Source organism: Neltuma alba, unplaced genomic scaffold (assembly GCF_004799145.2).
Source record: "Neltuma alba isolate B1F8T4 unplaced genomic scaffold, ASM479914v2 tig00010758_pilon, whole genome shotgun sequence".
NCBI classification, from domain to species: Eukaryota; Viridiplantae; Streptophyta; class Magnoliopsida; order Fabales; family Fabaceae; genus Neltuma; species Neltuma alba.
The window spans coordinates 163111-299686 of record NW_021635583.1 but is presented as its reverse complement, the minus strand read 5'-3'; the positions used below and the strand labels follow the sequence as shown (position 1 = coordinate 299686).

Here is a 136576-nt window from a genome sequence, read left to right as displayed (position 1 = left end):
TTTTACTGAAATATTTTGATTGATTGAAACTTAGGGGTGTTTGGGTGTAACCAAATCATGGTTTGGAGAATAGATTCTGAGAAGAATAGATTTTTTGAAGAATAGATTTTGTAAAAAAGTGATTCTGAGAAGTAAGAGTGTTTGGATAGTTGTTACTAGAAACACTTTTTATATGTACAAATTACTAAAAAGGGCATAAGTTAAATGATAATTATATAAAAGATAGATTTTATAATATATTTTAATTTGAAAGAATAAAATTGTTAACAAAATAATTTTTACTAACATAATTAATAATATATAAGATAATATAATTAATAAATAATTAACATGTGTATATATATTTATAAATTATGAGATTAAATTTTTTTTGTAAAAAATGAATATTTTTTACCAACAGAAAAATATTATTTTATTCTAAAAACAACAAGACACATATCCCATAAGTTTTTATACTCTTTTTTTCCCTCTAAAAGCAAAAAATTTCTGCTTCTGCCAAAACCATGATTTTGGTTTTTTCTATGGTGTTTGGGTAATTTTTTCCCAAACCATAGTTTGGTGGGTAATCACCCAAACACCCCCTTAGTACAATTTACTTTCAAAAACATCTTGAGCCTCGTTAATTTTTTCTTAAAATTTAATAAATTTTTTACTTTTTTATTATTTAATACTCCCTCGTCCCTTTTATCGACAATATTGGATCTCATCACATAAATCAAAATATTAGTTAAATTAATTAAAGATAATAAATGTGTAGAAATTAGAAATTCATTTTCTAAAATACCCTTATTTATGGGGAGGAGAGAGTATAAGAAAAAGAATAAGAAATATTAAAAAAAAAGAGAACTATAGAAGAGAAAGAAAGCATGATGGAAAGATGATGGTTTAGAAAATAAGATAATAAATATATTCAATATTAAAATAAGTAATTAATTGGGACAAAATAAAAAATTTGTCATAAAAATTTAACACAACTTACAAATACTGCCTCTAGTCTTAATTATAAGAGCTAGTTAACTAATTTGAGGAGATTAAGAAAAAAAATTAAATTAGTTATTTGTAACAAATAGGTATTGTCTTTCCTAAAATATCCTTACTAATCAAATAGATTGGCTAGAACTACTATTATTAGAAGGATTACCTTGAAAAAATTTATAAATATGATAGATAAAGTGGATTGGGGTCTTATATTTAGAATCAAAATAAAAATCAAATAAGATCATATATTAAAGACCAGATGTAGTATTACTTATATTTAGGTATAAGAAAGAGATGATAGTTGTTGTTTATATAGGATGGAAGGAGTATATGTATAAATAAATAAGATCAAAGGGGTATACCTGCCTAGCTATAAATTTTTTGACAGATTGAACAAACTTTCTAATTAATAACTTTTGTTGAGAGTATTTTTAACATAATTTACATAGAATTATTAATAAATATTTATAAACAGGTGAAAGCCATCCAAATAAACAACGGGGCCTATAAAATTAAATTAGTAGACAAGCCTTGCCTCATTATATTCCCGCGGTGTAGCGGTGGCTCTAGCATGATTTTGGTGTCATTTTACATTTAATGAACATGTTGCATGAACTCATTGGCACCTATGTTAGCCAACAACATAGGTGGTTTACTCTACATCTCTCTCTCTCTCTCTCTCCCGTATAATTTGTTTTTATCTATTTTTCTCTTCTATGTTTCATCTCATTTTCTTCTTCTGCACTAAACGTTCAATTTTCAACATTTTGAGTAATTTACATTTGATATAAGTCAGGTTTCAATTTCCAAATCTTTTACTATAGTTATTCGTAGGGAGAATTTTTTTGTCTTGAATATAAGTATTTAATAATTGATTTTCAATTTTATTTATATTTAATTCTCGTTAAAAAGAGAGTAAAATATAGATAAAGAAAACAAATTTAACAAAAATAAATTTAAAATTTTTATCAATTTAATATATCCATTAATAATACAAAAAGAGTTGTAAGTGATTTAGGAAAACTGTTGACCCTTGTTTTGTCAAGCTCATGATTAGGTGTGTCTCCACTTACTAAGTTGCCCAATTTAAGTCCCTATTCTTAATCCTTTTCACTTGTTACGTTGCTCGCAAAATCAATTTTGGCAGCTTAGTGTTCTTACATGTGTTCTCTTCTAGACACAGTCAAGTCAGCCACCCTTATACTCTCCATTTTTCTTAAATCGTCGTTTTAGTGATCTTTTATGCAAAAATAACAGCTCTATTTGTTTATTTTCCAATGTAAGGGCACGCTTTTATTCTTTTTTGGTAAAAAATGTTTGGCATAAATTTAGGCAAGTGTAATTTGGACCCATCAATTCCTAAATATGGAAATGGAGTTTGGGATATGTCATATTTAAAGGGTCCCCATTCGGTGGTCATCAGGTGATGAGCACTCAATGCTCATCACCTAATGACCAATCTGGACCGTCCAAATCTAATCTATATCCACATTTAATATTATTAAATAATTATTTTAAAATAAAAAAAATTATATTTTTAAAAAATGATAGTTAAAATATTATCTTTATTTTTTATCCTATACATATTAAAATAATTATTTTTAAAAAATAAAAATAAATCTGGACCATTAGGTGCTTATCAAGACTGATAAGCACCCAATGTAAATCCATATTTAAATGAGTGCGCCGTAGAATCTTCTCACCCCTGCGACTGAAGTGATGAGTGTGCAAACGAATAGTAAAATAATTTCACCATCGAAATATGCTTAGATTTGAATAGCATCAATTTCCTTTTACTTTTTATTTTTCAATTTTATATTATTTTTCCAGAAAAAAAAGAGATTAAATTTCACAAGAATAAAAGGTCGATTTTTTTTAACCAAAGTCCCAATCAAATTTGTTTTATACTTGGGCATGTTAATATATAAGAGCTAATAAATGAGTTTGTTTTGGTAGTAAATGTGAGATGAATATACATTGTTTCCCATATTAACAATATTTTTAAAAAAATCTCCTTATTGAACGCACATATTAAAAAAAATTTCATTAATTGTAACACAGATAATTTAAATAAATACATTGGCAAAAATTGAAATAAATATTTAAAAAAATAGTATATATTTTATAAATAACTAATTTAATTAATTTTTATAATTCGTATGACTACAGGTCAGCTCCTGCGTTTACAACTAAAAGATGTGTATGAGGATGAGAAATTGAGTTTAAAAAAATGCATTTAAAATGTAAACAAATATATGTATGATTCAACAATCTAAATCTCATGTAAATATTTGACACCATATATATATATATATATATCATTTTTTGGGTACAAATATATACTACTTTCAATCTTTAATATAAGAGCTAGTTAATTAATTTAAGTAGATTAATAAAACTAGTTAAGTTAGTTATTTGTAATAAATAAGTGTTGTCTTTCTTAAAATATCGTTATTAATCAAATGTATTGAGTAGAATTATTATTATAGGATCTTATATTTTTTAAATAAAATAAGATCTTATATTTAAAATCAAAATAAAAATCATATATTAAAAATAGGGGGAATTATCATTTATGTTTCCACACGAGAGAAAAATAGGTAGGCCGAAGATGCACAAGAGATTTAAAGTGCCTGCCCGGCCCACATGATCTTTTCCTTGATTCCTTTTTTAACATTTTCGAAGACTTTTTAGTTGCCATTTGCCTTAGTGGGGTTAATAATTTTAGTGGAGGGGCATCAATGAACAGAGTTGGAGAAATTCCCATGGAATAAACTAGAAGAATAAAAGTGATGCAATTATATCATATAAACCAATTCGGCTCACTGAATAAATTAGAATGATGAGAATATAGTAAAATTAATATCAATAGCATATAGAATACTCCTCATATCCTTAATATAGGACTTAATTCTCTAGTTGGTTTTGATACTAAATATAAGACTCATTTCTCATATTTATCAATTTTCTTTATATAATATGGCTTCTTTTTTATTCATATAATCATACAACGTGTTCCAAGATAAAGAGACTTGGAAATTACTGACATCGTCTTAAAATTTAAAAAACACAGTCCATCTAAAAATCAAGTACCAAACATAGCATAAAGATTCAAATTATCAACTATTCTTTCAAAATTCAGCATTTGTATATTCAGTTAAAAATGTTGGAAGAATTAATATAAATAACTTTTTCAATTGAAAAATATTCCAGTCGAGGTTTTTAAGATTTCCGCTTCAACTTTTAGGATTTTTCAAGTGAAATTCCCAACTTATAATGTGAATAGAAATATGCTTATAATCATGTCATCAAAAGAAAAAGAAAAAAAGAAAAATGCTTATCAATTAATTTCCCCAAAAAGTGTCCATAAAGAACTGATTTAAAATTTTAAAATCCGAAATATCATAAATATTTTGATTTGATTCTGAATTGTCGCCTTACCAAATAGATGTGAAATAAAAGCAGGTGACAACCTCAGTCCCAAAAACAAAGTACGTGACAACCACCACCACACAAAATTGAGTCGCTATAGAAGTATAGAGAGCGTAAGAAACCATTAACTTTGATTTGATTTGAATAGGGAAACATTTGTCGTTTCTTCCACCTCTCTATCTCACACAAACACAGACGTTGGAAGAATTTGTTGAGTGTTTAAATAAATAAACAAAAATAAAAAAGTAATATTCATAGATTATTATCAATGAAGTTCATTTCTTATATGGGCCCATGATTAAAACTTGACCTAAATTTTGATTTGATACAACTAAGTTTTTATGGATCTGGCTCCATTAAGAGTCAATTTCTAAATTTTAACTTGATGTAATTTAACTTTTATAATTTTAACATCTTCTGTCCCTACATTTCAGAAAACAGAATTATAAGTGTTAAATTTATATTTTGAACCTTAGGCTTTGTTTGTTTTACTGGAGGCGAGGGAATGAGAGGTTAATTTAGAGGAGAGGAGTGAAGGTGAGGGGAAGTTATGACTTATGAGTGCTATTTGGTTTGAGGGGAAAGGAAGGGAAGGAATGTTTTATATTTGGGTGAGGAGGGAAGGAGAGGAGAACTAATTTGAAGTTAACAAATATGTTCTTATTTCTTTGATTAGATTTTTTATTATTTTACTACAATATTTATATCAGAATCATTATTTTATAATTTATGAATATAAAAAACAAGTTACCCCACACATATAAAATATTTACATATCTATAAAATATACACATTTCGTACAAAATATTTTATTATCATTATCAAATATACATATCATAAAGAATATATAATGTTATGTATATCAAGAAAAATAATATAATCATGACAAATATTATTATATATTATCAAATATCATTACACAATTTCGTGGTATAGATATGAATTTTTTAAAAAGTATCAATTTATTTAAAAATAAACTAGCTCTATTCATATCGTCTAATTGGATGGTTTTGAAATCATTAAAATCTTACCCTTGTCAAAAGATTGCAAGATATTGATTTATTAAAGTCTTATAAAAATAAAATACATATGAATATCATGTGTTCCATTGAACTAAAAAATAAGTTGCATTATTAACATAAAAAAACTTAAGAGATAGAAGTTAAAAAGGGTTCTTTAATAAAAAAGGTAAACATGTTATATGTAAAAGTAATATAGGTAATTTAGTAAAAATGAGACACAATATTTCTCTCTTCTCAAAAAAATCCCAAATTTAAAAGGAGCAGAAAGAGGGGAGGGTAACACTAAAGGATTAAAAAATTTTCCCTTCCCTCCCCTTTATTTTTGAACCAAACACAATTTCTCATCCCTTTTCACTCTCCTCCCTTCTCCTCTCTTTAAAAACCTCCAAACCAAACAATGCGTTAGAGCCTATTAATCTAAATAACAAAAATCATAAAGATTAAGTTGTATCGGATTAAAATTTATGAGTCGAGTTTCAACCAAATTAAAATTATAAGTATTAAATTGCATCGAATCAAATTTATAACTTATCGTTATCTATTTATACAAGTCAAGTTTTCATTTGGGAATATTTTTGCACAGCAGTAATACTTCTAATTCCACCTAAGCACTGCATTAGAAATTTAATATTAGTAATTTTGACGCGAATGTCTACAATGATCCACCCCAAAGGCGCAGAGACTTCATGCTAATTCTGCTAATTGATCCAACTAATTTGTTTTATTTTACATGGTCATGTTGTAGCCTCTGCGTTAATTAAAATAGATATATGTAAAGGAACAGGATATAACCAGACCCATTATTAAAAATTTTACTAATATTTAACTTTTTTGCATTAAATGCAATAGATAATCCCTCACGAAAGTTTAACATTTGCATCTCAATTTAAATTAAATTAAATAATAATATTTAATATTGTATGTTATGTGTTCAACAATTTAAAATATGAACAATAAATTTAATACAAATCCAGATCAATTGTTTTTGAACTAGTAATGTGTGATATGCATATATAAAAAACCAAAAAAAAAAAAAACAAGAAGAAACAATGCCTTCAATTAATCATATGTAATTAGAAGACATGATTAAACCAAATCAAATCAGGACAAATGCCCGAATACAGCACTTCTTGCAAAATTAATTAAATTAATGCACAAAAAAATAACACTAGTTTAATAAGATTCAATATATATATATACACTGACCGCCCATTAAAATAATAGATTATTTGCGTGTTATTAGCAATCCAATAAGTTTCAACACACTAAAGTAGTAAAACGTATAAAATTTTTTTAAAAATTACAAAGAAAGTTAGTTGATGGTCATAAAACGTGGGAAGAAAAATTAAAGGAGTGAAAATTGTCAAACTTCAAAGGAGTGACAGTACTATTGGCTAATAAATAATATGACTTTTAAATTTTTATTATTGGTTTTAAAAAATTGTACGTATGATTTAATTTTGAGATTGAAGAAGTATAGTACAATGATAAATAATATATACTATAATTTTATTACAAAAATTAAAAAAATGAAGACAACTAGTTAGATTCGTCAGCTGAAAAAAAGATGAAGATAACTAGATTCGGCCTAAAGTAACAGTGGCGTAGCCCCTCCACTGGGGAAGTCATTTTCGAATCTGAAGGCGCCGGAAAGGCATAGTGTGACCATTCTTTGTCTCGCCGATCCACTAATCCCCGTTATGATTTCCCCGCCAAACAAGCAAATCTGTCAATTAATTTCTTAGATCCCACATCGAATAATAAATTTCTGGGGAGGTTATAGAGTATTTACGTCCAAAAAATAGGAATTAATTACCCTTACATTTCTTAAAATATTTATAAAAAATGGTTGGAAGCAGAAATTTTGCTTTATTTACAATTAAGACTCCTAAATTTGTGATTATTTATGAAATTATAAAGGGGAGAGAATGGGATATTTTGGAAATCAAGTGACTTGGACGTTTGTATATATAAAGATGAAAATACTTTTCCCCACCACTTTGTCGTTGCTTTTCACGTAAAAGGTTGAAAGGCAATGGCATCAATTATATTTTGAGGCCAAAAAGAAAAATTAATATTTGACCTGTGACTTCTTCTTCTTCTTCATTCGTGCACCTTTCAGTGCGCCTGAATTGTTTACTTGGACGACAGTTGTATTCTTCATTTGAAAAAATTAAAATGTTTTTTTCTCAAGTCACTTAAACCATGTTTGGTACGAAACATTAAAAATAAGATATAAAAATTAGGATTTAATGAACCTATTAAAAGAATGTTTAGCATGAGATATTACTTGTTATATAAAATTAAACAAACCCATATATATGGGATTGGAGAATGCCATAAGAGGAAGTAGTATGTCCTAATCTCATCTTCATGGGTTTACCTAATCCAATGAAATAAGCATTTTCTTATTTTAAATTTTTTAATGATTTTTTTCTATTATAATCCCAATCCCTATTCTTTATTTTCAATGTTTTGTACTAAAAGGGACCTTAATATCTGCTTTACCTCCCATTGATTCCCTCCCTTAGTGCTCCATAGTCCATGTTGTACGTCCCTTCTTGTTCAGTTCCCAGCATCAATATCAATATTTGTCCAAAAACAACCTACCATTGTATGCTGAGTATGTATATATAAACATGAGTTCCTAGTAAGAGTCGTTGAGTCGAGAGTCATGACAAGCCTTTAGTTGGGTTTTTATACCAAAAAAATTAATTAAATTAACAATTTATAATTTTATTTAATCATTATCTCTATTAATGAAAATCTTCTTTAATACGTCTAATAAATAGGAGCTAAATTGGAAAAAAGTTATAAATTTGAAAAAGTAAAAGGGACTCGGTCTTACATTTGAGACCTAAGTAAGTTACTCAACCAGTTCTTATATTTAATATAAGAGTGAGTCTAATATTAAGAATATTATAATTAAAAGCTTAAAAAGTGTACCGTATAACGTGTTTATGATCCCTTGGTTAATGATGGGTTGATTGGGGCTGAGTAATTATGACCTGAATAAAAATATTTGAGGTTTGGATTTGCTTGATCTCACGATATCTCACAAGAGAAGAAAAGGACAAGTAATAGCGAGGTATGGGAATCATGCTCCGCTGGATTTGAGGGATTTGCAGAGGGGTGGACGGACCGGAGATATTCCCTCCTTTTTGTATCCCTCCGTTCGAAAATGAGGGGATTTGGATCCCCTCCTGGAAAGAATGTGAATTGAGGATCGTTTCCCTTTCCATCCCTCCATGGAACCAAACGGTGCGCTAAAGTGAATGGGGAAATTTGAGGAGTCAAAAGGAGATCGAGTGACGTCCGAAATTGAATATTGGCACTCAACAACGTGGTTGGGGCATAAAGGGCGAATGAGATACGACCCTCTATCCCACCATACATATTACGTGGCATCAATTGCCTCTATCCTATCCCTTCATTATTACTTTCCCATAAAACACACCAACATCCTTTCTCCATCCCCTCCTGTCCATTTTCGTTTTCCTCCCCTTTTTTGCTCACACCCCCCCCTCCTTTCTCTTTCCCCGCTTCACCCTTTCATTCTCTCATGATTTGCCAAACACCCCACATTGTGTGTGTGTGTCAGTATTAAGGGTTATTTTTGTCTTCAAAGTGTTCGCAAAAAGTTATGAAGATCTGAAATCTTAAAAAATTTTAACAATCAGTGTTAGTTTGTCACTAATTAGGATGTCATTATTCACTTCTTAACACTTTCTGAACGACATGTTGAGAAACAAAAAACTTTTGAACATTCCTAATTTTCTCTTACGAATACTATGAGTTACAAAATTATTTCTAAATATTCATAACTCCTTACCAAACACCCTATAACTAAATATGAAATTTTTATTCCACCATGTATGGTTTATATTAGGGAGTACAAGAAGGCAGGCGTACCGTGTGGTTAAGTTAGGTGCATATATGAGTATGGTTAATTAGATAAATGAATGATGTGAGGTGAGATCATAATAGTAAATTAAAAAGGGGATAGTGCGAGAAGGGGCCCTTCCTTTGGGGGGTGCACTTTACGAAATGAAATAATGAAAAAGGAGTGTGGGGCGGCAACATCAATAATTTTCCAATAGAAAGAATAAAGAGAGGTGGGGAGGGAGGGCTCTTTGTGTCTTTTTGTGTTTGTTGCGGAGATTGCTATTCCATAGAAGGGGTTGCGTGCGATGGCATCCAACCTCGTCCTGGGATTCCCAAACTGTGCTAAAAGTTTTCTTTTTCACCCAAACAACTCCTCCTCCCCAACAGTGTGCGTGCTATAAACCTTTATTCTGTCAGTATTTTTAGGCCAAATTTATATTTATGATTAAAATTAATATCAAACTTATTTTTATATTAAAAACCGGAGATAATATTCAACTACATACAAACGTCTTTGTTTAGCATATAGCTAAAAATATATTACATACAAATTCAAGATATATAACTTTTGCACGGTTAATTTTCCTTATTTTTTAATAAATACTTCTAAATTGTTAAGTTTGTCTTAATCCTGCTAAAACCCTCATGACTCAATATATACCCAATATATACCGAGAAGCTAATTATTCGAATAGATTTTGCATGTGCCTAATAAAAAAAATTATTATGATTTTTATTTTTACCTCCCATCATCAACCGGTTGAATAATATGTATTATTATCACTAGCTAATATATTATGAATTATATTGAAAAGAAAAATGGTGGATAACTGATTTAATTTTAAGATATTGATGGTAACTAAAAAATAAACAGAAAGATCTAAATCTTGAGAAATCATGATGAAAAATTTGTAATTTCGAAAAATATGAAATTGGTGTTTACAGAAATAGTGGCGCAAAATTACCGATATCCCGTTGGCCTAGCACTAGCAGGATGAGGCGCTAAATTCCTTAGGTAACACCCAAGGTTCGAATCCTAAAGCTGTGAATGGGGTTGATGGCTTTGGACTAAACCTTATTTTTGTATGTGAAAAAAAAAAACTAAAGCTTATTTATTTAATGCATTGAAATTAAATGTCTTACCGTTGCACCGTTATGTTGGTCGCACGTGCAAGCAGTGTTGCTTCGTCGCGCAAGCCTTCTGCTGCGTGCATGGTCATGGTGTTTACTCTGAAAAGGACGGAAGCTTCTTACAATATTTTGGGTTGGTCAAACCAAAATGCATAGAATTAGAAAATAAATACTCATACAATACTTAATACTACCTCCTGTCCTTAATATAAGATATTATTTGACTTTTATTTTGATCCTAAATATAAGATCCCAATCTATTTTGTCTCCCATATTTATCTATTTTTTTAAGATACTCCCTCTAATAATAATAGTTCTAGATAACAAACTTGATTAGTAAGAATATTTTAGAAAAAACAACATCTATTTATTATAAATAACTAACTTAACTAAATTCTTAATCTTTCCACCTTAGTCAATTGGGTCTTATAATTAGGATTGGAAGTAGTATATGAGATTTAATTAACAAATTTAAGTGAATTAAGAATGTTAGTTAAATTAGTTAACATGATTTTTAAATAAAAAAAACACTCTGAGCATTTTTTTTATGTCTTTCTTCCATTTCTTATTTGACTATTGTTAAAAGAATATCAATAGGATTGATTTGAGAAAAAATTGATAAATATGTGAAGTAGGTCTTACATATAAAATCAATATGAGCTCTCTAATCAGGTTTTATATTAAGAACCAAATGAGTAATACTACCTCTGATCCTAATTATAAAAGACCTTATTTGTAGTGCACAAATAAAGTCTTTAATTAGGACCGGAGGTAGTATTTAAAGATTTGGGTCTTAAAAAATTTGTATGTGTGAAGATCCCGAAATTTATTGTTATTTTCAAATAAAAAAAAGATATTACGAAAGTTTTGAAATATTTTATTATTGGATCATGATAAAATTATTAGCTAAAAAAGTTATTGTTGCAATTTTAAGCACGTTTTTCTTACCACAATTTTAAGTAAGTGGGCGGTAACTTTTGAGCAACTTAATCTTAGTAACTTTGCTAAAACATTATGTAAAATTTGTAATAATTTTAATTCATAAAAAACTATGATGATTCGTAATGGCTTAAGATCTGAATCTTCTCTTCTTCAGCCGTAGCGTGACTGCTTTTAGACGGCCCTAAAAAATTACGCAGTTGATTTTATATCATTAAGGTCTATTAATTCCTGTCTCTCTATTTTATTTTCTTCTGACATAAAAGTTCTTTGATAGAATAATTTCACATTATTCTTTGGTTGTTTAATTTTAATAACTTATTATTGAATCCTTGATACTATCATAATATTTTGCTTTTTAATTAAGATATCTTCTCCTCCCCCCACCCCAAAATACGTTCTTATTTTAGCGAGTATGGTGATTGTGATTATCAAGTTTATCACAACATTTAAATTAATATATTTTAGATGATTTTGTGTTGTGTGAAATAAACCTATACGAAGAGTTTTATCCTAAAAAAACATAACCATTTTAAATTGATTATGGGGTAAAACAAACACATTTGCCACTTTGCTACCGCCTACAATAATTTTTTTTTTTGCCAACACTTATAAAAAAGATAAATAAAGAAGCTGAAAAATATGATATTTCAAATCAGATATTTAAGAGTTGAAGATGATAGAGAAAGAAGTGGTATAGAATTTGATATTTTACAAATGTAGTTAAATAACTAAAATGCCTTTATATTTTAAGAAATATTTTAAAAAAATATATTAGTAGTGACAAATTATTTATTAACAAGTTATAAATTGATAATGACAAGTGTTGAGTAGTAATACAAAAACATTTTAATTATTTAATTATATTTATAAAATATCAGATCAGTCACCATTTTTTTTGTCATTCTCAACACAGTTAGGTGTCTAAATTGGGAAATGATAATTTCAAAATTCTTCTCCTGGAATTTTTTCTAGTAACTATGTTTACATTTTATAAGATAAAACTATTATAACATATTTACTTTTTAAAACGCAAAATCAATTCCGGATATTCAACTGATTTGGATAAGCTAATTATAGTAATAACTTATCAAAGCAAGTGGAAAACAGGCTCTCTTTTTTTAGTGCATATTTAACTCCTCTCATGTTTAGCTTATTTAAACTTACCTTTATCTATCTTAAATAAAGTGACACTAATATTTGATTTTTTTAAAAAAAAAATCTGCGACTTGGACAATTGTAATAATAAGAGGAAAAATGCAGTGATGGGTAGTCAAAATTAAAAGTGAGAATCACAACGGAATTGAAGAGGAGGAGAGAGTGGAGTAGAGGGGCCGGGAAGGTAGGAAACGGGGAAAGCAGGGGCAAGTGGGGAAGATTGTGTCGTTACCATAAATAGGAATGTTTGGTAAGCGGCACAGTCTGCTTGTGGGTGGCATTGTTTTTCCATTCCCTCCCCCCATTATTAGTCTTGACCCTGTCCCTTTCCCCCCACTCTCTTACTATTTTCCATGGCTCCCTCATCATGCCACTCTATACTTCTTTCTTTCATTCTCTCATCATCATTCTAACTTAGAATGTGATTTTATTTTCTTAAAATAATCATATACGAACAGTTTATAAATAAAGTAGATAAATTAGATTGAAAAAAAAAACAAAAAATAAAGTGAATTAAGATTCTACTCCTCCGGTCCTAATTATAAGACCTAATTGACTTATTTGAGGAGATTAAGGAAGTAAGTTAAGTTGGTTATTTATAATAAATAAGTGTTGTTATTCCTAAAATATCCTTGCTAATTAAATATATTGGCTAAAACTATCATTATTAAAAGGATTATCTTGGAAAAAAATACATAAATATAAGAGAGAAAATGAATTGGGTCTTATAATTAGGACCAAATAAAAAGTCAAATTGGTTCTTATAATAAGGACCGGAGGAGTACTTTTATGATCAAACCTAACTAATCAATTTGCTCTTACATCTAAAATTGATGGAGCACTAATTATTATTACATGATTAATTTGAGAGAAATAAGGGTGGAAAATAAAACACTGTGGAAAGTAGGTGATTTGTTTTTATTTCGTGAATAAGTAATATGATTTTTCATAAGGTTGGCACTTGGCAGCTGGCAACCCAACTTCTCATAGAACATGGATAGTGGAGAATATTAAATTCTAGAAATATGTTTTTTACCAAGAAATATTCTCTATAATTAAACCTTCTAAATCTAAAATAAAGGCGTAGATGTCATTAATTATTTTTAGAATTATAATTAAATGAAATATTAAGGAGACAAGATTGAGAATAAATTTCTTAAAAAGTATACTTCTTAGGAAGTAGCTTCAAAAAAATTATAACTAGTTGAATCAATCGATCCCTTAATATATTATTATAAGTACGGTCATAATTGTTTAATATTACATGTATATAGGAGAGAGATACGTTGGCAAAAAATATATATAGCGAGACAAAAAGAGTAATCTTATTCATCATTAAAAAAAAAAAGAAATATGATCTTTCATAAATTCAAATAATCATTTTTTACATAATAACAAGTTAAAAATATAATTTCAAATTTTAATTTGGATTAAAGAATTGAAATCGTTAGAAAAAATTTATGACAATAATAAAATCAAATATCACTTGAGAAATATAAAGAAAGAAGTATGAACATCAGGTTTGGTTGGACTGGCATGGCATTGATCCAATATCACGCCCCGAGCAACTCAAACGGCTAAGGGGCTAACTCCGATTATTCAATAATTAAACATTCCTTGTTAAAAAAAAAAAAGGTATAATTAAACATTTCCAACCTCAATAACCGGCCCAATATAATTGACTTATATTGTGGGCCTCGGCCCAATTGAGTATGTGTCCGCCTTCCTTGCAAGATTTAGTCCTCAAACGTTGATTTCCTCTTCTTCTTCTTCTTTCCTTTTTAAAAATACAGGCTGATAAAATGCAACAGGAGGCTATAATTCATGAAGGCATTGGATTTTTTTAAAAATAATTTTTCTCTTTACTCTTGTCCATTTCTATTTGAAGAACTGATGTTTTAATTTTATGTAATGTTAATTTGCAGGGTTGCAATACCTTCCCCAGCACATTTAAATAAACAAAAAAAAAATTATGCAACACATACAATACATTTAAACCAGTAAAAATAACTAATGTTTCCCTTGTAAGACATATCATGGTTTCCAAAAGCCTGAAAAATAAGCATGCATAAGATAGCTTTGTCCCACAAGTATGTTAAGAAAAATAGGCATTAAGTAGCTGTCATCTACCTAATCTAAATTTCTAGAATAATTTCCTCCTTCTCCCTTGAGTCACTTTCATTTTGAATAATCAAGGGTTTGCAAAATTATCTATCCCATCTCCTTCCTGATTGAAGGCTGCTTCACAACCTGGGCATTGAAACAAAACTCAGCTGTAATATGTTGGCATTCATTATTGACAATTCAAAGAAACATAATTAATTAATTAAAGATTTATTTATTTGCTTCTTTATCTTCATATCCTCGCGTATTCAGGATCATGATGAAATTATTGTGTAAATTAATAGAATAGTCTAGTTCTGCGTCGTCTCATAAGATATCATTCTCTTTCAATGAGGGCATATTCCAACTCAAACGCTAGTTGTTACACATTTTCATGAGGATAGGTTTGGTCAATAATAGTAATAATCAATTATTGTTTGATCAAACATCATATCAATATTTCATTATCCTGGGTCTTGACCTTTTTGAGGTGGGACTTTTCAAACTGAAGAATTATTCCCAGGTTGATATCTTCTTTCCTCAGTTTATTTAATTTTGCAAAATCAATTTGAAAGGTTTAATTTTTTTTTTCATATAAGATTTAAATGATTTCGGTCCTTGAGATTTTATTTTTCACATCATGTATACGATATTCTTTTACTTTGATTTATGCATATGCGATTGCTTTGTCTTTGAATATTGTTTGGCATGCTTGATGGTTCTAAAACTCTGAGATGGATGAGATGTGTTACCAACAAGTATTTGTCTTTGGTCCTAATAAAATAAGTTTTAAGTTTTAACTACTTAAGTAAAAAGCATCGAATTCAAGCTCATGTGAATAAAAGATAGAAAAGTCTTCACATGTAAAAAATTTAGATGAATTTACTTATATCTATTATACTACCTCATGTGTGTAATATAATAATTAGTTTGACTTTTAATTTAGTTTTTAATATAATATCTCAATCTATTTTGTCTCTCATATTTATTCAATCTTTGACAAAGTAATCCCTATAGTAGTTACACATGTTAAATGTTTCATCAAATGGTAATTCTAACTAATACACTTGATTAGTAAGGATATTTTAAGAAAAAAAATAATACCTATTTATTACAAATAATGAATCACTTTTCTTAATCAATTTAAACTAGTCAACCAACTATTATATTAAGTACCAGAGGTAGTATTCAATTATTTAATCAAATACTCTTATGTGTGATTTTTATTACTAATAATCATGCAACATAACTTTCAAATTTTGTCAATATAAATTATTACTATTGTTATTAAAAATTGGAATGATAAGATTTGATTGAAAAACTATACTTAATAGATATAAATAAATGGACCTAGATTTTGTTATATATTTGTGTGTGTGTATATATATATTACTACAGAGGTGCAAATATATTACTACCTCTCGTTTTTAAATACTATTCTTGTTTTTTAATATAAAAATTAGATAATTAATTTATAAATATTAAAAAATTAATTATTTATAATAAATTAACTAAATTAATTATTTATAATAAATATGTTGTTCTTTAAAAATATTTTTGTTAATCATATGCATTAGAGTATAAAGCATTTAATACGTACAACTACTTAAGAGACTATTTTAGAGAAAAAAAGAATAAATCTAAAAAGCAAAATATGTTATATTTAAAATCCAATTAAATTTTATATTTAAAATCCAATTAAATTTGTAACTACCTTTTATATTTAGAATAAGAGGTAAGTTGTCACCAAAAAAAAAAAGAGGTAATATAAGCTACCCTTTCTTATGTACAATAAAATGTGAAAGATGTCGGTGGTCGCTGGTCACTCTCGCTCAGAAGCGTTGGGAAAGGAATTATTTGTATTACTTGACATGAACGGCATCTATACAGTGCAATCATCTTTATGGTCTTCATGTCTCCAACCGCTGCTGATTTTTTTGACCTTTTCCCGCTGAGATTCACATCCTTCTTGACCTGTTGGTATTAGATGAGCCTCTTGCCGGTCGTACACTTAAAAAGTACATAGTACATTCTATTCTTAATATAAAATCTTATTTGATTTTTATTTTGATTTTAAATATAAGATCCTAATTCACTTTGTCTCTCATATTTATACATTTTTTTTCCAATGTAGTCCTTTTGACAATAATAGTTCTAACCAAATACACCTGATTAGTAAGAATATTTTACGAAAGACAACACCTATTCATTACAAATAACTGATTTAACTTCTTTCCTTAATCCCCTCAAATTAGTCAACTAGCTCTTATAATTAGGACTGGAGGTAGTAATATACTACCTCTGGTTTTATTTATAAGACATTGTTTATAGTCTACAAACGAGATTATATAATTAGTACCGGAGGTAGTATAATATTGCCTACACTTTTTAATATAAGATCTAGTTTATAGATTGTTTTGCCTGTTCAAAAATCTATTTTGAGATTGATTGTGAAGAGCTCTACAAAGCTATTATGAACAATTCGTTAGTTAGTATTGAATGCTAGGGTGCTTATGCAGTCGCAGACGTTCGTGGTATGCTGAAGACAAGACCTCAGGCTATGTTTACTCTTGATTCCAGACATGGTAACTGTGCTGCTGATTATTTAAGTGCTTCTGCAAAGACTGGGGTGGGTTCCAGTAAAATGCTAGTAATAAGACCATCTCATCTTCAAGGAACTTTAGATTCTGATGGTTGCAATACTAGGAAACATCATGTTTTTGTAAGAAGCAGCATTTCTGTTGTCCGTGCTGGCATATAGGTGAGCTTTTCCTTTTTCTTGCATTGTATCCTAACCAGCCTTAATTTTGCCGGTTGCTCCTTTATGGTTGCTTCTTTCATTAATAAATTTTCTGTTAAAAAAATATAAGTAAAAAAAAGAAGAATGAATTGATGTACTTCATTTTTTTTTGGTAAATCATATGTATTATTCTATTGGAAGCAGTACTATTCGAGGTATTGTCAAACACCCCTCCTAGTAGGATTCGAACTTTCGTTCGTCACATTATGAGGGATTAGCTCTTTTTACTAGATCTAATTCTTGTTGGTGATATACTTCATTTGAAATAGGCAAATCACATGATAAATTACGCGATCTCGGCCTTGGAGGATTCATAAATGGATATGAATGTGACAGTTCCTATGTTTTGTATTGTCCTGAAACTGCCCATGAAATATATTCGAAGCGCAATAAAGGCAGCGGCCAACTGAACAATTTATAGATTTCATATGGAAAATGTGATCTCAATTAATCGAAAGACAAAAAGCAATACTTTTTATTAAAAATAAAATTGTGTGCATTCAATATTGACATGCAAAAGGAAAATATTATAATGTTAAGAAGTATGTGGATGTGCATACATTTCTCAAGTCTTAAATTCTCATATCCTACGCCCTATTGCTTTGGTGAAAGGACTTTTAGAAATTTTCATTGGGGATTGCATATTGTGCACTCCTATTAATTAATTTTTTAATTTATTTTATGTAATTCTGGCATAAAATTGGAAAACTCTATGTAATTTCCTCGCGTAGCTCTGTTATTTTCATGACACAAGAAAAAGAGGAAATGGAAAGTAATAATGAGCTGAGAAAAACATATTCACAAGAGAAAAGAAAGCAAAAAGAAGGGGGAATCTGACGTGGAAAGCTCATATTACTGCACGTGTTGAACCCTCTTGTTTACAATGGTTTTGGCTCCAGGAAACCAGAACCCTCTGCTCTCACGTCCCAAAACGGCTTCCTTTCTCTGTTCAAAGTTGGTGAGACATACGCACCCTCCTCCCTCAGCTTGTGTTTCACAGAAAACTTAGAGAGAGACTCCTTTCCTACACAGACGTTGAATCCACCCAGCATGCACCTCTTAATTCTCCCTCCATATTACAATTTTACCCCCCCTTCCTTCTTTGATTCCCATGTTTTTATTCCTCTGCCTCGCTCACCTCTCTCTCCGCCTTTGAGCTCCTGTGTTCATGGCCGTCTCCGATGTCGACGCCGTCATCGAGTTCTTGAGGAAGAATGGATTCTCAGAGGCTGAGTCTGCCCTCAGACAGGACATCACTGAAAAAGGTGATCTGCGATCCTTTGACTACGAGAAATTCTTCTTCCCTATGGTGCCTCCGCCGCCGCCGGTCAGGGTCCGATCGTGTTGTCGGCCGTCCCTCACAGACTGCTCCTCGGAAGATGAGTTTGTGAGCTTGAGTTCTTCTACTTCTGATGTTTGCTCTTCGGGTACTCACTATGCTTTGTGTGCTTCCATTGATAAGATCTTTTTGTTCATGGCTTCTTTAAAGTTCTGATCTTTCAACATTCTGGTTTGATCCTCTGCGTCAGCTGAATGGTTCTTGTTCATCAGATTTCAAAAAGTAGTAAACTTGCCCCCTCTGTTGTTCATCGTGTTATAATTCATGGCTTTATATCGTCGTTGAGATTATAAGGAATAGAGTTTATAATAATCATTTAATGGCATTCTTTTTGGGCAAAATCTATTGCTATTTGGTTTGATTTAGTTTCTTTTTTCTTATTGAATCACTCATGCATTAGAGCATGATGAGAGCTTCTTGTTATTGCAGAATTCATCAATCCATATGGAATCCGTTCCGCGTCTCAGAATGATTCTGAATCTTCAGCTGATAGGCTATCCCAATTTGGAACTGCACGAGATCACCATGAATTCGATTTGCAAAACGAATCATATTGGTACAACGAGAAAGATGATGACAATTTCATGACTCCAAGCTATGAAGGGCCGGATTTTTTTAGCTCTCCAACTGAGGACAAGTTCATAACGACATCAGAAATGGACAATCAGCACGAGAATCCCCTGAATATTGGTTACATCTCCGAAGGATTTCAATCAGAGGAAAATGGTGACTGTATAGACAAGACATGCCTTCCCAATAATTTCTTTGGAGGGGATCGAAGTGATACTGTTACCTATTCTGAAGACCATCGTGGTGTGGATGAGAAAAATCAGCTCAAGGCAGGATTATTGGAAAAGGAAATTCATCTGAATGATTCTCACTCGAAGGTTGGTGGGAAATTTTCTGGCCATGGTTCTGCCCTGGAAAATAGTATGGATCAAACGTTTGACTTTTATACAAGCAATGATATTAGTAAAGGGAATAAAGATTCCTATGGCCTGACGATTGAAGTTGCTGGAATCAACAGCTTGGAAGCTCGAGATGATAGAGGATTAGCCGATGAATGTCATGAATCAGATGATGCTGCAGATATCACTGATGATGAACTGATAAAGTACATTCCTGAGGATGACTACGAAGTATTTGACTTGAGAATTATTCATAGGAAAAACAGGTTTGTTTCAGATAGGCTTGCATTCTCAACTTCCATTTCCATTAAATTGATTCCAAATGCTTGAATCAACCACCATTTTGATTGTTTCATTCATTTTCTGTTCATGTTGGTTTTATTCAGAACATCTACTTCTTTGGGGAATTTATATTATGATATCAGGTTTCGATTATTGTGATGATAGGGATAAGTATAAATAATGTTCCTTACACTTGTGTATTATGCCATGGTAATAGGACTGGATTTGAAGAAAGCAAGGATCTTCCGATTGTACTAAATACAGTTATTGCCGGCAGATACTACATAACAGCTTATCTTGGTTCAGCAGCCTTCAGTAAGGTTGTTCAGGCACATGATCTTCACATGGGAGTGGATGTTTGCTTGAAGATCATAAAAAATGACAAAGATTTCTTCGATCAAAGCCTAGATGAAATCAAGCTTCTTAAGCTTGTCAATAAGCATGACCCAGCTGATCGGTTCCACATACTGCGTCTTTATGACTACTTTTATAATCAGGTATGCATCAATGGAAGAATTTACAGCTGCAGAGTGAGAATTTGTTTGGTTTGAATTGTTAATCTTATATGAAAACTTCACAGGAACATCTATTCATTGTTACTGAGCTTCTGCGAGCAAACTTATATGAATTTCAGAAATTCAACCAAGAATCTGGCGGTGAAGCATATTTTACAATGAGCAGGTTGCAGGTTTGTTCCAAAAAGAATATGAACTTCTTCTTTAATTGATTATTTAGATAGACGATGTTTTCAAAACCTGATGATTATGGGGATGTACTGAACAGTTTTGTTCCTCTTTGCAGCACATTACTCATCAATGTTTGGAGGCGTTGCACTACTTGCATAGCTTAGGAATCATTCACTGTGACCTGAAACCAGAAAACATCCTGATAAAAAGTTACAAAAGATGTGAGATCAAGGTCATTGATCTGGGAAGCAGTTGCTTTCAAACGGACAACTTGTGTCTGTACGTGCAATCGCGATCCTACAGGGCTCCTGAAGTGATACTAGGGCTCCAGTACGATGAAAAAATTGATATATGGTCCCTCGGCTGCATCTTAGCCGAACTATGCTCTGGTGAAGTATGTTGTTGTAACTTTTCTTCCTTAGAAGTGTCAATGAAGTTTGTCTTCCTCGAGGTCTAACATTCACATGATGACATTTTGAGACCATGTTTTCTGCAGGTGCTCTTTCCAAACGACGCAGTTGTCATGATACTTGCACGTATGATTGGAATGCTTGGTCCTATTGATCTTGAGATGTTGGTCAAAGGACAGGAGGCTCACAAGTACTTCACCGAGGAATTTGATATTTATCATGTCAACGAGGTTTGATTCCCATTTCTTCTTTTTTGGATGTGCTCTATACAGTCACTTTTTTATGATTGTAAGGAATTTAGATTATGTACTTCTCGAGGAAGTCATACAAGTTTTCGGGATTATGAGCAGGAGACAGATCAAGTTGAGTATATAATTCCAGAGGAGTCATCGTTGGAGCAGCATTTGCAAGTTACGGATACTTTGTTCATAGACTTTGTAAGATGCTTGCTTAGCATAAACCCTAAAACAAGGCCTACTGCAACCCAGGCGTTGAGACATCCATGGCTTTCTTATGTTTACAAGTCCAAGGACAAGAATGTTCTCAGATTCTGATGGGGTTGTCTATATTTATATTTATCAGAGCTTGCAAAGGCTTGCAATCACAATTTTGGCTTTTTTGTTTTTATGCAACAGCAACCGAATCCTCTTTCTGCAGTTGCATACTTGTTCTTGTTGATATGAGCTGTGCTCTTTTGTACAGAAAATTGTATCTTTGGGGAACCCTTTCGATTTTCCTACCAATTTTCATTAATCTAAGTCATTTCGTTGCTTTTTATGATAAGAACACGTATCTGAGTTTGTGCAATGATCTGTACATCTCAAAACTATTCTTCCATTCTCTTTTATGAGACGCTGTTGATCACTATTCTGAGATTAGACTTCAAACTAGCTAAATATAAATTTTTAAAATTATTTTTAATCAGGTTAAATAAATGAGAATATTTTTGAAATATCAATCATGAATGTTTCATTAAATTTGGCAAAGATTGTGTTAAAAAGATCATGCTAGTAGAAACAGTTTTTTTTTTTAGTTACCCACCCAGTTTACCAGAGTTTTGCTCTGACTATATCTGGATTCGATCCGTGTCGCGTACAATAGAAACAGTTGATTTGCATATGAGGACATCTCGAGTGCAAGATGAATGCACATTTGGACTGTCCAAAGAGATTGGGCCAACATTATGGGCTGAAACGAATACTTATTGGTTTTGGACCTCTAAAATGTCCAATGACATTTGATATCCTGGTAAAAAATTATTGACCCTTTATTTAATACTTCAAATACATTTATTTCCAGGCCTTTTCTATTAGAGATTTACAACTATGGTCATGCCATATCAATGACTCTGTAAAAAAGTAATGGTAAATATGACATCCAAACGTTATTCTTCTTAATTTTTTTATGCGTTGCATGAAATCATGAAATTTAAGTATTGAGTTATAATGATTTTTTTTTTTGGGCCGGGGAGTTATGATTCTAATAATTTCTCTATAATTTTAGTATAGTTTTCACTGCATGTTGTCGATATCAATATTTTTAGCAAGAAAGATCAATATGAAGGGGGTGTTTAGGAAGTATGAAAAGTACTTTTTAAAAACACTTTTTCGTAAGGCGAGATAAACTCTTCTACATATTTATTTCGTATACCGTAAAAGCATTTTTAAAATTATGATTTTGATTCTATCCAAACATTCCTGAATTATGAAATCTACAACTTATTTCACTCATTCTCCAAGTGCTAAGTCATATATGAATAATTTTTTTAGAAAAATACAAAATTATAATAAGTGGCATTGGTAATGAGTTATTGATAGTAGAGCTTATTCTTTTAAACATTATATAATGTATGGAGAAAAGCATATGATTCATTATAACATGATAAATATATAAATTTTTAATAATTTCATAATAAATGCATTTTGTTACAGTTTTTCAATCAATACAAAGGAACTGAGAGCATCAAATATATTCTCTGGTTAAGTAAACGATGCTGTCTTTAATAACAATATTATTATCTTGTGAAAGAAAACCTTATCCCTTAAGAATTGAAATTTTTATTATTAAATTTAATATAATAAATAAATAATAAAGCAAAAAGATCAAGATGACCCAACTGGCCAATCCCTTTCTTGGCGGCTAACTAGTGGCTGTGCGTGAGTCCCTCCTTTTATTTAATAAAGACACTTCTTTTAACTCCTACCTCTGTCTCTTCTCATTGGCTCATTCTTTATCTTCTCGCTTTTCCCTTTCTTATTTTCTTTTTCCCCCACTTTCCACTTATTATAATCATATCTGGAGAAAATTACGTCCAAGACTCAAACTAACAAAAATCACATATAGGGATCCGAAAGCCTACAATTACTGAATGAACTAAACAATTATTTTTCAGATATTAACTTTTGAAAAAATTTCTAACAGATGTATGAAATTTAATGATAATTTTTAATCCTAAGATAATTACATTGTCTAGCATCAAGATTCAAAAATAAAAATGTTGGAAATTGTTTGTTTTTTCCATTATAGGTGTTCTCATTCTCAACTAAAATCAAATATTCCATGTTTGGACTCTGATATTTAATACTCTTTCGATTTTTAATATAGAACCTAATTATTAAATTAATTTTGATCTTAAATATAAGACTTATTTATCATATTTATTAATTTTTTCTAAATTATCTTTATAGATACTCCCTCAATTATAATCTAATAGAAGAGGAAAAGATCATATTAAAAAATATAACTATGGTATTTTAAAAAACAATTTATATTTTTTATAATTAATTAATTTATACAATTTCTTTAATCTAGTTAAATTAATTAAATACAGTTGTTTGTCAAAAATGGGTATTTAAATGTAATTTTTCCGTGATCCCCCCTCACCCTCGCTCACGGCACGTCCGTTACACTCGCTTCCTTTAAATCAGGCCATATCTCTGAAAAAAGGAAATTGATAATAGCGAATGCAAATCTCCCAGTTGACGCCGGGCGGTTAAAAAGACCCGTTAACGTCCTACGCACCACGGCACACGGCAGGCGTTGCCTCTTTGGGTGGACCTTAGGACTTTCAGGAGTGTCATGAGGAGGGAATTGGATTCAAATGGCTGAGTTGACTCAGGCCGAGGTTTACTCCCCGAGAACTCAGCAAGTATGGAGGGCACTCTTGTGTTGGCTTGCCTCCCTCTTCCAGATCTTCTTTCAGATTATTAGAGCCCTCGCTCACTACCCTTTACTCTCTTTTTCGTCGTCTTCATCTTCTTCCCCTTCCTTCAAGCCTTTACCCTCAGTTGAGCTCCAGGAGCAGTATGATTTGCCGTTGGATTCCGCCCTTGATATGCTGCAACTGATTATTCCGCCGCTGACGATCAACCCCTTCAAAAACTCACGGTACTGGTGTTTCGAAATTATGCTTAAATGATTAGGATTCTGTTGTGCTTCTGTCAAGGTCCATGATCATGACGGCTAGTGTTCAATTTGTGCTCTGAATATTTGAAATGGATATGCTAGTTGAAGTTTTTGAAGTTTTTATTTTTTGCTCTGCCAGGTGTAAGATAGCTTCATGACTTATCAGGGAAGTTTAGGCGACGGTCCGGTGTTATCCAAGTGTGATTTTTTTTTTTTTTCAAGTGAAAAATTGTCTTATGTCATGATAGTTGACTTAGATATGTTCATATCAACATGAATCGTGGAGAGGCAGGAAAATTAATAGTTGGAAGAAATTGAGTAGGTTTTGAGCTATATGCGAAGTGCTCAAAATCTGCGTGCAAGGAGAGCCAACCTTAGATTTAAATTGAATAGGGAAAAAATCCGGCTGGACCACTCAGATCAAAGGAAATTCCTTGGGACTGAGTATAACATTCAAATTGGGCAAATCGAGAACCGTTTTAATTTTGAACATTTTAGCATTGGCAGAGACTATGATGAATGACTATCTCATAGTTGATAAAAGCCCGTAAGCATTTTACATGGATACATCTGGTTTGGTAGCACAAATAGACCATTAGAATATAGTCACCATGCCTCTGACTTCCCCATTTCATGACTTTATAACTTCTATATTCTTTTGCCTTTGGTTGTACTATAGTTCAAACTGTGTTTAAAACACTTCTGATGCCACTCACATTGAGAGAAAGATTGGGCGTCTGTATGGTTTTCCCATCTGGTTTGCTATCGTTGCTTTGTTTTTGTGTTTTGTAATACAAATTTCTGCATGTCATGGTGTTGATTTCAAATGGACATCTATGCCATAAAATAAATTGGCAAGGTCCTTTTGACTTGTGCAATGGGGAAAGTAATAATTATACTACCTAGTTAAGGGTCTTCGAAGTATATGAAATACGGAAAATGAAACGTTAGATGTGGACTTGAAAATGCTTTCTCTTCTTTTGGGCGTATAGGGGGATGCTAATCAGAATTGGTAAAGACGTTTCTCTTTGTTTGGCTGTAATGCTTATGCTGCCCAGAGAATAGCTAATGCTAGGAAATACAAAGTATATCAACCATGAAGATAAAAGTTAATCATGTTATAGCTTCTCACAACTGGAGAGTATACCGATATTTTTTATTGTTTTTTACATCACACTGGCCTGCAGTGATGTCATAGTTCTCTTGTAAATTGTAGCAATTCATTTTGCATTCTTATGACATTATACTGTATATAATGTGTCGCGTGACAGTGTACCTTCTGTCATTGCTTCATCATATTTAATCATTAACTTTGTTCACTCTTTTGATGAGTACCAAAAAATTGAATTGGGTTCTATAAAACACAAGGCCTGCTAGTTGTTTCGATTCTATTTGTGGTTGGGTGAATTTTTTGGGGTAAATTTGTGATTTTGGAAAGAAGAATATGATTTGTGGTTGGTTAAGGAAAGAAGAAGGAGAGTCACTAAGTATATGTATTTGTTAATTATTACCTGTTAATGAGCTATCATAGTGCTGTATCTGGTATAATTTTTTATGAGCTATCATAATATCATATATGGTGTCATTCTGTGTTGTTTTCTTTTGTTCCTTCCTTAAACCACCACTTCCTGTGTTACCAGAAATTTCCTACTGTTAATGTGGATTCTGATCTTGCCCGTGAATTTGTAGGTAGTGCTAGACTTGGATGAAACACTTGTATGTGCATATGAGACGTCAAGTTTGCCAGCTGCAGTTCGTGCTCAAGCAACTGAAGCTGGTTTAAATTTGTTTGAGCTTGAATGTGTAACACCAGACAAGGTTTGTTCTTTGATAACTTGTATATAAGTCATTCTCTAGGGATCGAATATTATATCTTTACTTGTCCATGTTGGTTCTTAAAGGATGGAGAAGGAAAACCGAAAATCAATTACGTGACAGTATTTGAACGGCCCGGGTTGAAAGAATTCTTGAAGCAACTTAGTGGATTTGCTGACTTGGTGCTATTTACTGCTGGTCTTGAAGGTTGGCTTCACATCCTGGAGTTGTTCTGATGCCTGCTTAATTTTGTTTCTGTGAATTCTTTGCCGTGTCTCTAAATGAAAGGCATCCATAAATTCTCACAGGTTATGCAAGACCACTTGTTGACAAAATTGACATGGAAAACTGGTTTAGTCTGCGACTTTATCGGCCCTCAACAGTTAGCACGTAAGTGTTTTTCACATTTCTCATTCAGTATTTGGTATTCACTTGAGCATTCTCTCTTTCTAGCCCCTTCTTGCTTGTAACGAGGTATCGTTCTGGATCATTAATATATGAAATTTTAATTCGTTTACTCTTGTTGGACGTTTGTATGCTGCCTCATGCCCTCATATTCTATCTGTCTTCTTTACCACTTGAAGCGGAGATCATTAAATAGACAAATAATTGAAACCCAGTCCAGTAGTCCTGATTCTAAATGGAAATTTGTCATATTTGTATAAACAGCCTACTGGATTAAATTAGGAACAGCAGTAATATAATCATGCAGAAAAGATTCCCTTCGGTTATTTCCAACTTTGTTCATTACTTTCTGTTTGCAATGAACTGCATTAATGTTAAAGATCTTTATTTATTATTTTGAAAACCAGACTGCATTTGAGGATGATACACTTCCAGGTCAAATGTCTGTAATGCGGTGTGCTTGGTGTATGTTTTAGCTGCACGTTAAGGTTAACATCGAATTCTTCATTAAAACCTGATGAGTTAAAAGGAAAATTTTCCTAGTGAATTATGGTTTCTTGACTTTTTAATAATCGATTTAAATGCTAAAACTGTACTAGGAGAACATGCAATATGTGAATGTTACTTAAAGTTGTTTTAACATCTCTTGTGAAAAGACAAAACATTGTAAATTCATCTTTTAGGGCATCCAAACTATTTCCACTCTGGGTTTGACTCCTTGGTAAGTACTGGTCGCATTAAGATAAACATCTTGGTTTGAAGCCTCCAATTGTGTGGGTGTTTATTTATCATTTATCATATATTTGGTCGTCGTTTCTTAACACCCTCCTCAGCTAGCCTGGTGCTACCTGATGTTTAATATATAAAACTAAGCAATCAAGTAATCTGAAATCCTGTCTGGAAAATATTGCTGTCGAGATCTATGTTCCTGAGCTTTAGGTTTGGAACGAAGTGTTCCAGATTAACTGGTAAATCCAGCATCCAGCACTTATGAACAATTGATGCTTACAGGGAATATCGGGAACATGTCAAAGATCTATCCTGCATAACAAATGATCTATGCCGTGTTGTTATTGTTGACAACAATCCCTTCAGCTTCTTGTTACAGCCACTGAATGGAATTCCTTGCATTTCATTTTCTGCTGGCCACCCCTACGACACACAGGTGTACACACATACCTCCCTGTCTTATTCAGACTTAAGTCATCCCTTCAATTTTTATTGTTCTAATCCTCTCTCTCTTGTCTGCTTGTCTGTGTATTGATGTTTATCAGCTTCTGGATGTCATTCTTCCTCTTCTCAAGCATCTCTCTGAGCAAAAAGATGTGAGACCTGTCCTCTGCGAAAAGTTCCACATGCCTGAATGGTTTCAAAAGCAAGGCATTCCAGCTTCCTGTTGGACATCGTAGGACCATAGCTGTTTGCAATCATTTAAATTGCTTTTTTTTTTTTCCCCCCCCTTTGGATTACAGTTAACTGTGTTGCTCCAGAAGTGGCCTCACATTGGACGAACAGGTTTTGCGTATAGCATCAATTTATTTTTTGTGGGGTTCCACGGTTGTCTAATGCTGCTTCTTGAAGCTGAAACAGCTGGCCACGTACGTATTTAGGTTGCCAAGATTGTGTTTCCCATGTAACTTTGTTTATAGGCTTGCGATCTATTGGAATACATCTTGTAACTCTGTTGTATAATATTATCAGAAAAATATTTTCTTATTATCTCAGTTCTACCTTAGCCATTTCTGTTTTTATTTTAGCCTATTTTAAAGAGTTTGGTAATGTCACTATTGCATTCCACAGTCCAGTCTCAATGAAGAATCGAAGTCATGGTGAGCTTTTGTTTAACAGATAACACGACTGACTTGGACTGTGTGGTTTCTAATTCTATCCATAGTAGCCTCAATAAGCAGCATCCAACAGTCAGAAGCTTGAGTCAATACCAAGTGGAGGTAAACCAGATTGTTTTGAGTCTTGTTCCAAACAGTTTTTGAATTTCATGTTTGTTTCTCAAAGGGAAAGAAAAGAGTCGTTAGGATTATCATCAATCTTTTGGTTACTAGAAGCAAGACTAAAGGGCTGTTTGGAGAGCACTTAAATTTTTTTTATTTTTATATGAGTTGAAGTTGAAACAAAACTTTTTTTACATTCTGTTTCGTATACTGTAAAATATTTTAAAATCATAGTTTAGTTTTTGTTCAAATACCCTTTAAGTATCTTAAAGAAAAACAATAGAGAAGAAAAACCCATATTAGATCATCTTCTTTACTTTAACCCTTCTGAAAGAAATTTTGCCTCTTAAAAAAAATATCTTTTTATTATTTTTATTTTTAATTTTTGACTGAATATCTTTTTATTATTAAATTTAGTATGAACTTAATAAATAAGAAAATAAAAAATCCAGGGGACTCACCCTGTGTCCCTGTCACTGCTTTTCTTGGCACTGACAAGTACCGTACGCCAGTGCTGTTCTTATAGGCTCTTTCTTTTTCTTTTGCCAATCTTCACTTTTGCCTTTCTAACTAGTCATAATCACGTCGGATGAAAACTACATCCAACAATATACTCTTTCGATTCTTAATATAAAACTCATTTAACTAATTTGATTAGATTAAAAAAATTAGATGAATTAATTAATTATAAGAAATGTGACACGTTTTTTTTAAAATATCATAATAATCTTTCTTAATACCTCCTACTTAATTATGATTGAGGAAGTATCCATAGAGATAATTTAGAGAAAATTGATAAATATGAGAAATGGGTCTTATATTTAGGATCAAAACCAATTTAACAATTGAGTCGTATATTAAGGAAGGGAGGAGTACTTAAAATAACAAAATTCACACAAATAAATCTTAAGAATTGCTAAGTTACTAAAGAACCAGAATATACCAGCACCACAATTAATTTTGTGAAGAAAAAAAGACTAAATGAAATATTCTAAAATAGATTATTATTTTTAGCCATGGGGTAATGGCTTTACCCACCGTCAAGATACTTTAGAATTAACATATTATTAATTATAAAAAAGAATCCATGAATATAATAATATAAAGTTTGATGCTAACTACTGATTCTGCAATGATGCATACAGGAGAGGATGGCATTTCAAGATCATGTTTGGTAGATTGGGTAAATTTAATTATATTAAATAAAAGCATCCAGCTTGGACTGCCGCTAAAGGCATAGCCAATATCCACATATGGACCTTCACAATTGGAACTCAACCCTGCTTTTGCGGTTCACATTCTGTATCATTAATACACTTTCTCTATTACCCCGACGGGGGCAAAAAAAACTCTCTCTTATCACCAAAAAAAGCTTCTCTTATTATAAAGCGTGTGACATTAATTACAGTTCACTAAAATTGCCCTTAAAGTCTAGTACAATTATTTTTTTATATCTCTTATCCCTTGTTTATTTTAGCTAAGAGAGAGCATATGCGTTATGCTCCTCCTCCAATTCACAATACAGGTGTAGTATTTGTTAGGAGCTATTTTATGGTAAGTGCATTCACACGAGAGGAGACAACACTTTCCTTACATATGATTATCTTGTACTACATTTAATCTTATTTATAAGAACTAATTGATTAATTTGAGGAGATTAAAAAAGAAGTTAAGTTAGTTATTTATAATAAATAGGCATTGTCCTTCCTAAAATATCATTACTAACCAGTGTATTAATTAGAATTATTATTGTTAGAAGGACTATTTTAAAAAAAACATAAATATAAGAAGCAAAATGAATTGGGGTTTTATATTTAGAACCAAAATAAAAGTTAAACAAGGTCTTATATTAAGAATTGGAGGTAGTATCTTATAAATCACAATTAAAAAGTTATTTCTGAAAGTTATAATCATCGGTCTAAAAAAGCTCCTCCAATCATTATTCTAAATAAGCTCCTAATTTAACTATTCCGCAAAAACAAAAAAATCGTTGTTAATTAAATGGAAATTACATCATCAAAGATATAAAAAAAATTGTAATACCTTCTTAAACCATCCCTATCAAAAGTCAGGACTACATTAAATACAATGAACTAATTGTTGTAATGTTTAATTATATGGGAGAGTAAAACAAATATATTAAATATTTTAGACTAAAAGTAAAGTTAGGAGGAAACACACGGGGCATGTGTTATAAATTCGGATAATGCTCACATTTATTTGCGCTGTCAAGGTGTTTTTTTTTCCCCGACTTTCAAAAAGTAGTAATAGCTTTTTGCCCCGAGCGATAAAAAGAAGAGCTTTTTGCCCAGACTTTGAGATGCAAGCCTTTACTTAAATGTACCCTTGATATTTATGTGCCCTTGCACTTTTAACCTTTTTTGAAAAAAAAATAGAATAACCAATACAAGTTGGGTCTAGTGGAAGGAACTGACCCCTCACAACGTGACAAATCAAGATTCAAATTCTCACTGAGAGAGGCGTTCACGTTTAGTGCCTGATAGTGTCTCAAATAGAATTGTTTCTAATAAGAGGTTACCTATATTTTAGCTAAAAAAAAAAGATAGAATAAAGAAATAGTATTGGAGATAAAAAAAATGAACACGTGTTAACTTTTTTTTTTGGGGCTTCGGGAGAAAAGAAGTAACGCAAAGAGTATCCTTTTAGCACATTGGGGAGGGAATTTGTATCAGCAGTTCAATGCATAAAAACACAAGTTTTTAATAATTGGAGTTCTATAAATTTGTGAAATCGAATGTACATGAAGAACTGTTAAAAAAGAAATACTCCTCCAGTTTTTAATATAAGATCTATTTAACTAATTTGATTAGATTAAGAAAATTATGTAAATTAGTTAATTATAAAAAGTATGACATGTTTTTCTTAAAACACCATAATCATATTCCTTAACATTCTTTATCTTTTTTCTATTTGATTATAGTTGAAAGAGTATTTATAGGGTCAATTTAGAAAAAATTGATAAATATAAGAAATGTGCCTTCTATTAGGTCCTATATTAAGAACGAGAGGAGTATATAAATCCACATAATCTTTTTTTTTTTTTTGAGGGAAAGGAGTGGGGTTACAATTAGCTACGTACAACGGAATCCACATAGATCCATTGTATTACATAGAAAAGCATCTTCATCTTTCAATGTTTAATGTATAGAAATTTAAAACATATATAAGGGACTCTTGTTTAGAAAAGAAAATGACAATTTGACATTTTTTTAAAATTTTTGGATGCAGTCATTGCTGTGCATGTGTATAACAGCACAAGTATGTTTTGCCCCACAAAAATTCAAAATGAGCTAGATCTTGAAAACTTTATCAAAGTCAGATCAGGTTCCATAGCTTAGAAAGCATGTACAAATGATTTATTGATAACATTTTTTATCCTAATGACAATGTAGTCATACTTTGAAAAGGTTTAAAATTTAAATCTAATGACATATTTTTGTAAATATATTTCATTTGATTGTACGAGAAAAAAACTAATTGGAATATAACAACAAATATATATATAGAGAGAGAGATCCAGATAGCTTGGAATGGATGCATCCATTGGACATATAACTTTGGCACCACAATAAACAAATGCAAATTTAAATACTAATAGTCTGATTACGTACAATACGAAATTTAATATCTAATAGTGTCTCAAATAAAATTATCTTTAATAAAAGAATAACAATATGTAGTAGGAAAAAAAAAACATATTATTTGTAAGTCCCTATATATATTATAAGTACGTGTGTGTATGTATACAATATTAACATGTCGGTAAAAGTTGTTTGTCTTCTTTGTAATATTTAATGAAGTAATGATGATGTATCCTTCAAATTGTGTTAACACTGTTCTGTTCTTTTGAAGCACATATGATTATGTACACTACCAAGTTCTCCACCTTGGAAGCTAATTAATTCGTAGTTCAATTCCCCGTTTTTTGGGCTTTCTCATGTTTTTTTAATCATTATTTATACAATCATTATATCACCCATAGAGAGTTCAAACTCAGATAACCTCCCATTTAAAAAATATTTAACATTGGTGTTTGGCATTATTTAAGTTATAAGATTCTTGCACCTTGTATTTCTAAATCGGAAGATAGAGCCCAAAAATTAGTGAAAATTAACGCATTAAATATGATGTTGAGGAAAATGAGTAACAGATGAGAAAGAAATTAAGGGAGTGTTTGGATAAAAACAAAACCATGGTTTTAGAAGTGTTTTTACGGATTACGAAGTAAATATGTAGAGGAGGTTACCTCGTTTTGCGGAAAAGTACTTCTGAAACCACGGTTTTGGAGCACCCAAACAGATCCTAAGAGAGAAAGACAATAAGATTTTTTTTTTGGCCATAAAGACAACAAGCAAATTAAAACTCAACAAAGTAAATTAAATGAATATATGTATTTTATTGAGTCAAATGAATATAAAATTTTAACCTTATGGTAGGCTGTAGAGTGGTTCAGAACCTCTCTCTTCTCTTTTCATCCTCTTCCTTTTTCTTATTTTTCTAACCATTGAATTAAAATTTTAACAGTTGAGATTTAAATATTTCTAAAACTATTATTAAAATATTAAATTATAAGAATAAATAAATAATAAATTACAAACTCCATTAAAATTTAATTCTAATAGCTTGCAAATTCATTAAAAAAATTTTTAAATGTTTATAAATAATTTATAAAAGTTAAAATCTTAACCATTAAAATATGTTAATCTAATTGTTAGAAAAGAAAGAGAAAAAAGAAGATGAGAGCTTCCGAACCGAGTTAGAGAAAAAATTGGGATTACATGCTTTCCTTTCAACAATTTTTTAAAAATAAACTAAGGTTTCTTTTTTAGTGAAAACTCCTTTTCCAAAATTTATTTCACAGCACATTCCAATTGTCTTTCCTGCGCAATTCCTGATTTCCTTCCTCGTGAAATTTTGGTGGCCATATGCTTCACGTGAATACGTGATATATTTTCAACTTCGGAAAAAATTTTATAATCATTGACAAATGAAAAATAAATTTGATAAAATAATCATAAATTAAGATTTGATTAAACTTATATTTAAATTCTATTTAGCAAGTACGTTTAAAAGGACCATATAAATAATACGGTAAAATAATAAGATTATAATTGTTTATGTAAAATCATCCAGAATATGAGGAGAAAAAATCAACACACTCTCTTTTTCTCTTCTGGAAAAAATCTGTAATCAACCAATCACTTGCTAAGCGAAGCGAGCCCCATAATTTCGTTTGACTTCGTCCCAATTGACCAATCTTTACGTTAAAAAAAGATAGTTGATACTGATTCAAGTAAATCAGGAAAGGTATCGCTGGCCAAAAAAAAAAAAAAAGAGGAAAGGTATTATTTTATTTATGGTTACGAAAAAAGGGAAAGCATTATTTGTTCTTCATCATTGAGAAACAGGAAAGGGACTGCAATTCTGATCAATTTTCATGGATAACCTTATGTCAACGAACAGTATGAATGATTAACCTTAAGTTGATAAAAAAAATTAACCATTTAAAAAAAAAAAGACCTATATATGTATAGTTATGTGCCACGTGGTCATATGGGAGCATCCCATTCCTCACGCGTCAGCACAACATGATCTCCAATCTTTTTCATGTTTATTAAAAAAAGTATATAGTTTTATAAAATATTCATTTTAAAATATGCATCAACACTGGCGTCCCTACCTTCGGTTCAATTTTTGTTTCAATCGGGTTCAAACTAATCGGCTGAATAAAGTTAAAGAAAAAAATTTTAATCCGGAGTAAAGCAAAGTGTAGTTCTTTTCATCTTGGCTTGTTTCTTTGACTTTTAATTTACTGTTTATAAGTTAAAACGAGAACTTTCTCACACGTGCGATATACGAATTAACATATTTGATTAGATTTAAAATGTTAATAAATTGTGTTATCTAAAATAACTAAAGATTTACTTCTAACAAGAGTATATTTTTTAATTCATTTTAATGAAATTTGCTTTAGAAATGCAGAATTTATGAGAAATAGATGCAAATTTGAAATTAATTATTTATTTTTCTATTTAAACATCCCATTGACATACTAATTAATTATGATATTCTTCATTTAATTTAATATATTCATCCTAATTAAGATATTTTTCAAATTCAAAATTAATTATTAATTTCTTGAGTTGAGCCTCCAAAAGAAATTGTATTTATTTATAATGTTTTTCATTTAATTTAATCTCTTCAAATCTCAATCAAGGTGTTATTTAAATCTCATTAATTGAGTATATTTGGATCTATAATCTCATACCCGACCTATTTTTAAACGAACCGGGTATTATAAATTTTTAATATTATAGTTAATGGTTGATTTTTTTATTACAAGTTAAATTATACCAAACTAATGTAACCTTTTGGGGCATTTGCTACGTGAGAAAGTTGTTTGAATGAAGGGAAAATATGAGAAATATTTGGTGCGATTGGTAATTTTATTATGGTCGAATGTGATTCGTAGATTAATTATAAAGTGATTTTGTTGGAGGGGAAAAGTTTTTTGTATTTATGCGGGAGGGCTTTCCTACTTCCATCGTTTTTCTTATTCCCATTTTATACCGAACAAGTCTACGCGTAAATAACCTTTGCTGACTTGTATTTGTTTTTTTCCCAACAAACCCTTTTGACTGTTGTCGACCCTAAATCCCAGTCTTTCTATAAATGAGAAGAAAGAAAAAGTTGCCATCAAAATTTTTAAAAGTTAATTTTGAAAACTTAAAAAAAAACATTGTTTATAAAAATCAGATAGGGTTCGGGAGTTGATTGTGTGTAGGGAAAGTATTAGGCACCCCACAACACTTGTTCATGAGAATGGTAACCCTAAACTGACTAAAAAAACAATATGATCTTTTATTATATTTTAATTATCCTAAACAACAAAAGAAATATACTCTTTTTATTTATATAAAAAAAGGAGCAAAAATAAAAAAAATAAAATAATTACAAAGCTGCATTTGACCTAAGATAAAAACATAGGGCTTACATACCCTTTAAATGGATCAAAATTGACGTAATTCAGGATAAAAATGTGTCACTTAGTATTTTTTTATGAAAATATTTATTCGATTAAAAAGGATATTTTTGTGGGTTGGTATTTTTTAATATACAAAATTTTTTGTATTTTTATTTAGAAAATATTTTTTTGAAAGAAATTTTGGATTATCCTTCTTACGGAGGTTCCCATAATCTCATACGAGAGAATAATCGTTCAAGCTTACAGAGGTTTTAAAAACTTCACACAGCTCTGAAAAATATTTGAAATTATATATATTTAAAAAAGGATTTCTTTTAAATTTAATTATTCATTTAAAGACATTAGGCCAAAATTATTTCCTCCAATTTTATTCTAAAAAGAAAACTTGCACAGCTATGATAGTATTTCTGCAGAGACTCCCATAATTTTACACAATTTATTAATAAATTTAGATACTTGTGGAAGTTCAAAAACCCTCGCACGATACATATTTTTTAAAAAAGAAGCGTTTTCGAAAATAAAATGAAAGAACACCCAAAAATCAATTCGTTATGAAATTCAAACCAAATGCAATAGATAGGAAGAGAAATTGATACCTGATGCTCTGCTTATCAATTGGCTAAAAAGAGAGAAGATATTATGTAATAAGCCAATAAAAAACTAAATGCACAAATTAAACAAAACGACATGAACAAAATAAAATAAAATAAAAAAGATAAAATAAAAAAGGGGAAAAGGGAAACACAAACAGGACAATATAGAGGCAGGTATCAATATAAATATATATATATATATATATATGTTAAAAGAAAATAAGAGGGCTCATAATAACACTTCCTATTTTAGCGCTAAATCACAATTTTTTTAATTTTAATTTTGGTTTTTTTTATTTTATTTTTTTACAATAATGACACTGAAAAATATTTCTAAATTGAGAAGCAAATCATCTTGAACGAGGAATTTTGATTTTTATTTGTTCAACTTTCTTATTTTTCTTTTTAATGAATCCAACCCGTATTTCTTAATTTGTAGGTCAATTAGATTTTAATTCTCATATTTTATTTTATTATGGGGAGAATATTTTTATTTAAGTTTTCTCTTTTTAATTTGCCACATGTGGCGTTTCAAGTTTTAAACTTGGCCTCTAAAAAAAAAATTCAAGAAGGATTTTTTTTATTTTTAATTTTTTTTAGTGGGTCTGACAAAATGGGGTGTTTACACTTGTAAAAATTCAACAACAAAAATCATAAACTTGTAAATTTATGCTAATAATATTAGTACACTATTTTACTAATAGAGCATGATATCTTAGGAGTCATCTTTAAGCTTTATTTTCTTAGATAACCCTAAACTTCATGTCATATACGTGTACATTAATAAATACATTCATATAAGTTTCATATATTTAACCTTAATTAAATTTTGTTTGCACAACAAATGATGTGTTATGAACTGATTATGCAAGTTATATTATATACTATTAGGTTAATATTAAGGAAAAAAATAAAAGTATAATTTAAACAAAAAGCAAAGGCATATATGAAAAAACATGATTGTAAAGATTACAGGAAAAATTGTTGTGAGGTCTTAAAGAAGTAAGATAATTACCAAAAAATTTGTTGACAAGTGAGTAGCTAAAACCTGTTATCATTTTTTATATTGAAACTTGTTGCTACAAATTATTCAGTTGTTATGAGATTTTTTAGTAAATATATTTTTTTGGGAACCTTACAGTGTATCTCCCAAGATTATATTAAAACTTGCTTAAGCTCCAACGAGATGGTGATAAATTTTTAAATTACACATAAATAGGAAAATAAAAGATGATTAAAGTTATAAAGATTGAAAACATGAAGCTTCGTTGCCAAAAAAAAAAAGAAGTTTCAAAATAATTTCATAGGGTCATTTTTAACATGTCCTTAATGGTGAAAAGATACGCACGGTTACTAATAACAAAAGCGAGCTTTTGTTCGCCCAAAAAAAAAAAAAAAGCGAGCTTTCGTTGTTCGCGTGTTATCAAACAACGACCATCAACTATGCCGTAACTTTCTTCTTTGACCATGCAGAATTAGTCTTAATCGTTCAACGATTCAAACTTTAATCACTGAATCTATCTTTATAAAAATTAAAAATGTTACCTCATCAAGTCATCTGTTGTAAAATCAGCTTTTTTAATATCATTTACCCATTACATCATTTTTTTTAATTTCTATTATATATATAACATGATGGTTTTTATTTAAAATATTTGTAGATAATCATTTGACCCCTTATCGATTAATTTGGTACTGTAGTTTATTTTAATCACATTTACAAATCGGGTCCCCAAAAAAAAAAATCACATTTATAAAACTTAGTTTTATTATTGAATTACACGCATTTTTCTCTCTATAATGTTTTTGTCTCTCATTCAAATCATTTCATCTCCATTTCAGATTACGAGTCACACTCACACACACAAAACAACATTGATTGTATTTTAAAATAATAATTTGGAAATTTCCCTGCATGGTGACTTGCAGTAATTGCTAGATTGAATTTCTCTAGACTAAAACAAAATGGTAAAATAAAAAGTTAGTATATATGTATGCATGGGAAGTAGCCAATAAGATTTTATTTTGTCTCCAGACCAATTTTTTTAATTTTGACCGAGACATGAATGAATTAGTTGAGATCGGGATTTGATAAATACCTGTAATAATCATTTCTAATGTGAAAAAAATAATATTATCTCCCATCTTTAATATAAGAACTACTTGGATTATTGAATTTGATCTTAATTACAAAGTTTCAATCAATATTGTCTCTTAAATTTATAATATGTTACTTAGAATATCCTTATTGATTATAACGGTTCTCATTACTAAGAAATAGTTTCAATACAAATGTTTAAAAAGTATAATTTAGGAAAATCACACACATTATAAATTATTAACGAACCTAACTAATTTTTTTAATATTCCTAAATTAGTCATCTAGTTTTTATATTAACATATAGAGATAGTATAATAGATTCATGTTTAATGGATTGTATTAATTAAAATATGTAAAGTTTAACAAACATAGCATGCTTTTTTGGTTTACATCATATCACATGCTTCATTAACTATCAATTACGTAATTATTAATTAATAGAGCTAATGGAATGGTCACACTATGAAAACGAAAACAAATTTTGATGGATTTGCAAGGGGAGCCTCAACCTTTTTTCGTTCGAGGACTTTGGATGGAAGGATGGGGAGAATTACTTCCCTCATTTTGTTTGGATGGAAAGAAAATTAAAGGTGAGAAAGAAAATCTTTTCCTTCCCTCTCCTCCATTCAGAGAGTTTAAATTCATCCTTCTTCTCCTAAATTTAAGAAGTATTTAGATATCTTCAAAAGTGTTTTTTAAAAGTATTTTTTTTAATAAACTGAGATTTTTTTTACATATTTATTTTACATATTATAAAATTATTTTTAAAATTATGATTTGTTTTCTGTCTAGATACTCTCTTAACAAGAAATCATTAAAACACTATTTCTGTTTTTTTAACTAATAAAAAAGGCCACACACACACGCAGAGACGGGGATCAAGCTAATTATCTGCTTTTTAAATGACCAGCGTAAAAGAAAAGTGAAGTAACCCAATCTTCGTCGTCTGTCACTTTCCTTTCAAATCCATGTCATTTATATTTTGATTTTTGAATGCAATCCCCGTCCATATCACGCCCTCCTCATTCTCAGTCCTCCATTTGAATCTCAAAACCCATTAGCAGCCTTTTTTTTTTTTTTTTAAGTTTCTTCTAAAAGGAGGATTAAGTATGGAAACAGGTTACAAACAGAAAAGAAAACTCAATCATAAATTTAAGTTTCCAAATTAAAAAAAAAAAAATCAAATCTGAGGGTTAAGATTTTAGTTTGAACAAAAAAAAAAAAAGAAATATGTATTAAAAAACGGCAACCTTTTTAATGGAGAGTTGAAGGTCAAAGAAGGGCTCCTTTGGCGCGCATTAAATTCGCGTGCTTACGTGTACGAAGCACGTGCATGAAGAAGGCGCGTGAAGTCCAAAATAAATGTGACACGTGGTTGTCGGCGGTGCCCACATCTTCGTTTCCTCTATCCTTCGTAGGTTAAGTTCCTCTTCCTCCAAATCCCCCCCTCCTCCTGTTCTTGCTTGCCCCAACGCCTTGTTTGGTTCCACAACACTCTGTTCCATAAACCATTTTTTCAATTATTATTTACAATGTATGAATCGTATAAATATTATATCTATTAAAAACACTTTGTTATTGAATTTTCATTTTACTTTTCTATTTTGTTTATTTTCAATGTGTTGTATTTGCAAAAACAATATGCATCTTTTTCTTTATGAATCTACATCCAATAATAAGGAATTTTTTTTGTCTCTTTTGCTGTTGTGTTGTTATTGATGAAAAACGCTCTAAATCCAAGACAAGTTATTATTATCAAATTTTAAAGCACTAACGTCCGTTTTCAGAAAATATCAAGAGGGAATTAAATTTTAAATAGAATAAAGGTAATTAAACAATAATTTATCTTCAGTTTTTAAACCATTTGGCCCAAAAAAAAGTTTTAAACCCCTAATTTTTTTAGAACGCATAATTCTTTGCGAGAAAACATCCAATGTTAATTAATAACCTTATTTATGTGCTTATTTATTAGTGTAAGGGCGTTAATAAAAGTGCAATTCTCTTTTAAATTAAGTACACTTATAATAAAAGATGACTCGCATATAAAAAATTTGTATTAATTTGTATGATTATTTTCTTGAGACACAAAATTTATACAATGTTAAAAATAAACAGTATTACCTCCGATCCTAATTATAAGAGCCAGTTGAATAATTTGAGGAGATTAAGAAAGTAAGTTGAGTTAGTTATTTGTCCTAAATAGATATTGTCTTTCCTAAAATATCCTTATTAATCAAGTGTATTGATTAGAACTATCATTATTAGAAGGGTTACTTTGAAAAAAATATATAAATATGAGAGACAAAATGGATTGAGATCTTATATTTAAGACCAAAATAAAAGTCAAATAGGGTCTTATATTAAGAATTGGATAGTAATTCCCACATACATGCCAAGCGCAAAAGATAAACCCTTTCAAGTTTTAACTAGATCATTAAATGTACTGATTTGTATTATTTGTGAACTATGGATAGGGTGCTTCGTACTTCGTCTAATACGTAAAGCTCATACTAATTTCTTGTTCATTTATAGCTTTTATTTTTCAACCCTGTTTATTCTTTCTTTTGTTTTAACTTTAAATTTGCTATAAAAAAAAATCTGAGAGGATCCGAACAGTCACCTAAGAATAATCCGTTTCTTAGATAACATGGGTAATGAAGAAGTCAATTTGTTTCTAGTTAGAATGGGCAATGAAGGGGAAGTCGATTTGGTCGGACGTGTGTTTCACGATCAAAGATCAAGCCAACAAAAGTACTACCTCCTGTTCTTACTATAAAATATTATTTAACTTTTATTTTGATCCTAAATATAAGACTCCAATTCTTTTTGTTTTTGATATTTAAGTATTTTTTTAGAATAGTAGATCAACACTTATTTATTACAATAACTAATTTAACTTACTTTTTTTTAATCTCCTCAAATTAGTCAACTAATTCTTATAATTACGATCAGTATTTCAAAATCAATCTCTCTCTAAATTTTAGCTAAGGTATTTTTGAGATAATCTTTCCATCTACTAGACAAAAATATATGAAGAGAGTGGATTTCTTGCCTCACCCCCTCAGTTGAAATTTTAAAAGAGCATGAAGATCGATCATTTCAAAAAATCTGCATATTGAATCTTTGTTATGCATTTTACTATTATTTTTCAGATTTTTAGGCAGCTACTTTGATTTAAAATTTCCTCATTTGTAACTTTTAGGTCGCTATATATATATATGTGATACCAACACTGTCATCAGTTTTTCTTAAAATATATGAACTATTTTTCCTTTTACATTTTCCGCACATAAAAGAATGAAAACTCACCTTTTGCAATTAAAGCAAGGACTTATAAAAATGAGAGTTGCCGAGTCAGAAATCGAACGCGGCCTCACTGCGTAGCTACCTGAGAACGCAGAAGAAGGCCATGTCTCCTCAAGTCTAAACCAAACCCCCGAAAAATTCCACCACGCCTTTCGCTCCCTATATACTTTCAGATTCTCTCTTTTTCTCAATCTCATTCTCTCTCCTCTTCCCCATTTTCCATCTCTGCCAATGAAGCAGAAACGACCGCTACCTAACGTCAAAATCCATCCTTTTACATGACGAATTCCCTCTTCCCCCTCACCGTCTTCTCCGTCAACGTTTGCCTCCTCGCCGCCGTCACCCTCTTCTCTGCAATCCCCTTAATCTATGCTCTGGGTTCCGGCGCCACTCTCGCCGTAGTCGATGACTCCGGCACCGTCTGTGGCATCGTGTCAGGGGAACCGGCGCAGCGCATTGAATGCTATCGTCGCGGGCAGATCCTGCCAGTTGCTCCTAACATTTCGTTTTCGTCGATTTGCGGCGGGAGGAGCTACTTCTGTGGCCTTAGGTCCGGTAACTACAGTTTGCTCTGCTGGGACGCTGTATCTTCCAATTCCAGCGGTTCCTTCCAACCGAAGAGGCTTTACTTTAATTATACTGCTCCGTTGGAGAATCTGGCGGTTGGGGATACCCAAGTGTGCGCGACCGTCGTGGGTTCAGGCAACGTTCTGTGCTGGAGACCCAATGACGTACGTGTGCCGGGTCACTTTGCGACGATAACATCTGGGTCTGGCTTTTCTTGCGGGATCTTGAAGAACACTTCCCGGGTTAGTTGTTGGGGAATGCAGCCCCTTTCGCGTCAAATAGTGAACGGATTCGGAGTCATGCCCATGTTGAGTCTTGTCGCCGGCGATTCACATGTTTGTGGATTGAATTCAACAGGATTTGTGGTATGCAGAGGAAATAACAGTTCTGGGCAACTTAGTGTTCCCCAAGGACGACCTCTGGAATATTCTGGGTTGGCTCTCGGAGCTGAACATAGCTGCGCGATCAAACAATTGAATCGTTCGGTTGTTTGCTGGGGAGGCGGAGGGCAGTTCTCGGCGAATGTTACAGAAGGAACATCTTTCGAGTTAATTGTTTCTGGGTCAAATTTTACTTGCGGATTAGTCTCCGGCAACTTTTCTGTAATGTGCTGGGGACCTGGTTGGGCTAATAGTTCTGGCTCCAATCCGCTAGAGCTTCCTTTACCACCTATTCTCCCAGGACCTTGTGTTCAATCTTCTTGTGAGTGTGGTCAATATCCTCAATATCAAAATCTGTGCTCTGGTTCTGGTGTTATATGCAGGCCTTGTTCTCCAAACATTTCAGCCCCAACGCTGCCGCCATTCCCTTCTCCGCCACCCTTGGTTTCTTCTCCGCCGTCGCGATCAAAGGCACTGACCAGGGGTTTATTGGCATTCGCCATTGTTGGATCTATCGGAGCTTTTGTCGGTATATGCACCGTAATTTATTGCCTGTGGACTGGAGTTTGTTTTGGTAAGAAGAAAGTTCACAATTCTGTCCAACCCAGAATCACCAGAGAAGGTAGTTCCAATAATGGAGGTGCAGTGAATTCTAGCAATAGCCCGCCTTCGAGGTCATCCACCATTAGACGTCAGGGGTCAAGGATAATGAGACGGCAAAGGAGCGGAACATCATCCACAAAACATCCGGATAGGGCAGAGGAATTCACTCTAGCTGAGCTTGTGGCAGCCACGAATAATTTTTCCCTTGAAAACAAGATTGGTGCTGGTAGCTTTGGTGTTGTGTATCGAGGGAAACTCGCAGATGGTCGCGAGGTGGCGATCAAGAGGGGTGAGATTGGTTCAAAGATGAAGAAGTTTCAAGAGAAAGAGAGTGCATTTGAGTCAGAACTCGCATTCTTGTCCCGTTTACACCACAAACACTTGGTCAGGCTAGTTGGATTTTGTGAGGAAAAAGATGAGAGGCTCTTGGTGTATGAATACATGAAGAACGGAGCATTGCACGATCATTTGCATGACAAGAACAACGTGGAAAAGATTAGTAGTTTCTTGAATTCGTGGAAAATGAGGATCAAAATCGCTCTAGATGCTTCTCGAGGGATTGAATATCTCCACAACTATGCAGTCCCACCCATCATTCACAGAGACATAAAGTCTTCCAACATTCTTCTCGACGCGAATTGGACAGCGAGAGTGTCTGATTTTGGATTGTCATTGATGGGTCCAGACTCTGATCATGATTACCGGCCAACAAAGGCCGCAGGTACCGTAGGATACATTGATCCTGAGTACTATGGTCTGAATGTCTTGACAGCCAAGAGTGATGTCTATGGATTTGGAATAGTACTGCTAGAACTCTTAACTGGAAAGAGGGCTATATTCAAGCATGGTGAAAATGGCGGCACCCCAGTGAGTTTGGTGGACTTTGCAGTGCCTGCAATAATAGCTGACGAGTTGCCCAAGATTCTGGACCCGAGGGTTGGGCCGCCGGAGATGAACGTGGCAGAGGCGGTGGAGCTGGTGGCGTATACTGCAATGCACTGCGTGAATTTGGAAGGGAAGGACAGGCCAACAATGACTGACATTGTGGCCAATCTGGAGAGGGCTTTGTCTCTTTGTGATAGTAGTCATGGCAGCATCTCCAGTGGCACAATCTCTATTGTTTCAGAATGATAATCCAAATTATTATTTCCCCCCCGGAATTATTAGAACAGGCATTGAAAAATTTTGTTCTGAGTCTCATTTGATTCTTTCTGATACAATTACATTGGGTTTACCCTTTTGGGGTGTAAAGATTAGGTTAATCATCCAACACTCTAGCTGTGTAATGGAAGATTACATTGATCACTAACAGCTAACCAGAAAATGGACAATCTTTTCTGTTCCTCTAGTTCTCTCAATCTACTCTTTATGCATTGCATACTGCACATGACATTACTCTTAAAGATACAAGTAATTATACCCTTTTACCTGCAGCTGCAGTTTGTGATGAACATTAAAACCAGAGCAGTATATGAGCATTATTTGGTCAACAACTGTATATGGTATTTGGTGGGAGAAGTAGTGAGCAATAAGAATATCACATCAAACTCTCATTATTCTGGTGAGAACCTGATAAGGAAGCGTCCACCGTCCAATTGAAGGGCAAGGAAGAGAACAGATTGGAAAAGACGGATGTGGACAAGGAACGTCTATTAAGGAGTATAAAAAACACTAAATAGGGGTTCATTCTGGAGTTGCTCTCTGTATATGAGTGGTTGAGCTATATGGTATGGTGAGCCCACATGCATCATAGTTAATCCTTTTCCTTCACTGTCATCTTTCTACCTATGGTCCCCAGCTAGAAACAGAAAAAGACTTATCTTTTCTTTCTTTTTTTTTTTTTTTTTGCCTCCCCATTTGAAATATCGCTCCTAACTTCAATGTTGGGCGCAACTTTGACCGAGAATATTCAAAGTTTCTCTAACCAGACGATTTGGTATTTCTGCTGCTTTTATTGCACGGTGGAAATAGCAATGACCAACTAAGAGGACTTGGTCGGTCTCAGACCTGCTTCGAAAGTTCGTGAAGAAATTGAAGTCTGAATTTTCTGTGGGGATGACCCGGTAGGGAATAATTAACTGGTGCGGTGCCTCAACGCTCAAAGTTCAGAACTTTTGATTCATTCCGAGTGGGGGCATATTGAAGGCCATGGAGGGAAGCATGGGCCTGAAAATGTGAAGTTGAATATGTCGGAGGCGTAAAGGTAGACTGATGAGGACGGGACATGTGTGATGAGTATATTACATTTTTGTGTTGTGACATCAAGGCCCTGCCTTTCCAGATATGAATCTCATGAGTGAACCCTGTCTGTTTTACGGTGTAATTATGGTATCTTACAATGATCCATATTCTTTTTTAAAAAAATCAAAATTAGAAAAAAAATAATTTATAACAATTTTCAAAATGTTAAAGCTATTATCATATTTAAAAAAAATATAATTTCAATAAAATTTTTAATAATAACAATTTTCTGTATGTTTGACAGTAGATTCGTAAAACTTAATAATAATAGTTTTATTTTAATTTTAATATTGAATGATTATAAGTCTTAAAAGTTTCAATTTTTGCTTTTCAATTTATGACCGAAAAGCCTCCACAATTCATATTGCGTGAGTAACAAGGTTTTCCTTTCTAATTATTTAGAAAGCATAATTACTATATACCCTTCCAAAACAAGAAAAAAAGAAACAATAGGATATACAATTTTTTTCTTCAAAATTTTTTTAATGCCTTTAATTGCTTTCCTGGTTGAAATGATTAGTCAATATGCTTATTTGAATGCTGACTAAATAATTAGGAGCTCACTGTTACGTGTCTCTTATTGTTTATTAGGAGTATTTTAATAAATTAATTTAACAATTTTCACATTAGTTATGCCCCATGAGGACAGCATTAATGCATTTCCATTTGACACCAACCATGCGTTTTTGTTAATTTATTTTTCAGAACTACCTCATCAATTACTGTGTTTGGCAAAAAAAAAAAAAACAATTATAATTAGAATGTGAACCCTTGACCGAAAAATGTGAACACGACAGATTATCAAAGTTAGTGTTGTAAATAGAAGCTACTCCCTCCATTTAAAATTGTAAGGAATTTTTCCTCTACAGTACCACATTAAAAAATGTAAGGCAATGATAACGTTTTTTCAGTAATATCCTTAATTGAGAGTGTAATCAGTAAAATTTTCCTGATTAAATCAGAATTAATATGCAGAGAACGTTAATTTTGGCTATTATCTAACTTGTTAAATGGTGTAAATTGGTTACAAGTGCCTTTTAATTCCGAACAAAAGGCATAGTTCATAGTAACTACCAAGTACTCAATGTTTGATTAATTTGGCGGCAAAAATGTTTAAATTAATTTGAAATAATAACTGTAACATATACAAGGCTCTGTATAATGTTTTTATGGCAACAATTATTTGAAAAGAAAAAAAACTTCACATCACGTGATGCAAAATATATAACAAATCTCTAATGAAAACTGTTCGTATGGAATCATCGTGCCCGATAGATCATGTTTCAATATGATATTTGATTTAATGAAAACATGACCTACTGTGCTAAGATTTCAGTGAATCAATTGAAAAACAATTACCAAAGACAGAAGAAGAGTATGTCTCCATAAAAATAGATTGCCTTCCATCCATAATCAAATTAAAATACACTAAAAAGAAAAAGATATGCGATTTTCTAATTTTTCTTTTTTTTTTTTCTGGAGACAATTTTTTCCCCTTAATGTGATTTGATGATCACGCATATGATTAATAGAATACATTCACAAGCCTTACAAGTTACATATTAAAACTTCAGCTCTTATTCTGACCCAAAAAAAAAAAACTTCAGCTTTATCCCTGAAAAATATTTCTTTATATTACTCCTCCGATCCTTAATATAAGACCCATTTAACTAATTTGATTAGATTAAGAAAGTTAGGTAAGTTAGTTAATTATAAGAAAAGTGACATATTTTTCCCAAAACACCATAATCATCTTTCTTAATACTCCCTCTCCTTCTTTTACTTGATTGTAGTTGAGGGAGTATTCATAGGGGTAATTTAGAGAAAATTGATAAATATGAGAAATGAGTCTTATATTTAGGACCATAACCAACTCAAGAATTGGGTTCTATATTAAGGACCGGAGGAGTATTAAGTAGGTCAGTAGATTAGATTAGTCTTTCGGTATGAATATACATAAAGTTAGAAACTTAAAACTGAGTAAATACACAATTTGAACCTAGAGGGGAAGGCCTAATAGGTCACAAACCGAAGGATTTATAACTTAAATAAATGAATATATATATATATATATATATATATATAGCTAATAAGATAACAGACATGTTTTATGGATTAATTACTCCAGCAAGCACATCTAGGGATATTAATAACGCAATTACACAAAAGTTTATCCACTCAAGGCTATACTGTACATAATAAGATTCAGAGGAACTCAAAGCGCATAAGGAGCCTCACAGAAGGGTACTTATCCCCTTTGCGGCTATGTAGTGAAACTGCCCGAATTCCACGTCTGAGCTCTGCAACAGGCAGGCATGTTTGGCCACCAAAGTCATCTTTTTCTGACATATCGTACTCATGAACTTCTATGCGAAGTACTGCCAGTTCTGGAACGGTAAGAGGGAATTCGAATGTTTCGTTCCATGTAGGAAACCAATTGTCCTCTATTGCTTTTGTCCTCTTCATCACACCATCGGTTGGTACTCCGGCTATTCCCACCTGCATAAAAATTGAAGTCATGGCATGAGTATGGTGATGATAAAAGAAAGGACTAGAACTCTGTTTTAGTCCTCTGTAAATTCCTGAGCTAGTTCCAATAGATTTTCGTTAGTCCTTCTGTAATCTATTGGCATGGCACATGGCACATCCTAGATCTGTTAGGGAACGTGCCGCGTCATTAAATTTATTAGTAAGTTGCTATTATAGAGACTAGAGTAGACTGACGTGAAGGACGGAGATGAAAATCAAAATTTAATGGGGAACAACTTGAGAATTGGCTCATTTGTGACTAAAGTAGGGCTTTATTGCAAAGGAGAGAGAGAAGATATCCAGGTTAGGTAGTTCATCATATGCAACATCTATTGCTAGGATGAACATTGTCACGTGAGGAGCAAAATGCAGAAGAATCAACAAGTGCGGAATGAAGTAACTGTTAAATTAGAATATGGGATTCAGCCATGTGAAATATTATGATGCAACAAATCATATCATCCCCTTTTCTCAACCAAAAAAGAGAGACAAGGAAAATCATATCAACTCACTCTTGTGTAGAAGTCCGGAGGTGAGAATTGATCAAAGTGGGTTGGCCGGAAATCATCAGACCATCCTTCTCCCATGTATACGGTCACCTAAGTAAGAGTCAGAGAAGTATCAGATCTTGATTAGGACCATAACCACAGACACCTACCCCATAATATCTCCAGGCAATGAAGCTCTCACCTTCAATGTAGTCTTAACAGGTAGCTTGGTTTTAGGATCAAAAACCCCATTATTCGGGAAAGTCTTCAGTAGGAAATCAGGTTTTTTAACATAACCACATCCACCATTGGCTTTGAACATTCCTTGCATCACCCAAAGTGATCTCCCATGCCCCTATCATGAAAGAGCCGGCATAAAAAACTGACAAGTGAATCTCGTTCATGACTTTAAACATATCATAGTCGATAATATAATTCATACCCTTTAAGGGATATTAGAGCATTTTCCTTTAGTATACTATGTAATAGATAGGGGAATACGAACTATTTCGGAAGTAAGGTTGGTTAGTCAATGAGGCTATAAATAGATGGGTTAAGTTTGTAATCAAGGGCTTTTGGGTAATGACAAATTGAATTCTGTTTTCTCTCTCCTCTCTCCTCTCCCTCCTCCCTCCCTCCCTCCCTCCTATCTCTTTCCCCCTGTTTCCTTCTTTCTATCCCTTTCCTACCTTTCTTGTACAACAGTACACTGCAAGTAGCTTGGATGCAGACTTACTTCCTCACCTATCGAAATGACGCGGACTTTAGAATACATTAACTTCTAGCATTTAATACACCAGTTTCATCGAAGTATAACCTCATAGTTCAATAATAGAAGATTTTGTTTCGAAGAAGCACGAAGGCATAAAGGGACATGGAAGAAAAAAAACACAAAATCGATGCAAAATGTGCGGGGCCTGTTTTGGAAGAAAAATCACCGTATCACGTTTTAAACGGCTGGATCCGGGAAGTCTCATAACTCTCAAGTGTTTTGGTGCTTGACCTCACTCGTTTAACGTCTCCTGTTGGTGTTTCTCAAGTTATTAATACCTTCACCAGTTACCACCATTCATGATTTGGAAGGAAAAGAAACAAAGAAATGAAAACGTAAAAGAAGTAAATGGTGGCGTAATTAATGAAACCCAAGACATCCTTAAACAGTAAGAAACTAAATCAGAAAAAAGAAAGGACGGAAGAGCTAAAACCTGCATGTTAAATGCAACCATTTGAGCTCCATGCATCCACCCAATTAGTGGGTTATAATTTGATGAGTCAATGCGTGTACCTTTTGGATACACCCTCAGGATATTCCGCTGAGTAAACCTGCAGTACGCCAATAATCAGGACATCGATACTTTGTTATTTATTTCCTTATACATAATTATATATCATCTGGCAAGAAATAGAACAGGCCTCCGAGGTTGAGATAACCACTAGATATGCCACCTGAATTACATTATTATGCGCTCAAATTGCTTCTTGCGTAACCACTTCGTTGCCAACTGTGTCAAACTAGGATATATGGCCTAAAGATTCATTGCTTCTTGGTTTTTGCAGGCAATATGAATTCAGATCACAATGCATAGCGCCAAGTAACAGTGGAGAGCCTATAAAATATAAATTTCACCAGGGGAATACATACTTCATAGAAAAAGACAGTGATAAGACCCACTTAAAAGTCAAACTTGATCACTTGTACATTACCACAGGGAAAAAAGTAAATATTTAGAAGGAGCTCGGAAGTTATAGGATGCTAGTTCGAGTCATACTGCTAAAAAACTATGTTCTTTCTAAGATGAACTTTTCAGAAACATTTATCAATACCTGACAATTTCTTTTCCATGAGTTACGGAAATCTTCTCAAGCTCTTGCTCACTTAAGCTTAGACGTCGCACTTTATCAGGATCCACTTTCAGACATTCTTCTATTCCACCTTTGGGTTTGCCAGCATGAATGGCAATTAAACGCCTATATTCAGGAGCTCCATCATTATGATGTGACTTATCTGCTTCTTCAGGGTCCTCCTCTTCAATTACCTCTTCTTCATACACATGGTTCTGCAGACATGGTGAACAAGAAAGTCATTCATCATAACTCCGATACAAAACTATGTTTAGTGACGATCTATATTTTATATGCAGCATGGCCTCAGACTCTCGTACCTTGTCATCAGCAAAACTGCCACCTTTCAAGCCTGGGACTTCCTTCCCCCAAGCTTCTTCATCACCTGAAGCCTTTGACTTCAGAGACTCATTCCCCTTTTCCTTGACTTCTTTAGCCTCAAGGTACTCCTTAGGCGGTTTGGTTGATATTATAATCCTCCTTTTAAGTGATTCTGGAGAAGGAAATTCCTTCAAGCATTCCGTGCCAGGAGAAAATAGAATGTCTCCAAATGTTTGAGTGACCATCTAAAAAGTTGGAGCAGGAATGGTAAACTAAAAGAAAACATGCATTTTAAACCCAAAACAAATACAAAATGCCTAACCTGAGCCACTTTAGCCTGCAGATTTGGAGTAAGATGGTCTTCTAGAGTTATTACAAGTGGATATTCAGACGCAGAAAAGGCATGCTCCTTAATGGACCTCAGACATTTGATAAGCTCTACAGGAGCAGTCAGCGTCCTACACAAAAAACATGGATAAAGTATTATAATAAATTGTTATTCCCTTCCTTACAAACTGATTTACTCCAACATCAGTTTTAAAGTAAACAGAAGGGAAGGCTTCGTCCATTCTGAGGGGATACCCTGCTTTGCAAGGTAAACCCCTCATGACAGCAAACGAAAGCAAAAAAAGAAAATTAAGATGATTTTAACGTCTATTGCCTTGGTCTTTTATGAGTACTGCTGCTAGAAGAAAGAAATAAAGGAAAACTCACCCCCCGGGGGGGGGGGGTCATACCTTCCATGAAGAACATCCACATCATCCTTTGTAGCATTAGGCCATATGTCCAGTTCTATCACTCTTACACCTCTTTGGAGGGCTTGTACAATGGGAACATCACTGCAATCACTACTAAGCTGATTTCCAGTGAGATAGGAGTTGTGACCAGTGAATATGAAATAATGAGACAACGGTGCAGTCATATCATGGTGTACCTAGACACAGGAAAGAATTAGACGAAACGCAATCGTCAGAGGAAGAAAATCGAAAACATAAGTTTGATAATGACTTGTGAACGTTTAGATAAAACCCTTCTAATGGTATATTGCTAAGGTGCCAAAAAAAGTAGTTTCTCAAATTGACAAATTGCTGTAACTGCAATTGAATACATTATTAAAAGAAATGCATATCCGTAGATATGGTCATATCCGATAAAGTATTTGTGAAGTTAATTATAAAGCAAATGGTTGGTTTCTTACTTGCATCAACGCCACGTCGTCGTCAAAAAAAAGGGGCATTTGTTTTCAGATTAAGTTTTGGTTGATGGATTAACCCATGCTTGAAACATTTAATTATCATCATGTTTTAGCATCATTTCTCAGAAAGTTAAAACGCTGCTTCAATTAACATCGTTATTGCCCATGGATGGATTCAAACCACAATGCATCTATGCATAATACTAAACGGGAATTATCATGAAGCCAGGCATCAATATCATCATGACCAATGAGAAAGTGAGAGCAAGGTAAAGCATGACAAACCACGCGCGAGTACAGGGATAGTCAGAACATGGAAGCAGAGGACAATCAACAACAGGAAATCCATAAGATGGAAGATAAACGATGCTAAATCAGAGCTGCCGGATGCCGTGGGCAGCAGTGATATTAAAGCAGAAAGGGCAAAATGGATAAGAAAAGCCAAAAAGTTACCCCAAGAGAAGGCGAGAGAGGTGGGTTTTGGTCACTGAACAGGTACTTGAAGAAACCGTCGAGAGCGAGACCCCTGCGATGAAAAATATTCAAATGCTTGAGGCCGTCGATGATGGCCTGGGCTTCATCTTCTGTGACTTTCTCTTCTTTCTGAACCTCAATCAAGAACCTCTGGAGGTGAGTAGCAGTCATACAGCCATTCTCAGAGTAGAGATCAAAAAGCGACTTGATCTCCGGCGGTGCTTCTGAGCCGCGAAGCTTGAACCCCCGGCGGCAGCAGAAGCAAACCCTGTAAGTCTGTTTCGACATGCGTGCTGCCCAACTCCGATAAGTGAGGAGATGAATGGTAGGTATGGATTATGGAAGTGTGCGGGGGCGTGAGGACTACGATGATGCTGATGAGAAGATTAAATGCGTCAGGATGGGAATTAAATAGTGGAAGAGACCTTTTTCATGCGGGAAAAAACTAGCAGCAGAAGTCTACTGTGGAGGAAGGGCACTCGAGCGCGGTAAGGGGTGGGTCCTACGTGGCGGGCCTGACCAATGAGCTGTGCGGCACTTGGCGCCATTCAGCTCCCCACTGGGTCCCACAGGCCGCACTTGGGATCTCCGCATCCCCTGTGGCAACGACCAGTTCTTGGATATATATATATATATTTTTTGGTTTTGGGTAAACGCTTGGATATTATTTTTTTATTCGCTTGCTTAGGTGTTTTATATACACGTGGTCAAACTAAATCTTGAAACATATTTTTTGTTTAAAGGTCGGTATCAACTGGAAATGGTTGTTTTATATGGACTTGAATCATGCCGGTTGCGTGATGTTATTTGAAATTTTATTATGAAAGCATACTACGCAATGAGTAAATTCAAATACAAGATAAATTATTTAAATAATATTATAATTATTTTGGATAATAACAAAGTGGCGTGGACGAAAATACAAGGTAATTAATGATCAGTCTAATGGGGTTGGTGATGTCCACGTCAGTAAAGAAGAAATTGAATTGAACCCAATTTTGGCGTTACTCTTTTTGTTGCTTTACTTAGCTGTTCGTTATCCAGTTAATTTTCTTGTCCCTTTTTTTTCCCTTGTGGGGCCACCTTTCTAATGATGAGTAAATCTGCCGACTCCAACCTCTTTGAAGTACTACTTGATAGTTCTTCCGTTATGGAAGCATTTAAGTTCAATTGAAGTGCAGTTATTTAGTTGTGAATGGTAATACTGTTATAAATATAGACTTTAGAGTAAATGTTAATACTTGATTGATTTTATTGAATCCAGCAAGGATAAGAATTTTATATAGATTATTTAGGTGAAAAAGACCTTAAATGGACTTATGGACCCAGCTTCTTTGTTCTCTTTTTTTTTTTGGCCCCTTCCCCCTTTTCTCGCACTCTATTAACTGTCTTGTTTCGTCGGCTTTATTTGTTAATATTGCTCTCACAATTATTTTAAATAACTCATGTAAATAAGTAAATTTTTAAATCATATAAAGAGAAAAAGTCAAATGCTAGTAGTGCGCGAAAGGGTGAAGATGAAACTGATGCGTAATTAATTGAAATATACAGATACAAATACCGCAGTCAGTCTCTGGCGGATGATGGGAAAGCCGCAGAGGGGACAATGCAGAGAGACAACTAATGGTTGGATTGTGACCTCATGATTATTGCCGACGTGGGTCACGCCAATTTTAGGCATATGCCCCCATATTGGTCTTCTTACACGAAACTACCATCTAATTTACTTATGAATGCTTGGACTTTATGGAGCATCTCATTCATCGTAGAATTTAATTTAACCCCTTCGTTGTCTAATTTACTTGCAATTATGATGTTAGCACTTACAAGCTTTCGGTCAAATAAGAAAACAAAAACTTGCATACCTTAATCAAGTACCCACAACTAACTCATCATAAATCTAATTTGGTGTCAAGATGAGGTAATTAGTTAGATTTAATCAGAATGTTAAATACACCTGAGAGTCAAATCGCACATTTATTGGAAAATAAATTATCGAAAGATTTAGATATATTATGGCACTAAATTTGGGGGGAAAGAACACCTTTTTTTAGGACCAATTGACCCACAGTTTGGAGGGGAAGAAAATTAGAGGGGGTATGAAATTAGGCGGAAAAACTTTCAAACATAGTAAATTTTTTTAAATTGTTTTTTTCTTTAAGTTTTCCTTCATAATATTCTCCCTCTTCCTGTTTTCTTTCTATTTTCCCCTCCTTTCAAAGCAGGTCCGAGAGTCAACCTATCTCCCGAGGCCGAATAAGGCTTTGCTTCAAGAATAAGTAGTAAAGCAAGTTGATCATGAAAGAGTGTAACCACACATTGCAAGCATTTTAGTGACTGAGGAATTAAATTGCAAATATGTATAATGGAGGGCTAAATTATAAGCTCATCAATCTACCAAGAAAAAAATCCACCTATTTGTCAAGGAAAGGTTAATAAATCAAGCTAATCATTATAAAGTTCTGTGCATTCACTTTTGACATACTATTTGTCTTCTACAATCTCTCCAATCTGACCCATGGACATGATCTTCGGGTATAGTAAATTTTTACAGTAGTTACGTAGGGTCCCAGCTAAGATCTATAAGCTTCAGCACTCGGGTAAAATTTGATGCTCTTGAAACATTTTGTTTTTAATTTATTAAATTGATTTTATAGCAGTGAATATAGCCACTGAACTCTACAGCCTATGACACTGTTTGAAGAAGCTATAGATAAAATGCTCTTGCTGCCAATGGTCAGAAGGAAAAACAAATAAAGATACCCCCATTATAAACAAGAACAGCTTGGAGGCTAGACGACTGAATTGCCTAGTTTGAAACAAACTTAAAATGCATGAAAAGCCTCACAGATTTGAGTTGGCTGCCCTTTTTGTCATATAGAGGGACTGATCGGAATCCAGGTCTTAGCTCAGGAACCGGCAAACATGTCTGCCCACCAAAGTCATCTGATTCGTGCCTGTCATACTCTCGAACTTCTATCCTCAGTAAAGCCAACTCTGGAACCGTCAGAGGGAATTCAAACCCTTCATCCCAAACGGGAAACCAATCATCATCTATTACCTTGGTTTTCTTCTTGACTTTATCATTATCTACTCCAACAATACAAACCTGTCATGAATTCAAACAGATTCTAAGGATAATTATAACGTCTTTTGGTTTCTGTTTATTTCTTTTCATCCAATGGTAAGCCTTTGATCTCCTAGACATGATTGAAGCATCCAACTCACCTTTGTGTAAAAGTCTGGTGGAGAGAAAGAATCAAAGTGTGTTTGGCTGAAATCTGAGCTCCATCCGGTCCCTAAATATACTTTAACCTGTAAGTGGGGTAAGAACAGATTTCAGAAGCCGCCATCAAATCAGACAAACTAATTTCCCCTTTAAATGACGCCACTCACCTTTAATGTCGTCTTCACTGGCAATGTTCTGGTAGGATGGAAAACCTCACCGTGGGGACCTCTCAACAATAAGCAATCAGGCTTTTTCACATAACCACAGCCTCCATTTGCTCTAAACATCCCTTGCATGAACCACAGTGATCTGCCATATCCCTGCCAAAGATAAGATTTGTATTTCTATAGAAGATTAGGTGAATAGTAAACGCATTTCATGCAATTGCCTTAATAAAAATACTCCTGTAGTGTTTACGAAAGAGTCCAGCAATCTCCTCCTCCAAGAAGGTCAGAGGAAGCTTTGCAGTGACTGGGTTTTCAAGATAAAGACAAACAAAGAAATATTTTTTTGTTTCCTAAAGTAAGATTTAAAAGAAAAAAACCGATTGACTACTAAAATCATATCAGAAAAAGCACTTCACTTCAAGTAAAACTCCACTGCAATAAAAAATAGCTCAGAGAAGTAACCACACTTCAAAAGTTTTTCAATTGTTAGTCCACATAAATAAATTGTTACTGTAACCAAAAATAAATAAATAAATAAATAAATAAATTGTTACATGCAAACATAAATACCAGAGAGTGCATTTAGACATGAACAAAATAAAGATTGATGTATAACCTGCATGTTGAATGCAACCATCTGAGCTCCATAACTCCACCCAATATGTGGTCTGTAATTTGACGAAGAGACGCGTGTTCCTTTTGGATAAACCCTGAGAATATTCTTCTGCGTGAACCTACAAGCATGATTGATATATGAGCTGGGAGATTGTCAGCTACAAAAGTGATTTGAAAAAAATTATATTGCAGTTACTACTTCAAAGTAGAGTTCGCAATTGCCTAATAATTTCGGCACCATGAGATGCGCAAGTCTTTTGAAGCATCTGTTCACACATGCTTAGGCGTCTGACATCACCGATAACACTTAGATAATCCTTTGCTTGACCCTTGGGTTTCCCAGCATGGATTGTGATCAAGCGCCCATATTCAGGTGCACATTGCTGGAGTGATTTTTCTTCACTTGCATTCAAATCTTCCACTTCATCACGTTCATCCCGCCACTAAATCAGTGACATAAGCATGAAGAGCTTAAAATTAAATTTTATAGGGTGATATTAGAGAGGGCAACCCATGATCAACAAGCCATCCATCAAAACACCCGCTCAATTCTATGAGTAAATTATGGATTTATAAAATAGGTTAAAAAGCAGAAATTTTCTTTCCCTTTTTTAATGGATGGATTATGGATGCCTATTGGATCAACTAAAATTAAATCTATAAATATATTTACACACAAATAAGCTTGCCTGTCAGATATATTTTGGTTTCAATGGAGGACTCTGTAACTTCTTATAAAGAAATATGAAAAAGGATCATGCCAGAAAATAAGGGGGTCGCCCTTGCAAGGGTTTTGAATTTGTCTGGTGGTCAAAATTGAAAGAAAAACAATTTAAGAACACAGAAAAGTTCAAAATCCAAGGCAAATAGTATTCATACAGTGACATAAGTTTAAATTCTACATAATATATTGATATACCGATTACACCCACAATAATCTTTTTACTCACCTTGCCATCAGTTTCTGGTTCATCCATAAGACCTGTTGGTGATGAACATTCAGATTCAAGATACTCTTTTGGTGGTTTGGTTGATATAAGAATTCGATCTTTCAATGATTCTGGTGAGGGGAATTCTGCCATGCCATCTATCTCAGGATAGTAAAGGGCATCTCCAAATATTTGGGTTACCATCTAAGAACAGGCAGAACCAGATGACACAAGAAACAATCAAAGATCCATAGTTTTCATTGGATCTTTTAAAGGGCAACAGAAATTGAAGCCTACCTGCGCAACTTTAGCTTGAAGATCAGTTGGGAGGTGGTCTTCTAAAGTTATAATGACTGGGTAATGAGATTTAACAAATGCATACTCTTTTATCGACTTCAAACATTGAATGAGTTCGACAGGAGAAGTGAGAGTCCTGAAAGATTTGAAAGAAAAATACTCAAGTGATTTTGATTAAGTTATCTTTGCAACATTGAACTGAGGATTCATAGGTACCTTCCATGAACTACAATAACATCATCTCGAGTTGAATTAGGCCATAAATCTAGTTCAATTACTCGCACACCGTCAAGCAAAGCCTTTATAATTGGCACATCACTACAATCACTGCTCAGTTGATTCCCAGTCAGATAAGAATTGTGTCCTGTATATATGAAATAATGTGACAGCGGAGCATTCATATCATGATGCACCTGGAATAACGCAACATTTGTATCATCTTGCAGAGACTTCTTTTACTTCACTTGGTAAATATGCGGTTTATACATAATTCAGCATCATAAGTAAGGGCAGGGAACACCCACATGCAAACACAAAGCTTGATATTATCTGCTAAATCCCTTCTTTAATCTTGTTCTCTATTGACTCCTCGACACTATGTACATGCTTCAACAAAGATGTAATTCACGATGAATTAATGCTAGACTTGATCTAATTATTGTCTGTTGACAAATGATTGTCACAGTCCCAAAATTGACACTATAATTCAAGAATTTTATCCGAGTCAACACCCTTTATTTATGGGAATTCTTCAGCATAATTAAATACAAATTCATTCGCACAATAAATGTTACTAGAGTCCATAAGGTTTAGGCATCCATGAGCTCATGCTGTGAAGTTGCTACCTTTTAAGGCTCATATGCTTATTTTCAAGTATATTACATCCCTGTCATCAGAGGACACACTGCCAATTCATGTCAATCATGTACACACGTGTCATTATGTCAAGATAAACATGCATACACTTTTCAGATACAACACATACAACTGAATATAGAAAATAACTAGGAAGCCTAAAAATTCTGTCTTACTAAGATAATATAAATTTTTACTAACGTTTCTTGTGAAATTAACTATCGAAAGATGTAACTTATTTTTGGCTGATTCTCTCTTTAATTTGACGAGTGGACTATAATCGTTATATAGTATATATTTCACACGTGCTATGCCAATTTCTCAACCTGTTTGCCTTTGTTATATAGTATTTTCAAAGTTTATGGGCCCTTTAGTTATTATTGGGTTTCTTCTCCGTAATGTTCCCCCTTTTCTTTACGTCGCTTTATTTCTTCTTGAACTGAAAAATGCAGGCAAAGAGATAGAAAACCAGAGAACTAGAGAGTCAAATCGGCATGATTGGGAAGAAGTCATCCAGACCAGAGAGAACAAAAAGTACCAAGGAAATGTCCAAACACAATCAAATACAGACATTCTAAAGGATTACGGTTAGCTTACTTGGGATTTTATGGGGGCATTGAAATCATCGAGGAGTAGAAAATGGAAGAAGTCGTCCAGACTGATGCCTTGAATGGAGCTCGGGGGCTCCGTAGCTTCAATCTCCTCATTCTGATTCCGCAATTGCAAGATCTTCTCAACTATCTGGGTGGAATCTGAAGAGGTCAAGTCCGATTCGCCTTGGTGCATCAACAGGAACTGGCCAAGTTGATCGGCGGACATGTGATCGCTGCCGGAGGCGAACTTGTAAAAGACGTACTTGACGTCCTCGGGTGGGCCCGGCTCCGAGACAGTGAACTTAAGGTTGAAGCACTTGAATATTTTGTAGTTGTAGGTTCCCATAATTTTCTTCCCGTTCTTCACCTCAGCAAATTGAATTTGATTTCACCTCAGACCCAAATCAAGAAGTCACATCGAGAAAAAATATTGAATTTGAGCTCAAATGACCGAAATTATAAGAAAGATCGAACAAAGGAGAAAAAGGTTTCCGGGAAAGCTGGAAAGGTTGGGACATTAATCCATTACAGAAAATAAAAATGGTGGTTTTCAATGATTTTTTTTTGGCGAAATTAATGATTTAGTGAAATAGAAAATTTGATGTCATAAAATTAGCAAAACTTGAGAGGAAAATGCTTACTAATCGGAGGTTTTTAACTTTGAAGTAGAACTTCGATTGGACAAAATATCAGTTGAAGAAAAAGCATTATATGGAATAATGGAAGTGCTTGTGGATTTTTAAAAATAAACAAATGCTACCAACGCAATTACTGGTATTTATAAAATAAAAATATCACAATCACGTTACAAAATACAAACGAATGAAAACAGATTATCAACTGTTTGTAAACAATAAACGGGACAAAGTGGACGAACTCTATTAAGATTTAAGAATAATGATTAAAAAACAAAGTTTGAAACAACCAAAGGCATGCCTTGATTCTGTATTGTCCTCTTTGGGCCGAAGAAAACGTTTGTTTTCCATAACAATGCGTCTTACCTGTGTTTTTCAAAAACCATAATACCGTTTTCAATTTTTAATATAAAAATTAGATAATTAATTTGAAAAATTTAAAAAAACTATTTATAATAAATATGTATTGATTTTTTTAAATTACTTTTATATAATCATGTACATTAAAATTATACTTGGATGAAAATATCTTGTAATCAATAGAGATATTTTTAAGAACACATTATAAATTTGTAAGACAAAATAGTTTGGAATCTTATATTAAGAGGGTGTTTGGGTAGAAATAAAATCATTATTTTAAAAGTGTTATTACGATATACGAAGTAAATATATAAAGAAATTTATCTTAATTTCTAAAAAAATGTTCTTAAAAAGTGATTTTAGAATTACCCAAATATCCCAAGACTATCAACTAGCTCTAATATTTATTAGAGCACGTGTGGTAACTTTTAAAAAGCATCGTTGAAATGTTTCTAGAAGTTGTCGTGAATGTTTATTTATTTAATATTTTTTTCTGTCAACGTGTTAAAATTATAATAATATGATTGAATATATACTCCCATATTGACAATATTCCCTCCCGGGGCACATACATATGATTCCTTTATGAGCTGAAAGAAAAAGATAAACCGGGGATAAATTTTTCATTGAAAATTTAACTAGTAAATAGTACCTGGAGACTTTATACAATTGAACTTTCTCAGTGTGCCACTTAGTTTAATTCATATGCAATCCATCTTTCCTTGTGTATAATTATATTTTCTTATGTCACATCCTCTTTTTGTGTAATTGAATATCCTTTACGTGCAATCTATCTTTTTTTTGTATACAAGTTATCATCTTTATGTGTAAATTAGTCTCTTATATCCGAATGATATTTTTTGCAAATCATCTTCTCTATATGCAACTCAACTTTATTTATATACAACTTATTTTCCTCTGTGCAACCCATCATTTTAGGGATCATTTGTCAATTAATTTTTTAATGAGAGATTTATCCCCAATTTTTCCGAAAGAAAATTATTAGTGTTTCTTTACATTAACATATACTGTAAAAAATAATATAAAGTGTGCCAAATTTTGAATTAAAGTAACAATAAATTCTAGGGTAGATAACTGCATCTTTGGCAAGTATGCGTGTGTCGATAAACTAGTTCATATATTCATATTTGTAACCCCCCAACGTTAAATTTAAATAAATTTAAAACGTTGATATATGATTTTTAGTTTTCGTCAAACCAAGCCAAATAATCTTCTTTTCTATACGGAATGAAACAAAATAAGAGAATTAAATAACAATGTGATAGCCGTTGGTAAGTGCTGCAGTGTTCATCCTTCGAGAGAGAGAAAGAGATATTCTGTCAACGTTATGATTCCCAAAAGATAAAAATAAAACAGAAATTGTCCACGTCTTGTTTCTGTCAAACTAATTATCATGCTCGATTACTATTAAATATTAATGAAGCTGCCCTTACGCAGGAAGCCAAAGGAAGCAGATTCTGTGGGAATCAGATTATTATGCCCATTTTTATGTTCCAAGTGGAATGCCTATTATCAAGATGGATTGAGCAGAGAATCAATCTCTTTATGTAAGGTTTTCTGAGGAAATTTCAAGCTCGAACCGCCCGGGCCAGAGATCATATACGCGGAAACCAGGAAAGGACAAGAAGTTGTACAGGAATTTGTTTAGTGAAATTATGTTCATATATTTCGAATATTTCGCTTTATTCATGGCAGATGCTGAGCCAAGCACCAACATCTCAAATTCTCATACCAGTCAGAATCATCAGGTAATTTCTCATAACTTGAGGACCCTTCAGAGAGAATCAGATGAAAGTTAAAGGAAAAGCTGTAAGCAAAGCAAAAACTGCTAAAGATGAAGTCAAATTCTAATCACAGTTGAATCATGAACTAAATGTATCATCTGCACAGATTCATTTTATTGAAGCTGCATTTTCTTGGTCAATGAACTGAAACTGCATGAAAAGTTTTACAGAGTTATATTTCTCTCCCTTTTTGTCGTATAAAGGGACTGACCGAAATCCAACTCTTAGCTCTGAGACCGGCAAACATGTCTGCCCACCAAAGTCATCCTTTCCCTGGTCTTTCTCCCTCACTATAATCCTAAGCAATGCAAGCTCTGGGACAGTTAAAGGGAATTTGAATTCCTCTTCCCAAACAGGAGACCAATTGTCCATTATTACCCTTGTTCTCTTCTTGGCACAATCAGCTGGTACTCCAGCAATATAGACCTGTGAGATAAAGAACAAGATTAAACCAAAGCTGTTTGTTGTATATTCTACCCAAAAAAAAAAAAAGCTGTTTGTTGTATGGGTAATAATACTCAGTCATATGGAGATATTGTTCAAAATCTAGGAAATTAATAATGGAGGACTATTTTACTGACCTTTGTGTAGAAGTCTGGTGGAGAGAACTTGTCAAAGTGGGTGGGACTGAAGTCTGAGCTCCAACCATGTCCCATGTACACATTTACCTATTATAAGAGACGATAACGTTCACAGGTTGCCTAGAAACATGAATGTATCTTAACTAGTATAAAGAGGTGTGCTCACCTTTAATGTCTTTTTCACTGGCAATTTTCTTCTAGGATCAAACAGTTCGCCATTTGGAAGATTCTGCATTACCATGTCAGGTTTTTTCACATAACCACACCCTCCATTTGCCCTGAACATTCCCTGCATCAACCATAGCTCCTTGCCACGTTTCTGTTAAGGAAGATAGATGCTGACATGTCAGTATTCATGAGGAAAATATATATGACTTGTGAATGAATAGCTTGCAGTTAATGTATATTTTTCAGCTTAAAATACCACTTATACTCTTCCTGGTCCAAGGGTTCAAAAGTGTTTCGTATGGATATTAACTTTCTTCCAGAGATAGACCCCAGTTATGGACCTTTTCTACTATAGCTTAACAACCATAGATAAAAGCATCATGAATCATACTCAAACAAGCAGCAATTCACCATGTGTATGAGATTTCTCCACAGAAGAAAAGAGCTACAAGAAATATACACCATCCTGGTCATAACTTTCTAACCTGCATATTGAATGCCACCATCTGAGCCCCATACATCCACCCAATATGTGGCTTGAAATTTGAGGATTGGACACGTGTTCCTCTTGGGTATACCCTGAGGATGTTTTTCTGTGTAAACCTGGAAGAATCACCGTTTCTATCAGACAAGGGGAGGAAAATGATTTATGAATTTTCAGCTATGCAAGTATAGGTCATATCTCCTATTAATATAGCTAAGAAAATACCTTATAATATCAGTTCCATGAGATTCAGCAGCCTTTTCAAGTGTCTGCTCATTCCAACTTAGGCGTCTAACTTCCTCTTCAATCCTCAGTTTATCCTTTAGGCTACCCTTGAGTTTCTTCGCATGGATTGTGATTAAGCGTTTATAATCCGATGAACACTGTTTATCTGGCCCTTGTTCATCGCCTGCATTTGAATCTAACTCTTCTTTGCCAATTCCATCCTGCGACCATCCATGCAAAGAATAACGTAAGTACAGACAGCTTATAAATAATTCTACAGCTTAAATCTATTATTGCCCCATCTCTGACGTACTTTGTTATCAGTTTCTGGTTCAGCCACTTTGTCCTCAGTCTCTGGTTTAGCCATAAAGTCTGGCGACTCTTGTCCCCATGATGTATCTTCTTCAGACGATTCACTTCCATCTTGCACATCGCTGTTACCTCTATCCTCAATACTTTCACAATTATGTTCTTTTGGAGGTTTGGTGGATATAATTATTTTATTTTTCAATGATTTTGGTGCTGGGAATTCTGTCAAACTTTCAGCCTGAGGATAATATAGCAATTCTCCTAGTATTTGAGTAGCCATCTGCAAGCAAAATGAAATAAAACTAAGAAAACCAAAAGTAAAACAAGATGCATATTTGTATAACTTGCATGGATTCCTTGGAGTACCTCCGCAAATTTAGCTTGAAGATCTCTTGTAAGGTGGTCTTCAATAGTTATAATAACTGGGTACTCAGATTTAACAAAAGCATGTTCCTTTATGGCCTCCAGGCATTTACGGGGTGAAACAGGATTGGTCAGAGTCCTGCATTGATTCCAAGGATCAAACAAGCAAATCAAATAACTTTACCTTAAAATATTTCAAACTAAGAACAATTTTCCACTGGCTAATGAACTCAATATATATACCATCCATGATCTACTTTAATATCCTCTTTGTTGGAAGTTGGCCATAAATCCAGTTCGATGACCCTTACGCCTCGTTGCAGAGCATTAATGATCGGTTCTTCACTACAATCACTGCTCAATTGATTTCCAGTAAGATACGAATTATGCCCTGTATATATGAAATAGTGTGACAACGGGCTTCCATATCATGATGAACCTGAAATAGCATCACTTCTTGGTCAGCAAATCTGCAGAGAAAATTACCAAATGACATTTTCTGGAGAACATGAATTTTCCAGACAGCCAAACAGAAAGGGAAAGAGAGATGACCTCAGATTTCAAAGGACCGTTGAAAGTATCATCGAGAAGCAGAAAATGAAAGAAGTCATCGAGAGTGAGTCCAGGTTGTTCAGTACGTTGATCATCGTCCCCACTAGCTTCGCGACTTCCCTTTCTCGCTTTCAGGACCTTGTCCATGATTTCCTCCGATTCCGATACGGTGCAGTCCACGTGGCCTTGGTGCTCCACCAGGAACTGCCAGAACTGGTCGACGGACATGTGGAGGCCACCGCCGGCGAACTTGGAGAAGGCCTCCTTGAGGTCCCGAGGTGGAACCAGATCGTTGCTCTTGTACTTTCTGGTGAAGAACAAGAGCCACTTGTACCTGTTATAAGTCTTCATGTTATCAACAAACCCCTCCTCTTCCACCTCCTCCTCCTCCTCCTCCTCCTCCTCCTCTTCCTGATCTTTCTCGACGAGATTCAGAAAACAGAGAGAGTCAGAAAGAAGACGCAGAACAAAAATATGCGCCCATTAAGATGAAGGAATCTTATAATGAGATAAAAAGACAGAACCTTCAAAGCAGAATCGTGATTAGCAGGCAGTGACATTCTCGGAAAAGCACAGAACTTTCTCTACAAAACTAAGATCTTTGTTTTTCTGACTTTAAACTTAATTATACGAGCCATGAGTTAATATAGCCTATGGTATCACTTAGCGAAGAAGTCTAGTGTTTAAATAATTAATTGGGGAAAACATTTCAAACGTTTACACTGTATTATGATATTTACAAGTAGTCAGTGCTAGCCTGCTACGCCCTCTTGGCAAAAAAAAAAAAAAACACAGATTAAAATAAAAAGTTGTTACGTGATTTTGTTTTTCTGGGATATTAAAAGGTTAAGTCTTGTTGTAACGTAGTGCAGCTAGCATCTGATTCGCTTCTCTAGTTCTCTTCCACATAATATAAAAAAATTTAAAAAGTAATATAGGGAAGTTCTTGACATTAAAAAATGCAATATTATGGGGACATGGGCAAGAAAAATATTATGGGTGAAAAGGGAACAAAAAAAAAGTTGAGTTTGGTATATTATTTTTTGGGATTGCAAAAAAAAAAAGATATATTATTTATTAGAGGCTGTGAGTGCACATGCTGGTTTTCATATAATGCTGTTAATTTAATATTTGGATTTGGATGTGCGTATGATCACTAAAGCTTGTACATTTTATGCTGACCGTATTGCGTTCATATTCATATTTTTTTAAACAAAAATTCATTTAATGCTAATAGATTTTGAAAAAATTAATATTTATAGGTTTCATCTATAAAATATAAATTTTATATTTGATTTGTAAATAATGCAGCTAAATATTAAATTCTTCAAATTTTTTGACGAAAAATTCTTAAAATTTACTAGTATTAAATAAAATTCAAATAATTATAAAGAATCTTTTACCCTTTTTGGACGCGGAGTGTGTAGATCTCCGAGTTGGCAACGAGTATGGAAATCTGACGTGCCCCAGGGGAGGCACTGGACGAACCTTCCTTGTGGACGGTTTAATTTTTTTTTTCCACTTTTTAATTAGAATTGATTTCTTTTATAAAATTATGTTAATTTTGCAATTATTAACATATAAAAATTAGTATTTGAGATTAAAAATGTAAAACATAAAGATCTGAACCGGCCATATAGAATTTATGAGACGGCCCAAATTTGGATTAATTTACCTCTTAAGTCTTAACCGCCTCCACTCAATACAAAACGCCAAACTGAATCTAAATGGACCGGACGAGTATATTTTATCTCAACGTATACAAAATACTTTTTCAATTCTAAATATAAGACCGTTATACTAGTATGTATAAGGTTTTTATATTTCGGACCGGAAGAGTATGTGATATTAATTATAGTTTTGTTATTTTATAATCAGTAGTTTATTTTAATAATTTTTGTTCAAGCAAACAGAATATATTCATTTTATTTTATTCAAACGTTTAATAGAGTTAATTAGTGATATAAGAAATAATCATTTATGCTAAACACTGTTCTCGTAGAGAAAGGGAAAAAGATAAACTTGCAATTTTTCTACCACAATATAGATTTTATCACAATACTAAGTACACACTACTCATCACTATAATAACTATTGGAAAGAGATCAGTACTAACTATTGTGGAGCACCGATTCAGTCTAATGAATTTAAGATAAAATAAAATGAAAAGTTTTTCAAATTCAATTAATAATTAAAAAAGAAAGAGAGAGAGAGAGAGAGGGAGATGCCACTTTGGGTTCAATTTTTTTATCTGTCTTTTTTAATAGATGATGATTCCATACAAACTATGACACAAATAATTTTTTTTAATGCCAATAACATTAAATCTCATAATTATTTATGAGGGATGTCAGATAAGGAGAGAGCGCTACAGATGTCACAAGGCATTGACCAACAATTACATGGGGACAATTGCTTATCAAAATACAAGTGACCAAATATTAAATAGTACTCCTCCTGTCGTTATTATAAGACCTAATTTGACTTTTTATTTGGTCCTAATTATAAGACCCAATCCATTTTGTCTCTTATATTTATGTATTTTTTCCAAGATAATCCTTCTAATAATGATAGTTTTAGCCAATATACTTAATTAGCAAGGATATTTTAGGAATGACAACACTTATTTATTATAAATAACCAACTTAACTTACTTCCTTAATCTCCTCAAATAAGTCAATTGGGTCTTATAATTAGGACCGGAGGAGTAATAATTTTGGCTAAAAAATATTATAATAATAATATAAGTAGACTTGTCTATTAAAAAAAATATAGGGAGGCTCGAGACCCAGTACCTGTTTCAATTAGCTGTGAAAAAATAATTTTGTCCTGTAGGAAATAAATATACTCCTCCGGTCCTTAATATAGGACCCAATTCTTGAGTTGGTTTTGATCTTAAATATAAGACCCATTTCTCATATTTATCAATGTTCTCTAAATTACCCCTATGAATACTCCCTCAACTATAATCAAGTAGAAGAGGAAGATGGGGTATTAAGAAAGATGATTATGGTGTTTTAGGAAAAATGTGTCACTTTTCTTATAATTAACTAATTTACCTAACTTCCTTAATCTAATCAAATTAGTTAAATGGGTCTTATATTAAGACCGGAGGAGTATTAAAAGAGTCTTATCTGATAAAACGTAGAAATAATTCTTAGAATTGAAATCAAATCATTATTTGAGACTGAGATTGAGATGATGTTTTGGATTTTATTTTCATATAAATATGTTTCAAAATAGAGCATATTTTTCTAATACAAAAATTTATGTAAGTTGGGTTCTAAGGGTTTACTAGTATCAGAGCATACCTCCAGGCTCAAAAAGTGCTTATCAAAATACTTATAAATCACCTATCAACACAATCCTCACATTGTTAGTGAAATTTGAACTCATAATCTTATACGTTATGAGTCGACTTTTTATCAATTGAACCAATTCTTGTTAGTAAACAGAGTATATTAGGTGCATTATATGAGGTTTGATAAATAAATCATATTGTTTGTAATTTATAAAATTCTAATTACTTAAATTTTTATGTTATTATTTATAAAAGATAGATTAACCTTTTCTCTTAAAATAAACCTAATAATAACATGCGACAAATCCTAGAGTTGGATCCTGTCCAATATCAACTTGAATAATGAATAACAAACACATTTGCTGTGTAATTTTTAATAAAATGAATGATATGAATGGTGTGGGAAAAAAAGCTTTATCTTTATCGCCACCAACTATTAATATGTTAAAAAAGAATGAATATAAATATATAATGCGTAATGGACATACCATTCACAGTCTGAATTTAATCACATGAGTATTTAATAAATTGAAATTCCAAACACTAGCAATCAAAATCTTTGACGAGTTTGATGATGTTGGTTTTAACGAATTAAATTTGGCGATTAGGAAGAGTGCCTGCAAATAATGAGGTTTTTTTCAAGAAAAAAAAACAAAAGCATCATTTGGTCTCATCATTCTGCCTTCATTTGTGTCTGTTTCTAGTTTTCAACGTTTCACCGTTTAAGAATTTGCAAGTGGCTTTTTATTACTCATATTTGTGGATTTTATCAAACCCCCCAATCCCTATTGCTCTGAGGTTTTCTACTTTTCTTTTGGCCCGGGTCAAGGTCTTTGAATCTGCCGTTTAGCTGTTTTGTCTGTCTTAACGTGTCTCCATCTTAAAAGAATATTTGGGTGAAAATCAAATTATAAGTTTAAAAATAATTTTTTGACATATTAAGTAAACATGTGGATGGATTTATTTCAATTTACAAAAAATACTTTTTAAAATCATTTTTGGGTGTTCCAAATACTCTTTTATACCGTGACATTGGTTTAAAGAAAATTTCCAAGAATAGAGACTTTCATTGTAATCTCACTGCCTTTACATAGAGAGATTTTGTACCAATTCTTTTGGTAAAAAAAAAAAAAACACTCACCAGGATTTATGTCCTATGATTAGAGTCTCAAAATAGCTCTTTTTTGAATAAAGGGTTGTGCATCACACAATTACATTAACAAAGCTAATCTTTGCTTACGCTGTGTTGGCAAAGTTCCTATTAATAAAACTTTTTTACAAGCGGAGAAATACTATGTGGTGTTTCAAGATATTCGGTATTTGTTCAAAGATTTTGATTTATTTGATGTTAAAATTATATCATTTGCTACTCTTTTAGATTTAGGACTTTTGTCTAATCAGGTCCTTTTCTTTTAGTTCATTTTAACCTTATAAACTTTATTTTTATTTATAATGCATTTTGAGTTTTTATTAAAAAAATGAAATTCTATTTTTTTACCAGAAAAAAAAAACCAATACCCTTTATATAGACTTAGATTATAACCAATGTTTAACAATTAATTCTTCTCAACTAACCTAGTCAACAAACCAATGTTCCAATAATACACTGTCCATACCTTGTTAGTTATCATTTTAGCAAAATGGTTTTCATTAACAATACCAATTCTTTACCCCAAAAAAAAACTTGTACCATATTAATGTTTTTTTTATATGGTTATCTGAATGAGTTATGTTCAAAAATTGTCGAGCCCAATTAAAAGCAACTTTTCTGAATATATTTTCTGCATTTACGCATATTTAAACTTGGGATGTGATATTTAAATAATTGAAGTTCCTCTCACTATAATTGGCACAATAGGGTTATAATGTTTATGTTTCTAACCTTCACAACATTTAGCTTTTAATTCTTGCTTTGTCACTTTGAGTACCATTTGAGTAGTAGACATTTGTCTAGAACATGTATTTTCTTTTTTAGTATCATGAATAATCATCTTCTCCGTATGCTAAACCTCTCTTGCCTGCCAAATAAGGTTACATGCAAAGTACTCCTCCGGTCCTTAATATAAGACCCATTTAAATAATTTGATTAGATTAAGGAAGTTAGGTAAGTTAGTTAATTATAAAAAAAGTGACACATTTTTCCTAAAACACCATAATCATTTTTTATAATACCTCATCTCCCTCTTCTACTTGATTATACTTGAGAGAGTATTCATAAGGGTAATTAAGGAAAATTGATAAATATGAAAAATGAGTCTTATATTTAGGACTAAAACTAACTCAAAAATTGGGTTCTATATTAAGGACCGGAGGAGTACACTACATGGGATATCTAAATCTCTGTTGAGAACTGCCTAGAGTCCGTACAGAACAGTTAAACAATAAAATTAAAGTGTCGAGGTACCCAAATTTTTATTCAAAAAGACAAAAACATTGAATTGTCGAAGGTTTTTCTTATATATTATAAACGTACAATAATATTTCTTCTCATGTTCATCAATCATCATCAACTATTCTTTGAAGACATTACATTATGGATTTTTTTTAAGAAGCTATGTTTAACACTAAAGAAACCAATACACTATGTGGTAGCTTCATAAAATATTGATGGAAAAATTAATCTTCTACTCATTCAACATTTGATTTATTTATAACTCGTTCTTTCAATTATTGTTTGATACGACTCAATTCCTCAAATTTTGTTTTGTCTATTATTTATTCTCTTTTCTTTTCATCCCATTATTTGGTTAATCTTTTGCAATTTCAGTTATATAAAGTTAAGTTAGAAGCAATTTCATGACTCATTTTTGCTATATACGAAAACTCACAATGAGCTATAAAATGTAAGGATAATAATATAAAAAGTCAAAAGATATAAAACTCAGTCATAAACTAATCAAAAATTGAGAGATTGAGTGGTGTCCAATAATAATTAAAAAACTCAGGTATAACCATGGTAAAAATTGAACAACTAAAAGTTAATACTATTGTTCTTGTCCAAAGGATATAAGATAATACTTTTATAATTTGTTTTGCAACCATTACAGCTTACAAGCATAATTAAAAGGGGGAATTTCACTGTAGGACCGCAGAAGGCAAATAATCTCAAAGAGCCCTCAAAACTTTCTGAAACCTCACTGCAGGACCAAGGGACCAATCTGATATTAATTTTTAGAGTGAGATTACAATAATATCCCTCCCTTTTTATTTTATTAAAAAATAAATATTTACTGGAGTTACTGTTCCGGCCACCGGCGCTCAGGTGGCCGCCGTCGGGGTCCGGTCACCGGTGGCCGGAACAGTAACTTCGACGGGACCTCCGGTGGCCGGAGTTTTTTTGTTTAAAACAAAGTGGCCAAGGGAGGGTTTGAACCCAGGACCCCTTGGCACACCAAAAGACTTGTAACCACCAAGCCAAGCAACCCATTCAATCATAAAATGTAAATAAAACTACATATAACAAAATAAATGCAACAGTCCAAATGTAAGTGAACAAGTGAAATTAGACGATTTACAAGTGGAATTCAAAAATTTGCAACAAAAGTTAGGCAATTTACAAATAACATAATAGAAGTCATAACCCAAAATGCAAGTGTTTAAGTGCAAATGAGCAAGTAAAATTTGAAGATTTATAATAAAAGTTTATGGATTTACAATCCAAATTTGGCAAATACAAGAGAATTCACAACCCAAAATGTAAGTGTTTGAATGTAAGTGAACAAATGAAATTAGACGATTTACAAGTGTAATTCAGCAATTTACAACAAAAATTAGACAATTTACAAATAACATAATAGAAGTCATAACCCCAAATGCAAGTGTTTAAGTGCAAATAAGCAAGTGAAATTTGAAGATTTACAATAAAAATTTATGGATTTACAACCCAAATTTGGCAAACACAAGAGAATTCACAACCCACAATGTAAGTGTTTGAGTGTAAGTGAACAAGTGAAATTAGACGATTTACAAGTGTAATTCAGCAATTTACAACAAAAATTAGACAATTTACAAATAACATAATAGAAATCATAACCCCAAATGCAAGTGTTTAAGTGCAAATGAGCAAGTGAAATTTGAAGATTTACAATAAAATTTTATGGATTTACAACCCAAATTTGGTAAACACAAGAGAATTCACAACTTAAAATGTAAGTGTTTGAGTGTAAGTGAACAAGTAAAATTAGACGATTTACAAGTGGAATTCAGAAATTTACAACAAAAATTAGGCAATTTACAAATAACATAATAGAAGTCATAACTCCAAATGCAAGTGTTTAAGTGCAAATGAATAAGTGAAATTGTCGAATTTCACTTGCAAATCTTTAAACTTTTGTTGTAAATCTTCAAATTTTATTTGCTCATTTACACTTAAACACTTGTATTTGGGATTGTGAGTTCCATTATGTTATTTGTAAATTGCCTAATTTTTGTTGTAAATTGATGAATTCCACTTGTAAATCGTCTAATTTCACTTGTTCACTTACACTCAAACACTTACATTTTGGGTTGTGAATTCTCTTGTGTTTACCAAATTTGGGTTGTAAATCCATAAACTTTTATTGTAAATCTTCAAATTTTACTTGCTCATTTGCACTTAAACACTTGCATTTTTGGTTATGACTTCTATTATGTTATTTGTAAATTGCCTAACTTTTGTTGCAAATTTTTGAATTCCACTTGTAAATCGTCTAATTTCACTTGTTCACTTACATTTGGACTGTTGCGTTTATTTTGTTATATGTAGTTTTATTTGCATTTTATGATTGAATGGGTTGCTTGGCTTGGTGGTTACAAGTCTTTTGGTGTGCCAAGGGGTCCTGGGTTCAAACCCTCCCTTGGTCACTTTGTTTTAAACAAAAAAACTCCGGCCACCGGAGGTCCCGCTGGAGTTACTGTTCCGGCCACCGGTGACCGGACCCTGACGGCGGCCACCTGAGCGCCGGTGGCCGGAACAGTAACTCCGGTAAATATTTATTTTTTTAATAAAATAAAAAAGGAGGGGTATTATTGTAATCTCACTCTAAAAATTAATATCAAATTGGTCCCTTGGTCCTACAGTGAGGTTTCAGAAAGTTTTGGGAGCTCTTTGATATTAATTGTCTTTTGCGGTCATACAGTGAAATTTTCCCTAATTAAAATTATAAACCTCATTCCATAATTATTCTTATTCCCATGAAAACAATTCTTTTAAAAAATCAAACGGGATGTGAATTATCAATCTAAGTTATACATGTCGGTGATGAAATTGAAAATAAAAACATTAAATTTTTTTTAAAAATATTTTTGTTACCTATGTGCATATCTTTCTAAAATGAGAACTTGAACCACTCAATTAATTACTTCAGAATTTAAATATTGAACTCTATTTGTTATTATTTTTTTGGGTAAAAGTAACAAAGTTCTCAGCTCTATCATTTATTTTGACACTTGCATTTATTATTTGGTCAGAGCAATAAAGCATAAATGCTAAAAAGATAAGATGTTTCTTTCGTTGCAGGAGTTCTTGAAGCTTGATCTGAAACATTTTCCAGAAAGCAACGAACTAACAGTGAAAGGAGTTTATGAAATAGCAATTTTACTTTTGGGTGGAAGAGAACTTGAGGCTCGCAGTCACAGGCGAAAGCTCAGAAAATGGCGATTAAAGCCAACAGAACGGTGGTTTCGGCTTGTCTTTTCTGGGTTTTCATGCTGTGCGCGACAATAGCATTCTTTCAGCTTAAACTGATAGAGAACGGAGGAGACCGTTCGTCTCACCACAAGGCCATTGAAACTGCGCACCGTTCGGTGAGAATCAATAATGATCGATCTTTTCGCTACTTGTTCTCATTCTGTTCTTTCATTTCAGGATCTCTCCTTACCCTGTTTCTCTCTCTCCGATCATATGTTCTGCAGGAAAACCCAGCTGAAGAGGATTTGGAGGGAGTCACCCACAAAGTGTTTTTTGATATAGAGATCGATGGGAAACTTGCGGGTATTTTTGAACTAGTTAGATCCTTGAAATTTCCATTAATGCGATTCAGAACCTGAGCTTGTAATTCGGTATTATTTACCAGGTTTTTGCGTGCTTTTTTTGGTAATTATTGTGGGAATTTTAGGAACCGAATCATATATTAATTGTTAGAGGGGAGTTTATGTCTTACTGAATCTAGGACATCATACATGGCTGTTATGAGTTGTGACTTCAAATTAGCCTGGAAGATGGTTTGTGTCATCTAGCAATCCTCGAGGAAATTTGCAACTGCAATACGTTCTTATCCATTTCTTGCTTCGAAGAATAATGGACTCATCTGACATCTGATAGGAAGCACTTTTTAGCCGAGAAAGAAAGGAGGGAGATAGTATCTGATACTGTTAACGTATATTCTATTCTAGTATTCACATTTTCATAATTTTTTGGCCCTAATATATCTTGAAACAGGTCGGTAATGGCCCTAGAATATATATAGGATCTTAATCTTTGGCTTTATTCAACTAAGTGGAATCAGTTGCGTGGATCAAATCAACAACAACCTAATACTCAATTCTTGATGCTGAAATGAATTTAAACATACAATTCTTTGTGATGTACTTTTTAATGTGTTAATTTGCTCTCTCTCTCCCTCTAATCTCTGCGCTCGTTCATGAAATCCAAAATTTTTAGAAATTGTTTGATATTTGGTATCGACATGCCTGATACACATGGACGAGCTTCTTAGTGTTCCACTTTTGTTCTCATATTATATGATGGAAATTTGATGCTGAAACGAATTTAAACATAGCTGTAGCCTTGCTGAGAAAGGGTGAATGCATGTTGTAATTCTGTATTGATAGCATTGCTCATTAACCTCCCCTGATTATGCGAATGGCTTTCTAAACTGCACATTTTTTGTCGTGTCCTCTATTTATGAAGGCATGGCAGTATTTTTAATCCCCATTTGTTTTCTATTTGATGTTAAATGCCTGGTTCACAGCGAGTAAAGATAGTAATTCATATCATTAAAAAAAAAAAATGATATTATGCTTATCATGAGACAAAGCAGACCACTCACTATTTCTAAATGTTGGTCCTTCAGGTCGCATACTCATGGGACTTTTTGGAGCAGTGGTTCCAAAAACTGTAGGTATGAATATGATGCAACTGTGCGGTAAATCGCTCTGTTTCGGGTGCTTGTGGAGACAGATTAATTTCGTTTGAAGGATTTGGTTACTAATTTCACATCCCTTTCATGCAGAAAACTTTCGAGCACTTTGTACTGGTAACTCCGCAGCTTCTGCTCCCTTTCATATGTAGTGATAACTCAAGTACTTGATCTAGTGATGAAACCACGTTGAAATCTTTAATTATTAAGCTTACGTATTCAATGCCCATTTCAGCGCCAATTTTGCTGCTTCTTGTTGATCTTCGGTTAAACAGAACCCTTATATTTCAGGGGAGAAAGGCGTAGGAAAAAGCGGGAAGCCTCTTCATTACAAAGGTAGTACATTCCATAGGATAATACCCAGCTTTATGGTCCAAGGGGGTGATTTCACCCGCGGTGATGGACGAGGTGGAGAATCAATCTATGGTTTCAGGTTTGCTGATGAAAACTTCAAAGTGAAACATAATGGACCAGGTAAGCTCATGTGCCTAGATATATTTTTGGATTGACTTGATCTGTGAACTGGTAGGCACCTAAATGAAGAGTAGAACCTCTCAAAATTTTATGCCAACTTAATCGATAATATAGGATGTGAGATTTAGTCTTCTCATATTGTCTTAGTCCCCTTTCAGTAAGGTAGCTGTCGATGATGTCAGCTCTTAAAGGGCAGTGCTATGATAGAGTCTTATATTTAGAAGCCACAAGTGCTTGTAATATTCCTTAGGTCAAGTCATTTTTTAAGAGTGAACTCCATTTTTCCTTGGATCTCCATTATAAACATAGGGAAACCAAGTGAATTAAAAGTAGATATGTCAGGAAGCATGTTCTTGGAGAAATGTCTGATATATTTACCTGTTTATTTATAATTGGCATGATCCAAGAGGTGATAATGTTAAAACAAATACATTTCATCTGACTGGCTCAACCTTCCTGTATGATTATCAGGATACTTGTCGATGGCGAATGCTGGAACGGATACAAATGGCTCACAATTTTTTATAACAACGGTTAAAACTAGCTGGTAATTCAATATAGTTTTGCAGTACTGGTTCTGAACGTTTACGAAACTTGAGTCAATAGAACTATAGATTTCCTGATATAATGCATAACTTGAAAGAAAAGGCCAAATATGTAGGAAGAATGAATTAGTTATACTTCCTAGCATCACTGGTGAGGTTGTTCTCCAAGCTTACATGACTGCATTGGATTCTTGGAAGGTTGGACGGCCGCCATGTTGTATTTGGGAAGGTGCTCTCGGGGATGGACGTTGTCTACAAGATCGAAGCACAAGGAAGCGCTAATGGCGAGCCCAAAGGCAAGGTTCTTATACTTGCCAGTGGGGAATTTACTTCATGATTTGACTTGTTACGTATTTCATTGAGTTGAGGTTGATAGAACTACTAGTTCAGTTTATCTCAAATTGTTTTTTTTCTGGTTTTTTCTCCTCCCTGTGGGGTGTGCGCGCGTATAGCAGAATTGAATTTTGATGAGTCAGTAAATATCTGTTCCTAAAACAGACCTAGCCAGGAATTTAAACACGAAGTTTCATCAAGCAAAAACGCAGTTTGTTGATAAGCTAGTCAGAAAACTGTAAAGAGCTAGTATTCGCGTAATATGAAATCAGAGTTGATGTTATAGTGTATCCTTATTGGTTGATAGAAGAAATATCAATGGTTCGATGGATCTCTTTGACCCGATTGGTGCGGCTTATGAGAATGAAGACAAGGCAAAGCCAAAAGGGACCATAGTTGCGACCTCAGATTATCTCCGGTTTCTGTCAGTGAAAAAACAGACTGATATAGAATATACAAAACATAAATGACAAATTTGAATGTATGGGATCTCCTTGAATAATGATTTATAAAATTAAATGGAAAGAAGATATAGATATTACAGATCTAATTGATTCACTCGGATTCGACCAGAACCATTTCCATAGTCCCTCCAAACACAGTTAAGGTATTCATAATTGATTTCCCCGGTTGGCCCTTTCCTTGAGAGGAGGCTGTGGAAGTCCAATGAGTTGGCACAAGATATTTTGATAAAATCTAATCCAAACGCTTAAACGTATCCACCTAAATGCAGTGCGTCTGATCTGAATTCCTTATCACACCACTTGAAATGAACAGAAGAAAAGTGGAAGATCTCATTTGATTCTCTGCTACCGTATCTGCTGCTGCACTTTGAACTTTCAAATCCCGAGGGAACTTAAAAAAAGTTATTCTCCCTGCTCCTTTTCCACTCAATGAGCACTAATCCCAGATTTAAAACTTATTTTTTTAGTGAACTTTTAACACTCGCAATAATATCAGGTTTAGAAGATAGGGAGTGCATCCTCTCAGATCTATCCAAACGTTCAAACGAGACTGGCACGTCACACAGATAGTTTTATATATTTACCTGAGGCATGAGGCTTGAAGCCGTGAAACAAGGTGTAGATTTCTGCCATCTTCAACCTTATGAACCACAACACTGATACGTATATAACATAAGAATCTAGCTAACAAGTCTTAAAAGTGCATGCTTAGAGAAATTATAATCGGTATATCACACGCTGAAATCATTCCTCCAACACACTCTATGATGTGCGGCTGCTGTTAAAGAACAGGGTACGAAAACGGTTCTATTCCATTCTGGCTGTGCAAACCCATCTCTGTCCACTGCCTAGTCATCCAGTACCTTAAAGAACTTAAAATTAGATTCAGATAACTACATAGTTTATAGAACAGCGCAACAATTGAGGTTGAGAATCACAAAAAACTATTGTCCAGAGAGAGTCAAACATAAGTTCGGGCAACTTTTGCTCCTTGATCTCTTAATAACCCATAGGTGTCATTAGGAACTGGCAACATTGGGAACACAAGGACATGTAGCAACACTGGGAAAGTTTTAGATGACAATTTCATTCTGGGCATAGTTGTTCACCTTTAGCATTCAATCAAACAAACTAATCCTTCTTATTCAACAACCCAAAAAAAAAAAGGCAGAAAACTAAAAGAGCTGGAAAAGAACACAACTTATTTTTCTCTTACTTCCATAGATCCTGTATGCCATGGCAATGTATAATGCTTGCGCAGAGTGCACATTCCACAGTAACTAGCTAACTGGTTTCAAGAAGAATTCCATAGTCAATTACAAATGCATTACAGATTACTTAGTCAACAACCAAACCCCCCTCGTAAATACCTCATGCTGTGAAGAGGTTCGAGTGGAGTATGCATCGCTTTGCTTTCACTATTCTAATTAATAACAAAACAGAACCCCATATTAGCATCAAAATTGTTCAATAAATATTACGAAGTGCCACTGGAAGACATAACCAACTATCCAAAGTTAACAAATATTTTATTTCTAGGGACACGAACACAGCTAGAGAATTGCTAGCAATTACAGAACTCATCAACCCTGAACTTATATCAAGAGAGTAAACTGGAAATTACAGGAACGAATTTGATCATAATCCTTCACGCCCTTCATTTCTCAGGTCTTCCGTTACGATTATCGGCGCGTTGCTGGTACATGGTGGAGAAATTAGAATTGAGATCAGAGTAAAGAGAGACGACCTTGGAGATATTTCCATTGAGCTCCTGAATCAAGGACACGTTCTTCACCATATTGTCGGGAATCCTAGACTGGTGGTTTTCGTTCACCTGCTGAATCAGAAGGCGGTTACGATCCAACACCGACTGCACCTGCCGGAAGCTCTTGTTAAACGCTGCCCACGCCTTGGGGTCGCCTTGTTCGGCCGCCTCCACTTCTCCGTCGGAGTCCCCGGTGGTTGTGGTGCTGACGGTGGTGGTGGTCGGGGAGGGGCGGTGGCGGCCCTTCCCAGGTAGGTTTTGGCGGGGACCGGAGGTATCTTCCATGGCAGATTCGATGACGGCAGAGGAAGAATCAAACTTACTCATTCATATGCATGCACGAGAAACGATGAAGATTAAGATTTATTGGCGGTAAAGGGGAAAAGACATTGCAAAACAAAGTGGGTCTGGAAATTTGAAGAGGGATTAAGAAAAACCTACAAGAACCACAGACTTACCTCCTTGAGATAATCCTGAAACTGTACTTTTCATTTCAACTACATTGCAAATGTGAAACAGGGCAAGGAAGAATAATATATACAAGGTCGTGATTCACTGAGGCACATGACCTTACGCGCCCACGCTAGAGCGTGCATTGTTAAATCATTTTTGGGTATTTTTCAGATAACGGCAACTTATTTTTATTTATAAATTGGGAAGAAAATTTGGACAACAATGTTTTGTCAAAAAATTTAGTAATGACAAAAACTTGATAAATATTTATATAAAAGTTTGATACTTTACTAATTTTATGCATATAAATATCAGCATTCTAATTTAGCTCATTCATATTAACAAAATTTTTAATGAGTATTTTTTTCAAATTTTCCTAGTGAATAACTATTCCTTCCAAGATTTAATTACTTTTTATTCAAAACAGTTTATAAATTTTTAAAACACATAATTTGGTGGTTTTGGGGGTATAATATCAGAGAAGGAAGACATTTCGAGGTGGGGTCAACGGGTGAAGGTGAGGGGTGCGCGTGGGGAAGGTAATAGCGAAGGAGAAAATATCTGGCCGGGTGGATCAGATCGGATGACGAAGTGAAAAGTGCAAGAAAGAAGTGCCACGTCGACAAAAAGCGGCATTACTTTGCCCTCGTGTACTTCGCATTAACCCCCACTTTTTTATTTTAATTTTTTTTGAAAAGGTAACAAAAGGGCACCTTACTATTTTTTGTTTTGACCAGCGCAAAAGAAACTTACGCAATCAACAGGGGGATTTTTTTAATTTTTTTTAATCAAATGCTGAAGTTATTGCAAAGCAACAAACAACGCAGCAGGATTCTACCAACAAGAGTTAATTTTGTTGGCAACAAGTTGGTTTATAACTCATAAAATTATAAGTTTAAATCTTATTATCATGTGAAGACTCAATTCACCTAATTTTTTTTACTGAAAAAAAACGACAGGGAATTCTTAGCCATGTCTCTAACAAATACTTTTTTTAAAAAAATTATTACTATGCAGTTACTCCTCCGGTCCTAAATATAGGACCTAATTTTTAAGTTGGTTTTGGTCCTAAATATAAGACCCATTTCTCATATTTGTCAATTTTTTCTAAATTACCCTTATAGATACTCTCTCAACCATAATCAAGTAGAAGAGGGAGAGGAAGTATTAAGAAATACGGTTATGGTGTTTTAGGAAAAATGTGTCACTTTTCTTATAATTAACTAACTTACCTAACTTCCTTAATCTAGTCAAATTAGTTAAATGGGTCTTATATTAAGGACCGGAGGAGTATTTTAAATTATCCAACATTACGTTTAATTGGGATTTATTTAATTTTTTGAAAAGTATACTGTCTATGATTTATGAACAGTGAAGTTTACTATAGATGTTTATATCTTATATTTAATATTGATTGATAATGATAATTTCTGAGTAAATTTCATTTTCTAATTAATTTAATATTTTTTAATTTGCTCATAATAAGGATTATTTTGAAGTATAAAATAAATTTCTAAGATAGTCAAATTTATTTTGAAGAAATTATTTTCAACTTAAAATTAATCGGACAACAAATTAACGCATTGCTCGAAGGAAATATTCCAAAACAGGATCAGTAGATGAAGATGATGTAAATTACACCAATTGTAGAACTGCAGTAAAAAACCTTCACTGGGGGGCAAAAAACTGACGTAAGAACATTCCCTTTCTTGACAAGAAGGGAAACTCGTTGTGCAGAAGTTTAATTATTAGTCTGACTTGGCTCAATTACGCTAGCTTCTCCAAAAATATCAGTTTTAGAAAATTAATAAATTATTTTTTGAGTTGAGAGATAAAATGCTAGGGAAGTAGAACTTATGTGAATTCTACTCAAGATTATTTACCTAGCGCTGACGGAACCTTGTGAAAAGTTAAAACTTTTAGTAAACTAAGCAAAATGTGTTTCATTACTTTCCAAAAGTCCAACTTCTTGCTCCCCCTCCCTACCCTAACAAACAAGGCCTTAATTAATGAAAAATTTTAATTTCAATTTGGCGTAAGGATAAAATAAAATGTGGATAAGGATCAGGGCTCCAATGGTCATGATATTATTAAAAAAAAATGGTTTAAAATTAGATTTTGCATATGGTCATGTATTAAAGAATTAAAGAAACAAAAAATTGCACGTGTATGTTTTAAATAAGATCACTTAAATTTAAACAAAAGCACTTGAATCTTTGAAGATTTTGATTATCTGAGTAATGCATTTTTGTTATTCATATATAGAAGAAGAACTCTTCCATAAATTTGAATTGCGCAATCGAACACATTAAATGATAAAATAGTTTAAACATTAAAATCTGAATCCCCTATCAATTTATTGGAGTATAGGTGGATCACGCACAACTGTGCTAAGCCCACTCCTCAAAAAGAAAGCATCTACCTCTAAACAAAAACATTCACAGTTGAGACCCCTTAATCTTGTCTGACCCCATTGGTTCTTGTCCCAAAAGCGGCGGTCAATTAGCAAACTTTCTCCTTTTGTTATCCAGGAAAAAAAAAGAAGAAGGAAAATCAAAACGGCAAATATCTTGGATTAATTCAATAGTCATTCAATTTAATATAAAAGATTAAAAAATAAAAAATAAAGGAGTTGCAGTGTTCACAGTCATGAACAATTGAACTCTGCAAACACATGAAGCCAACTCCAGTTATAGATATACTATATTTAATATAAAATATAAAAAAATATAGGGAGTTGCACTGTTCACAGTCATGAACAATTGGACTCTGCAAACACATGAAGCCAACTCTAGTTATAGATATACTATATTCTATTCAATTCTAAATGAAAGTATAAAAAGACTAAGTTGATGAAAGAGAAAGACCAAACTGGAACTCCTAATCGAGGAAAAAAGGCAAATGCTAGATGTGTCTCTATAATTGAGACTATATCATAAGATAACATAACCTAGTCCCACTGTATCTCCCTATAAAAGGTCCACTCCGAGGGATTTAATGTAGTTTTTCCATCAGCTGCAACAAGATCAAAAGCGGAGTCCTCTGAAAATTCTGTGGGCATGGACTTCCAGTGGAGGCACGGCTCCCACTCAGCTTCCTTAAGCACTCTTAAAATCTCCTTCACCACAATTTTGCTTCCCTTAGCAGATAAATGAATACCATCACTGCAAAAGACATTTTCAGCAGAAGATATCAGACTCCTCTTTAGACTTATGTTTAGCTTTATTCTCTTCTACGTTAGGTTCTATTTCAAGGTTGAAAACTTGTCTATGAAGTATCTCCAGAGACGCTGTATTCCATCACAGTGCTACATGAGATATAATTTGTTTGGTGATCAAGTGATTTCAAAACAGTCGTCAGAATGGCTCCAAAGAAGGAAGTGAAATCTCATGACTCATGAAGCATCATTCGGGAATACGGTGCCTCTAGAAGAGTCGAGCAATAATCAATTTCGTAATGTATCTAAGTTTTGCTCTTTCCAATTCGGAGGGGTGAAGAAAGCCTCAGATGGAGTTAGTTTTTTCTTTTACTTCTTTCTTTTAGCACCAGGCGTGATTCTTTTTTTTGTCAAGCTTCTGGTACAATCCAGTCATTATAATTTTTGACGAACGACAACTGATCAAATAAAGACATTAAGAGCTGTTAGAGTTCACTCAAATTTTAACAACGCAAATTCCTCCTAGAGGGAAAATGAAAATGGCGTTGAGGAGTGACTTCATAAAGATTGTTCAATGATCAGTGTGCATTTAAGATGAAAGACTGCAGATTTAAGCTAGCCTGAAAAGATAGCAGAGCAGGCAAAAGATGCCTGAAAGATTTGGACATTTAACAATTTGATTGCAATATGACGCATTTTTGGAACTGCATGGATTATTTGAGAAAAAGGAAGATTAAACACAATAAATCAAGGAAACTTACGTAAAACAAGCATTCATCCAATCATCTGTACTCTGTAGAGCATTAAAGAGATCTATAACTTTCACATCCATCTCCCTGCATAGCTTTATACAAGCTTCTGAATAGCTTTGGCATAACTCATTTGTTCTTAGCAGCTCACTAAAAATTCCACTGATTCAGAAGGGCAACGGAAATCAGATGATTTCGAAGGAATTAGGTTATCAGGGAGGAAAATGGAAAAAAAATCAATAGATTACCTAGTGTTCCCACGAATTTTATCCTCATTGACAGGCGGACAGCTGAGAACAATTATACGTGTCTTTTCTGAGAGGTTCTGAAATTCAATAGTCATCTTTAAAATTATCTATCCTACCATTCTTACCAAGGGAGGGGGGAAAATGAAAATAAACTCTCATCTTTGCGGGCAAAGGACCACCCACTTATATAAGTGAACAGATAACATTTACATAAAATATGCATATTTCGTGGGGAAAAGTTACAAGCTTCTTTTTGCAAACTGTTTCCATTTAACCATCATCACAACGCTGGGTCACTTTGTTTCCCAGGGAGCATTAAACAGCCTTTACATTTTTTCCCGCTGCACTTTTTTTGGGGGCATGTTTGGAAAAGATACTCAGACAAGGTCAGAATTCAGAGCCACAGATTCACTTCCATGGCTCCACCAGTTCTTGGAAAAGGAGGGATCAGACTTTCTCACAGAGGAAGCTAAAATTTGACTTGTCTAGACATTAATCTCTTAGTTCCATAATTCAGCTCCCAATGATTTTTCTCTAGCAAATTACATTCCAGTAAGGAAATATTAAAAGCTGTACGAATGAAAATTAGTCATTCTCCCGTCCCATTGTCAAAGCTTCTAAAAATAAGGAACCATATTCAGATAACACAGGACGGGTGAAATAAATGCCAATATATAATAGCAGGTCAAAGATTTAGTGAGTTTCATACATCATCTAAGAAGACCCTCCAATAACTGAGTCTTGTTTCCCAAACTTGATATTTTTCAACAAAAATTCAGCTTCCTGTTTACAATTACTTAGGGTTGCAAGTGTCTATTAGTGAACATAACTTCCTCTAACGCAAGACTACGTGCAGCAGAAAGAACCTGGTTATTGGTAATTTAACTACAGCGATGCAGCAAAAGTACCTGAAGATGAATCAGAATCTTTTCCATGTTTTCAACATATTCGGGAAGAGGTACATGAGGGCCTAGGCCAGATGAGTGAGGCCCCATTGAATCATTGCCTCCAAAATAAACTATCACAAGAGAAGGCTGTACAGCAGCATCCTGAAAAGTGAGAAAAAGAAGCCAACCACACATATAAAGCTCTTATGCACGTTTTGAAATAAAAAAAACCCTCTCTCCAAACTCTAAATCTAAAAATATAGGCGCGCATTCAGACTCTCCGATCAAAAGCTCTGCTAAAGCACCAAGGTGTTTTTGTGGTTATTTTGGAATCCCTTGGCATATTGACAAAGTGAACCAACTTAAGAAACAAAGTCTTTCAACCATATATTAATCATTTTGAACTGTATTATCAATCAGCTATTAATGAACAACACATGCCTCATCAGAAATAGCATTTTATTTTGATAACCTATTAGATGGCTAAGCGACTGTTTTACTAGTGAAGAGAGGTACAATACCTTCGGGAAAACTTTATGAAGGACTTGGAGAGCACGCCTTGAATTCCATCCAAAGTATCCCCGTAACAATATATCCGCCTGAATTGAATTGCAAGATTGCTTAAAGATGATGCAAATGCATACTTTTAACCTCAACTATTTAAAGCTAGGATACTTTCTAAGGCTTTGATCAAAAAGTCAAATAACAACATAGCTAAAAGATAGAGCTTAAAAAAAAAGAAATCATGGACATCTATCTTTTTTTCTACTTTATAATAGAAAAGATGTGTGTGTGTGTGTGAGAGAGAGAGAGAGAGTCATGAGTCATGACAAGGCCATGATCCCAATGAGGTTGCGCATAACTCCTGCTCTCCACTTCATAACTAGAAAAAGCGCGCATATACATTTATGAATGTGAATCAAATGTGTAGCATATGTAATGGCTTTCCATGTTTTAGTTTCACTCAGGGCGTTCGTAAGGAAATATAACAAGGGAGGATAAAACGTAAGATCAAAATCGATAGAATTCCTAGAGAAGCCGTTATATTTGAAAAACCAAATAAGAGGACTACAACTAATTTATAAAACATTAATAACTTCTTTATGCTTCTGTATCCGGTATATTCATTGAATAAATGTAAGAATGCCCGATCACATGCAACGTATCAGCTCAAGAAGTCATGAATTATACCACCCTCCCATCTAATTCACACGATGAAAATGAATGAAATGAACAGAAGTTTTTGGAGATGAAAATTAATTTTTTTGTCCCCACTTCAAAAGGTGATAAAAAATTATAAATAATCATTACAAGGGAATAATAGACATTAAAAATATACAAGTAACTCCTATCTTCCGACATGCCATGATTCTTGGGTTCATGGACAAAATCCATGATCAAGACACCGATTAAAATTTCAGTTACGTTTTGAAGAATAAATCCAATTAAGAAGTGTCGAAGTGCAACCAATAACAGTTGGGTCAGGCGAAGGATTCCTTGAGCAAGGTTTCAAGTTTGAGCCTTGTGGATGAAAGATTACACTAGGAGTTTTACATAGAATATCAGATATCTATCACGAAGAATAGAAGTTTAGAATTGCACAATTGAACGAGAATTTATATATGACTTCAACCAGTTTTAGAAGAGGAGGAATATAATCGGCTACCAAATTATAACGCCCAGATATCTTCACTGTAAACAATCGGTGTGCTATGCGATGAAATAAAATAATGCCTAAATAGCGAGCCAGCAAGATGTCTTTCAAAAAGGAAGCCACAAGATCCAAAACCTCGGAAGTTATTAAACGACTCGATAACTTGAGAATTGTTGTCCTATTGAGCAACTGGCTTGTCAAACGTAGTACTATAAGCAGAACAATAATCATTATATTATTCATTAATTTATTCAGTTTGAGGAAATCAAGGATGACAAATCACGAATACATCGACAAACATAAGAGCATTACCAAGTAAATTATTTATGAATCAAATTAAAAGCTCCATTCACAAACGAACAAAACTCATGATCGAGTCAAAAACAGAAAAGGAGGAGAATTTATGCTAGTACCTTGCGAGAGTAAATGTCAGAAAGTATGGCGCCCCAACCACCATGGCCGTAACTTAGTTGGACGATGGAGGATCCGAAAAGAACGAACTGAGGCCTCTCCGGTCCGACCATTGCTCTGCTTAGCTAAGCGTAAGGCAAAAAGTATAAATCAAGCGGGAAACTTATGGCCCTCCCCTATACCGCCGCTGCGTCACCGCCACCGCCGGGAACTCTTTTCCTTGGCGCCGTACCTCTCGGAGAACGATGAAGTAACGAAAACGATGTCCACAATCAAATACAGAAATTTGTGTGCCTTCTTTGGGGGGAAAATCGTTGGTTAGTAAATTGTAAATGTGTCTTCTCGTAATTGCTCCATATCCGTAGTGTTTGTTTGATGGAACAAATCACCTTTTAATATAGTCGTTCGAAGACTAATTGTACGATTCAGTTTTATTTATTTATTATTTAATTGCTCTATTTACAGATTTGGAAATCATTTTAGGTGGTGCATTACTCAGAGCATTCAATTCGATTGAATATTGAAATATCACTTCAAAAACAACATCATTATTAATTTAACATTTAATCAATATTTTGAATTTCAAAAATTTGCATTTTTTTTTATCGAAAACAATATTTTGAAATTTTACATGCTTCACTTAATCTCGAGTTGAAAGTTGAAGCTCAAGAAATGAAACATAAGGTAATAAAATGATCCATTTCCCTGTGTTTATTTTATAAAATAATATTAAAAAAATTCAAATTATGTCAAAAAAATGTTAGCCTTCGATAAAGCAAAATGTAATTTATTATTTAATTTAGTATGTCTTAACATTTTTATTCCTAATAATAAATATATATTACTGTAAATTACGAGGAGCCACAATATTAATAAGCACAAATAACATGATTTATTTTTCAAACCCAATACGATACAGGGGATTCATATATATAAATCTATAAACAACATCCTCTCCCACAAAATTGGTTCTATATGCTTCCATAGTCTTATTTATAAAGTGACAAGGAAATTTTTTATTTTATTTATAAGTCACATCATTAATGAATTCACAATTTCATCCTTTGTTATATTATTATTTAATTTTTAATCCTTGGATAGAAAGTTACAACAATTTGGTATGTACATTCACACGATCACACCAGTAGTATAATTCATGTATTAGACTTTGCTTTGGCAATAGTACCTCTGAATGATAATAACTTGAGTGTGAAGTTCGTGAAGAGTGAGACTGATGGCAAGAAAGAATAAAAATGTGAGGGAGACAAGGACAAGAAAAGTAGCTAGGGGCAATGAATGAAGAAGGTATAAATGAGATCCATTTATTTACGCAAAAGCAATAAATGATTAGTTGAGGAAAATGAATTGCAGAAAGACATCAAGTTTGGGAGCTGATGAGTAGGTTTTCCTTTATGACTTCATTATGATGCTCTGCTTTTACCCGCTACTCTTCGGCGGGGGTTCACCGTTCACCAAACTACACAAAATAATTGAAGTCTTCGCTTCCTACGTATCTGTCCTTTTCATTGAAGACTTTTTTTTTTTTTGGGTCAAATTTTCATTGAAGACTTTGAATATTATGTATTACTTTTCAAAGACAAAAGCCCATGTTTCATCTTTTTCTTTAGAACTAGGTGTGCCCCTGCCCTTATATGGTATTGGAATTTACCCAATCATTTATCGCCAACTCGCTTGTGATATCATATTGACCATCCATGTGGTCAATCTTGTTTCAGGCTGGTCATATAAAAGAATCGCGTACCTATCAAATGTTTGGTTCAACTAGTATGGGATGTACCAGATTAAGTCTTCAGTACAAGCCCTGATTTAAGAATGCAACCAAGTTAAATATTTGGTGAGTTTTACCACCTTTGTGGTTTTGCCTTACTCATCTAAATTAGGGCAAAAAGTTTTTTAAAGTCATAATTTATAAAATATAAAATAAATATATGAGAAAAAAATTGTTTTGAATTATATAAATAAATGTTTTTGAGAATTCTAACCCTAAACAAGCACTTCCCAAGTGCTAATATTGTAGTAGGCAAAATCAAGATGCCAGATATCCTTGCTCAGACAAAATCTTGTGTCAGGGTGTGGGGTGAAGATGCCCACTTTAGTTAGCCTTGCTTGTTTTTCTTATAGATAGGAACTAGGGGGCGTCCCCATTCGGTGCTCATCAATGAGCACCCAATGCTCATCACCTGATGAGCAATCTGGACCGTTCAGATCTAATCTGGATGATCCATTTAATATTATTAAATAATTATTTTAAAATAGAAAAAAAATATTTTTAAAGAATGATTGTTAAAAGATTATTTTTATTTTTTATCTTATACCTATTAAAATAATTATTTTTAAAAGATAAAAATAAAAAATAAATTTGGACTGTCCACATCAGATCTGGACAGTCCGGATCTGATGAGTATTGGGTGCTCATCAAAACTAATGAGCACCCAATGTAAATCCGGGACTAGGGTATGGCCTTGAGAATATAGTGTTTTTGTTTTCTTCTTCTTCTTTTTTCCTCAGCAAGTTGGCAATAAATGATTAACTTTTTATCTTTTGTCTTTCTTTTGGGGTTGCTATTAGGACCTGTGTAATACCAAAAATACAAAAAAAAAAAAGGTGTTTTGGTAAAAATTTAAAAAAAAAAGAAGAAGAAGAAGGGAGAATTACGAAGAGATTTCAAAAAATAATAATTACAAAATAAATCATAGAGGCTATTATTTTTTACTTTGAAACTTGTTATTATAGACTGCTTAGATTGTTATTGGGATTTTTTTAATAATAATTTTCCTTACTTGGAACCTCATTATAATTCTACCAAGAAGAATCAACCAGTAAGTTAAATTGTGAGAAACTAAAACCCTGTTCAGCATTACATTTCAAATCACTTATAAACAGTTTTACATAAGCCTAAATAAAACCCCTTGCATTTTTATATCGCATTTCATAAATCATGACTGAAAAGCTATTTATAAGTTATTCCAAGTGAGGCTTAACTCGTTATCATTTTAAAATAAAGTAGGATTTTGTAAATAGACAAACTTTTATTAGGAGGTTCCTCCCTAGGCTAACTTAATTCAAATTTGAATTAGTTAACCATAATATATGTAAAAAGTTTGTAACTAAAGAATTAACATAAATGATTCAACTTGATACATACATACAATTTGCTCATCCCCAAATGGAATTCAAAAATCAAGCTAATAGTTATTTAATTAAACTAGAAGGAAAGTCCCAGAGCAATAGTAAGATTACTAATATGTGACCTAAAAGGTCATGAGTTCAAATCTTAAAAATAGGCTCTTCAATTGTGGGGATAAGACTACATACATCTATCCCTTTTAGACCCTACCTCGTGGAAGTCAGCTGCTTTATTAAATGGCCAGTTCAGACAACAGTTTTAAACTTGAAAGTCAAAATGGACCTCAACAAGCTGCTCTTTAGACTTCATCAAGCATAAAGAAGTACGCCTGCTAGCTCAACGAGATAGACATAATACAACGCTCATTTGAGTCAATGTCTAACATATAGTCAAGCTTCCTTCGTACTGCACCAAATCAAAGAGAAAGTGAGGACGAAATATAAAGTTGGCAGATAACCACATCATCTTTGGAAACTTCACGATATAAAAGAGTCATCAAATAAGTTGCAGATGCTACAGTTGAAATTGAGCTCTATTGTCTTCTTTAATCCTCAATGAATTACTCCCCTTATCAACGGGGATTTACAACAAATTTCGAGTATCAGAATGAATACAGGACTATATAACAAAAAATGTGAGTAGCACTTCTTCTTCTTTTTTTCCAATCTAAAATAATGTAAATATGGTTGGCCGATCTGTCGTCAAAAGAATCTGCAAAATGGTAATTCTGACCGCGGAGACAAAGAATACAGTAACTTATTTTTTAAAAAATTGTATTAATTAGGGAAACAAAGTTGGCAGAGAACGTCTGCATTCTGGATTATGATCCTTGGTTTGACCAAGACAACGCCTTTCTGAGTTGTAAAAGCCACAAGGCTATCTGCATTCCCCAGAGCCGCACTTCCAGCAAAATGTCATCCAGTACAACACTCAACCAAGTTAGAAGGGATTTGCTTTGCCTCATCTTTGCCTCAATCACAGCCTTCGAAGAAACCTTACCGATGATATAATAAGTCTCCAGAGAAGATCCCTGCAACTGACCAAGATGCCAAAAGAAAACAGGAATATCAAGGTCTATAATAGAAAACAGGAACGGCTACTCAACTGTATTGTAAACAGATGATAGTCTACTTCTTGTTATATATAACTGTAAAATCCCTCAGAATATAATTGCCAGTTCTGATGTGATTTTCTAGATGAAATGGCCTTTTTTTCCCCAAGCTATTACTTCTCTTCATTCAGGTATGGGGGCAGGGAATATGAAGATTGAGCAGGCTTCGTCGCTTTGAGCAAGTGAACAACCAATCCAAGTGATCAAAGCTTCAGACACTGACTAAATATTCAAACGTCTATTCACGTGAGAACTTGCCTTAACGCCAGCCTAGACTTAGCCTTAGCCTTAGCCTTAGCCAGTAAGGATGGGAGGAGGCTTACTATGATACGGCCTCAGGAAGTTACAAGACGATACAAACGTTTAGCCTAAGGATGATCACCTTATATTTTGTTTTAACAGAACCTAAAAAGAAAAATACCGGAGGAGGCAAATCTGGCAGTTTTCATGACAAAAATCAATAGAAGCTTACTTGAGCAAGCTGCTCAACTTTGCTACATTCTCCACATTAGCATTACTGGTAATATAGAAGAAAATTAAGCTTGAGCTAGGGCCAAAATCATTGTTCTTGAGGTTTTGCCTATAAAGAGACATTCCCCAGGATTCAACAAGTCCTTCTATCTAACAAAAGGTTTCAAGAGTCAGCGAAGGATAATGCAGAGCAATATAGGCTAGAACGTCTAACTTTAGGTCTTGTTCTCTCCGTGACAGCTAGGAATAGATAAGGAAAAAGGGGTGGAACGAAAATAGGGAAGGGAGCATCCGGAGTAGTAAAATTTGGAGATATCTAGAATTTAAACTAGGTAATATTAGGACTAGGTCAATAAAACACATGGAATAATTTCCTTTCTAAGAATTTAAAATGAATCCCAAATAAAAAAGCATCTTATCATTTTTTATAACAAGCATTAGCATTGATGACTCGGTTGATTCAAAATCATTCTGAAGGATGATTTGCAAAATAGTACTTGTGTCAATCAACAACATGAAGGAATTTGGCAATGTTTCATGCGACTCCATTCATCTAATCTCTTTAATCAATTGCACGCCTCAAAGACAGTAAGATCACATGTTGTTTCAAAAATGAATTTGGGGGAGAATGGAATCTTCATTCCATTGTTGTGCAAGGCATATGGCCAATATGGAATGCAGATTTCACTCCGCTCCATTCTAATGTTAGGTAAACTAGAATAGATATAAGAATGAAAAATTTAAAAAAAAAAAATTCCAGTGACATTAGTATCCTAACTTTAGAGAACAATAAAATTACTTTTTTAAACAATTTATGATAGCCAAAACTTACTTCAAATACAACAATAAGAATAGTCAATATTATTGGAGGTGGTCGAGGGTGGGGGAGATAATTGAAATTGTCTGATAATATGGAATAGAAATTTCATTTGTCACCATTCCCTCGTTTGAAGGAACTCACATTTCCAAGGGAATGATCATTTGCCCACTCCCTTTTCTAAGTTGTAAGAAAACATAGTCCTCGCTCATTCCCATTCCCACCCTCGTTATTTACTCAGCCAAACATATCCTAAGGTCACATGATGTGTAATGAAGTAGAGGGCAGACAAAGAGCTAGGATAATCTATACCAGAGAATTGTTAACTGCACGTAAACAGTCATTTGTCTTCAGCATTAAAAGAATTACGCGTGGTAATCTCCTTAGAAGCTCTGAGATTTGAGGGAAATACTGAGAAGCATACTCCTGCAAAATAAATTAGCAAAGTCATCTCAACGTTTTATTTCATTTTACTCTAGATACATGCGGCAAATTATTTTCAAATACCAATGATTCACTTTCAGATAAAAGAAAATACCTTTCTCATCTTCTTCCAACCATACCTTTTGCTTTCACCCAGGGCATGTTCGGGAATTGGAAAAAAAAATAAAATGGAACTGAAATATGTATGTCTGTGCGCATTATTTATTTATTTATTTGCTTTTCATGAAGTAAAACGACCATCATGCCTCTGCTTCTATAATGTTTGAAAAATAGATATTATTAAATAATGACTATGAGAGTATAATAAACAGTATGCGAAGAGGATAGAATGGAATTCCCTTTACATCCATAGGGACAAACATGCCATAAATTTCAGAATGGTATTAATTAATCTAAGGCTGATCAGAACAAAAGAGAGGAGAAATTGCACTTGAACCACAGCTCACCTGCAATTCTGATCTCTCACTCTCATTTCCCCGTATAACTAAATGATCCACAGATCGGTCAACAACTCTATTCCATGGTCTCATGGTTAGAACTCCCGCAAATAGTGCATATAAATCCTCTCCAGCGCCTAATTTTGCACTATACTCCTTTATTGCCTTAGCATCAGCAAACACCAATGCCTGTATCACAGGAGAGAACGAAGGAGATGCAATCAACAATCTCAAATGAGACATATCACAGCAAATATGAAAAATAAGTAATGTACCTTCCATAAGGAAGCATAATTAGTTCTTGTATGGAAATCAAGCTCTTTATAGAGTCCATGATCTAAAAGAATCAACTGCGGTTTCCTCTTGCCTATATATGATAAATGAGATAAGACACAAGTTAAAAATTTTGAGAAATATGGAAATAAGATATGATCCACCAAGTTATGACAAACATGGACACACACATCTCAAATTTCAATCACAGTCTCAAACATGCAGCAAGAGGCATTCATCTTGTACTGATTATCATTTCCATCAATATCCCAAGTTCCCCCTATTCTAGTATCTTGGCGCTGCCATTTCCCCATGTTGACACCTATAAAAGCATGCTCTTCAAATATTGACAGGGTTTTACCCTTTGTCATTAAATGACTCCCAAATATTACATTCATTTGTGGGGATCTTCTTTTGTGGTCATCCGTTTTTGAGGATTATAGTGCCATCCTAATTCCAAGCAAATCCAAAACATATAGACCTCCAAACCCGTTCTCTTGGATAAATATTCGAATGCTGAGAATCACTCCAGCAGCATTTCCGTTCTTTCTAGAACAAAATTTAAGCTGTTCCAGGTATGGCATTCAGATAAGTTGTTATATGGAGTAACTAAGTAAGATGGTTCTCCCACCTCAACAACTAACTGTTATTTAAGGGTTCACTATGCTGCTCGGGTGGAAAATGATCATGACCCGGTTAAGATTAGGGTAGCAGAAAAGATGAGACAGGTGGAGAATAAAGAAAATGGCTTCCCGCTTTCAAGAGGCAGGTCTCTCCCCATCTCAAGATCTTTCTTTGTCTTTCTTCCCTTTCCCTCCAATGAACCAGCACTCATCTCTCACTAGCTCTCCTCCAGCTCATCCAACCAGTTCTCATCATGCGAGTGTGGGTTTACCTGGAAAACTCTCCGTCAGGGACCAGCCCATTGTTATTTGTTTTAGTATTCTTCTTCCTATCACGAGACTTAAAAGTCTGAGGCCCATTAAGATCGGGTCCATCAGTGATACAGAGAAGACATGCTAAAATATCAACATTTTGTTAAACTACAAAAGATGTGACAAAAGCATTCACTGGACTAGCAAGTGTCAAATGCTAAAAGATATAGAGTTTTCAGTGGCTTGTGGGGAATTTTTAGAGTATACTTGGATCTTGTAACCACAGCTGTAGAAAGACTTCAAATTTGGCAAGGGGACAAATCCTTACCCATGATGTTCATTTTGCTAGAAGGCAACGGACGAACCAATAGGTTAGCAGCATGAGGATCACAATGCACAAATCCATGCTTAAACATCATTTCAGCAAAAGTTTGAGTGACCTGCATAGACAATTATCACATTTTACTAAATTATATTGACCACAGATATATAATTCACCGACTGCATATCATATGCAATAATTGAAAAAAGCTTATCGGTTGACTAACCAACTTTGTTGACTCATTCTTTTATAGCCATGACATATGTAATCCAAGATTTCAGAATAATAATTTGTTAGAATAAACCGCCCAAAGACTATCACCTATCCATCATTTCATTGTATAACCATCCATGGTCTACTACTGTGGTATACACTCCAAAGTTGAAGCATAGCTGACAATGGGTAAGTAGGATTCCAAATATCAGTCATTCTTGAGACAAGTAGCCCATAGATCTATGACAAATCCCCACAGCAGAACCAGATCCTCGAATCTGTTTACTCGAAGAATAGAAACATGATCCTCAAAGCATTGATAGCAACTATACTGTGCTCAAATCAACATATAATGGAGAAGTTCTAGGGAGAGAATTATTGAGCAACAGCTGAAAAGTGAATCTCCTAATAATTTGGACAGAATCTGGAAATAAAGTAGATTTTAAGTAATTGAATTCTAAATAATCCAAATCTTCTAGAGTCAACAAGAATCATATCTCATCAGCACTTACCAATATTGAAACTTCATGCGGATGGATCCCAAGCCTTCTGATGGTCTTCACATCACTTATTTGGGCACCATCCATGAATTCCATTGTTAGTAACTTTGAGGTGCTTAGATTCCAATACACTTTTGGTGCATATATATAGTTCGCAATATGAGGAGAAAACTTCCGGAAGTTCTCCAAACATTTCTCACTATTCTTTGCCTCAATCAGAAAGTCTAATTCCTGGAAGCCAAAATATCAACTAAACAGATCAGAAATCATTTCGTGAAAGAAGCAAACAAGAAAAAAGTAGAAAACAGAACTCGAACATGGATCTACCAGTGAATAAGAACAGTACCAAAGTCCTCCATAGGTCAAGGAAATTTTTTAACGGGTTTATGCAAGATTCTTGAATCTTAAATCTGACTAAACCAACAATTTTTTATACTACCTGCTATATACGAAAAGCGCAGAAAAGAGAACAAGTATAACGGGTATATTTATCTCAACTCAGGATTCAAAAATTGGACTTCAATGAAACCATTAATTCTCTAACTAGTCAATTCTTTCAATATGCAGATTTTCTTGTTATTATACTAGACTCTAACACACTCGTATAAATTTTTTACAAGGAAAAAAAAATCCCACTAGCAAAAAGGACCAAAAAAAAAAAAAAGGTTTTCCAATACAACAACAATAACAATCCTTATCCCACTAGGTGGAGTCAACTACATGGATCACACAACGCTATTGTGCTCTATTAACAACCAAGTCTTTAAATATGTTGTTGACCAGAAGGTCTCATTCAATGACCTCATTAAGCGTCTTCCTGGCTCTTCTTCTGTCCTTTTTTATAGGACTCCAAACTATCTGATCTACCCTTCTCAATGGAGCTTCTAATGGCCTTCTCTGCACATGCTCAAACTACCCCAGACGATATTCAACCATTTTCTCTTCAGTAATTGCCACACCTACTCTTACTCTGACATTTTTATTTCGAATCTTATCTTTTTTTGTATACTTCATTTCTATTACCCTAACTTTATGCTCTTGTTTTCCTTTTATCACCCAACATTTACTATTATACAATACAGTTGGTCTTATAGCAATCTGATAGAATTTTCCCTTAAGCTTCTCAGGTACCTTCTTATCGCAAATAACTCTAATAGACTTCTTCCACTTTAACCACCTAGCTTGTATTCTATGAGAAGCATCTCCATCAATTTCACTATCCTCATATATAATGAATCCTATATATTTTAACTTTGACACTTAAGGAATGATTTGATCTCCCATCTTCACCTCCAAATCACCATTGACGTGCCTCCCCTCAAAATTGCAATGCATATATTCTGTTTTACTCCTACTCAAGCAAAAACCCTTCGACTCCAAGGTCCTCCTCCATAACTCCAATCTAGCGTTAATCTCTTCTTTTGATTCAACCCTAAGAACCATGTCATCCACACAAAAAACATGCACTTAAGGATTTTTTCTTGAATAAGCTCAGTTAGAATGTCTAGATTTTTTTTTTTTAAAAAAAAAAAAGTCTTCTAATAAAATGATCAAATATCAAATTTAAAATGTATTAGCCCAAAAAAAAAAAAAAAGACAAGAAGAAAAAGAAAAGAAAAACAACTTCACATCAGCTTCGTTGATCCATTTTATGGAAAGGAATAATATAGAACTAATAAGAACAATAGAAGTATTGGGGATAGAGTAGAATAAACATAAGTTGCATGTGGCTTAAAAATTCGAACTCTAGGTCATTTAGTTTAAATCATTAGCTCATCAGTAACCAAGAGTTTAATCCTGTAATCTTTTCAATCAAGTCTATTTTCCTTTGATTCCTAATTTCCTATGAAATTAGAAACTTCAATTAGCCAATGAAAGTATTTCTAGTTTTCACTGCCCACAAAATTAAAAATTTCCTTTAGAGGTGATATATGTTGAATGTGTTACCTTTGGGGTTGCATTCAGTATGATGAATCTATGTCCAAAGGATTTCAAAAAGCCAGTATAACTTAAATTTTACCACAACAAGCAAAAAATTATTAATGTCCACCAACGCCTTATTTTTCTCTCCTCAAATCCTCTTTTCCCTTTCCTTCTTAGAGTATGTGTTTGTCCTGCATCATCATATTAAATGATATATGCACTATGAAATCAACTTTACACACAGAAATACACTCTCAATCACGTGTCTTTGTGCTATGCATGGGGGAAAAACAATAGCAACATCATTAATTAACTCAAAATAAGTGATAAACCATTGTGCAAGAGATATTTATACTTTTATAGGCCCAAGCATTTGTTTTGAAGTTAGCAGCTCACCTTAGGTAAACTTTCCTGTATCTCATCAACCAACCACCTGAAGACAGAAGTAAAAAGAACTGTACCATCAATGCAATTGCAACACAACATAGTGGGAGATAGATAAGGCTTATTAATTATTTTTCAGAAAACTTAGATCCCTCAGTTCCTTTAATAGTTAAAATTTACAGGCATCTGTCAGTTAGGATACGCATGTTACAGACCTAGATGGCTCCTAAATTTCTCAATCATTAAGGTGGCTTATCCCGAACAGGTAAAGGCATTGAAATTATACCTATAATCAAAACTGGGGAAAACCCTATGCAAAGTGTTCACAACAAATTCCACAGTGGCACGATCTGCAGCCGCAGTATCAGTCATGTGAGTATGTTGAACCTGGATATTGACAAATTCCAAGGACATGTACAAGAAATTTTCATAAGAAAAACTAATGCTTAATTCATAGAAAGAAATTTGATTCAAAATATACTAATCATCAATAAATGGAAAAAGTTCACGATCCAAAACCTTCACAGCAACTTTTTGGCCATCATGGGTGCGGGCTACATGAACTTGGGCAAGGGAAGCACTTGCTATTGGAACTGGATCAAATTCAGAAAATACCTGCACATTAGAAGGCTAAATTCAGTGGCCGCCAAGCTATATTTCATAACATTTAACAAATAAGCATTTGGAGCACATGGGAATGCCAAATCATTCCAGTTAAAATGAAGCTTCAGTCAAGAAGAAATTAAACATACTGTGTCAGGTGTTTCTCCAAGTTCTTTCTTAAAGACCTGGCATACTTGATCATATGAAGAAACTGGACATTTGTTCAACATGGACTCCCTCATTGTCTGGACATATTCTTGAGGAATTAAATATTCCTGTCAAGAATCAAGAATATGTATAAGATTTAAAAATTGAATTAAGCATTCTTGACTGAACATAAATCAGACTTGCATTTCATGCATAAGATTTAAAGAGTAGATCAACACACCAACTGCCCAAGATGTTGGCCAAGCTTTATATAAATCCCTCCGTTCTTAAAACACAGCTCTTGAAGTTTACGAGCAGAGCGGAGGTGAACTTCGTGCGTGACTGTTGACCGCTCATTACTTCCTTCCGGCAGTCCCCAAAGAGAATATTCATAATCTAATGCATATAAGAAGAAAACCAGCTTAAGCCCAGCTTTGTTCACAAAGAAAGCTACTAATAACTTTGCGATTTTCTCTTATTAATGGGGCGCATATTAGCAAATGATCACGTCCTCATTGAATTATCAATGCGTCAACCCTGTATATTATCACCAAAACCAAATGCAAACAACAATCTTATTTGAAGATAAAACCTCGGCCTTTGCATTGGTTACACGGAAGGCAAGTTCTATACAATTATTTTCCGAATTAGAACCTACTCCAGTTCAAAAGCTAAATCTCTTCACTCCTGACCAACCTTCAAAGATCCCGCCACCTGACTCCCATGATTCATTCGCTCAAGGGAAACACTTAAGCTCAAATGAACCGATGGCAGGACGGGAGCTAAAAAAGAATAAAAATTCACAAACTAAGATAACACCGTAACGCAAGGCTCCAATTATGCTAGTTCAGAGAGATCGAGAGTACCGAAAGCAATATTGGCAGCGGTGATGGCGTCGCGGATGAGGCGATGGGGCACGGTGGTGCAAAGCTTGAGAGTAGTTTCAGGATCATCGGAGGTGGCTATGGCGGCAGCGGCGGCACCACCGCCAATGGTGGAGGTAACCAGAGCAAGCCTCGTCCCAGCGCGCCATAAAGACAGTAGGCCCATCCTTTAGAAAGTAGTTCAAGCTCTCAGCCTCGGATGGAGCAACGCAAAGAGGCGAAACCAGAACGAAGCGCTCAAGAGAGACCGTTACTCTTGGGCGATTCTTTGATTTTTCTGGTATCTTTCTTTTGCTCCTTTGTTTTCATCTTTTTGCGCCAAATTCACACAGTTGTTTGCCAGTCAGCAGTCAAGAAAGCTCTGCAGTTTGGGCTGGGTTGTGTCCCCCATCATGGGCTGAAGATGGGCTCAACGTCGGTCTTGGTCTCTCAACCCTCCAATATATGATTTTATATGGGAACCAAGGAGAATAATTTCGGTAGCAACGAAACTGAAAATATATTACCCAAAAAAAGAATGAAACTGAAAATAAATAAATAAAAGAATTGAACATTGTGAATTTATTAATATTAAAATATTAATAAAATTTATAATTTGTAAAAGTGATGATTCATTCCTTGAATCCATGTAAATTGCACTGATCATATATCGTTGAGTGTAATTTTATAGCTTATAATAACTCTTTAATGCGACGTGAAAAATAACAATGAACATTCAATTTATATTTTATAAATTTGATCAAAATTAATTTTGAAAACGAATAAATAAACCTCTCAGCATAAAAACTTTTAAAGGATCTTTTTTTTTTTTGGGGAAAAAAATCTGTAAAAGGCATCTTGTTGCATGGCTGGATTTCTTGTTCTCCTCGCAGCACCTTTTCTGAGGAGATATGATCTTCATTTCTCGGATATGTCAAAGTGACGAATATTCTTATGCCTTGATTTTTTTGTTAGTGTATTTGCTTATAAAAATATCCGTATATTTATATACTACTTCCGGTTTTAAATATAAGAGCTAATTAACTAATTTGAGTAGATTAAGAAAATAAATTAAGTTAATTATTTATAACAAATATGTATTGTTTTTTCTAAAATATCCTTACTAATCATATTTACTTGTTAGAACTATCTTGATTAGAATGACTATCTTGAGAAAAAATAAATAAATATGAGAAACAAAATGGATTGAGATCTTATATCTAGAACTAAAATAAAAATCAAACAAAATCTTATATTAAAGACCGGGAGTAGTATTATATATATATATATATATATAACTTTTAACAAACTATAAAGTTATAGATGACACAATTCATTTTTCAGGCCCTCAACAATGCATGAGCCTATATGTTAATTAGAACACATCGAAAAAAAGCCCGGGGGGGATTCGAATGTTAATGATTGGAGATCTCAATTAACAAAAATAATCAAACGAGGAAATTTTGCCAGCTTCTCTCAGCTGTTACTTTTTAGTCTTGACTGGTCATTTTTCTTAACCTTCTTCGAATCCATGAATTGAGTTCTGGAAGAATGCCATGGAAAATGACATGCGTATACGGGTAGACACACGGAACTTGTCAGTTGTCAGTCGTGTACGAAATTTCAATGGTTCACCAAGCATGCTCCTTGTGAAAAACTGAAAATTACAATTAGCTTTGTTGTTAAATATAAAACTTAGCTTGTTATTATCTACTTCTTTTAATTCTAATTATAAGATTTTATTTATAAATTATAAATAAAATATCATAATTAGAATTAAAAGTAGTATTATGAAATGTTACGTGTGTGTATCAATAATTATATAACTATATAATTGGGTGGATAGTTGATACAAATTTTAGTTACTAAGTTTCTTTCTGTCTAAAACGTTAATTTCTATAATTTAATAAATAGTTGGACCATTTTATTATTAAAAAGATCAAAATTTATAATTTAAAATTTTATTTATTTTTTTACCGAAAATAAAATTTGAAGGACTAAAAATAAAATTCATATAAGACGAAAGGATTAAAAACTGTATTAATCTTATATATTTCAACATTGAATTTATTTGGGTGGAACCAAAATTAGTGTTCAGTCGATCCCCCATTGAGGGGCCTTCAAACGACAATCCAAATTAATCTAGAACTGTTGTGGTGCCTGAAAGATACCCTGTCCTAAGATACCAAATGCTATACGGGAAAAAAAGAAATGTATATACGAAACTCTTCTCAATAAATGCACCTGCCACCTGACTAGCCGGTTCAAGATATGCATTTTCTCACCAAAACTACTTAAATAAACTGTTCTTCACCACCTAAAACCACTTAAAATAAATTGTTATTAAGTGTAAGACACGATTCAATAAATTTTAAAGTTCACGACCTAAACCACAAATAAATTGTTTTTTAAATCATCAACAAATATAAGCACACTTGCGCTGCGGAAACAAAGGAAGATCTTCCATATACAGAGGGCGTAACAGAGGTGTGAAAGGCAAATTAATTAAATTAACTTTCTTATTAGATTCATATGCTTACTTTCATTATTCACGAATGACTCAATTGGTGGGCCATTATGTCCCGTAATGATCCGCAGGAATAGTTTAAATAAAACCCTTTTGATGTTATCCAGTGAAGGATCTTTCTTATCAAAATCTTTAAAAACAAGCATTTTAATCCAAAAGATGATTGTGCCTTGTGTCACCGTCCCACCCTATACTGCCTTTATATATTAGAAGGGGCGACAAATTTTTTGGATAATAAATAATATATATATCAAAATTAAATTAAATGTGACTGGACAAAGTTCTCCGCGTAGGGTGCGTGGCTGAGTAATGCAACGCGCCAAGGGATCCTTGGCTAACAAGAAATAAGGTGCCACGTAGGCGAGGTTCATCTTTCAGAATGCAAAAGCCTGCCTTGTCTTCTTGTTTTTTCAGTTCATATATCTTGTTCATAATAATTTGATTGTGATGACGGGGTTACGTGATATGGGATAACCACTAATAATTACCCATAAATGATTTTTTTTAATTTTTATTTTACTTTTTGATATTTTTTCTCAAAAAAATTCTAGAAGAGGCAAGACTTGGGTTTTATGTTTGGACTTTATAAGAAGAAATTTGAATTCGACTTGTGTATTCACAATGACCACATAAGATGCCAATCTATGACATGTGTGTTGTGTTTGGTAGGAGAAAAGAAATGATATCCAAAAAAAGAAGAATAGATCATTTATAAGCAATATTTATTATATCTTGCTTTTGATAAATTATGAAAAGTGTTCCGTCTCTTAATTTCATTCTATTTTGTATTTCTGATATATTTTTATTATATCTTCCATAATTCTTATTATGCTATTTTTTTCGTATGCATAAATTTGGATGTTGTCATTTATAATTATTTTATAGTCTTCACTGGAAATCATTATTCTCAAAATTAATATATATATTATTTTAAGAACAACACTAATATCAAGTTTTTTGATCACATACGATTATATATCTTATTTTTAAAATATTATCATTTAATTATAAAATCACATTAAATAAAAAAAATATGGTTGTGTGATTGAAAAATTTGTCATAATAAATATAAATAATTTGACTTAAGTTTTTTTCTTATTTTAATTAACATTGTATCGTCACTCCCATGTATTGTATTTTCACGTGACAATTCTGATTTTGCAATTTTTTATTTTATGTGCATTGAAATAAAATAAACAAAAAAAGTATATAAATTTTATATGTATTATATAAGACGTAATGAATGTATTATAGATAAAGTATCTCATTCACTATTCAAAATTTTGACCACATACATTGGGAACATCTAGAACCCCCGCTCGGTTGAATCCGCAATTTTCTGGGAAGCTAACTCCCCTTAATATATAATCTGCTAGGTTGATTTTGTTTTTTAAGAGAAATACATTATTTTTTTATTTAAAAAACATAAATATGTGGAATATATAATTTATATAGAATTTAATCAAAAGGTTACTTTTATAATTATGAAGAAAGTGTGAAGCTTAACTTCTTTAATTTAATTAAATTAGTTAAACATGTCCTATTATTAATAAACAGAGTAGTATCATGCCTAAGAAATTACTCATCTGTTTAATCCCTAATGTGATATATAATTTGTGATTTGTGATTTAATTGAACTACAAAGTGGCATTAGGTGAGTAAACTTATATAAGTTCGGCTCACTTCCTTGCTCGTAAAAAAATGCAAAACTTGACTTTTCGATAAGTTAAAAATCAGGTTGTTATATTTTACAGGTTTTCTAGAAAGAAATTCACCTTTCCTTTCGTATTTACTCCCAGACAAGCAATACCTTAACATAGAAATAATTGGTCAATTTAATCTACATTCCAAGACAATTTCCAGTTATAAAATACGGAGAAATAGCTGCATTAATTTTTTTTTTTGCCAACAGCTGTAAATTATAGCATATATAAAGATGCAAACAAGGGAGTATTAATTATGTATGAGTATTTTGGGAACATAGTTGTCATTAAATTAGTTTTTTGATACCTGCGTATGATTCTCTAAAACTTCATGGTGTATATTTATTAATGAATAATCAAAATATAGGAACCAGTAAGAAACTAACTGAAGAAGTGGAGAATAGGTAATCTGAATTAGTTTATGTAATTGCATAAAGATTCAAGGGACAACAAATTAAATAAATAAGATCACAAATTAAATAAATGAGGTCCTGCTCAAATAAATAATGCTCATCAATTTTTAGACACAATGAAAAGTTAAAAAGATTACATGTTTAACGGAAAAATAATATTACACAATTTTTAATATTTTATGAACAACAATATATCATTTAACGGTTTAGAATGTTTACTGAAAGAATAATTTAAGACAAGAATGTCTTTTAATCCCTCATGTAGTCACAACACAAAATGGTTAAATATGTTTTAGCCAAAAATATTTTGGCTTCCACAGCTTGGCAACACCAAAAAAAAAAAAATTTGCGAGCTCGGCAACACAATATTAAACATATGAAGTTTTCATATTGGCAATTTAAAGAATGAGTCTTGACAATTTTATAACTTTTTTTATTTAATACAATTTAAACATGTACATACAGACAAATACTACCTCATCTTTTAAATTATAAAACCTCATTTATATATTAGAAATTAGATTTTATAATTAAAATCGGAAGTAATATGTCTGTGTGACAGGTTAGAAGTTAGGACCTCATCGTGTTACTATTGGGACAACTGATAATCAATTATACAGCTCAAATGAGATTCCGTGTTGATATATTTGCTTCCTGCATCAATAAAAAGAAAAAAAGAAAATTGTGTCACTCACGTGTCAGCAGATGATTGCAAGTGTCAAGAGAATAGAAAATTGGACGAAAATCATAAAACAAATTTGTTAATTTTAATTTTAATTTATTAGAGTCGACTTTTATTTTCTTTGGACTGAGGATAAAATGACGTATGATGAAGACAGTGCTTACGTTAAAAGAAGAATGGGGTGGGCATTGCTTGTAGGCGTGGACCATGGCTGCTATGGGAGGGAAGCAGCCACATTCACAGGATCTTTGACATTTGTGGCCCAAGGAATCGTCCTGGCCATAATTTTTGTCCTGCCCAATTTGCCCCTGTTTCTTTTCCTTTTCCCTCTTTTCTCCATGTCTTTGCTTCTTTGGATCTCTCACTTGTATTTTTGCTTCCAATTATTTTATTCATTCCTCTAAATATCTTCATCACCTAAATCCAATAAAATGTGGCAAGAAAGATCTCATGAAAAATATTACATAAAAAAAAAACAAACAAATCAGACATGATGGCTTCTATACATTTGATATTTCTTGCTAACGTCATTTCTTGTTGATCTAATTAAATAAGGCGATCCACAAAATAATATTTCTTTGATCCTTAACATAAGACTTAATTATTGAGTTGATTTTGATTCTAAATATAAGATCTATTTCTCATATTTATCAATTTTTTCTAAATGATCTCTATGGATACTCTCTCAGCCATAATCAAGTAGAAAAATAAGAGAGGATATTAATGAGATGATTATGGTCTTTTAAGAAAAACATGTTATATTTCTTATAATTAACCAACTGATGTAACTTTCTTAATCTAATCAAATTAGTTAAATAGATCTTGTATTAAACATCAAATGAGTACCAATCTATCAACTTGCAGGGGAAAACTCAATGATGCTGTTGAGGCTTCATTTTAAGTTGACGTCAAAAAAAAAAGTTTAAATGGAAATGCTGGGAATCGAGCTTCTTAAAAACTTTAAATGGGCGTTATACTAATATGTTTCAAATAATTTTGCATTTTACAGAGTGAAAATATAAGACAAAACTTTGTCTTGTAAGAGTGTCTCTTTTTCAGCCTACTCAATTATTTTCAGCCAAGCAGCCGGTAAAGGTATTGAATTGAAATGTTATATATATGTGCGTTCATACAATTCTATCATTTGCCATCACATCTTTATAAGGCTAGATGCATGGCTTTAGTTGTCTATTACTCCTATTATTTATTTTCGTAGCCTGTTAGCCAAATGCGACCAGCAAACTTGAAGAAAGTCAGAACATTCTTAAATAAGAGAGCCCTTAATAGCCAATAAAGACGCTACTCCACGCCAAAACCGTGCCCACCTATTGATAATTCCTCTATTAGACTTCTGCATGGTTAAAATGTGCTTCTAGAACCAAGAATAGCGTATAGGTATCCACAACCAAGTCACCATCGTTAAGCCCACGTATTTTTATTTAACACATTTTTATATATTTGATTAATATACTATATATTATGAAATCAAATTCTTTATATCTGTCATGTCAAATTTTTTTAATTTTACATGATTATGTTGGCAAAAAAAGAAAATCACATGACCACACATTCTTAGTTTAAGACATATAATCATGCGTGGTTGAAATTTGACATAACTCAACTCCTTAATTTTATTTCCATCTTAATTATCATCTCTTGTACTTAATACAAAATTTAGTTAATCAATTTAGAATATTAAGAAAATTACTGAATTATTTAATTATAACATACATTATATGACCTCTCTAAAATTAATTAATTTATAAGTAAGAGAAACTCATTTTGAAAATATATATATATATTTTAAAGTAATTCAGTAACTTTATCTTTCGTCCGTGATTATTTATGTTGCCTCTATGTAAGTAAGGTAGCATTACTTTATTTCAATAGGTGCTACATTTTATCATATTATAAAAAAAAATCCATATATAAGATATTATTTTTAAAATTTTATAATGATGATATAAATATTTAGGGGGGCCCAATTTACAAGCGAGGATGAGTTTATGAGATTTTCACCTTGGCCTCCATGAGGAAAGTAACCTTCAAATCAAATCAAAATTATAGCCAACGGCCGTTTACTTTTCAGGTATTGCCGTTGGACGTTAGGCATACTGTACCGTATGCCAGAGTTAAGACGAGAGCCACTAAACGACCCCGTGGGAGTCCGCGTGTAAAGTTCCAAGTATTTCATCATCATTCACATAGTCGTCGAGTCCGGTCAAAATCTCTGCACCTTCCTCCCGCTTCTCTTCTTCTTATTAATCCTTTTCCCTGCTCCGTCTACCTTTTGTGTTCTTCTTCTCGCTTCCTCCTCCTCTGCTCGTACCCACATCTCTCAGAAACTGAAGGGAAATTGAAAGCATCTGGATCAATCACAGATGGGTTCTTCCAAGGAAGAGAGATTCACGAAGATATTAAGGGGTTTCAAGACTCTGTTCTTCCTGATCACCATGATCATATCGCTTTTGCTCTTCTCGGCTCCGCTTTTTCTTGTTCTCGCCGATGCGCTTCTTCCTTCGGCTCTACTCTCTGCACTCTCGCCTTCTTCTCTCTCTCTGGAAACTCTATCTTCCCACCTCAGAAACTACGATTTCCGATACTCCCTCATCGATATTCCCCTCGTGTCCATCATAAGATCCGTTGTCATCTTCTGTGAGTATTTTCGCATAAACTCGAAACTTTTTTTATACTCTGTTTGATTCCTCTGTTTTTGACTGTTAATTAATGGCTTTTGCGCAGGTGTTTATAGTTTCTGCGATGGGCCAAGGCTTTCGCGGGGGCCCTATTTGGGGATAACGACGATGTGCTCTATTTCGTCTTTGATTTTTGTGTCTATGAAAGCTGTTTATGTTTTCAGCCTCCCAGATTCGTATCGAGGAGGAAGCCATGTGAGAGCCTTCGAAATAGCTCTGTTCGTGTGTTCGTGTGCTTTGGCTATTGGGCATATCGCCGTAGCTTACAGAACAAGTTGCCGAGAAAGACGAAAGCTTCTGGTGTACAAAATTGACGTTGAAGCTGTAAGTATCTTTGTAGCCTAATTCCGCTAGAAGTTGGTATTTTTGGGGGAATAGCATAATTTTCATAAGTTGAGAGGTTCTTTAGTGAGAATTCGAATTAGTTCTGAATGTTTTTTCCGCGTGGATGTCAGGAAAAATGGTAGTAGTAGGAATTGATGCCAATTTTGGTGGGGCCCACGAGGACCTTTCATTAGGCACGGAGGCACCTCAATGGCATTAATAGGGTCGAATCATATTTTGATTTTTAATGCCATGAATTTAATGACATTTTAGATCACGTCAAAACCAATTTTAATATCAACTACTATTAGCAGGTTGCATATAAAAGCTGAAAATATTTTTTTTTGCCAAGCTGAAAATATTCATTTTGAGTTTATTATATCTATGCGTAAATATGAGTGTTATAAATTTTAGTTTTGGAGTATAAAAATGAGATAACTACAATTTATTACCATATTACTATTGTTTAATTACTGTCTAATAATGCCTAGGAGTGTTAGTTTTTATTCTAAAAATTTTATTATTTTTAATATAATTCATTTTATACCATATATTCTTCCGGTCCTTAATATAAGATCCATTTAACTAATTTGATTAGATTAGAGAAGTTAGTTAAGTTAGTTAATTATAAGAAATGTGACACATTTTTCCTAAAACACTATAATTATCTTTCTTAATACTCTCTCTCACTCTTCTACTTGATTATGGTTGAGTAAGTATCCATATGGGTAATTTAGAGAAAATTGATAAATATAATAAATAGGTTTTATATTTAAGATCAAAACCAACTTAACAATTGGGTCTTATATTTAGAATCGGAGGAGTAATTAATAATGCGCATCAAAGGGCAGGGGAGTAAATATGACTCTTCTGGAAGGTCAATAATTTGATGACCAAATGGCTTATGCTTGAGGAGTACACCACCAAACTCATTTTATTATAGAGCTTGTGTGTTTGGATCTTCTTGTGCTATTATTGAATCGGTCATTTATATTTAGCTGCGGCTGTGTTTATAAATATTCTGACTTTTCAAGACAGCCAAATTGAGTTGGTGGGAAATTGAACGGTGGGAATATTTATGGGGATGCTTGACTTTTTGGCTAAAGGAAGATTATTTCTAGAATCTTTATATAAATATTTTTTTTTCCGAAAACGTAACTTTCTATGTTGTCATGTACTTGTATTTAAAGGACTATGAGATTCATTATCATTGAATTTATTAGTATTCTCAAACGGTCAAAATCCGCAATTCTTGTCATAATTTATTGACAAAAATTAATTTTCAAGTTTGCGTCAAGATTAATTAAGTTGTCATATTTTTTAATCACTTGATTACAGGGACATGATTAAAAATCAAGCAAAACTATGAAGATATGGAGATTAATTTTCCCTAATTTATAAGTCAACTTTGAAGGCTCATAAACATGAGCTGATTTGAAGACTTGGTCTCTCTCGCATGTGATTCGTGATTGTGTTACTTTAGATGTCAGGAAATGGTCCCAAAACCGACCTTATGTATTATATGCACCATTAATTAGATCATGTGCCACATGCCTCTACAATTCTCGTATCCTTTGCAAATGCCTTATCTGCCTGTTTATCTGGAAAAAATTAAGTTAATACTATTACGAAGCTAATCATTGCTTGTGCTATTGACATTATACGTGCAGATTTCAGCTTGCAAGAGATACCCCAAGATTCTTAAAGAAGAACGAATCAACTGAACCCACCCAACCTCATGAAATATATTAGAGTGTAAATATCAGTTATATATAGAGAGAGAGAGAGAGAGATTTTGAACTTATAGCTTCAACTTGTCACGTTGTCTTCTTCAGTGCTTCAGGGGATGATCAGGTAAGCTAATTCAACTATGGCAAGAAAAAAAGAAGTTGAGCTGTATTTGGTTGGGAGCCCAGGTCTGATGGCTGTTTCTTTCTCATTATTGGCACAGATTTGTCCGAAGGATCTCTGAGTCATCACCTTGGCACTGAAGAACAAAAGCTAACACTAAAATTACAGAGTAAAGAGTCACAGAAGAATTGTCCAGAGTCGCTGAAGTTAAGTTGCACGTTGGTGATTGAGTGAAATGTAAATACTATAGAACTCCACAGTTCTTTTTTTGTTTTGTTTTTTTTTTAAATTTTCATATATTGTATATCAGAGAGAAATGGCACCCCTGCTCAAAGAGTCAGCTTATCAAGTTGTAATTTGGGATCATGGTGGATTCCCTCAAGCAGAACAATGATCAAGTGGGTGAAGTGGCAGTGTTGGTTAAATATTATTTTATTTTTAAAATAAATCTGCAAAAAGTGAAGTGGATAATAAGTTTACACGTCACCCACTTCAGTGGATCCTCTACAGGATCCCACTCTGTTGGTAGTATAATGATCCAGTGAAACTTGTTTCCCCTGAGAAAAAAGTTTTAAACTTTAACAAATATCTAATTCCACCTAGCTGGTTACAATCTTGAGATATACTAGTAAAATTAATCTGGCCAATGACCTACCCACGAGAAGATTAAAAGTAAAACCAGAATAAAGCAACAGAATAACCTAGAAATTAGAACATAGCAATGGAAACAAAAAGCAATGACGAACTTGCAACCTAAAGAAAAACAGAAACCAAACAGAACACGACTGGACCAGCTTCACCCTTCACGTTTAATTAAGTTTATTCCCTTCCTTGATCAAAAAAGCAGCAGGCAAAGAGCATGCTGATATCATAATCGTAATCCAACGAGGATATTGCTCCATGAAAGAATGCAAATTTTTGCATTATCTCATAAGATATCTGAGGTGTGCCATTTTAATTTTGGTGGTACTTTCTTCAATCCTAAATGTAAGAGTTAGTGTAAAAGTTTGTGTTGATACTAAATACCATATTTTTTTCCCAAATTACTAATCTGGTTAATTTTTTAATTTTTACGAATCAGTTACCCATCTCCTAGTTAAGGATATTTTGGTTTATATGATCATCCTTCTTATTTTTCTTCCCCTCCTTTTTTTTTTTTTAGCATTTTTGTACTTTGTTTTTTCAGGCAGTTCAGGAGCTGGATGAACAACAAAGCGCGAAAATCTTCTATGGGCTTCTCAACTGGAAGAACTCTGATCCAAAGCCTAGAGAACCAAAAATAAAAGTTGCTAACGGCGTCGTTTGACCAAAAAATTCCTTTTTTTGGGGGGAAAAAAGACACACAAAAAAAAAGTTGCTAACGGCGTCGTTTGACCCACATCGAATCGAACCAGCGAGCGTTTGCAGAAGCAGCAAGTCGAGAACCAGCCAGGGTTCGCAGTTCAATGAGAAACACTTGGGTGGGGTGTCGCGCAGGGAGTGATGAGGATTGCATTGGACACGGAGGAGACGAACTCGGAGCCGACGCGCTCAGCAACGCCAAAAGAAGTTGAATGGGTTCCACTTGAGAAACACCCGGTCTTCGTCGCTACGAATAACTCCATAGACGGCGATTCCGGCACTGCATTTTCCCGAAATCTCGTGGCCTGGGATGGATCCTCTCGCCTCTATTTCTGGGAGCCTAAGACCAACTGCCTTCATCGTCTGTCTCTTCGACTGGGCGAGCCTGAGCCTACTTCTATACTTGCTGCTTCCCCTTCTAAGGTCCTCCTCACTCTCGACGCAGTTGCTACATTAGGTTTCGCTTTTGTGTACCGTCCTGTTCCTAAGAAAGTGTTTGAGCTTAAAACCTATGACTTCAAGCTAGGAGTAGAATGAGGGAGTTGTGGCAGTTGGATTAGTGGAAATAGAGTTCGAAGACCGATAAGAATGGAGAATTTAAGATGAAAACTTTAAATTCTTGATCCCATTTCAAGGTTTAAGCACATGCCTGAGCTTCGATGCGGAATGGCTAGTCTTTAACACTAGAGCATGATAATGGTGTTTACATGTCTTCTAACAATTTCATTTTATTTTTAAGAAATGCTGTTCAAAATTGAACTTGAACAAATTATCCTGCAAAAATCTTAACTTTTGGTAACGAGAAATTTTTTAGTGATAAGTTCAACATAGACTGAGTATGCTCAAGAGTCCTTATCATGTGGTACTGGAAGTATGGGCTAACAGTGTACGATGAAAAACCATTATGGAGTAGATACGACGACACTAACCCTCTAACTATTTGTGTTTGCATTATATAACACGTAAAAGACTAAATAGCTGAAGCAGGATTAAATTGGCCATTCACCATTGGATGGAAAATTCTGGCGTGCGATTTGGTGAAATTCGATGGGTCATGGTATATTAGCGACTTATAATTTTAATTCGTATAGTGTTTAATAGTACAGAGTCTGGAACTTTGTGAATTATGTGATACCGTTCTGCAGACTTGGGTAGGCCTTTGTTCCTGTTTGTTTTATTTCTGACTTGGAGGCTATGAGATGATGGTCGAAAAAGTTTATACTCTGAGTCAAATTAATAACACGAGTTTTAAATGCTAAAGCTTTATAACAAAAGCTACAATAACTCGTTTATTTTTCTATACATTTGATTTGAACTGCTTAATTAATAATGCCAATACTTTGATAGGTATTGCGAGCAGATGTGGAGATCAACTTTGCTATCCACAAAATCTCTATCAACAGGAATGGATCAGCGTTACTTCTTTTTGGCTCTGAAAGACTGTGTGTTATGTATCTGTATGGACGTACATCCAAAAAGGATGTTAATCTGATTTGCAGGTACAGATAGAAATAAAAATGAGTTTTCTGTTTGAACCTTGTGCAACTAGCAATAGGGACACAGACACGTGTAGCTAATTTCAATGTTTCATTCTTCCCATGAATAGAACTTTATACTATTGTATTTATCTGCATCCATTCTGGTTATCTTGTGTCTCTTTTGTGCTATTCGCTTGTTAGATGAATTAGATATTTCCGCTATCTATTTCTGACGTTTAATTTTAGAATTGAACTTTAAGATACACCACATAATTAGAAATTAGATGTTTACCTTGGGCGTAGTTCCCTGATGTCAAAGTGTGGAGCTTTATCTTGCCATCTTAGAGAGTTGTATCTCACATATATACATTACCATTATTATTAAACTGCTTTTGGGGCATCCTATCACAGGACTATTATGATTGGTTCACAAACATATTCCAAGAGTAGCAATGACATACGTGTGCTAAAAGCTTTATGGCATCCATATAGTGATTGTCATGTGGGAATCCTTTCTTCTGACTCTGTTTTCAGGTATGTTTTATTGTTTTTTGCTGTTTTATGCTTCTTCTTCTTTTTTTTTTTTTTTGGGATCGATATTATTGTAGACGCTTTTTTGAAGATTCTAATGGCTTGAATGTTGAGTGCAGAGCCAGTGTTCATCCTGGCTTATGTAGACCCAAGAAGACATTAACATAGAACCTAAAGACATGAAGGAATTCATAATGAGCTGTAACATAAAACGTCTTGGAATATATTTTTTACTCAGGTTGAGGGACAAGTTGTACTTGAAAATTATTCAAACGAATCCCTTAGTGATTATTTCTTACTTTGGAGCAATGAAATAATATCGATAATATGTTGAACAAAGTGCCAATGGTCTAGCAATTCGATGCCTCGTACCATTTAATTAACATATTTAATAGGCTCCTAAGTTTGTTCTTAGATGAACAAAGTCCGGTTGAAGTTTGAAGATGTTAAAAATGTAACTCTAATGGGGCGGCTTGGGCAGCATGAGATGCCTAAGTCACACATTGAATACCATGAGATACTCAATGGGGGTATAAGTTGTTTTTTTCCCCCTTGCTTACTTTTGGTGGAGGGTTCCCCATCCCATCTGAGTGCCTATCAATTGCTGTTACTAAATTTCTCTGAAAAGGCCTACCTACAAAGGTTTCTGATTGGTGAGAAAGCTGAGTGCAGTGTCACAAGTTGCAATTATCATGATGTGGGCTCTTCAAGGAGCCATTTGACGGGGACTTAGTCAGTATGGGATGCTTAGCATGGAATACTCAATGGGTATTTAAGTGGGCTAGTTTTTGCACCTCAATAGCTTGCTTTCTGGGAGGATTCTCTGTCTCTTCACTCTGTTATTCAAATCTTGCCCTTGACATGAGCCATGGCATTAAGTATAATTCAGCATCCTCCCGTCCTTTGTATTTCTTAACAAAATGTCATTTTGGCTGTTTAATGTTCAGTTGTCTTTGCAATGTTTTTACTGACAATTTATTTTCATATTTACTAGTCAAACTTCTCTGAATAAAAAAGTTGTGTTGAAACCCTCGTGTCTTTTCCTTTCTTTTTTCATAATATATCTTCATTTCTTGGTTGAGTAAGGTTGAAGCTGCACATCTTTATTTTAATTGGTACTTATATTGTCTTTTGGGCATTTTATTTGTCAACCCATTCTTGTAGGCTTTTTAATTTGGCTTTGGATCCTTTGCAACCTGAGCAAGAATATTATCTGCAGCCTGTGGATCCAGGCAGATCCAGAAGTGCTTCATCAATGCTTCCAGTGGATTTTTCTTTTGGCGGTGACCACTTGTGGGACAAGTTTAGTGTAAGTTCTGCTGATATTCTGATCACTTAAACATATTTTTTACTCGTAATCCACCTTTCAGCTTTAAAATTGATGGGACTCATTGGCCTGGATTTTGTTAATCTTTACTTTTGGTGCATATTTTCATTTGAGTCAAGTAAAATTTATTTAATTCAGTCCAATTCTATCTTACATTTTCTCAATGGAAAAATTCTGTGTCATCATTAGCCGCAACTATATTTCCAGAATTGATGGAATCCACCTATGTGGCTCTTACACGGTTAAATAGGATCATAGGTTGCTGTTCAGTTCCTTTTCAGGCCAGAAAGGCTTATTTTTCTGCTTTGAAGTCCCCAGATTTGAGACTTTTGGGTTCTTCTCTTCCATTTCACAAAAATATGCAAGGTTGAAGCAGAAAAGGCAACGATCCCTTCTTTGTTCATCAAATTTCAGATTTGCAGATAAAATGAAAGATGAGTATGAGTCGGGGGAGGATTTGCATAGGAAGGAAGCAGGTCAATATGGCTGTGGTTCCAGTTTCAATGGAGCAGAAGGCTTGGTGACTAAGATGCCTCATTTAAAAAATAAAAAATAAAAGAGAAAAAAAGAAAAAAAGAAAAAAAAAGCCAAAGCCATTTTGGCATAAAGAAGTGTTGAGTATGCTATATTCATCACTCTAGTTAATGGTGCTATGGATTAGGATAACACTGACACTTCACTCTAGAAAACTGTACTGTATACTTTTCATTTCTATCTTTGCAGAGTTTGTCATCTCATCTGTTTGAACATTTGGTACCACGAGTTTTTTTAAATTATTTTAAAATTTTATTTTAGCATACTATAATGGTGTTGCTTATCGCTTTTTACCACGCATTTTATCATAATTGGTTTCCCTCTCTAAATATGTCCTGCCATTAGTGACTCTGATGTTATTAAAATTTTACTATGCTGTGTCTTGATCTGTAATCTACATTTCTAGAAATGTTACTCTTTTAGAAGGAGCTTCAATGTCTGCAGTTCATTGCTTAACCAATAAAAACTTATTCTCTATTTTGTACATTAGTGGCTTAACAGCTTTACTATTGTTTTAAACTTTTTTGTGCTATTGAGCAGGTATTTATTTTGTTTGGTGATGGAGCTATCTACATCCTTTGCCCAGTTGTTCCATTTGGAAGGTATCATATGCTTCATGTTCTATAAGTTTCTATCTTCTTTCCCTCAAATGTGTCATTATGATATATGAATAAACATATCATGTCATTGATCTGAATCTATTACACATGTCACTGTGTATGTATCGCTTGATACATGAGTGAGTGTTGAGTTGAGGTAGACTAGCCACCACATAGACTATATGCCAACAAAATGTTACCACTGTCAATTTGTTGAACGGCAGAGATACCCCTTCCCAGACCATCTGAAAAAGTTTATCATTCCTGTGCGATGATCTCCTTTTTGCCAAGCAAATAATGCAATAAAGACGAGCATTTGAAGAGTCTAATATCATGGGAACAAAACTTTTAGAGAGCCTTTCTATTCGAAGTTTTCCTGTATGATGGAAGAGGATTGGAAATAGAACATTTCTGGTTTTTATTCTCTAGAGCAAAGAAAATACGGTAACAACACTCGTAGCATATTAAGATATTAGCTGATTTGTGAACAATTGAGTTCATTGAGAATTGCGTCAAACTATAGAAATCACTTGTGGATTTGACAGCACATCTTGAATGAGGTAATCAATCACGCTTATTATGGTGAGGACTTGGACCACAATTTAATTTGTTCCAACCTTTAAGCATTGGGCTTTAGTTTCCACTTTTAGAACTGAGAATGTGAAAGCTGGTTAGTTATTATTGTTAGAATCATTGATTTAACTGTTGTTTTCCTAGGCAGGGCTTTTTCTGTTGTACAGGTTGAAACTTTTGAATTTTAATTTCATCGTCCGCTAGTATTGCCAATATGTCCTCTTATCATTTGAGATGCAGCACTGTTGCCTTAGCCATTTGTAGATGCTAAATAATATAGTATAAATTGATGATTTGATGCCATTATTTTGTTTAAATTGATTGTATGCTATTCATTAATGCTCCTAGTTTTGTGTGATTGATGTTTTCCTTTTACTTATCTGCAGTCTCTTCAAATCAGAATCTGTGCTAGAAATATACAATGATGCTCATACGTTTGGGCTCAAATCTGCAAACTCTAGAGCCATTAGTAATTCAAAATTGGCAATCTCATGGTTGGAAGCGACATTCCCTGAGTTACAAAATCAAGAGACAGAAGAGAACATGTCTATGCAAAGAGCTCATGCTTATGCTCAATTTGATGCATCTCTTACCCTGCAGGTATGCATATATTTTTAGTCGCACTCCTATAAGTTGCCTAAATTGCCTTTGTCATTTGGCCATTTGTTGAAATGTATGATTAGACCATACTTCTTTGATTTTCTAGGGACCTCTTCGAAGAGTAGGTCAGGGTGGGGATGAAGATTCAGTTGGTCGCAGTGCAGAATGTGAAGGCCGTGCGGTTAGTCTTCTTTATGATCTTGTCAGCAAAGACACAATATTGGTAACTTCTTGGAGTGGCGGGCAATTACAGATAGATGCTCTGGCTGATGAGATCCAGCCTGTGTGGAGTGCTGATAGTTCTCCACGTCTTCGAGTTGATTCCCATGACCATATTCTTGGCCTTGCCATGATTTGTGAGTCAATAACTGGTGGCCTGCCTGAGAAGATTGATCATGCTGTATGGTTGGGCAATCCACCACCACTTCTGAGACTGGCTATTGTTGACTTGGCTCTGCCTCGGAGGGCGGAAAGTGGTTACAATATTGCATTGTTTGTGGATCCTCTTATGCCAGAAAGAATATATTCCCTTCATGATGGAGGTATTGATTCAATAGTGTTGCATTTCCTTCCATTCACAAGTCAGGCGAATGGCAAGGATGACACCATGAGAACTCCTTCTGTGCATCCTGTTCTAAATACATGTCAGAGTGGGAGCACCACAGCATCTCCTCTTTGTGGTTTTGCATCTTTGTCAGATTCTTTTGGATATTCATGGATTGTGGCAGTCACTCTTTCTCAAGAGTGCATTGTGCTAGAGACAAAAACGTGGAACCTGTTGCTGCCACCAAATGTTGGTATGGAGGAAAAACCCATTCAATTGGAAGATGAATCAGAAGAGAGAGACATCCCAACTATCATTAGCAAAGAATTACTTAGTGGGCCTAGGACGGTACTTGTTCCTCAAGCGTCTCCAACCTTGCGTTCCATTTCACCTGATTCAATTGAAGGCAGATCAGCATTGCATCAGTATTTCAAGCTTTTTCATGAAACTTATGTGGAGTATGCGCATAAGGTAAGAATATCAAAATGTATTGATTACCACCATATCCTCATTATGACTGAATTTTTCATCCTTCAAGAAAGGTGCAGTCTAAGTTACTTTATTCGTTGTGGGCTTTTAACATGACTATGCTGTTATTTCTTTTTCCATTTTTTTGTTATTTTCTCTTCTAAATGAGTCAAATAGATGCTGGATATATATGAGTATTGGCTCCAACTGAATTTTTCATCCTTCAAGAAAGGTGCAGTCTAAGTTACTTTATTCGTTGTGGGCTTTTAACATGACTATGCTGTTATTTCTTTTTCCATTTTTTTGTTATTTTCTCTTCTAAATGAGTCAAATAGATGCTGGATATATATGAGTATTGGCTCCAACTGAATTATTAAGCTCTAGTTCGAGTTCAATAATACCCATGCAGTGAGTTAACTTAGTGTACGGAACTGACCATAGAATGCCTTATATGGAGAAGAAATTTATTGATGATATGCATCAATCTTTGTTTAAGCACATCACTTTAAGGATCATGTGTCAGAGTTGGTGTATCATCAGCAAATTATATCAATTTTGGGATAGTTCATCATCACAACTGCTGTTTGGGGATGTATTCTATGATAAGGCGACCATAATTTGAACCAGGCTTTGCTTAGTTTTTAACTGTTGTCCTTGCTATTCTCCCTCACCGATTAGGTGTACTTGGAACTCAAGCATCATGCTCCTCAGTTGAAGAAAATCATTGATGACCAACATGATCGTTTGGCTGATGCACAGCAGAAGCTTTTGAAAGTTGCGGAGAAGCAGCCATTATTAGAGAAAAGAATAGATCGTGCAGTTCAAATGCATAGTTCTTTGGAAGAGCGCTTGCAACAATTAAGGAAGTTACCTGGTGCTCACAACAAGCCATTATCTAGGGCCGAGCAACAATTCAAGTCTGAGCTTGGTAATGGATGTTACATCCCATGAAAGTTTCAGTCTCTTTTGCTTGCTTGCCTGCCCTCTCTGCATTAGCTGTAGCAATACCTCTCTCCCCAAAATTATGAAGGGCTTAGTTGATTTACTTTTGTTTTCTGTTTGCAGACCACTTCAGGGAAGTTGAGTTGGATGCTTTGCATTCTTCTGTTGATGCTCTAAGTGCTAGGCTGAGGAGGTTTCTGCAATCATCCAAAGCCAATAGCCACCAAAAGCAAATAACAGGTAGGAAGAGTCATGTTGACAAGGCCCAGAAATCGATGCTCAAATCATCGCTTGAAAAACTTTCCCTTTTAAATAGTGAGAATACGAGAAAGGTTAAGGTTGTTGAGTCCCTCTTGAGAACACGGGAAAAAGGTCGTAGGGAATCAAGCGTTCCTAGACCTTGATCCTCTTGTTTGTAACAAGATTGAAGCACTACTTATGTTAGGGCTTGTAATTTGGGATTAGTAGGAATACTCTAACTGGCCTTGTCATGCGCCTCTTCTAACAGAACCTGCAAAACTTAGACGCAAGAAAACCTGCAAGCACAGGTTATAAGTTTCCACTACACTCTGCCTGTTCCAAGAAGAGTGGAAAATCTTAATTACAGATCACATGGCATCGAGCATTGTTGCATATTATGTGCTCCAACATCCTTTTTTGGAAAGGCAGAGCAGAGAAATGCCATAGCTGATGTAACCTTACCTTTTGAGCTGGGCGGTATCCATTCTTTTTATTGGGGTTTGCTAAAGAAGCTTCACTGGAATCTTCTTGGAGGCTACGCCTGCGTGCGAACAGTGGGGTTTGATCAGACTAGTGAAGGCGGGCCAGTATGTACTACGACTGATTCTTCGGCTGATAAGAGCAGTCCTGTCCAAATTTTTTTTGGCAAACGCAGTCTGGTAATTAAAGTAATATTTCCACATTACTTCTACGGAATCTTTTTCGTTGATATATAAATATTGTAGCGTTAGAGGTTAAGATACATGATATTTGGATTACAAAAAAAAAAAAATCCCCTGGTAATTTGCACTCGGCTTAAAAAGTTGTATTAATGGCAAGTTGGCTAGGTATTTATGGGCCGAATACAAAGTTTTGGGTAAGCGCATGTTTTGATGGTCTGTTTACCTTGCGGTTTGGAGAATGATAACTTGGATTTCTGTTTGCTCCTTCACTTTTCACGTCTTCAAGATACCTCTGCTTCTGATATTTTTGGGAAGGAATTCTTCTATTTCCCTCACGAATTCCATTTGGAAATTATATATATAAATATATATTTCAGTCTTCTAGTAACAATGGATAGATAATAAATTGGTCCATTAACAGAAACAGAACTGAGAAACTAAAAAATTATAATACCACAAGTTATAACAATAATAAAATTATTTTGGTAAAAATTATGTTTACAATGAAAGAAATTACACAATATTAAAGTAATTACAGTGGATTAAGAAAAAAAGGAGATCGTGGCCCCAAACTCAATACCATAAATACACATGCCACTTGTATAACATATACCATAAAACACACACACATGCATGGTTAAGTAGGTGCAACCGAGCGTCCGCCACGAGTATACAGGAAATGTGGATGGAGCGCGGGTATTTGGGAAGTTGCAGAGACGAGTAGGTGGCTTTTTCAAGGATGTTAGCTGTGAACAGGACTTGCTTGCTAGCATTAACTAGCAATGAACATATACATTTAATTAAACACTAAAACTACCATTATACATATAATTATGATTATAATATTTATTATAACGTGGCATTGCACTGATCATCAAGGCTCATGAACAGCTACAATCTCAATTCTCACTGCTAAATCTTGTGTGTTAGGCATTCTATCCCCTACGTACGTACGTGCTGTTCATTGCACTTTACAATCTCGTCGGCCCTCTTTCTCTGCGCTTCACTATGATTGGATACCTCTTCTGCGTCCTCGTTGTTGGAAAAAACACCACCTTGTCTTCCTCCGCTGCTTCCCACCTGCCATCACATTAGAGAAAACAACAGGAAAAAAAAATGACACTTATCGTTAAGACTGATCTAGTTACCGCACTTTGTAATCAGAAAAAGTAGTGTCTGAATTGAATAATGACCTGAAACGAGTGATCATGCGGTGAAGGAAGACAGAGAGAACAACCCTAGCAAGCTCATAGCCAGGGCACAGCCTTGGCCCTCCTCCAAATGGTGTATATACATTTCCTGGGCTTGCTGCTTCCGAGTTATTCTGTTCAATTTCATATATATAAGAAACCCAAGTGATGAAACAAAACACAACAAATAAAAATGGAGCTAAAAAGAGAGAGGTTTACCTGCCACCTCCATGGATTGAAGGTTCGAGCATCTTTGAAATGGTCTGGGTTCAGATGCACAGCACGGAATGATGCAAACACCTTCCACCCCTTAGGAATTGTATAACCTATATTTCGTACCACAAAATTTTAGTTGGTACATTGAAAAATAATGTCCATATGTGTCTCATATGTTACGAATAACTACAAGAGCTTTAACTTTGCATAATGGTCACCTTTTATATTGACGTCCGTCATGGCCCTCCTGAAAATCCCACCGATTATGTTAGCCATGCGCAGAGTCTCATTCACAACCTGAATACCACACCCCAGAAAACAAGAAGAGGGGATTATATACACATATATTTTTATGTACATTTATATATTATATAACATTAAACAAACGAATGAAAGAAGGTTTTGATGTTGTCTGTATGTGGAATACACTCACACATTGAGTAAACGCCATTGACTTGTAATCACTCCACTCCACAGCAGCTTCTGCATCCCCCTTCTTCGCTCTGATCTGATCATGCTCTTCCTAAAACCACCACCAAATCCTCCCATTAAACTCTTAATCACAAGGCAAATTATCAATTAATTAGCTTGATTAAATCTCTAACAACTTGTGGGCTTTGTTGGAATACAACCCTGGCACGATAAAAAGGAAACCAAAAAAGTGATACAGATACAGATGAGTTGGCAAAACCCAAAAGCTGTCCTAGGAATCAGAGAAAGCACAACGTTATCAAACCGCTTAATTAAACTTAGCAACCCGCATAATAAAATCATTCAAGTGTGATCTTGGAGCATTAATTAATATTTAATACGCGCCGTTGGATTTGACAAAGGCCTTGAAAGCTGAAACCACCACCGCACGATATCCCATAGTATTTATTAGGTATGCGTCAAAGGACACAGCTTCACAGCAGAACAAGTTTAAGCTTGAGCACTTGAGAAGAATCCAATATTTTGAAAGGAAAAAAAAACAAAAAATCAAAAAAAATTGGTATTTGTTTTTAACCTGAAAATTTAGTGTACTTTATTTGCAAAATTACAGATGGGTAACAAATATAGGAATGGGAGAAGGAAGGGGTCAAGAAACATGTGTGATCAGAGACTCTGACACGACCGATTTTATTTTTTTCTGCAGAATTGATTTTTGGGGACTTTGTCATCTTGACAAAAACCCCTCAGCGTGCAGTTTGGATGTAATAATTTTGTCCCTTTGGCTCGACATTCGTGTCTTCTTCTTTGACTTTACGACATGTACTTCCCCTCCTGCTTTTGACCTTCTTTATTTTTTATCTTTGAAGCAACCTTGATTAATTTCATAAAAATGAACCCCCAAAACAAAGATATTTTAATTTAAATTTGTTAATCTAATCTCAGCTTCTTACAGGAAGAGTTGCCACACACAACTATCCGCTTTTTACTGCAATGCGTCCACAGTAAAATATCTGTTTTAGAAATTTTATAATTAGGATCGAGGTTAATATAAAATATTTAGTTGTGGATAAATATATCGCGTGTCCGAAAGTATGAATATGATATTTATGATCTTTTTAACCACAGTGAAAAGTGAAGAATGTAGACTTTTTTGACAGAGGTAGGATTGATGTTACCTTGAGCTGAGCCAAAGCGAGAGGAGTCTCGGTGAGGAACTTGACGGCGAGGGTCATGATGGTAGAGGTGGTCTCGTAGCCGGCGACGAGCAAGGCGATCATGAAATCAACGATCTGCTCGTCGGAGAAGTGGTCGCCGGAGGCCATGAGTGCCCCGAGCATGTCGGATCTGGCGCGATTGTCATTCCTGCGCTCCCTGACGATGAGCGTGAGGGCCTCGGCGACCTTAGTCCTGGCCCTGATGGCTCGGCGGTAGGTGGCGGAGAAGAGAGGCAGAGGCAGCGTGAAGAAGCCTTCGATCACCATCACGTACTGTTTCCTCAGACTCTCCGTCCACTCCCCCGGATCGAAGCTCATCAGTTGCTTCATCGTTAGCTCGAACGTTATCTGCAACACACATTTTCCTTCTTCATCACTTTCAAATCACCAAAGCACGCATTACACAATGTGATTCTCGTTATACACACACACGTGTGTGTATTCATGAACTAAAATTCAAAAATTAAAAAAAATTAAATACGGAAAATACATATATAATACTATAGCATGTGACGCTCAAAGGCATGTTATCCTTAATATGCAAATTATTATTTTTAGCCGTAAACTGTGCTTTTGGTGGGTTCTATATGGGCTTAACGTGGGGCTTCTATGCAAATACCACGGATTTTAACATATTAATTAAACGGGGGGAATTATTTTAATTGAAAACTAAAGCCATAATCAACCAAATTTTCTTTTAAAAAAATAAATTAAAAAGAAGGCGGGGGGAAGGGAGGGGGGAAAGAGGGTGTTTTTAGTCCTTACTGGACCACCACCAGCTCCAACAGTCCCAAGCCCCATGTGATGGCCATCGAGATGGACTCGGACGATCCAGGACCGAGTCGAACCGGTAGAGTTGGTCGAGTTATAAAGATTTGGGAAAGTTGGTGATTTGTGATTGAGAAGAAAGGAAATGAATTAAGGCGGGGAAGGAGGGGTTACCTTCTTGGCCTCCTCCATGAGGAAGACCCGATCGGTCCAGGCATCCAGGTTGAGCCGGATCAGCCGGTCTATATCGACCAAGAGATGATCCTTGATGATGGCGGAGTTTGCGAAGCTCATGGTGAGCGAGTGCATTCTCTTGTGAAGGCCACCTTTCATCAGCAGAAGCGAGTGCTTGCCCAGAAGGTTCGATATCGAACCGGGGTAGCTACAATCGAACAGCTTCCCCTCGTTCAGCAGAATGAAACGGTTCGTCTCTGGGTCCGCCGAGAACACCGTCGGCTCCCCAAATATGTGCGTCGTGAATATCGCCCCGTACCGGTTCACCCGCTTGTCGACGAAAGGCTCCGGGTTCTCACTCTTGTAGGCGGAGATGAGCTGAAGCGTCTCGCCGATAAAAGGCAGGCCTAAGCTCCCCGGCGGCAGATGGAGCTTCCGGTAGCGGCTCCGCCGGAGGAGGAAGAGGAAAACGGTGAAGACGGCGGCAAAGAAAAGTAGTGAGAGAAAAGAAGCCATGGGAATATACAGAAGAAGAGAAAGGCGCTAATATATATATATACTGTGCGTATATGTTTGTGTATGTATAGATATGTTTAATAAATACAGAAAAGATGAAAGGTTTTAAAGTTTCAAGAGAGGGGCAGTAATGGAGGAGGGAGGGAGTATATGGCAAGAATCTAAAAGCGGGAAGAGGGAGGGAAGGATGTGGGATATTTTGGTATCTGACAGCCTTTCTTCTCTCTAAACACACCTTCTCCTTTATGTTTCTCGGGAGATTTAAAAGGCAAGGACTTTTGGACACAGTATGGGAAAACCTCCTTTTATTCCTTCTTTTGTTTGCCTCTCTTTGAACTTTTTCTGGTTGTAAAAATCGAGTTCGTTTTAATTGTTATAACTTTTTCAGGTTTAAAAAGCTGAGTTTGTTTTCATGGTTGTCTTTCTTTAAAGGCTTAATATAATATATTTTAATTTTGATTTCTTAAATTGTGAATCATAAATTTTAATTTTTTAAATTTTTTTATTTAAAATATTAGTTCCTATAATTTAGTAAAAACTTATATCAGTTTATTTCTTAAATGACTAAAACTTATTACTTCAAATTTAAAAAACTAAAACTAAAATAACAGAAAAATTAAGGAATCAAATATTATATTAACACTCTGATTAACTTCCATGTTCTATTTTTTTTATGATTAATTTTTTTCTTGCCAACTTCTTTATTATTAAATATTTGGTCATATAGCTGATGGATCCATTTTCTCAATTAAAAAGGCATGTAAGATTACAAAATAGATCTAACTCATCAACTCCCATTTATAAGAGAGTTCTATTTCTTTTCTTTCTTTTTCTTTTTTTCTGGCCAAGAGACAAGAAAGCTCTACGCTACCGGGCTATAAGGTATATTTGATATGTTAATTTCAAAACATAGCAAAATAATTTTTTATATGACAAAAAATTTCTAGATGGGAGTAAGACGTAGGAGATGTTTGAATAAAAATAAAATCATATTTTTAAAAGTAATTTTATAACATACAAAATAAATAAGTGTATAAAAAAAATTTGTCTCAATTTATGTAAAAGTACTTTTTAAAAGTATTTTTGTGTTAGCACAAACACCTCCTTAATAATAAACCCAGGTGACCTTGATTGTGACGAAATTATTTGACCAATATACTTTCGCGTTTTTAAAATTTAAAATTTGTGAGTTCAATTTAGCGTGCTTATATTAGTTCTAGATTTTTGTTCGCTTTTTATTAAATCACTGGACACTAATAACTCATATTAGACCCTAATTTTTTTCATGAAAAAATTGGATGAACTTTTTGAATTTGTCACATCTCATACCAAATATAAATCACAAACACACATCTTATACATATAAAGAAAATTAGTTAAAGTCAGTTTTGTGTTTTAAATTGGCTAAAGTCATTTAAAAATCTTTTTTTCCAATCTTGTTTCACCGCGCATGGCTATTTTTAGGCATAAAAACATGGTTTTTTCCCGGAAAATGAGAAAAAAAATACTTCATTAAAAGTTTTATTTGTATACAAATTTTGCAAAGTATTATTTATGTACAAAATTTTATTAAGTCATTCTCACAGATAAAATTTTTAATAGCCCCCAATTTTTGTGGGTCAAAATTGTGGAGTGATGGGATTCCAAAAGTGGTAGTATGATTTATGAAATAAGTTAAAGAAGTTCATGCACATATGTAACGTGGGGGAGAGGTAGTGCTTATATGAAACAAGTAAAATGATTAGTGGGTTTACTTCAGCACAGTAAATATCTGATTATGCTGTGTCCTGACCCCATTCGTTGCATTTGTATAATTTTATTATTGCTTCCACGGAATATTTAATCTTCCTTCTACCCCTTCTTCTTCATCATATCCTTTCCCCCTTATATTTCTCATTTCTCCTCTCCATTGCAAACAATCATACGTATGGCTTATATTAGCCAGTATATTACAATTTACTCCCTCCCTTTCAGGAAGCTGCTGGTTTTGAAATTCCTAGAAGAATAGTCATCACTTAATTGTACTGGGCTTGACCCCTTTTCTTTCACCGGGGAAAAAAAAAAAGGATCAAATTACATAATTCTTCAGTTTTTTCATCGTTTAATGCTCAAGGTGGGAAAATTCTTTTATACAGTTATTATTGGAGGTGTATCAGAAAAAATATTATTTATTCCTCGTTTTATGATTTATTTCTTTAATTACATCGATTCAATATTTCTTTAATTACATCGATTCAATATATTTTTTAAATTTACAAAGCCTTCAAACATCCCACAAGGCTTTAACACAAATTACTACGTATAAATATCATTATATAAAAAATTATACTCCTCTAGTCCTAAATATGCTTAGGACCAGAAAAATGGGTTCTATAAAAAATTATATAAAAAATTATAAATATCACTACAAAATGGGTTCTATATTTTGTAATGTAAATTACACTATAAAAAGAATCATATATTTAGGACCAGAAGAGTACCATTCATCACAAGCCATATGCAAATGTAGGGTCAATCTAGTCTTAAAATTATTCTTAAATTTTAATAGAACCACATAGATCTCCCTAGCATTTTCCAAACGCACGCAACACGCTTTCAAATATGACATTAAAAACATTAAAAATTTTCCGTAGTTTACTTATTTCATCCTATTTATAAGATATAGAGGATGTTTTTGTTGATCCTATTTATAAGGTAATTCATTAAATTTTTAATATACTATTTTTTCATTTATTTATTATTAGATATTTTTTAGAAGATGTATATATTAAATAAGAATAAAGTTAAAAAAAATTGTTATATTTTAATAAAGAGTTAGTCTAGTTTAAGATTTTTCTCAGTTTATGTGAAATATGGTACTTTATAAATAGAACTAAAGAAATATTATTTATTTTTCAGATGAAGGCTGGGGTTTTGAAAATTTAACAGTAGTGTGGATATTTTATTTTAAAGAGAGATTTGTGTAAACTTTAGAATTGAAAGAAATCTGTATGCTACTGCCAACGCAACAAAATACAAGATCCCTCTAATTTGCTCTAAAATTAAATATTTGTGAAATATTTTTGTCAAGCTGGTTAATTAGTTAGGATAGTTAATTAACAAAACTAATTAACCATATTTCCATTGCATCAGGAGCATCTTGGTGGTTTAGTGAACAAAATTAACCTTTAGCTTGAACTTTCCTTTCGATGCCTCATATTAATGAAGGGTTAATCTAAATTAATTGCCTGGTGACACATTGGGAATATCCGTTGATCGGAATTTTGAGGCCTATTGCTTTCTAACCAATATGTTTAATGTTCAGTTTTTTCGGGTCAAATTAAATGTCCACACACAAATGACCTAAATCCAGTATTAGCTTTCGAGGTTTTTTTTTTTTTTACCAGAAAGTACTGGTCTTAATATAAGACTTTATTTGACATTTATTTTTGTCCTAAATATAAGATCTCAGTCTACTTTGTCTCTTACATTTATACATTTTTTTTCAAGGTAGTCCTTTTAACAATAGTAATTATAGCCAGTATACTTGATTAATATGGATATTTTAGAAAAGACAATACATATTGATCACAAATAACTAATTTAACTTCTTTTCTTAATATCCGTAAATTAGTTAACTAGCTCTTATAATTAGGACCAGAGGTAGTACTACTCTCTCATGTTTATATTGTAAACTTCAAGTAACTAGTTCACGGATAACGAATAATTAGTTAAAAATATATTTTTATTTTTAAATATACTCATATAATAAATGAGAAATGAAAGAGAATGTGTGAAAAAATTTGATAAGAAAAATTATGACAAAAGAGAGAAAATAGATAATTAAAGGTAAGATTAAAAAAATGCATTAAGTGTTAAACAAACACCAAAATTAAAGTTTATTATAAAATAAATTGCACACCTCTTCCCATTTGAAATTGATAAATAGAAGCCGGGGAGTACTTTAAAGTTCACGGCAGGCGTGATGCGAATTTAGGCATCCTTTCTTGCCACTTGGGACGCTTGGGATAGACAAATATATATCACATATATAATCATGTTTATCAAAAAATATCACACAATTTGCAGACACGTGTCATACACTTAATGTAAATTCAGGCACCAACATAAGTTGGTCCTAGTGACTAATGAAACGAGTTTTAACTTTTCGTTATTTAAATACGAAATCCCAAATTCAAATTTATGTAAATGCAAAAAACGTACTCCTCCGGTCCTAATTATAAGACCCAATTGACTTATTTGAAGAGATTAAAGAAGTAAGTTAAGTTGGTTATTTATAATAAATAAGTGTTGTCATTCCTAAAATATCCTTGCTAATTAAGTATATTGGTTAAAACTATCATTATTAGAAGGATTATCTTGGAAAAAAATACATAAATATAAGAGAGAAAATGGATTGGGTCTTATAATTAGGACCAAATAAAAAGTCAAATTGGGTCTTATAATAAGGACCGGAGGAGTATTTGATAGAGTTTAATAAATGTTTGCGCTTTTACTTTTGATGTTTTTAGAGAGATTAGTTTTTAATGTTCACTGTGAATGCTCTTACAAAGAAGAATTATATTTGAGGAGAATTATTAAGAAGTAATTGAAAAAATTTAATTACTAAAAAATTTTAATGACAAATGATCAGTTTAAATTTGTTGTCATATTCTATTCTAGAATTTGTTACTGTTTTCTCTTCACGCTTGTAGATGGATTTTAAGGTAATTAATTCTATTTTTGGGTCTTAAATGTAATTCTCTCTTATATTTATTGTATGAAATAATTATCGTGCGGACTTTGTCATAGGTACGAGTCACGTTTGTCCATATGCTTCCCAAATTAGAAAATGAAACGTGGAAAACGATGACGAGTTATATAACCCTCATTTATTTTAACAGCAACTTTCACAGTTTTTTGTCTATTAATAATTAACCATTAAGCATGTCAACTGTTGTCAGTCCGCGATTTTCAGTAAAACAAAAATGTCATTTTTTGTGAATGATAGAAAAATCGTAATATATTAATTTCAAAGTCCTCCTCAAATAACCTGCAGCTGGTATTAAAATGACATTAGTATTATTTTTCATTAATTTCAAGTCCATGATATTATTGGAAACATGTAACTATTACTCAAAGATACATTATTCAATATTTTGGATTAGTTTGCTTTGCTAATTAGCAGAGTACTAATAAGTAGCTTTGATCTCCACCAAAATCAAAATAATTGTAAAACACATCAACAAAAATACATAATGGTCTTGCTTTTGTCAAAACTGATGAATTATCAATTTCAGGTTTACTTAGAATGGTTTATAAGCAGCTTTTCAATAATGACTTACGGAATACTACCTCCAGTCCTTAATATAAAATTTTTTTGATATTCAATTCGGTTCTAAATATAAGACCTAAATATATTTTGTCTCTCATGTTTATCTTTTTTTCCTTCAAAGTAGTCCTTATAATAGTTGCGCATGTATGTAGTTCTAACTAATACACATGATTAGTAATGATATTTTACGGAAGATAACACATATTCATTACAAATAGTTAACTTACCAAAATTTTTTAATCTAATCGAATTAGTCATTTAGCTCTTTTATGAAAGACTGAAAGTGGTATGAGAGAAATTTGATCTTCACTTACATATAAAACATGTTGATAAACTTAATGATTTGTTAGTGCTTGTTTGAATTAACGGTGAACAACTATGATTTTAGATAATCATGAATTTTATATAAATAACACTAATTATAAATGACATTGGTTAATCGTGATTTTTGTTTGGATTTTTTTTATAAGTGATTTTAAGAACTGTAATTATGTTTGGTTTTCATTTATTAAAATCACTCATAGATGTATAATTACCAAAAAGGGTATAAAGTTAATAAAGTTGTTTACATTTTCATAATTATTATATTTAATAATAAATTTTATTAAATATAATTTCATAAATGATATGAATATTTAAATATTATTTTTATTTTAAAATTATTATTTAAATAACTTACAAAATTTATGTGTAGTGCAAACATTAAATAAGAGACACCATATAAATAAGCGAAAATTTTTAAAAAAAAATGATTAGCAATTTTAATGACACAATGTAAACCTTATCTCAGGCAACACCATGTTTTCAAATTTCCAGGGGAAAAAAAAAAAAGGTGCGTCTCGCACCAAGACTGCATAATGTCACCAAATTCATGATGCCCTCCCTCGACCAGCCTCTGATGTCTCTGTATTCCGCTGCGCTTGGAAGAACAGAGATTACGATTATTCAACAAGGCAGTCCTTCGCGAGAGCATGGTGAGGACCGGAGATTGTAAATTCGTGAGAATAAGATTAGTAAATTCTGACTTGCATAAAAAAAAAGTGAACAAATAAAGAAGAAGGAAGCATACTTTTGATTACTTGATTGATATGAGACGACGTGACGACGGCCTTTTAAGAATAAATTTGAAGTCGTTTAGGTTAAAAAATTTTAAGCAAGATATGCTGAGATAATATTCAAGGAGAGGTTTTTGAAAAAGTATGAGAGGACAGATTAGAGAAAATTTAGTTGTTAAAAATTGATCGAGATTCTTCAAACATATAAGTTACTATTTGTTGTTTATCCTAAAAATACAATAAAAGAGTAAAATCACGATTTATCGAGATTTTATAAATTTACCCAAACAAGATAAACAGGCTTCATAATTATTTATTTGAATTTAAATAAGTTTAATTGAAATCCCACCAATTAACCAAACATGTTCCAATCATACTCTCTCTCCCTTCCCCCCCAACACACGCACATAAAGGTGATGGTGAACTGCCAGGGAGGAAGGTTCTAAGAAGATAACATTAGAAACAGAGGGAGCCACACGGGTGAGGTATGACAATGGAATCAATGCAATGAACAATTGCAACGTTCTTGCCATCATGATTACGCGCTCAGCCACATACACACCTGGTCCCCACATTTGAACCATTTTCTTCTTTTCAGCATGGCATAAAGTTACAAGTAGAATCAAACTCATAATACTATGAAATTTTAAGGCCACTGATATTTTAGCCACTCTCAAGTAACTGAATGCTGTTTATTTTATTTTATTTTTCAAACTATACTTCCAATTTAATATTTTTATTTAACATTTAGTTTATTTTCTTCATAATTAAAATTTAATAGTGAAAAATCCCATCAATCTCTCTGAAATTACTCGTCAAACAACCTGTTCACTACATAATACTCCAATTTTCAATTTAATTGATGCTCACATTATATTACACTTCAAATGTGTTTGAGGAAAAATGATATGGAATGTTATCTTACCAGTATTGTTGTCAAACTCGCGAGTTGACTTTCTGAATTTAACGTTTTTATGTTTTCAGCTAACAAAATCGTGTCGACTCATTCTTAAACTGTTGATAATTGTAAATTCGGTTAAACTTATGAGTTCATTTACCGAGTTTACTGTTTTTACATTTTTAGCTTATAAAATCGTATCAACTCGCTCTTAAACTCGTGCTAAATTTTTAGATTTGATTATATTTAGTAACTTTATATATGAATTTTATAAAAAAAAATTTGTTGAATGTGATAAATTATGAACATTGATGGATATAATTTCAATTATTTAAATTTAAAATATATTTAAATAAAATTATTCTCATTTTTTATACATTAATTATTTGATTATATACTTTTAATATCAGTTTATTAATAAAAGTAAACTCTTCTGAGTTCATGATTTGAGTTTACGATTCGAATATATATTATTATTACGAGTTTATTTAAACTCGTGAGTTTGACAACCTTCCTTACCAGTGATACAAAACATTGATTGACTTGGACTTGGATATTAATATTAAAAAAAATCAAATATTGAATCGTTATTTTGTGGTGCAAAGATCAAAACCTTAGACACTGGAGTACTTACATTCCCATACTATCCTTATCGCCTCACTTGGCGTCATGTGACAATTAATTTTTCTTGCTAAAATGTAGATATCTTTTTATTAGAGACAGTCCTATTTAAAATAATATAAGGTATTAAATGTGACGATTAAATTAAGTAAAGGGAATAATTCTTTGGGCATGCGCGACTTGTCCCAATCTTTTAAGAGGGCACATGTGCAAATATTAATGACACCAACATTCTGTTTTTACGAAACTAGTACCAATCTTGCTGGAGGAAAAAAAAGCCCTACTATTTTTTTTAAAAATAATTATCTTGTCAGAGCAAATTTGAACATTATCAGAATCAATTGAGAATAAATATTTTAAAAATAGTTTTCTGCATTGGTGCACACTAAAATCAACGCTCACGAATCTAATACCATCTTTCAAAGTCATAATATATTGATGAAAATTATTATTTTGGGAGAAAATTAAAGTAGATTCATTGGGGAAAAATTTTGAAGTGACGTGGTCGATTTTCAATACAGAATCTAGTTTGTAACTTTAACTTGAATTACCAACTAGGATCCGAAGTAGTATGCGGTTTACTGAGAAAAGCACTAAAGTAATCATTTATAATTATAACAATAAGTTAATGGATTCTATAGGTAGATTCGGGATTTAGAGACAGATTTTGTGCCCACGATTGACGGGATCTTGGACAAAATTTAATCCTGTTTTGTTTGAGAGAGGTTTTCGCTTTTTAAAATTCTAAGATGGATTACGATGTTCTCTCAAATCCAAATTTGTTGCCGCAATATTGGAATCAACCATGCACTTTCTTTATTAATTATATTTCTTTTGTTTCATTTTTGTGTATTAATCTACACTAATTGCATCGGTTTGACCACCAACATAAACTAATACTGCTATATAAATTAAGCTATAGTCAAATACATAGCTTGATTTTTAACTTTTTTAATACACTTCAGGAATTCATGACATGCTTATAATAATATACTTGTTTGATTCACTTTTAGACCCAATTATTGGCCGTTCACAAACTCGCTTATATCGCATTGCTCAGTATACTATAGACACAGGAAAAAAATCGAACGAATAAAATTCAGAATATTTAGGCACTGTTCCTAAAAAAAAAAGAAAAAGGAAAAACATTAGGGGGACTACGTTAGAAAAATTGTTATCCATAGAAGTCGTAATCAGAGGATATATGATCCACGTGTGAGATGACAGTGCGTGGCTATCAGACAAATTAAATTTTTGGTTTTAGTGTATGTCAATATTAATTACTTCCACATTCTCTTATGGCCCATTTCGGAATAATATGCTTTTCATTGGCCACCCCGTATTAATCAAACCATCAGAAATATGCACTATTTATATACTATGCAGCTGTAAAAAGAAAAAGGGGAAAAAAGAAACTCTCTTTGGAAATTTTCTTGACCAGAATGATGTTAATACTGGTATAGTTAAGTTTTATATACAGAAAATACCAGCACTCGAATTCAAGAATTTTTTATCAATAAAATTTTATATAGATTTCTAACCAATTTTTGAAAAACATATGCGTAACTGGGTTCAGTGTATCTCACTACACCGTATTGAAAATTATCCATTACTTCAATTTTTTTTGGGGGATTAAATTGAAGGAAATTATTATTCGTTGGGACTGATTCAAATATATATAAGTGAGTATTTATTTGGTCGATATCAGGACAGCAACATATGATGGGAATCAATTATATGTGAGGTATTAATCGATAGGGTTCTTGTTTTGTTGTTTTTCTTTTGTTTGACCTGAGCCAACTACGACCAGCACTGCTCTATGCATTTGCAATGTTATTTTCAAGTGCAGTATATAATTTTCATAAATTGACGTATCCAATTTTGAGAGGCATAAGTTGCCGACGCCTCTTTATGTGATAGGGTTTGCTTTTTCCGCCTAATGAGAAAGAAGGAAGAATTTGTACAAATTAATTTAGTTATCCATTGAAAGTGTTGCTGATTTGTTTAAAATTTTATTGTTTGTATTGGGACTATATTTTGATAGAAAATCTCTTCACACATATATAATTAATATGAATAATTTGTAAAATAAATTATCCACTCTAGTTTTTAATAATTTATACATAGTTAGTTATTTATAACAAGTATACATTGGTTTTGTTAAAATGCCTTATTTAATAATGTGCACTCTAAATGCTCTAAATAGAAGTCCTTAATGTGCAAAATGAATAAAAAAAATGGAGGGGCTCAAAAAACTTATTTATCTTATTTTCTTAATATAAAATTATTTAATTGATTCATATAAATAAAGAAAAATATTTAAATTAGTTATTTGTCAAAAAATATATATTGGTTTTTCTAAAATACCTTTTTAAGTTATTAATTGAAATTATATTTTGATGCAAACTCTCTTAACGTACATTCCTCTAGTCTTATTATAGGATAGAAAAAGAAAAAAAATTTAGTCCTATTTATAAGACAAAGAGAAAAATTTTTCATATAAATATATAATTTTATCCTTCACTTATTATTGTGTTAATTTTGTTTTTATGGGATATACTATTTAGGAGTATTAAACAGGAATAAAGTTAAAAATTTAATAAATTTTAATGTAGAGTTAATGCAGTTTAAGATTTTTTTTTATATAAAACATGTTGGAAATAATTTGTAAATAATATTGGATGAATACAATTAATAGGATTAATTTAAATAAATTGAGAGGTAAAATGAAGTAGAGTTGTATATTTAATACCGAAATTTAATCTCTCCCTGGCTCTTAGCGGATGGGAGGTACCAGTAACATTGATTTGGGGCCAATCAATTTGTGAAGGACCAAGCCACAGGAGCGTTGCATCTCATTAGATTACTGCCTGGTTGGTGTGACCACGGGGGGAAAATGACTGGTTCCAATAGAATGAGAGAGAAGGATGTGAATCCAAGTGAGAGTCAGGCCAAGGAAAAAGAAACAATTAAAGTGAGACCACATAGTCATACTCGTAGGATGCAGGAAGCATTGAATGAGAAGGGGGAGGGGGGACACACGTGTGCGAGTGATTCAGGTTTCAGTTTCCAATGTTCTGTCCACTCTGCTACTCTGCTTTGCGCACGAATGCGTATGTGTCAGTCCCTGCACGTGTGCCCCCTTCTGTGGGCCCCCTTCACGTGCGCTCCTGGCCCCACCACCCTTCCTCTTCGTTTCTTTTTTATTATAATATGTATGGAAAATCCCAACCAATCCACGTCTCCCCACCCTTCCTCCTTTGTCATGGTCACTAACTCGCCCCGTCCTATCCAACTCAAATTTCTTCGCTTCTCTTTTTTACCAATTCCATTTACTTCTTATCTAAGTTGAAAGTTTAACGATTCAGATTTTATGGATTTGAAAATAATTTTATAAATTATTATTTATTATTATTTTGAATTATATTGACTAAAATTTAATAGCTTTATTTGATTTTATTTATTTATTTTTAAAATTTAACATTTTATTTATAATTTTATAAATATAAAATCTGAATTGTTAAAATCCCAATCTTATAGTTGAGATGAGTTGACGAAAATGAATGGAAAAAGAAGCGAAGACGCCTATTGCCCACTCAAATCAGCCCTACCTCCATAATGCTCTCACTCTACTCTGTAATTTTCTCTCTCCCCACTCCCTAAAATATATATATAATTCCATATATTGGAATTATGAATACTATTAATTCCAATTCTTAATATAAAATATAGTTTATAATTAGATCTTATATTAAAAATTAGAGATAATATTATATCTAATCCTTTCATAAAATTCAATTAACCGGATTGCATAATTTTAAAAAAATTCAATATTAATTAAAAGCAAAAAAAATGTAAGGAATAATTTTTTAAAAATATATCGTTATTTATTAGAAGGTATGTGAAAGAGAGAAATATTGAGAAAAGTATGAAAAAAGATAATGCAATTGATAAAGGAGAAAATTAGTAAAAATTCACTTAATAATGTTTTAGACAATCCCAGATTAGATTTTATAAAAAAAAAAGGGATCAATTCAAAAGTTTGAATCTCATGAAAGGGACCAAAGGAAGAATAATCTACCCTAGCTATATTTTTAATCTAGAAGTTAGAAAATTAATTTATAAAAAATAAAGATAGTTAATCGATAAAGCAGCATCCTCATTAGAGTTGCGTAACGCCTGAGTAGAAAACCGACGAAGAAAGGCCTCAACATTGTCTGGCCCTCTTTTTAAATTTCAAAATGTTTACGAAGTTGAGTTGGAAGCCACTTCAGCAATTAGCAATTTTTCGATGATATGGTTTTCGCCATGTAAGATGGGTAAATGACGACTCAACATGAGTGAGTTATGAATGACAATGACCAAATTATAAATGATGGAAATACTAAGAACCAAATTATTAGTGAGTTAAAAATTTAAAAATTAGAGATTAAATTGTAAGTGAGTCAAAATTACAAAAACAAGAAGATTAATTTTGCCTTGTCCTTTTCATTATCAATAATAATTACTCCTCCGGTCCTGAATATAAAACCCTTATATATACTAATATAAATGTTTTATATTTTGAACTGGTGGAGTAGTATGATAATTGCAAAACAAAATGAATGACTTGAAGTTGAGTAATAAAAGAGGCATGGCGTTGGCCCGTGATAATTAGAAAGAACCAGAGCCAATAGACGAGGGACACAGAAGCATTCCTGGAATGGAGCTCCATCACACTTCTTATCAAAGGGAACGCCGACTCTCACGCTTCCCATCCCCTACCGATTCTACGCCTTTTCCTTCTCCAACCCATGTCACATTGCTAAGAATCTTGTATTTTTAAAAAATAAAATTGAAAATTCTGACTTTTTATTTTATTTGTATTTGATCCTTTTTTCCCCCTTGTAAAAAGGGAATGCCGACTTCCAGCCTAAGCTCTTTTGGACATCATTCTTGACCAATGAACTCTTTCTTCACTCTAGAAATAAAAGGGAATGCCGACTCCCATAGATGATGGAATCAACTTTCCCAGTTCGAATGGAATCAACTTTCAATCTGCCGAGGAATCCCTGTCCTTTTCCCTGCCGGCACTAAATTTTCTCCCCCTTAAACTTAGCCTCACATTAATGTACTTTCTTCAATATTTATTACAGGGCATCCCTTATCATTTCAGCGGATAAAAAAATGATTAAGCCATTATCTTTATTTAAAAGTAAAATAATTTTTCTATCATATATACATTTAAATAATTTTTTTTATAGAGAGTGTCTTATAATAAAAATCGGAAGAAGGAGTATTAGACATCTCCTGCTATACCGAGGGAAAAATGATATTCAAGCCTTTTGCCCAAAAAAAAAAATTAACATCTTCTTACTAAAATAATAGAATGATTAATTCCATATAGAGTATTATAGTGTCAATGTAATGTCCTGTGTTTTTTGGTCGCCAAAGCTGCTCATGAACAGGACACAGAATCTGTAATAATTACTAATAAACAATAGTAAGCCTTGATTTACGGTTTGGCTATCGTTTATTTTCACAGGACTTGGTGAAAATAACAGTGCTCTCTCGTTTCATTATCCCGTTACTTTGTTTTTTCTTTTCTTTTTTT

At 33.5% G+C, this 136576-nt stretch overlaps 12 protein-coding genes and 1 pseudogene across 18 annotated transcripts; 6 read left to right on the top strand and 7 right to left on the bottom strand.

Moving 5' to 3' along the window:
• Positions 1–18396: 18396 nt before the first annotated feature.
• On the top strand, positions 18397–21680 carry LOC114758823 (dual specificity tyrosine-phosphorylation-regulated kinase 2). 2 transcript variants are annotated; one of them, XM_028947909.1, is made up of 8 exons: positions 18397–18875; positions 19217–19730; positions 19815–19961; positions 20195–20474; positions 20558–20665; positions 20779–21057; positions 21160–21303; positions 21424–21680. In XM_028947909.1, exons 1-8 carry the CDS (start codon positions 18617–18619, stop codon positions 21625–21627), a joined length of 1935 nt encoding a protein of 644 aa, XP_028803742.1. In that variant the 5' UTR covers positions 18397–18616; the 3' UTR covers positions 21628–21680. The 2 variants fall into 2 exon arrangements, with proteins under 2 accessions (XP_028803742.1, XP_028803741.1); XM_028947908.1 differs by having other exon boundaries at positions 19217–19961.
• A 2386-nt stretch (positions 21681–24066) lies between these two features.
• On the top strand, positions 24067–28422 carry LOC114758829 (CTD nuclear envelope phosphatase 1 homolog). Its single transcript, XM_028947915.1, is given in 7 exon segments — positions 24067–24404; positions 24407–24460; positions 26168–26296; positions 26380–26500; positions 26602–26683; positions 27710–27863; positions 27973–28422. Coding segments are annotated over 7 exon segments (906 nt in total). The 5' UTR covers positions 24067–24173; the 3' UTR covers positions 28108–28422.
• A 13311-nt stretch (positions 28423–41733) lies between these two features.
• On the top strand, positions 41734–44389 carry LOC114758836 (putative serine/threonine-protein kinase-like protein CCR3). Its single transcript, XM_028947923.1, has one exon. The coding sequence runs from the start codon at positions 41932–41934 to the stop codon at positions 44332–44334; it is 2403 nt and encodes an 800-aa protein (XP_028803756.1). The 5' UTR covers positions 41734–41931; the 3' UTR covers positions 44335–44389.
• Positions 44390–47463: 3074 nt separating this feature from the next.
• On the bottom strand, positions 47464–52665 carry LOC114758841 (phosphoinositide phospholipase C 2). The gene is made up of 9 exons (XM_028947927.1): positions 52273–52665; positions 51362–51558; positions 50947–51082; positions 50624–50869; positions 50286–50518; positions 49667–49784; positions 48664–48816; positions 48486–48572; positions 47464–47943 (listed from the first exon to the last, which is right to left on the bottom strand). The coding sequence occupies exons 1-9, from the start codon at positions 52579–52581 to the stop codon at positions 47650–47652; spliced, it is 1773 nt and encodes a 590-aa protein (XP_028803760.1). The 5' UTR covers positions 52582–52665; the 3' UTR covers positions 47464–47649.
• A 2252-nt stretch (positions 52666–54917) lies between these two features.
• Positions 54918–59349, bottom strand: LOC114758842 (phosphoinositide phospholipase C 6-like). The gene is made up of 9 exons (XM_028947928.1): positions 58983–59349; positions 57747–57943; positions 57531–57666; positions 57255–57437; positions 56527–56747; positions 56306–56423; positions 55690–55842; positions 55522–55608; positions 54918–55402 (listed from the first exon to the last, which is right to left on the bottom strand). The coding sequence occupies exons 1-9, from the start codon at positions 59322–59324 to the stop codon at positions 55103–55105; spliced, it is 1737 nt and encodes a 578-aa protein (XP_028803761.1). The 5' UTR covers positions 59325–59349; the 3' UTR covers positions 54918–55102.
• Positions 59350–61658: 2309 nt separating this feature from the next.
• Positions 61659–64896, bottom strand: LOC114758840 (phosphoinositide phospholipase C 6-like; annotated as a pseudogene).
• Positions 64897–73247: 8351 nt separating this feature from the next.
• On the top strand, positions 73248–76496 carry LOC114758822 (peptidyl-prolyl cis-trans isomerase CYP19-4). 2 transcript variants are annotated; one of them, XM_028947905.1, is made up of 7 exons: positions 73255–73545; positions 73654–73732; positions 74814–74861; positions 74973–74996; positions 75171–75353; positions 75825–75900; positions 76097–76496. In XM_028947905.1, the coding sequence occupies exons 1-7, from the start codon at positions 73393–73395 to the stop codon at positions 76233–76235; spliced, it is 702 nt and encodes a 233-aa protein (XP_028803738.1). In that variant the 5' UTR covers positions 73255–73392; the 3' UTR covers positions 76236–76496. The 2 variants fall into 2 exon arrangements, with proteins under 2 accessions (XP_028803739.1, XP_028803738.1); XM_028947906.1 differs by lacking the exon at positions 75825–75900 and having other exon boundaries at positions 73248–73545.
• Positions 76497–78146: 1650 nt separating this feature from the next.
• Positions 78147–78956, bottom strand: LOC114758848 (protein EARLY FLOWERING 4). Of its 2 annotated transcripts, XM_028947938.1 has the most exons (2): positions 78919–78956; positions 78147–78778 (listed from the first exon to the last, which is right to left on the bottom strand). In XM_028947938.1, exon 2 carries the CDS (start codon positions 78743–78745, stop codon positions 78353–78355), a length of 393 nt encoding a protein of 130 aa, XP_028803771.1. In that variant the 5' UTR covers positions 78746–78778; positions 78919–78956; the 3' UTR covers positions 78147–78352. The 2 variants fall into 2 exon arrangements, with proteins under 2 accessions (XP_028803771.1, XP_028803770.1); XM_028947937.1 differs by lacking the exon at positions 78919–78956 and having other exon boundaries at positions 78147–78894.
• A 2647-nt stretch (positions 78957–81603) lies between these two features.
• On the bottom strand, positions 81604–86370 carry LOC114758844 (GDSL esterase/lipase CPRD49). 2 transcript variants are annotated; one of them, XM_028947932.1, is made up of 6 exons: positions 86022–86370; positions 84476–84553; positions 83976–84116; positions 83068–83162; positions 82832–82981; positions 81604–82077 (listed from the first exon to the last, which is right to left on the bottom strand). In XM_028947932.1, exons 1-6 carry the CDS (start codon positions 86130–86132, stop codon positions 81864–81866), a joined length of 789 nt encoding a protein of 262 aa, XP_028803765.1. In that variant the 5' UTR covers positions 86133–86370; the 3' UTR covers positions 81604–81863. The 2 variants fall into 2 exon arrangements, with proteins under 2 accessions (XP_028803765.1, XP_028803766.1); XM_028947933.1 differs by having other exon boundaries at positions 83068–83144; positions 86022–86369.
• A 3258-nt stretch (positions 86371–89628) lies between these two features.
• On the bottom strand, positions 89629–98805 carry LOC114758843 (putative ABC1 protein At2g40090). Of its 2 annotated transcripts, XM_028947930.1 has the most exons (13): positions 98554–98805; positions 97929–98083; positions 97690–97815; positions 97457–97552; positions 97224–97324; positions 96950–96986; positions 94643–94861; positions 93924–94035; positions 92723–92814; positions 92457–92636; positions 91879–91992; positions 90751–90899; positions 90052–90203 (listed from the first exon to the last, which is right to left on the bottom strand). In XM_028947930.1, the coding sequence occupies exons 1-13, from the start codon at positions 98735–98737 to the stop codon at positions 90143–90145; spliced, it is 1626 nt and encodes a 541-aa protein (XP_028803763.1). In that variant the 5' UTR covers positions 98738–98805; the 3' UTR covers positions 90052–90142. The 2 variants fall into 2 exon arrangements, with proteins under 2 accessions (XP_028803762.1, XP_028803763.1); XM_028947929.1 differs by lacking the exon at positions 90751–90899 and having other exon boundaries at positions 89629–90203.
• Positions 98806–106095: 7290 nt separating this feature from the next.
• On the top strand, positions 106096–109194 carry LOC114758838 (uncharacterized). Its single transcript, XM_028947925.1, has 4 exons — positions 106096–106530; positions 106618–106895; positions 108566–108749; positions 108847–109194. The coding sequence occupies exons 1-3, from the start codon at positions 106257–106259 to the stop codon at positions 108617–108619; spliced, it is 606 nt and encodes a 201-aa protein (XP_028803758.1). The 5' UTR covers positions 106096–106256; the 3' UTR covers positions 108620–108749; positions 108847–109194.
• A 975-nt stretch (positions 109195–110169) lies between these two features.
• LOC114758854 (nuclear pore complex protein NUP88) lies at positions 110170–118658 on the top strand. Its single transcript, XM_028947943.1, has 9 exons — positions 110170–110510; positions 111435–111586; positions 111977–112099; positions 113261–113405; positions 114498–114559; positions 115516–115729; positions 115836–116744; positions 117420–117669; positions 117807–118658. Exons 1-9 carry the CDS (start codon positions 110229–110231, stop codon positions 118085–118087), a joined length of 2418 nt encoding a protein of 805 aa, XP_028803776.1. The 5' UTR covers positions 110170–110228; the 3' UTR covers positions 118088–118658.
• A 357-nt stretch (positions 118659–119015) lies between these two features.
• LOC114758835 (cytochrome P450 90A1) lies at positions 119016–123329 on the bottom strand. 2 transcript variants are annotated; one of them, XM_028947922.1, is made up of 8 exons: positions 122580–123329; positions 121599–121985; positions 120425–120514; positions 120210–120288; positions 119995–120101; positions 119779–119909; positions 119540–119665; positions 119016–119331 (listed from the first exon to the last, which is right to left on the bottom strand). In XM_028947922.1, exons 1-7 carry the CDS (start codon positions 123093–123095, stop codon positions 119557–119559), a joined length of 1419 nt encoding a protein of 472 aa, XP_028803755.1. In that variant the 5' UTR covers positions 123096–123329; the 3' UTR covers positions 119016–119331; positions 119540–119556. The 2 variants fall into 2 exon arrangements, with proteins under 2 accessions (XP_028803755.1, XP_028803754.1); XM_028947921.1 differs by having other exon boundaries at positions 119328–119665.
• Positions 123330–136576: the final 13247 nt, after the last annotated feature.

Excerpts from the sequence above, each read along its gene's own strand:
- LOC114758822 (XM_028947905.1), top strand. The coding sequence starts at position 73,393 with ATGGCGATTAAAGCCAACAGAACGGTGGTTTCGGCTTGTCTTTTCTGG. Across the intron at positions 73,546-73,653 it reads TTGAAACTGCGCACCGTTCG|GAAAACCCAGCTGAAGAGGA; the intron begins GTGAGAATCAAT and ends TATGTTCTGCAG. Across the intron at positions 74,997-75,170 it reads CTTTCGAGCACTTTGTACTG|GGGAGAAAGGCGTAGGAAAA; the intron begins GTAACTCCGCAG and ends CTTATATTTCAG.
- LOC114758844 (XM_028947932.1), bottom strand. The coding sequence starts at position 86,132 with ATGGTCGGACCGGAGAGGCCTCAGTTCGTTCTTTTCGGATCCTCCATC. Across the intron at positions 84,554-86,021 it reads CTGACATTTACTCTCGCAAG|GCGGATATATTGTTACGGGG; the intron begins GTACTAGCATAA and ends AATTCAATTCAG. Across the intron at positions 84,117-84,475 it reads TTCATAAAGTTTTCCCGAAG|GATGCTGCTGTACAGCCTTC; the intron begins GTATTGTACCTC and ends CTCACTTTTCAG.
- LOC114758841 (XM_028947927.1), bottom strand. The coding sequence starts at position 52,581 with ATGTCGAAACAGACTTACAGGGTTTGCTTCTGCTGCCGCCGGGGGTTC. Across the intron at positions 51,083-51,361 it reads GTGGATGTTCTTCATGGAAG|GACGCTGACTGCTCCTGTAG; the intron begins GTATGACCCCCC and ends TTTTTTGTGTAG. Across the intron at positions 48,817-49,666 it reads TGGTTGCATTTAACATGCAG|GGGCATGGGAGATCACTTTG; the intron begins GTTTTAGCTCTT and ends CTTTCATGATAG.
- LOC114758842 (XM_028947928.1), bottom strand. The coding sequence starts at position 59,324 with ATGGGAACCTACAACTACAAAATATTCAAGTGCTTCAACCTTAAGTTC. Across the intron at positions 57,944-58,982 it reads ATGCCCCCATAAAATCCCAA|GTGCATCATGATATGAATGC; the intron begins GTAAGCTAACCG and ends GCGTTATTCCAG. Across the intron at positions 55,843-56,305 it reads TGGTTGCATTCAACATGCAG|GGATATGGCAGATCACTGTG; the intron begins GTTATACATCAA and ends TATCTTTGGCAG.
- LOC114758836 (XM_028947923.1), top strand. The coding sequence starts at position 41,932 with ATGACGAATTCCCTCTTCCCCCTCACCGTCTTCTCCGTCAACGTTTGC.
- LOC114758838 (XM_028947925.1), top strand. The coding sequence starts at position 106,257 with ATGGGTTCTTCCAAGGAAGAGAGATTCACGAAGATATTAAGGGGTTTC. Across the intron at positions 106,531-106,617 it reads AAGATCCGTTGTCATCTTCT|GTGTTTATAGTTTCTGCGAT; the intron begins GTGAGTATTTTC and ends GCTTTTGCGCAG. Across the intron at positions 106,896-108,565 it reads ACAAAATTGACGTTGAAGCT|ATTTCAGCTTGCAAGAGATA; the intron begins GTAAGTATCTTT and ends TTATACGTGCAG.
- LOC114758835 (XM_028947922.1), bottom strand. The coding sequence starts at position 123,095 with ATGGCTTCTTTTCTCTCACTACTTTTCTTTGCCGCCGTCTTCACCGTT. Across the intron at positions 121,986-122,579 it reads TCATGGAGGAGGCCAAGAAG|ATAACGTTCGAGCTAACGAT; the intron begins GTAACCCCTCCT and ends TGTGTGTTGCAG. Across the intron at positions 119,666-119,778 it reads CGCATGATCACTCGTTTCAG|GTGGGAAGCAGCGGAGGAAG; the intron begins GTCATTATTCAA and ends ATGTGATGGCAG.
- LOC114758823 (XM_028947908.1), top strand. The coding sequence starts at position 18,617 with ATGGCCGTCTCCGATGTCGACGCCGTCATCGAGTTCTTGAGGAAGAAT. Across the intron at positions 19,962-20,194 it reads ATTATTCATAGGAAAAACAG|GACTGGATTTGAAGAAAGCA; the intron begins GTTTGTTTCAGA and ends CCATGGTAATAG. Across the intron at positions 20,666-20,778 it reads TTACAATGAGCAGGTTGCAG|CACATTACTCATCAATGTTT; the intron begins GTTTGTTCCAAA and ends TCCTCTTTGCAG.
- LOC114758854 (XM_028947943.1), top strand. The coding sequence starts at position 110,229 with ATGAGGATTGCATTGGACACGGAGGAGACGAACTCGGAGCCGACGCGC. Across the intron at positions 114,560-115,515 it reads CCAGTTGTTCCATTTGGAAG|TCTCTTCAAATCAGAATCTG; the intron begins GTATCATATGCT and ends ACTTATCTGCAG. Across the intron at positions 116,745-117,419 it reads ATGTGGAGTATGCGCATAAG|GTGTACTTGGAACTCAAGCA; the intron begins GTAAGAATATCA and ends CTCACCGATTAG.
- LOC114758843 (XM_028947929.1), bottom strand. The coding sequence starts at position 98,737 with ATGGGCCTACTGTCTTTATGGCGCGCTGGGACGAGGCTTGCTCTGGTT. Across the intron at positions 97,325-97,456 it reads GCCAAAAAGTTGCTGTGAAG|GTTCAACATACTCACATGAC; the intron begins GTTTTGGATCGT and ends GTCAATATCCAG. Across the intron at positions 92,637-92,722 it reads ATTATGCTTCCTTATGGAAG|GCATTGGTGTTTGCTGATGC; the intron begins GTACATTACTTA and ends CCTGTGATACAG.
- LOC114758848 (XM_028947937.1), bottom strand. The coding sequence starts at position 78,787 with ATGAGTAAGTTTGATTCTTCCTCTGCCGTCATCGAATCTGCCATGGAA.